General features: G+C 37.7%; 1 protein-coding gene and 1 pseudogene across 1 annotated transcript; both read right to left on the bottom strand.

Moving 5' to 3' along the window:
- Positions 1–5,828: 5,828 nt before the first annotated feature.
- LOC122751479 lies at positions 5,829–6,202 on the bottom strand (annotated as a pseudogene).
- A 32,621-nt stretch (positions 6,203–38,823) lies between these two features.
- Positions 38,824–141,076, bottom strand: CUL3 (cullin 3). Its single transcript, XM_043993344.1, is given in 20 exon segments — positions 38,824–39,794; positions 41,226–41,371; positions 42,032–42,218; positions 46,792–46,926; positions 48,925–49,021; positions 49,944–50,068; positions 55,756–55,863; positions 56,346–56,516; positions 59,618–59,794; positions 64,253–64,398; positions 67,179–67,191; positions 68,270–68,500; positions 69,237–69,351; positions 71,252–71,329; positions 71,331–71,360; positions 71,362–71,395; positions 71,398–71,407; positions 91,312–91,425; positions 109,578–109,775; positions 140,811–141,076. Coding segments are annotated over 20 exon segments (2,313 nt in total). The 5' UTR covers positions 140,877–141,076; the 3' UTR covers positions 38,824–39,662.
- Positions 141,077–144,179: the final 3,103 nt, after the last annotated feature.

Here is a 144,179-nt window from a genome sequence, read left to right as displayed (position 1 = left end):
TGAATATAGTCAGCATTTAATTAGCAAGCACATTTTCTCTCATAGTTAATAGAATTCCCTATATTCCACTCATACTTTACTAGGCAACCAAATAACGTAAGCAACTAATAGCATAAGTGGCAATCGTACACGTATAAGACATATACCCCACACAGGCAGTTTTGCTCTAGCACTTGTTTTCTAAATGTGAATTTGTTCCAATGCAATTGATATATTAAAGAACAATTTGAGCCTAATGAAAATTGTACATTTGCTTATGTAGTTTCATCCATGAGAAACACTAAATCAATGTAGAAAATTATACCCAAATGAACTGAGCTACATAGGAATAAACACAATGTACATGCCTACATCTTATACATCTTCCAGCTACCTGAGTTAATTGCACATATTATCCTGCAAGTTTGTTTTGCTATTTCTTTTTGTATTTGTGAACTTTACTATTAAAAAACCTCCCACTCGTTCAACATTCCAAACATATCTAAGTATCCTGCTTCAAAAATGTCAAGCAGTGTATGCAAAAGGAAAACAAAGAGCTGAGAAGCTTGAAATAATAAAGTTTTGAAAAAAACAAGCAAACATGTGATGTTTCTCAAGCAAGAGATATAAAGGAATCAACATTGTAGACCGTCAGAGACAATGTTGTAGAAATAAAAGAAGTGTTTATGGCTGGAATTGTGCCCCAACCCTATTTTCCCCATAAGCCTTGTGGTTTTTGTATGACTTTGTGCAGTGTAGTAATTTTTAGGTATGTATGTATTATGTTACAGCAGGACTGGAATTCCTAAAATTGAACATGTCAGTCAGTCAAAAGCTTTTATCAAGGAAGGGTTTATGATGTGTCAGGCATTTTGCTAAACACTGGGCAAAAACCCTTTCCCTGAACTCATGGAATTCACATTCTAATTAGGGGGGATGATGTACAAGCATGATGTACTTAGGATATATATGTGTGTGTATGCATATATGCATGTGCACACATATATACGCATACATGCATGCATGGGTATATATACATACACATTATCTAAATACATAGATAACATGTATATGTGGAGAGTGAGTGAGTGAGAGAGAGAGAGAGAGAGAGAGAGAGAGAGAGAGAGAGAGAGAGAGAGAGATGGAAGGTAAGAACTGGTATGGTGGGGATAGGGGAGGGAAACATACCTCCTGAAGAAGTTGGAATTTCAGCTGAGTCATAAAGGAAGCCAGAGAAGGCAAGAAACAGAAAGGGGATGGAGGAGGGCATTGCATTCATTTGGGATTGTCAATGCAATTTATATCCAATCAGAAGTTGGAGGGTTATGTGCGGCATGTAGACCAGTAAAGCTATATTATAGAATGTATGGAAGGGAGTAATATGTAAGAAGACTGCCAAGATAGCAAGGGACTAAAGAGCTCTAAACTCCAAGAAGAAAATTTCATATTGGATTCTTATTTTTTATTTTTGTTTTTTATTTTGTTGTTGTTGTTGTTGTTGTTGGGCAATGAGGGTTAAGTGACTTGCCGAAGGTCACACAGCTAGTAAGTGTCAAGTGTCTGAGGCCAGATTTGAACTCAGGTCCTCCTGAATCCAGGGCCAGTGCTCTATCCACTGCACCACCTAGCTGCCCCTCATATTGGATTCTTGAAGAAATTGGGAGCTACTGGAGTTAAATGATTGGAACTTGGGTGGGTGAGAAATAACAGTCAGACCTATGCTTTGGGAAAATCACTTTGGCCGATGAGTGGAGAAGGAATTGGAGAAAGTAATTAACAGTTGTCTCTGCCAGCCAAGAGACCAAGAAGTCTAATTAAATAACAACCTAATCTCTAATCCCTAACTGGCTCACTCCGCGGCCCCTCCCTCACCTGCCCCCAAGCTCTGGCAGAATAATACAATAGGATCCACAAGCTTGAGCCCTGAGATCCATTTTCTTGTTACTGCTGTAGTTTCTGATAGCACACCCTGCCCCTGCCTTCATGCTACCATTCTGTGACAACAAAGAACAGAACCCAATTCTGCCTACCCACTCAACCCCAACCCTGGCTAAGGAATAGTAAAGTGGAAGTGTGACTCTACTACTGTGGTGATTAACCAGAGAATTAAAGAAAAAAAAAGGGAACTGGGGCTGAACATCAGAGTTTGGGGAGAGGAATGCTGTCCAAAGCCTGAAGGAAGGGAGGAGGCCGAGACAGCTTTGTGATCCTAGCCTGGAGATTCACTGTAAAAAGGGGAAGGAGTTAGAATGTGAGCAAAAAAAGACAATTTACCAAATATCTCAGGAGGAAGAAAAACTCAATTAAAAATTTTGACTAAAAGCAGATAATCAACTTTGAAGATATCAATTACAGAAAGAAAAATGGCTTTCAAACCATCTAAAAGAATACAAACATTTCTGGAAAAAAAAAAAACATTGGAAGACAAAGGAAAATGAATTAACACTAGATGAAGCACTTGACCTCTATGGATTCTCAGGAGAACGACAACAAGATAGTCCCAAATGGTTCAAGAAAGAAATAAGAATCATGAAAGCAATAAATATGTAGCAGAATAGAAAATACAAATACACAGAAGTAAAGGACAATCTGGAAGAAGAGAAGCAAAAAGAAATTATATTAAAAGAACACATCTCTATACAAACAAAACATATTGATCTTGAGGAAAAGATACATAGAGACAACCGAAGGGTCATGGGTCATCCAGAAGAAGATGACAAATCAAAAAATTTGAACACCACAATGCAGGAAACAAGAAAGCTGCCCAGAATATCTGAACACAGAAGACAAAGTCTCCGGTGGGCTGTTGCCACATTCAGGCAAGGGATAGTGACTGTGTAAGTGAAGAGAAGAAAGGTGTTGTGAGGGTAGGAATGATAAGATATGACAAGAGAATAGATAAATAGGGTGAATATAATTGAGGAGTTAAGAGTAGCATGGGGGGGGGGCAGCTAGGTGCAGTAGATAAAGTGCTGACCCTGGATTCAGGAGTACCTGAGTTCAAATCAAGCCTCAGACACTTAACACTTACTAGCTGTGTGACCCTGGGCAAGTCACTTAACCCCCACTGCCCCGCAAAAAAAAAAAAAAAAAGAGTAGCATGGGGAAAAAATGCATCATGGGTTGTTCATGTTGCTTTCCACTGTCTAGAAAGCCTGACACCTATCCAAATCCTCTCCATCCTCCCAGGTACAAAGTGACTCTCACGTTCTTCAAAAACCCTCCCCTATTAATCTAGACTTCCCTGATCTCCCCCTTCTCTAAATTCCCAAAGCACTTTTGCCCTGAACCACATACTTTTGGCACTTTCATAGGATCCTAGAGTTTTATAACTGGGACTTTAGAGACTACTACAACCTCCTTTTATAGATGAGGAAATAGGCCCCTTGCTCAAGGGGTGCCTAGGTAGTGTTTGTTTCGTTTTGTTTTTGTTTTTTTCGGTGGGGCAATGAGGGTTAAGTGACTTGCCCAGGGTCACACAGCTAGGAAGTGTCAAGTGTCTGAGGCCAGATTTGAACTCAGGTCCTCCTGAATCCAGGGTCAGTGCTTTATCCACTGCGCCACCTAGCTGCCCCCGGTAGTAAGTGTTAAAGACAGGATTCAAATCCAGTCTTTAACTCCAAATCCAGCACCCTTTCCATGGTGCCATGCTAACTCTTGTTATTATATTGTCTTCCTCACTAATTATTCTATGTAGTTTTATCTTGGATCCTCAACTAGACCATGTATTCCCCAAGAACAAGGATAATAGCTTATGTTTCTTTTACATGAGAATTGGATATATGGTGGGCATACAGTAAGTCCTTGTTTATTTGACTGAACAGATTTTTGTTGTCATTTCATACAACTTCAGATGACTGAAGTGGGCTTAAGTGAGATATTTCAGTTTGGTTAATAAATCTTAAAGGCTCTGCGATGGATAACAGGGAAAGGAATCCTGACTGGAGAAAAATGTTCAGTGCTCTCTCCTCATTTCTGGCATCCTCCCCCCCCCCCCCCCCCTCTCTCTCTCTCTCTCTCTCTCTCTCTCTCTCTCTCGCTGTGTCTTTGCTAGTTTCCTGAAACTATCAAATGCCCAAAAGAACAATAATTTGTAAAGTATGTTAAAGAGCTTTGGCTCCTGATATAAACATAAATTTCCTGAAGGATAAGCTGAGCTAGGGTTTTTTGATTTATTTTAAATAACACTCAATCGGCATAACAAGAAGTTACAGGATCTGTCTGACTAAAAACCACAGGGTGAAAAGACAAGCTTGACATTTCAGAAGTAAGAAAAATGACTCACATTGAACATTTCCCCCCCTTCCCCCCTCTCTCCCCCCCTCCCTCCCTCCTTCTCTCTCTCTCTCTCTCTCTCTCTCCCCTCACATTTTGGATCACAGGATTTGGATCACAGATACAGAGTTGGAAGGGCTGTTGGAGATCACTTATCCAGGCCAATCCTCTCATTTTACAGGTAAGGAAGAAGTCAGTCCATGGCAGAACTAGGATTTGAAGGCAGATTCTCTGACTCCAAGATCCAATTGCTATTGGAGCTGGAAGGAAGCATATGAATGACTAACCATTTTATAGATGAGAACACCAGTCCAGAGAGACTAAGGTCACAGAACCAAGACAGAGCAGAGTCAGGATTGGAACCCAGGTTTTCTGATTCCCAAATGGATGCTTTCCTCTACTGTTCCTCATGTAACGCATTTTCATATTCAGGCCTTTTTGCTTTTGGTTGGCTGGTTTATGTTTGAATGAGCATGTATATTGTTTGTTTTGTTGTTATTCTGTCATATCCAAATCTTCATGACCCCATTTGGGGCTTTCGTGGCAAAGATACTGGAGTGGTTTGTGATTTTTTTTTTCTCCAGATTATTTTACAGATGAGGAAAATGAGGCAAACAGAGTTAAGTGACTTGCCCAGGATCACACAATTCTGAGGCCAGAATTGAACTCAGAAAGATGACTCTTCCTGACTACAGGCCTGGCACTCTATCCACTGTACCACCTAGCTGTCCTACATGTGTATTACTTAGGTGGAATCTATAAAATTATTTTGTTGCAGTAACAGAGAAACAATAAATTGAAGGAAAAATGTGGTGGGGGGGTTTTTTTGGGTTTTTTGGGTTTTTTTCTTTTGCCAAAATCAACTTAATGATTTAAACATTTACAAACATGTACACATATAGGTTGAATATCATTTTTTTGAGTTATGATCATAACCAAATGACTGATTTTTATACTTTTTCTTCACCTCAAAATCTTTAGCATTAAATGAAGGCTTTCAAGAATAAAATACAAATGCAACAAATTCAAGAACAGATTTGTTTTCTAAGGGTAGAAAATCCAGAGTAATAGTCACTTCATGTGTTCTAATTCTTTGATTAATCAGTCTGATAAGGCAGAGAAGATCACTCTCTGTCAATACTATCTAGGAACTGCTCTTAGATTCAAAGCTTTGCCCTTCCACACAACAGGTAGGATGAAAATAAGACATGCTCTAGATACACAGCATTCCATTACAACATTCCCCACACTTTGGATTGAGTACCCTTTTTAGATAGAGTATTTTGCCTCTGACGTAGCTTTTAGGACGGGATTATGTAATAGCCAAAGCTCTTTATAAAGAATTTTACAAATTCTTGTGTAGAATTTGCTCACCATGAGCTATGATTCAGTTAGCAAAAGATGGACTGGGTTGGGGGAAGAGGTGGGTAACACACACATATAGAGAGAACATACTCAACAGAGGGGAAAGAGCTTCTTGTTCTATATCACACAGAATTAGAACTGAAAGGGTGTGTGTGTGTGTACTTTTTTTTTTTATAACAATTTGTCTTTTTATTTAGCACTTCTACAAATTATGCCTTAACGGCAAATTTCCGAAGAGGGTACAAGCGTTCCTTCCTCTGCTGTTTTTTAGTCTTCAGGCTTTCCTCGTGCAGCGCATGGCACGGGTCTTCTTGGGCCGAAGGTCCAGGGGCTTGTATTTCTTGCCCTTATAGAATTTCCTGAGGTTCTCTTTCTGTGTCTGGTTGATGACAGTCAGGACTCGGGCAATAGATTTTCGGACAACTCAGATATGAGATAGCTTGGATGCAGCTCCTCCAGTGACCTTGGCCACTCTCAATTGGGAAAGTTCCACCTTTAAATCATCTAACTGTTTAAGTAGCTCCTCCTTCTTCTTCCCACGAAGATCCCTGGCCTTGATTTTTGCCATGATTGAAGATACGACAGCCCGCCACCAGATCCGAGGAGAAAGAGGAGTGTGTGTGTACTTTTAAACTGCTCTGAACATATGTTACAAAATCCATTCCAAAGCCCCTTTAAATATTAAGTTCCCTAAGTTTGCCTCTGGTCACTTGGACTTCCCTATGCTAAGTCATTAACTGGATTTTCTTCTTTATTGTCAATGTTAGTATTATAGCCTAGCCCCACATTATGTTTCCATACCCTTCTCCATAATAAGCCATCCATATCACATTGATACACCAAGTATGGTGGCACAAGCCAGTAATCTCTGCTATTGAGGAGGTCATTTGACTTTGGGAGTTGTGATAAGAGTAATAAGTACAGCAGCGGCTAAAATCAACTAGGTGACTATACCAAACTTGGAACCAACATGGAGAGTCCCCAGAAGCAAGGAACCACCAGGCTGCCTAAGGAGAGGTGAGCCAGGCCATGATTTCACATGCATAATTGACATTTTACTTAACCTTTTCAGGGGGTGGTGGAAAGGTGGGAGGGAGGGAGAGAATTTGGAACTCAATTAAAAAAGAAAAGAATGTTAAATAAATAATGACCTTAAAAACAGTCAAGCACTGGCAGGACAGGGGGGAAGAAGAACAGATGACATCCATAAGGCAACTTTTGTGGAGAGCAGAAAGAGCTCCAATTATAACATGTGTTTTGTAGGCATAGTTGTGTCAGCATATGTACATATGTTTATGTATATGTTATTTACCCTACAATGAGATTTATAAACTTGAATTTAAAAGTATATGTTACTTTAAAAAAACCAACTAGGAAAATACAGTATAAGATCTTCTATTCAAAAACTGCCAAATAAGTTATCTAGAAGTTAACCTACCAAGACATACACAAGATTTATATAATTATAGAATCAATGAGTGTAATTTAAACATGTACTGTGCACCAGCCACTGTGCTAAGCACTAGGGATAGAAAAAGACCCAAAAGACCTGTCCCTGCACTCAAGGAGCTTACAATCTAATGGGGGAGATAACAAACAAACAAAGAATGTATCAACAAGCTACAAGCAGGAGAAATAGGAAATGCTCAACAGAGGGAAGGCACCAGGATTAAGAGGGGTTGGGAAAGGCTTCTTGTGAAAGATGTCATTTTAGTCGGGACTTAAAGCAAGCCAGGGAAGCCAGGGGGCAGAGGTGAGGAGAGAACACTCCAGGGATGTGGGAAAGCCAGAAAAAATGCCTGAAGGCAAGAGATGAAGTATCTTGTTTATGGATCATCAAGGAGACCTGTATGCCTGATCAGAGTATGTAGTAGATAGTAAGATGTAAAAAACACTGGGGCAGCTAGATGGCGCAGTGAATAAAGCACGGGCCTTGAATTCAGGAGAACCTGAGTTCAAATCTAACCTCAGACACTTGACACTAGCTGTGTGACCCTGGGCAAGTCACTTAACCCTCATTGCCCCACCCCCCCCACATGTAAAAAACACTGAAGAAGTAGGAGGGGTCCTAAATAAAATCCCACCTTCTACAGGAAGCCTCTTAATTCGAGTGCCCTTTCTCTGTTAATTATTTCCTATTTATCCAGTTATATACCTTGTTTGTACATATTTATTTGCATGCTATCTCCCCTCAAGTGCAGAATCTGTCTTTTGCCTCTTTTTGTATCCACAGCACTTAGCATAGTGCCTTAGCATATAGTAGTAACCTAATACATATTAATTGATTTACTGATTATGAAGGACTTTGAATACCAAAACAGTAATTCCTAAAATAAAGGAGAGACAAATAATTAGAAAAATATTCACTGCTTAAGGTCAATCCATGCCAATATGATAAAAAATTATGATACTACTGTATATTGGTGTAGTGTGACAGATAAAGTATTGAATTTGGAGTCAGAAAAACAGAATTTGAATCTTTTCCTCAGACATTTTTTTTTTTGACAAAAGTTGGGACAAAATGTGAAAGGAATTTGGCAGAAATCAAGGTTACAACAACCTCTTATACTCCATACCACTGTAAACTCAAAGTTTATTAGTTGAACGCTGAATAATGGGAAAATCCACAAAAATACTACAAGACAGAGAGTAAATGAAACGTCCTTCATCATGATAGACAAACCAGGGACTACTAGGACAGAATATTGTATACATTATCAGATAGTATCTCTGATTTGGATTTTTTGCTTAATTGTTTTCTTTGGCATAAGGAAGGGTAAAATATGGAGTGGGATACAAATAAATGACTGGCTTAAAAACAAAAGATCAGGGGCAGCTAGGTGGTGCAGTGGATAGAGCACCGGTCCTGGATTCAGGAGGACCTGAGTTCAAATCCGGCCTCAGACACTTAATGCTTACTAGCTGTGTGACCCTAGGCAAGTCACTTAACCCCAATTGCCTCACCCCAAAAAAAAAAAAAGATCTCATGAAAGCACATTTTGCAAAGTAAGAAGTGGATCTCCTTTTTTAGAATCAAATTATTTTCCTACTGAATCAAGTTATCCCAGTGAACCTACTTCTGCAGCTAATGAACCCAATTCCTCTATTTATATATGAAAGTAAAAAAATTAATGGGAGGTGGAGCCAAGATGATGAAGAAAAGCCAGGAAGCTGCCCGAGCTCTCCCCAATTTCCCTTGGAAACAACATTAAATCAAGCCTCTAACCAGATTCTGGAGCAACAGAACCCACAAAAAGAGTGAAACAGTTTTCCAGCTTAAGATAATTTAGAAGGACTCCAGGAAAGGTTTGTTTTACTTGGTAAAAGGGAAGCACAGCCCAGTGCAGAAGGGATCTGGGCAAGTCAGAGGGAGGTTCTTAGCCTCAACACAGATGGCCAGCTGTGAGGACTCCAGATCCGGCACAGAAGGCAAACTGCAAGTCCTGAACCCCTGGCACAACAGGTGTGACCAGGCTGGGCCACCCCAGTGTAGTGGGCAAGCTGCCAGCACCTGAGGCCCTGAGCTAGTGCCCAGGCTGCTGGCCCCAGCACAAGAAACTTGGGACAGTGCCACCTGGACTCCAGAAGCAGAACTCAACTTTAAAAGTCATGAAATAGGCTAAAATTGAGCAAAAACCAAAGAAGAGCCCTGACTATAGAAAGCTACTCTGGTGACAGGGAGATTGAAATACAAACTCAGAAGAGAATAACGGTGTCAAAATGTGAAGCCTCAAAGGGAAGTATGAATTGGTCTCAAACCCAAAAAGGCTTCTTGGAAGGGCTTGAAGAGGATTTTAAAAATCAAATAAGAGGGGCAGCTAGGTGGTGCAGTAGATAATGCACTGGCCTTGGATTCAGGAGGACCTGAGTTCAAATCCACCCTCAGACACTTGACACTAGCTGTGTGACCCTAGGCAAGTCACTTATTGCCCAGCCCTTCCTGCCCCCCAAATCAAATAAGAAAGGTAGAAGAAAATTTGGTAAAGGAAATGAGAGTAAAAGAAAGTAAACAGCTTGAAAAAGGAAGGACAAAAACTGACTGAAGAAAACAATTTCTTAAAATCTCTACACAGGAAGATGATATTTGCAACTCTTGAGAACTGTCTCTATTAGGGCAGATAGAAGGAGTAAACATAGACAGATGGTATGGGTATGAGTTGACTTTGATGTGATAATATTAAAAAAAAGGGATAAAAAAAGATTAACAGAAGAGGAAATTAAATACTTAACCCTATTTTAGAAAAACAAATGAACAACTCATCAATGAACTCCCTAAGAAAAAATTCCCCAGGGTCAGATGGATTTATAAGTGGTTTCTACCAAACATTTAAAGAACAATTAAGTTCAATACCATGTAAATTATTTGGAAAAACAGGCCAAAAAGTGTCCTACCAAATTTCTTTTATGACACAAATATGGTGCTGATACCTAAACCAAGGAGATCCAAAACAAAGAAAATTATAGGGCAATTTCCCTAAAGAATATTGATGCAAAAATTTTAAGTAAAATATTGCAAAGAGATTATAGCAATTTATCATGAAGATAATACACTATTACCAGGTGGGATTTATACTATGAATGTAGGGCTGGATCAATATTAGGAAAACTATCAGCATAACTGACCAAATCAACAACAAAACTAACAGAAATCATATGATTTATCTCAATAGATGCAGAAAAAGTTTTTGACAAAATACAGCACCCATTCCTACTAAAAAACATTAGAGAGCATAGGAAGAAATAGAGTTTTCCTTAAAACCATCAGCAAGCATCATATGTAACGAAGTTAGAAGCATCCCCAGTAAATCAGGGGTGAAACAAAGATGTCCATTATCACCACCATTTAATATTGTACTGGAAATGTTAGCTTTAACAATAAGAGAAGAAAAAGATACTGAAGGAATTAGAATAGGCAATGAGGAAACAAAACGGTCCCTCTTTGCAGATGATATGATGGTATACTTAGAAAAACCTAGATAATCAACTAAAAAAACTACTTGAAATAATTAACAACTTTAGCAAAGTTGCGGGATATAAAATAGAGAACTGAATAAAATTTATAAGAATGGAAGTCATTCCTCAATTGAGAAAAGGTCAAAGGATATGAACAAGTTTTCAGATGAAGAAATTAAAGCTATTTTAGTCATATAAAATGCTCTAAATTACTATTAATTAGAGAAATGCAAATTAAAACAGCTCTGAAGTACTACCTCACACCTATCAGATTGGCTAACATGACGGAAAAAGAAAATGATAAATGTTGGAAAAGATGTGGGGAAATTATAACATTAATATGTTCATGGTGGAGTTGGGAACTGATCTAACCATTCTGGAGAGCAATTTGGAACTATGCCCAAAGGGCTACAAAACTGTGCATACCAAAGAGATCATACAAAAGGGAAAGGGACCCCCGTGTGCAAAAATATTTATAACAGCTCCTTTGTGGTGGCAAAGAACTGGAAATCGAGGGGATAACCATCAATTGGGGAATGGCTGAACAAGTTGTGGCATATGAATGTAATGGAATACTATTGTGATATAAGAAATGATAACCAGGAGGATTTCAGAAAAACCTGGAAAGGCTTACATGAACTGATGTTGAGCAAAGCGGGCAGAACCAGGATCACATTGTACACAGTAACAGCACCATTGTGTGATGATCAGCTATGACACTTAGCTCTTCTAAGCAGCACAATGATCCAAGGCAATTTCAAAAGACTCATGATGGAAAATGCTCCCCCCATGCAGAAAAAGAACTATGGAGTATGAATGCAGATTGAAGCGTTATTTTCACTTTTTTTGTTTTTCTTATTTTTTTCCTTTTGCTCCAATTCTTCTCTCACAACATGACTAATGTAGAAATATGTTTAACATGATTGTACATGTATAACCAAAAAAAATTAATGGGAAACTTTGTGAACAAAAAATCTCATTGCAAACATTGTACACAGTATCATCAACATTGAGTGTTGACCTACTGTGATGGACTATATTCTTCTCACCAATGCAATGGTACAGAAGAGTTCCAGGGAACGCATTATAGAAGAGGATCTCCAAATCCAAGAAAAAAAAAAAGAACTGTGGAGTATAGATGCTGATTGAACCATACTATTTCTTTTGTTTTGGGTGCTGTTGGTTTTTTTTTTTTCTATTTTGAGGTTTTGCATCACTGCTCTGATTTTTTCTCTTGTAACAGGATTAATGCAGAAATAGGATTAATGTTATTATGTGTATATATATATATGCGTGTGTATATATATATATATATGTCTATGTATATAGATATATAGATATAACCTATATCAGATTACCTGCTGTCTAGGGGAGGGGAGAGGGAGGGGAGAGAGGGAGAAAAATCTGAAATTGTAAAGCTTGTATAAACAAAAGTTGAGAACTATCTTTACATGTAACAGAAAAAATAAAATACCTTATATGTAAAAAAAAATCTCATTGCAAATGAATTGTTCACAAAAGCATGTCGACTGTCAAACATTTCTATTTACTAAAAAAATAATCACACAGAAGTTCACATCCTCTCTTGTCCAGTGCTTTCCTGTACGGAAGAGTTGTGTTTCACAGATGAGGAGGATCATTACTACAGTAATGACTTGTTTCCTCTCGCACAGTCAGATGAAATGGTAATAAAGTTCTCCATGATTACTGCAACAAGACACAGCTTTTATTCAATTGTTAGAAAATATTTTTTGCAGAGGGCAGCCAGATGGCAAAGTAGATAAAGCAGCCGCCCTGGATTCAGGAGGACCTGAGTTCAAAGCTGGCCTCAGACACTTGACACTTACTAGCTGTGTGACCCTGGGCAAGTCACTTAACTCTCATTGCCCTGCAAAAAAAAAAAGAAGAAGAAGAAGAAGAAAGAAAGAAAACATTTTTTTGTAAGACAGAGTCAAATCTCTAAGTAGAATTTTGAAAGGGATGCATACAGCCCATATTTATTCATAATTTATTTATTTTTTCTCAATTACATGTAAACAAAATTTTTAACATTTGTTTTAAAATTTTTAAAATTCCACATTATTTCCCTTTCTCCCCTTCCCCTCCTAGAGAAGGTAAATAATTTGATACATATACATATATATGTAGTCATGTGAAACATATTTCCATATTAGCTATGTTGCAAAAGAAAACAAAGAACAAAAAAACTCCAAGAATTATAAAAACAGTTTTTTTAAAAGTATGCTTCAATCATGAAGCCCATATATAACAGAAAGATGCCAATTACTCAAAATAAGCATATAGCAAAACAGCTTCTAGAACATGTATACACTTAGCTCAGCCTCCTACACAGACTTCAGTGATAGCTGTGGGACAGAACCACCATAATTGATGCTCAACATCATCACCCTGAGATCCTAACAGATCTGCCAGGGAGAATATTATTTAAAGCTCGAAGGGACCTTTGAGATCATCTAATCAAAGAATATCAGAATTGGAAGGGATATCATAGAACATCTAATTCAAACTCTATCTGAACGTCAATCCCCCTACAATGTATTTAACAAATGATCACCCAGCCTTTGCCTAAAGGCCTCCGGCAAGGTGGAATCCATTGCTTCCTGAAAGTAGCCCCTCTCAGCTTTTGGATAGCTCTAATTATTAAGAAGCTCTTCCTTACATCATGCCTAAATCAGCCTCTTTTCAACTTCTAACCATTTCCTCCATTTCCTCCCCCTTGAGCCAAGAATAAAAGTCTATTTCCTTTCCACATGATAGACTTCCAAATACTAGAAGCCAGCTAACAAGTTACTATGGAGCCACACCACCTTGAAGTTTTCTTCAGCCTAAACATCCTCCATTCTTTTGTTTGTTTGTTTGTTTTTGGTTTTTGGTTTTTGGTTGGGCAATGAGGGTTAAGTGACTTGCCCAAGGTCACACAGCTAGTAAGTGTTAAGTGTTGTTGGAAGGAAATGAGAGATTAAGTGATGTCACACAGTTCTGATTCTGCCTGTGATGCAAACTAGATGTTTGACATCACTTAATCTCTCATTTCCTTCCAACAACTCTTCCAAAACCTTAAATTGCAGAATAGTTGTCAATCTGACCACCAGTCCTCCTTTCAGCCCAGTACTCACAGCTAACTGCTGTGGGGGAGAAAGGGCCAGTTATCCCCACCAGCTGCCAACCAGATGCCACCCACCGTAAAGGGAAGCCAGCCTAGTTGAAGCAGCAAGACCACCACTTTGACCACCATCTTTCCTCAAACCTCACTGGAGGCAGGAAAACCAGTATCCCTCATCCCAGAAACTTTGGAATAGCAATGCTTCCCACTCAGTGTCCATAATTAGCATCCTGGGAAGCAACCCCTGTAGAGATGTAGTCTGGGGGCAGCTAGGTGGCGCAGTGGATACAGCACCGGCCCTGGAGTCAGGAGGACCTGAGTTCAAATCCAGCCTCAGACACTTGACACTTACTAGCTGTGTCACCCTGGGCAAGTCACTTAACCCCAATTGCCTCCAAACAAACAAACAAACAAACAAACAAAACCAATGAGATGTAGTCTGGCAACTGGTTCTGCAGGTATTACAGCCATATCTATTGAAAACCCCAAAAAGAAAACTCTTGGTTCCGAAATCCTTGGCATCATCAAATGGTTCAACATCAGAAACATATGCTTTTAGCCGTGGAAATGACATTAAGAAGAGACATTACCATCTGCTTTGCTGCAGCATCCTGAGTACCATGGGATACTCCATCTGCTTTGCAGATGAATCCTTCCCTATGTATTCTCTCTCCAATGAGAAAGTGAGCTCCTTGAGAGAAGGGCCTGTTGGACTGTTTTCTTTGGATCCCTAGTGGCTTTCACACTCAGATGCTTAATAAGTGCTTTATTCATTCATCCATTTGCACTGGTAGAGAGAATCTCCCTACTGAGAGCTCCCTTACCTGAAGCTCCTCACATCAATGGAATCATTGGTCTGGACCAAAATATCACATAGAAGGAGTACACTTGTTTGGCTCCAGAAGCCAGAAATAGTGACAAGAGGGGGAAGCTGAAAGGAGGTAAATTGAGTCACGACATAAGGAAGAGCTTCCTAACAATCTGAGCTACTCAAAAATACAATGGATTTCCAGTGACACACTTGGGAGATTCCTCCTAGAAGTATTTCAGGAGAGGCTGCGGGACCAGCTGCCATGATTTTTGTTCATATGTGGTTCCTTTTGACCCTGAAATTCTGTCATTTCAAGACCAGAACTTGGGGTTCTCTAACCATTCTGGTTAAATAAGGGTTTTTTTTTTGTTTGTTTGGTTTTTTTTTTTTAAAGTGAGGCAGTTGGGGTTAAGTGACTTGCCCAGGGTCACACAGCTAGTAAGTGTTAAGTGTCTGAGGCCAGATTTGAACTCAGGTACTCCTGACTTCAGGGCCCGTGCTCTATCCACTGTGCCATCTAGCTGTCCCTAAATAAGGTTTTAATAGTCTACATGTCATGTATAGATGACATAATCATTTCATAAACATGGTTTTATGAGAAAGTAAGAGTTCACCAACTGAGTCAAGGCTGAAAGGAGAAGTGATTTGAAACACATTGGAGAGAGATCAGGAGGGAAAACCAGGAGTAGTATAATATGTGGCTGTATTTTTTTTTTTTTTGGTGAGGCAATTTGGGTAAAGTGACTTGCCCAGGGTCACACAGCTGGTAAGCATCAAGTGTCTGAGGTCGAATTTGAATTCAGGTCCTCTATCCACTGCGCCACCTAGCTGTCGCATATGTGGCTGCATTTTATCAGATATAGGCAGACATATAAGTAAGCTTTCGAAAGAAAAGTATTCATTTAAACCTTCAATCTTTTTTTTAATCAGCTTTCTGCCTTGGGATGAGCTGAATTACTATACCAACTGGAAAATCCAGTGAACACAACATGTCAGTGCTTTGTCAGGGTTTCATAACCATCACAAGCTAATTATTTTTAAAAGCATAAGCATCATAACGACTATAGGATTATTGAAATACCCACAGCTCACATCAACACCATGAAATAGGATTTCCTAAAGTCCTTTACCTTTGAGGTTTTTTTTTTCTTAGCAATAATGAACAATATTCCAAGAAGAAAAATTACAAATGAAGTTGGCAAGTATGTCAATATGTTAGATGACAGAATTAGGATCCAAAAATTTCTTGGATAGAGCAGGATAATGAATCAAAACTAAGAAGAAGAAATTTTAGTGGTAAATGTAAAGTTCTTGCTTAGGTTTAAAAAATGAATGGCAAAAATAGAAGGTGGGGATAATTTACTTGGCTTAACGGGTTCACATGGAAAATATTTAAATTTTTAGTAGCTCGTTTCAATATGAGACATAGAATGGCTATTTATATCTATATTTAACTATCTATCTATCTATCTATCTATCTACTAAAACCTAGTTGCCAAAACAGAGGTAAATGTCATCTTAGGCTTCTTTAATAAAAGTGAAATGCAAAGATTAAACTGTACCACTATATTCCACACAGGACAGATCTTATTTGAAATATTATGCTCAATTCTGGGCCCTCCATTTTAAGATGGACCCTCATAACTGGGGCTTATCCAGGGAAGGCAAGCAGGTGTGTGGAAATCATGTCATATATGGAATGTCAAAAGGACCTGGGGGTATTTAGCTTGAGAAGAAAAGATTTACAAAGGAACACAAGCATTTTCAAATATCTGGAAGGCTATCGTGGGAAAAGACTTATTTTGTAGATTCCCAGAGGGCAGAAGGAGGATCAGGGAGAAAGGGGAGAAGTTTCAATCAAGGAAGCAGATTTTGTTTTAGTTAGTGCTGTTGTTGTTTCTAATTTTAAAGGAATGGGCTATCTTCAGAGGTAGTAAGCTTCTTTTCAATGAAAGTATTTGAACTAAGGCTGGCTCTAAACTCCCTCTCAATTCTATGATTCTATGACCTTAAGTCCTTCAAAATGCAGTATTCAGATTTCTGCTATGTGACCTTGAATTTAACCTTTTTACAATTTTTTGCTTAACTCCTTAATTCAGCAGCTAGCAATTTTCATTTCTCAGCACTATATCTACTCATGTTCCTTCAAAATGCAATATTCAGATTTCTACTATGTGACCTTGAATTTAAACTCTTAACAACTCAGAGGTTACTTAACTTCTCTACACCCCAGTTTCCTTATGTGTAAAAATGAGAAAGTTGGACTCGATGACTTCTAAGGTCCTTTGCAGTTCTAAATCTATGATCTTAAGTTCTTCCATCTCTTAGTTCTAGAATATTACTCATGCTGGGCACCTCATCTAGAACACTCATTTCTCTTCTCCCTTTCCCTTCCTTCCTTGGTCAAAACTCAGTTTGAGCCTCTCCTCCTGTAGTAAATCTTTCCAAATATATCCCACTTAGGTTAAGTCATACCACCACATTTCCCGCTGAACTTTACTATCAGGCACTTCTGTGTCTTACCCAAGATTCACTATAGCTGGTTCAGTTCCCTGTATGTTTTTACCAAAAGGAGTTTATACACTAGCATTCATTATAGCAGGACACACCCTGGAGGACTAGGTAAAAGTCAGACCAACAGTTTTAGTTACATCTGTGCTGAATAGACTCTTTTATAAAGTGGATTCAGTTAGAAAGTGATTCCACAGTGAAGAAAGACTGTAGTATTGTAGCAATCACTCTTGTACATGTACATATTTAGGTTTATGCCATTTCTCCATGGACTGAAAAGTCCTTGAAGATGGCAGCTATATCTTCCAGTAAATATTTCCTTTTCTACTGTGCCTCTAGTAATACAAAGTTCTGGACTCAGTAGTGGTTAATAAATGAATACCAAGGCAAAACCAGAAGCAAATAATGATGAAATGGACTTGGCAACAAGACAGCACAGTTAAGTGGAAAGGGTGGGAGTTACCATGTGTGAAGGCTTAGGTGCTTGATTTGAATCCTGACTCTGCTATTTCTAGCTATGTGACCTAAGGCAAATCATTTAACATCTGTAGTCTTCAGTTTCCAGGTCCACAGTCTGTGCTATGGCAGTAATGAGATTTGTGTCAAATGAATTTACAAAAGAGGAATGTATGTTCAGTCACAAGCGGGGATCTTGCTCAAGCCATATTTCCTATGATGTAAATGTTAAAAATCATAGACATTTTCACATTTGGCTAGTCTTTCAGCTGTTTTGCCACTTAAAGAGGCTTCCAAATTCTTCCACTGGCTCAATAATTGCCAAGATTACTTCCATGTTCTAGCTCTAATCTGCAATTTGAGATGTCTATCTTGGGGCCTCCACCTTGAAATAGAGGAGCTTTTCTTTGTATTTTCTTTAGAACTTGATCATGCTCCAACTGACATTTCCTTGCTACTAAATCTATTTACTCCAACTCTTATTAATTAGTTTTTCATTTTGTTTTTTGTAGGGCAGTGAAGGTTAAGTGACTTGCCCAGGGTCACACAGCTAGTGTCAAGTGTCTGAGGCTGGATTTGAACTCAGGTCCTCCTGAGTCCAAGGTCAGTGCTTTATGCACTGCGACACCTAGCTGCCCTCTCAACTCTTATTAATTAGTGCACAGATTCAGAATATCATACTTCTCTCCCTCTTCTACATTTTCACCTTTATCAAGGTTATACTATAGGGAATTCTTTTGAGTGTATATTTTTTTCTAGCCACTGCCCCATAAAAATTAATTTCCTAAAAAAACCTAAATAAGTATATTTTAAAAATCATTTCCCATGCATTTTCTTCAATATAATAATATAAAACATTAAAATAGGTTAAATATAACATTTACAGAAAAGCACGAAAATATAGCCTTTATTATTTTTTTTTTATTGAGGATTTGCTTTGGTTTTGGTTAAAACCATCGGCTTCTTAATATCCTTTACACTATGCTTTCTTAAAATTTCTCCCCTTTATGGTCTAGTCTTGGAACTTGCCAAATTGCTCAAGTACTATAAGGCTACCCTACTAACATTTTGGTCTTTTATTTTAAATAGTGCTCAGTTACACAAGCTCTCCCTTATCATAAATAAGAGCAGCCAAGCAAAATAAATCCATACATTGTCCATATCTAAATATGTATGGCATCATTTTGCATCTCCATCACCTTTCTGCCAAGAGGCAGGAGGCCCGTTTCTTATCACTCTTCTGAAGCCATGATGGGTCAGCTCATGAGTTCTGAAGTCTTTAGAATCTATTTTCATTTCTGTTACTCTTATAATTGGAAAGAATTATAGCCTTTAATTCTTTTTCTTTTGGGGAAGGAGTCATATACTTGGGCTCAAAATCAGGGACTGATAGCAGATAAAAGAACACAGGAAATGTCTTGGAAATTCAGTAGGAAGCAGAAACTTATGATTTCAAATTTTTTTTTTGTAAGTGAAAGAGCAAATTTCTTAAATACTCCGGAAATGGAGATGAATAAAAAATAAGGTTGTCAGTTCCCATAGTTACTTTGGTGCCATTATTTGAGTTGGTGATACAAACAAGATTCTGGTCTCTGTCCTGTAGAGACTAGATAAATCCACTATATAGCAGGAGGAAGCCGGGAACCATCAAATGTCCAATTACAAAAATTTTCTCAACAAGGTACCTGGGGGTGTGTTTAAAGGAATGAAGTCTCTACCGCTTATGCTAATACATCTTGAAGGTGTGCGTTTGCGGGGTAGACTTTTGGAAGAAAACATCGGTGCATTTAAAGAGAAAAAAGAGCCACAACCAAGAGGCACCGTGGGCAGTCTTGCCCGAGACTTTAGAGTCAGAGGCCCTGGGTTGGAATCCCCTGCTCAGCCGCTTGAGTGACCTGGGGCAAGTCTCCTCGACTCTGCGCGTCGGTTTGCTCATCCGTAAAGTGAGGGGTTAGAAGCAGATCCTTTGCAGACAAGAGTCTAATGAAAGTAGAAGCGCCCATTGAGAGAAAGACGGGAGGGAAGGTAAGAGAGGCAGGCAAAGGAGACAGATGTCCAGAGACAGCCCCCGCGAGCTAGAAGCCCACGCCCGTTTGGTAAGACAAGGCAAGGCGCCCTCCCTCGGCAGAGGCAAAGCCTCCCGATCTGCCGGCCAAACGCACCTCGAGCCCGCTGGGAAGCAGCTTCCGACACGCAGCATCTCTCCCGGCCGGAGTCGGTAGCGCGTTGGAAATCTTCGAAAGGTGCAACTTTCCAAGATAAAGCTGGGCCGGCTCAGAGCCAGGATCGGAGCCCGGACTCCTCTGCCGGTGATGACGCCACGGACCTGCTGCCAAGCAGTTATTCCTCGGGCTCAGCCTTGCGCATTCCGAAGGGACCCAGGCTTCGTAGACACCCGGACCTGGGGGCTTGCGGGGCTCAGGGAACCCAACTCTGGCTGCCTGGGGTCTGGAGAGCAAGCCCCCGCCCGTTGTCCTACTCACACTTACGCACGCACCTTACTGCCCAAAGGGCAGAAGAAAGGCCGAGCGCCAGGCGCGGAGCGGGGTACCGCTGACCACTCCGCCCTGCCCCGCAGCTCCCAGCCTGGCCCCAGGGGCTCTGCTAGGTTTCCACCCACTGAGCCTGAAGCTCCTCCCTCTACCCAACAGCGCCGCCCAGACCTCGGCCTTAGACTGGGCAGTGGCTCACTCAGCCTTCTGCAGGACGCACAGAGGTCCGGGGCAGCCTTCGGAGCGCAGATCCCTTCCTGGCCTCACCACGCGCCAAGCCTATTGGGGGGTCAAGGTCTCCTGGGGCTGTGCAACCCCTTTCTCTACTGCCCTAGACTGAGCTGGAGGCTGTCTTCTCAGGCACCTGAGCTGCCCACCATGCTCAACTGACCCTTACCTTGGAAACTTGGGTTGTGGTACGGAAAATTAGTAGGGGCTCATCCCTCGCACTGGTTACCGCGGCTCCCCACCAATTCAGAGATTTCGAAAGGAGGTAAAAACTGTGCTGGATAGTTTGCATAGTAGGGACTGCATAGTAATCCCGAGAGGTGGGTAGATCAAGTTTTACATTCGTTTTATAGATGTGTAAACAGAGGCTGAAAAGGCCAGGTTTTGAAGGAAGGCGTTGAGTTCAAATGTGACCGTTTCCCCAGGAAACTTTCTTCTTTCCTCTACACCAACTGTCTCCGTAGATGGGAAAAAGATGGAATTTAGCACTTTAGATGCTTTCTCCATTTCCCATGTTCTTTTCCTTTCTCTCTCTATAAAATAATCCCTATTATTTTCCCCATAGCCTTCATCCCTCTACCCAAATTGCGAAACCAACATGTTGTGCGAAGATTACTGAACTTTAAGTCAAAAGCTCTGAGAATTCAGGACTTTAAGGCTGTTCTCTCATCCAGAAAGGAAGGATTTCTTCCCTTACCTATCTCACAGGGTTGTTGTAGGAATTAAACAATAATCATGTGGGGGGGGGGCAGGAGGGGGAAGCTCTTTATAAACTATATAAAGCACTATAAAAATTATGGTGTTAACTTCCTTTAGTCACATCACTTACCTGGTAAATAATTCTTCACTGGCTTCCCACTGCCTACAGGATAAAGTTCAAATTTCTTGACCTGCAAATAAAAGCTAAAAAAAATTTATTTAATTTTCTAGCCTTGTCATAGTTCCTATACAGAATCCTCTAACCGGATGGGTAACCTTTCCCTGTTCCTGAGCATGCTTTTATTTGTATTTATCTCTACTTTTTATGGACTATTTGTGCGCAAATTGTAGTAGAGCATTTCTAGTTTGTCTGATCAGTCACAGTCTGACACACTGTACCTTGACTCCAACATAGTGATGTCATTTTGGTCCTATTCCAGAACCAACCGACTTAGCAATTTTGCACCTATCTCTACTTTTTAATTTTATTATCACTTTCTCTAATTATTACTCATTCATCCTTCAATGTACAGCTTACTGGAGGCCCACTCCTGACATAATATAATCTCTTCCCTCAATGGTTTCTTCTTCAGATAGCATTTTGCAATCGCTTCCACTCACTGTGGACACAACCATGCACTGTATTGTTAAGGGCTACAATTCTAGCTAAACTGTCTAAAATATCTAATGAGTGGTCGCCAATAAATTATAAGCTTTAGCAAGAGTTAGACTTTTAAGCATTTATTAAGGAGAATAAGAATTTGGTAAAGAGAGAGAAAGGCCTAGATTCCTATCTATTAAAGGGAGAGCACATTTCCAGCTCCCTTCTCCACCAGAGTCCAGAGGAAAGAGCCCCAGAGTCAGCGCCAGTCTCTTCCTTCCTCCTCCCACTAGTCCGCGTCACTTCCTCCCGCCAAAGAAAAGACTCCTGGTCTTGCCCTCAAAGACCTTCGCTTCACGGGCAGAACTCTTCTACAGTAAGTATCCAGCAGGTGGCGTCATTCCAATCGTTACAGTATGCAGCTTAGAATCAGGTTGTATTCCTTTTAGAATAACTTTCCAGGGCAGTTCAAGAAGTCTATGTGGCCAGTAATTAATAGCCTAAATTCTGGATTCACAAAGCAGGGGTGTCATGAAGAAGTGATCAAACTCGAAGGTCATGAAGGGTAGGAATCAGACAGTTCCAGTCGATCATCCTTGATTCCTCTCATGGCTCTCTTCTGACTTTCTGGACTTTGTCACAATGCCCCCCATATAAGTACTTTCTCTTTCCCCACCCACTCCCCATTTTTCAGCTTCCTTTTATGTGCTGTCTTCCCCTTAGAATGTAATCTCCTAGGACAGCTTGGTGGCACAGTGGATAAAGCACTAGCCCTGGATTCAGAAGGACCTGAGTTCAAATCCAGCCTCAGACATTTGACACTTCCTAGCTGTGTGACAATGGGCAAGTCACTTAACCCTCATTGCCCCAGCCTCCCCCCCCCCAAAAAAAAGAATGTAATCTCACTGAGGGTAGGAACTGTCATTCCTTTTGCTTGTGTGGTGAGGCTGTCCCCAACAAGTGGCATGGGAGTGTCATTTTGAGGTTCAAGGGAGGCAAGATAGACATCTCTAGATTCTTCTCTCCTTTTCCCCTCAAGGGAGGCTTTACTTCCTGCCAGGAGGGGAAACAGAAGGTTGGGACTACTCTGCTTTCCTGAGAGAAAGGGAGCACTGGACTAAAATTATGTTTATCTGCTCCCTTAGATATTATTTGTCTGAGGAATATGGTTTTCAGTATCAGGCTAAACTTTTAATCATTATTCATTAATGAGGGAAGCAGGACTCTAAGCTTTATATCCAAGGCTTGACATGAGGCAATGACAAAACAAAAGCTGAAGAACGTATACATAGGAGAATAGATACCAGAAAGTATGGAGTGAAGAAGCTCTCCCTTTGGAAGTGAGGTAACAGCCCAACCAAGAGAGAGTGAGTCCCAGATCTCAGCCAGGGAGAAATTCCCTGAAGTCTGTAGGATAGCAGCCCAGGGCTAGGAGACTGTTAACTTCTCTCACACTGGTTTCTTCCCAGAGCTGCTTCCCTCCAGCAATCTGAAGTGAGTTTGTCATCTTGTATCTTCTTTCTTGAAGCTGAGAGCCAGAACCTCCTCAAGTGACTGCAGACACTGAAGAGACTCAATGAGCCTGACGATCTTCTCTTCTGCTCTTGGCTGTTTTTTATTTTTATTTTTTTTAGTGAGGAAATTGGGGTTAAGTGACTTGCCCAGGGTCACACAGCTAGTAAGTGTCAAGTGTCTGAGGCCGGATTTGAACTCAGGTCCTCCTGACTCCAGGGCCAGTGCTCTACCCACTGCACCACCTAGCTGCCCCCCCTTTTTTTTCTTTGCTCTTGGCTGTTCTGCCCTGCCCTTCACATAGGTGCAGGGCATTGATCTCTACCAGTGAGGAGGGAGTCCCATATCAATGGGCTTTGGGACTTGAGTTACACTTATATTTGTCTCTCCAGTGATTAACACCAAGTGTTAAGTGTCTGGGCCAGTGCTCTATCCACTGCACCACCTAGCTGCCCCATGGCATGTGGTCTTAACAAATGCTTGTTGACTTCACTTGAGAGGTTGTTCCCTGAATCTAATATGTCATCTCCTGCCTCCAAGCATTTACCCAGGTCATACCTCAAGCGCACTACTACAGTCTCCTGTTACTCAGATTTGATAAGCAGAAATATATCTTCATTCTTAAGGTCACAATATGGTGTTTGCTGTAGAACTAAGTGTTATTTTACTCACTGCTCTACAATCAGTGTGGCTTCTTTTCATACAGAGAATTTGGAGCTGGAAGGAACTCTAGAAAATACTGAGACCAACCTCATTACTTACAGAGAAGTAAATGGAGGATCATGCTAATGAAGTGATAAGTATCCAAGATGACAAATAGGGTTATTGGCAGTTAAGATTTGAATCCAGGCCAGGCTGACTCCAATAGAGTTGTTTAGCAGCCTAAGAAGAACTAAGCTTAGTACCTTGGTGGCAAGAATAATGAATTGAAATAGAGAATGTTTGTAAGAAAGTAAAAAACTCGTCCCACCAATCTTTCCAGATTAGGTTTTTCTTCCCCTATTAGATGACCTTGGAGGTGAGACCTGCCCTTGGTCTATGCCCTGCTCTATTTTGTTATTCAGTCACTTCAGTCGTGTCCAACTCTTCCTGACCCCATTTAGGGTTTTCTTGGCAGAGGTACTGGAGTGGTTTGCTATTTCCCTCTCCAGCTCATTTTACAGATGAGGAAACTGAGGCAAACAGGGTTAGAGGACTTACCCAGGGTCACACAGCTAGTAAGTGTCTCCAGGCTGGTGTCTCAGGTCTTCTTGACTCCAGGGGCAGCTAGGTAGTGCCGTGGATAGAGCACTGGGCTTGGAGCTGGGAAGACTCATCTGAGTTCCTAGGACAAAGGAGAAAAAGCTTTCATCTAGATTAGTTCTACTTTTTGGAAGTTAACCAAAATGACTAATAATGAAAACCATAAAACTCTCACAATCAACTTGCCCCGAGCTAGTGATCCTTAGTCTTCTAAAGAATGGTCTAATTGTCTGATCTAATTTTGTTTTGTGTAAACCGTGCTAGTAATTCACATTTTCTATTATAGTCCCCCTTTGTACACAGTTAACATATAGAGATACATCACCAAGATGTATAGTTTTTATGTGAAACAAAAATATCAGAAAATATAAGTAGCTTAAAGAAAGAGGGGATAAGGGGCAGCTAGGTGGCGCAGTGGTTAAGCACCGGCCCTGGATTCAGGAGTACCTGAGTTCAAATCTGGCCTCAGACACTTGACACTTACTAGCTGTGTGACCCTGGGCAAGTCACTTTACCTCCGTTGCCTGCAAAAAAAAAAAAAAAAAAAAAAAGAAAGAGGGGATAAAATAATGCAAAGCATCTTCCAGCAATAAGTGGCACTGCGGACAGAGAGTTGGGATGAGGGAAATTTTGAGCAACGTTCCTCTTGTTCTCAAAGGGTCACATGTGCACCCCAAGCATTGGAAGGTGCCCCCCCAGCAGGACTGGTGGATGAGGACAATTTGTTCCAACGGCCATGAAGATGACTGAAGCAGGTGCTTGGTTAGACACAGAAGATGCCAAGGTCACCCGCTGCATCCCGGGCCACCATCAGTGATCTTGACTTTTGTGCTGTCACTGGACTTGGATGACTCAGGAAGAGAGAACGAGGCACACTTTGGCCTCACTTAAATCCAATTCACACTCAAGTCAAGTTCACCTGTGATGTCGCTGGTCCTCTTCAAACGTGCAGGACGAATGACAAAGGCTTACAACTAGAAATCTCATTCTATTTCAGTCACACTATCTATCATCCCCAAAGAGCTATTTCCTCAATTACTAGAATCAAACTTACAAGTAGAGTCTAGTGTCTCTCTCTCTTCTTGCTATGTTGTCACCCCTCCTGTCTGGTGCAGCTCAGCTCATTGAGGGCTGGGGAGAAGTGATAGAACTGCCAGCAAAGACTCTCCCAAGAGTGGAAGAAAACAACACAATCCTTCTTTTGTTCTTGGTACAAACTGCAGGAGTCTGACCTTACCTGGAGGTGTTCTCCTTAGCATACATCTGTGCTAGGTGGTATCCAGGGCTATTTCTCCATGGCAGAAATCGCTGCCCTCTGCTATCTGGGTTACCAAGCTTGCCTTAGGTCCCATCTCCTTTTATTCTTTTTTTTTTGGGGGGGGGGTGAGGCAATGAGGGTTAAGTGACTTGCCCAGGGTCACACAGCTAGTAAGTGTCAAGTGTCTGAGGCCGAATTTGAACTCGGGTCCTCCTGAATCCAGGGCTGGTGCTTTATCCACTTCGCCACCTAGCTGCCCCTCCTCTTATTCTAAAAGCCAACCTCCCTTAGATAGGTTTGAGAAAAGAGAAAATCTTATCCCTTGAAGGGAAAACCCAAATCTTACAAGGGATTTTTAGGACAACAAAGACCTGAAGATTTGCATGCAAAACAGTTGTCACAAAGAGGAGGTTAAAAGATGCTAGAAATTGCCTTATCTTGCTGACACAGTCTCCTTGACAGAGAGACATGGTTGCCAGAGAGACAGGTTTAGAATACAAGTTCACTTAAAAAAAAGTTAGAGAAAAGGGGAGACAAAATTATGAACAGCATCATCTACCAAAACAGCAAAAACCAGTTTAGGAGAAAAAGAGCCTCAAGGTGCTTGGTATGCTATCCATTTAAGCCAGATCTTCCTGAGAAAATCTGTTTATGAAACTAAAATAAAGTGCCTCTCATTTGACTGTTCCAGTTGCCTTCTAATTGGTCTCCCCTGCTTCAGGTCTCTACCATCCAATTTATGCTCCATTTAGTTGCCAAAATTATTTTCCTAAAGTGCAGGTCTGACCTACTCAAGTGGGAAATAAAAAGAGGTTGTGAGCTCTACTGTTGGAGGGACTAACCACATTGACAAAATCATTCATTCAGGTACATACATATTGACTAAATTTGCATTTTCTTTAAAGATGCCACTCAAAACAATATAAATATGTATTCATTGATAACAAAGGAGTGCTATTTATAAAACTCCCTTTGACAAATATATATTCATTGATAACATAGGAGTGCTATTCATAAAACTCCCTTTGACTCCCAGGTCATATGACTGTCAGGATTCTACCACCCTCTTTTTACTATTAGGAGACATCCTGTTTTCCAGAGCTAAGACCTAGCAAGCAAGGTATGCCCTGAGCTTGACATAACAACAATCCTTTGCGCTCACCCTCTGGATGAACTCGACCACAGCAAAATCCCAGAATTGTTTCACACTAGCACCAGGTGGTCTCTGACCTCAAACAAGCATTTACAATCCCCACATTCCAGTCATGAAGGCCTGCTATGAATCAAACTTGCCTCATTGTTGCTATTAGTCCTGGTTGTCAGGGTTACAGCTCACTGCTTAGCCCCTAGGATATGTGTTGAGATTTGCCCATACCAAGGTGGGTCTCCTCACTATCAGAGGAGGCCCCGGCAAATGTACCTAGTTTCCTTCCTCCAAAGGACTAAAGAAAGAAAGCATTTTGCTTATGACCACTGTTAGCTCTTAGGTTTGATTTGGTTTTTATTTTATTTTCTATTTTAGAACTAACTGTGGTCGTGATAACCTTTGTGAGCTTGTTGGTCATTCGGATTCCGAGTTGATAAGACCAGGACCTCTTCTCCAGTTCTCTGGAACTCTCAAAGCTTCCCAAGATAAGAATTATATTCAAGAGGTAAAGTGATTGTGGCCGAGTCCACAAGTGAAGACACTAAGAATCCTAGTGAGGTAACATCTTGCCCCATTAACAGCCGAGCTATCTGATCCCCAGGCCCCAAGGTGCTCACTCAGTACTCCCTCAGCCCCATTCTCTGGCAGGGCAGCCCAATGGGACTGACCCTCAGTCTTATGCTCTTAGCTCCACCCCTTGCTGCTGCTGCTGCTGCTGCTACCACAGTCTGTCAGCAAACCTTGTCCTTCCCTAACCACTCTGTGGAAACAAGCAGTAGGACTCAGCTTCCCACCCTGGCCGAGTGGAGGAGGTAAAGGTATAGGAAAGCACAAGCTTGCTACGTGAGATGTGGAAGTGTGGGGGAAGGTTCTAGAAGAAACCTTAGAGGGAATATTTGCCAACCCTTTCATTTTACACTGGAAGAAACTGAGGTCCAGTGAGAGAAAGTAACTTGCTGAAGTCTAACTGGTCAATTGCCGGCAAAGCCAGGACCAGAACCTGGAGTTCTCAAGGCTTCGGGTCCCACTGTATCTATTTCTCTCTCAATATATTTCACCCATCCTAACACCTCAGCTGCTGAAAGATGTCTCTAGGGTACATGAACAGGTCCAGTACTCTGGGCCTAGCACTAGAAAAGAGATAGCACAGTAAAAAGTTGGAGGCTAAAACTAGTGCTAAGAAATAAAAGTCTTGGGGGTAGCTAGGTGGCACAGTGGATAAAGCACCGGCCCTGGATTCAGGAGGACCTGAGTTGAAATTCAGCCTCAGACACAACACTTACTAGCCGTGTGACTCTGGGCAAGTCACTTAACCCCAATTACTTCACCAAAAAAAAAAAAAAGAAAGAAAGAAAGAAAGAAAAGTCTCATCAGCATCAATGTGTCATCTCCACCTTTCCCTGGTATTCATTCCTTCAAGCTGCTCCAGGGCTGGTAGGAAGCACTTCTTCAACATAACATCCCTCCCCACTGACTGTCATTACCTGCATTTGTATTCTAAATACCCCAGATCCAAGTGGCCCATGCTGATCATGATTCCACACACCTAAAAATCTCTAGGGGGGATGGGGCTTGTGTAGTGGGAGTTGCTCTAAGCCCTTTCTTCTCTAAATGACAACCTTTAAACCTTACATTTTCTTCTGTCTAAATGACTTTGGGAAATGGCCATCTCATGTTGGCCATACCCAATATCAAACTCATTTTTCTGCTAAAACATTCTTTTGGGATCCCTGCCTTTGCTGAGATAATGTCCTGAAAAAGCAAATCAGGGCAGGAGTGCCGAATGTGTATACCAATGTAGAGAAAGAAACTTGTCTAGAGTCTATAGACATAAATCTCAGCTAGTTTAAGGCACTAAGCCAGACTTAAAAGAGTCATTTCTAGTCATTCTAGAGATTGTGATAGCAAGATGAAATGGAATGGAAACAGGTCTCAGGGGAGACAAGGAAAGAAGTGCTGAGGAATTAAGCCAACAGGACACAATCGGCACAAAGGCATAATATGGTTGTAATAGGACTTCTACCTGAACATCTGTTGGACACTCACTGACAAAAGCAGAGTAGCCGAGACATTCTTAACAATGATTTAATTTTTCAAAAGGTAGACAAAGGACATAAAAAAAGGAGAGAAAATAAGTTTGATGAATCAGGATCCCAAAAGATCCTAACAGGTTAAATGATAGGTCTAATGAGACATTGGGAGATAGTTATAAACCTGTTTTCTATAAATTACTTTCAAAACTGTCCTACTTATCTGTTTCCTTCTGAATTTCCTTATGTTCTTTTCTGGGCATTAAAGAAGAAAAAGTTTTAATGGTCCTCTTTTTTTGGCATCACTATTGTTAATTCACTGTTTTCCCCAACATTTCCCCCCAATTAAAACACCAAAAGGGGGGGAAAACCAATTGTAATAAATACAATCAATCAAAACAATCCACTCAATGGTGATGATCAAAAACGGATGTGTCTCCAATCACTTCCCCATCAGGAGACAAGTCGCACGATTCAAGATAAATCCTCTGGAGACTTGGTTGGTCATCATGTTGACCAGAGTTCCTAAGTCTTTTATAAAGTTGTGTTTGTGTATTTATTTTTTTATTTTAGTGAGGCAATTGGGGCTAAGTGACTTGCCCAGGGTCACACAGCTAGTAAGTGTTAAGTGTCTGAGGCCAGATTTAAACTCAGGTACTCCTGACTCCAGGGCCAGTGCTCTATCCACTGCACCACCTAGCTGCCCCCGTGTTTGTGTATTTTTAATGATGCCCTTGTTCTCCAGATTTCCATTTCACCCTGCATCAGTTCATATGACTCAAGATTCTCTGAAGTTATCATAGGTAGGTGGACACAGTATACAGTATATAGGTGTGGGACCTGGTATTCAAGGAGACCTGATTTTAAATCCTGCCTCTTTCAAATCCAGACACTTATTGGCTGTGACACTGGGCAAGTCATTTAATCTTTTTTTTTTTTTTGGTGAGGCAATTGGGGTTAAGTGACTTGCCCAGGATCACACAGCTAGTAAGCGTCAAGCATCTGAGGCTGGATTTGAATTCAGGTACTCCTGATTCCAGGGCTGGTGCTCTATCCACTGTGCCACCTAGCTGCCCCCTCATGTTCTACTTCTAACAGAGGGATTTCCAGAAACACAGATATCTAAGATTTTTTTGTGTTTTCAAGGAGTCCAATGTTTCACAAATTATCTCTCCTTGACTTATTTCTCAAGTTGTTTTTGAGATCAGATCCTTTTTCCTCAAACTTTTGGTTTTATTCTGATATTTATTCTGATATCTGGCTGTCTAATGAAGTCACAGATTTCTCTTTGGTCTATTCTTGTCTTCAGGAAATCTGTTAAGTATGGTTTACTACTCGCTAAGCTGTTTATAATTCTTCCAATTCATTCCTGATTTTTCTTTTGCTTCATTTCTTCTAGGTATTCCTGTAGTTTGTGGAAAACCCATTTTTTTCCTTTCAGTCTCTCTGTGCTTACTGGCTGTTAGGGAGTCACTTTTCTATGTAATCTCTCTATAGTATACATATGTAAAATAATACATGTAGATATAAACCATTATTATTATACACATGTTCTAGTACAAGATCACTTGGGTTCTTCCACCAATCTTCAGTCTTAAATACTTCTTTCATGCATTTTGCGTTAGTTAAACCAGTTTCTTTCCATTGTTTGTTCTGTCCTCTTAGCTATCCCTAGTCTTTGAACGAATTCCATCTCATTTCATTTATATTCCTTTCTTCTTCAAACTTTTATTTGCCACCTTGTTGATAGAACCTTCCCTCTTTTACTGCCCCAGCTGAACATGATCTCTGTTCAAATAGCACACATTACTTTGCCAGCAACTTCCCCCTCTGCACTTACTTCACCTTCCCTTCTACCATTATCTTGTGTATTTGTCCTCATTCTCATGGGTGTGTAGGTCCCTTGACTGCAGGGCCTCTATTGTATCTCTATATTTACAGCGACTTGTGTGTGACAAGACCTTTGTATTATTATTATTATTTTTTTTTTGGCGGGCAATTGGGGTTAAGTGACTTACCCAGGGTCACACAGCTAGTAAGTGTCAAGTGTCTGAGGCCATATTTGAACTCAGGTCCTCCTGAATCCAGAGCTGGTGCTTTATCCACTGCACCACCTAGCTGCCCCTAAATCTTTATGTATTTATTTTGTGGGGCAATAAGGGTTAAGTGACTTGCCTGGGGACACACAGCTAATAAGTGTCTGAGGCTGAATTTGAAGGACCTTTGTATTATGAAAGTTGGGTTGTTGAATCTAAAACAAGTGTCATCAAAGAATTCTGGTTCTGGAGTCAGAGAAGACCTAGGCACAAATCCTGCGTCTGTCATTAAGAGTTAAAGTGTCTTTGGGTAAGTCAGTTAACTTCCCTACACTGGAGTTTACATATCTGTAAAATGAAAGGGTTGGAATAGTCTGAGGACCTGAAATCTGCAATTCTATGATCTTTTAAATAGATACTTGCAATTTTTTTCCAGCAGCAGTTTTAAAAAACTTTACCTGAGGCAAGATTAAACCAGCTAGTAAATTATAAGAGAGGATAAGAAGTTTAGTTTTTATAAGAGATCTTCTTCAAATTGATTGATAAGCTAATTCCTAAAGCCCTAGTTCTGAATACAAAGCAGTATTCTCTTTTCTAGGAAAAAAGCTTTGTTTATTAGTAGCAGTGATGGTTGAATATAACCTCTAATTAAACTGCAAGGCTAAAAGTGTTTTAAAAATATTTTATTTACATAAACCCCTGGAGAATTCAACCAGCATTTTATCCCCACATTTCAAATTCTTTTTTTGTAATCAAGAGACAAATGACAAATATACAAGCTGGTAGCCGAAATTTATTTACAAATAAACAAAACCTTCCATGGTATGTTTTTCAGATGGTAAAGGTTCATTCTAATCTCCTATACTTACAGTACTGTACCATGAGAAGTGATGCTTAATAATGAGTATAAAGCACAAGGTCCTGAAACGTCTTGTGAAGCAATGATGCATTAAATGATGCTCAGTACTGTTTGTGTGTTAAGTATATTTTTCTGCATTCTCCTGTTTTGAAATTTTGGTACTACTATCCATGCATGGGATATATGGTAACTTCGGTTAACAGAACATTCAATTAACCGGAACACCTCATTCGTCATTCATTCTGGCCAAATGGGTGTTTACTATATATGCCAACGTGGCACTTTGGTGGATGTGATTTTACTGGTGCAGTCATTCTAAACAATGTAAGATTTGCCCCCCCATATGTCTTTTTAAGTACATAGAAGATGTTATCTATGGGATGACTGGAGAAAAGATGGGAAGGACGTATTTTAAGGGGTAACAGCTGGACAATCTGAGTGCTGCACAAGTAGCCAAGGGATGTTAAAAGACTCTAGAGGAAGGCCTCTAGCATGTTGAACACATCCCAGTGGGAGATTTATGGGGACATGAGTTGTACAAGAAGTGCAGATGGATTATTCATTTTTACCACTGGAGATAGTATCCAGATAGATGAGATCAGTACTGGAGCAATGAAGAATATATACTTTCAACCAGTCCATATAAATGCTGAGAGAAAAGTCAAGGCCAAAGCTCGGGCTTCTCCCAACTGAACTTTTCCAGCAATCATCCTTCCTTTCAAAGGTTTCTTTCTGATAAACCTAGATTCCAAAGGGTTCTCTTTCAGGCTCGGAAGTGGAATGAATGAGATCATTTTGAATGATACAAACACATTTCAGTTATTGAGAGTCTGGCTACCCCAAACCATAGTCTAGAAGGAAGCAAAAAGTCTCCAAGAGCCTGAAAAAAAGTCACAAAGCCCCTGCACTAAAACCATGCACTTTACTCCTGATGCTCTTGTGCAAAGCCAGTAATAAGAGCTTGGGCCGCCTGGTTTGCCAGGCTATAGCAGAATGGAAGTGAGTATGTCAGAAGGGATAAGGAGCAGGAATCCAAAAGGGGTACACCCAAAGCAGAAGGGACTTAACAACTAAAAAATCCCCATCTGTATCATACACAGCATCACACTGCACGGTCACCGAGATCACACAATTAGAAGTGTGTAGTACCATCTGAGCAAGACTACAATCAAAAACCATTAAGTCTTTTTGTACTTGTAGATGGGACATAAACTTGAATTGTTTTATGTTAAATTGTATCAGTTAAATGGGGACAATAATAGCACCTACCTCACAAGGTTACTGTAAGGGTCAAAGGAGATAATGTATGTAAAGTGCTTTGCAAATTTTAAAGCGATATATAAATGGGAGGTATTATTATTATTATTATTATTATTCTGTGTATCAATCTACATGAAACTAGTGTTCTGGTTTCTGAAATAAAACACTACCACAGCAAAAATAGTTTTACAAATTGGAACTAATATAAATGGCTACATTAAGGTTGGAAATCATATTGGTAGATCTTTTCCCAGTCATTGTTAGAAGCAGTGTATTAAAACAAAACTGGGGACTGCAACTGTTTTTAGCACTACTTTGATACTCTACTCTTACTAAAGATGTAACCAGACATCATACTATCTTAATATTTAACTGAATTTTAAAATGACCTCCACAGATGGTTTTTAGTATGTTTTACATTGTTTCTTCAAATATGAAGAAAAATAAAGTACACTTAACTGAACAAATACAATAGGAGGGGGCCCAAAATAGATTGATATTTTACAAATTGGACACCTTTTAGGAAAAATATATTTACAATGGGACCTACTTCATTTAATCTACTAAATAAAATCTAATTTGGCTGTTTACTCAATGAGTAAAGCAGCATTTTAACACTTAGAACAGTAAACTGACTGGACACTCTGTGTGACATGGTGGAGCAGGGACTAAACCTCCAATCTTGATTTCAGACTACTTCTTGTTGGGCTGCACCTCAGTAATGGATGGCTGTAGCTATGCCTCACCTATCCTGGCTGTAAAGGGCCCAGGTCAGGGGCTCAGTTCAGTCAATCTCAGAAAAATAACTTCACTGGAGCATCCAGGAGACAGAGCTCTTTGGCGGCATGGACCAGCTCAGCGTCTACATCAGGCCTAGCCCAGTGCTATGCAGAGTATGCCCTTAAAATTTAAAGCTCAAGACCCGAAGAGCCTGAAAACCTGCAGCACTCTAGAACAAAGTTTCTTAAATTATGGGTTATGACCCCACATACAGTCATGTAACAATGTGGGGGCTGTAAACAATTTGGCAACAGTAAAAGGTTATGTATACCTATTTTATATATATCTACATGCCTGGGGTCGGTCGAGTAAAAATTTCTTGGGCAAAAACGGGTTCCTGGTTCCTCTAGGGTAGGACTTCTTAAGCTTTCCACTCGCAACATCCACCAGTGGTTCTTCTAGAAACAATGCCGATCTCCGTTGGTCAAGATGTGTTTGCTATCATTTCCTTATCCGTGAGAATCATTCTTTTGGTGCTGACATCCCTAATTTATACTGTCCAAAAAGGCATATGCTTCCTCATTTCTAAATTTTGTCTAGTTTCATTTTTCTGATCTTTCCATTGTTTACTACTGAGGTGCCTAATTAGAAAAGTGAGTAGACCCATCCTCACAGATAATGCCATCAACTCATCAACAGCTCATCTACTTGATGAATTCACATTTATCCATCCTCTTAACCTACCTGACCATAGCTGGAACTATTGTTGGCAAATCATGGACCAGAATAAAGCTAATTAACCCATTCAGAGACCAAAAATTAGCTTTGTCAGGGGACTTGATTCATCCTTGGAGAAAGGAGAGATCAGGGTTCAAATTTCACCTTGGACACTTCTTGTATAATGATGGACAGATGACTGAGCCTCTGAGTCTCAATCTACTATAAAATGAGGGTAACTGCACCTGTAAGATCAAAGAACTGTTTGTTGTGAAGTGAGGGCCAAATAAAGTAACTAATATAAGGAGTTAGAGAAATGTCAACTATTATAAACTATCAGACAGGTTGATGTACAGACTTGATTGCTTTGAAATAAACACAACTTACACATGCAAATTAGTTTTGGTACCTTTAAAAAGTTGTGAGCTTGAATTTTATTCTAATTCCAAAGATGCTGAAAACATTTTTGGAGCTCATTTTCAAAGTCATGGCCTCTTCTTTAATGGTGGAAATGGATTAATTCATTAAAAGTGGATTTGATATTAGGAAAAATCCAAAGTAACTTAAAAACAGACATGGGGAACAACATCTAAGTGATTATAACGTAAGTACTAACAATTTTTAAAAATTCCTTAAAAATAACATTTGGCTTACGAGACTAGTTTTCTCCTATACATCTAACTTGCATCTCAGAAAAACTAAACACTTTTAAACAGCAATATCATTGGAAGAAATGTTTTATCTTGTCAAAGGGCTAATTTTTGAAAGAAAATTCATATTTTTTTAAAGGATGGTATAAGAATTAATAAGATGCAGGAAACGATTCCTACCTTATTTGTGAGGTTTACACACTGAATTTTGATCAGTATAATTTGAACAAGAAAAGTCTGAATATAGTCCACATACTATACGTATACAGTGCACTTTCAAGAGTCATTAAATAGAAAGGACTTTCACTCACAAATTTTCCCGTTGAATTAGAATCAGTTTCATGTTCCTTATTCAAGTCATCAAGTTCATGATAGCAAATCAGTTCTAATGATAGCAAAAAACAATTCATATAAACTTTCACCAAAGTATCTGTAAAGGAAATTCCATGATATAAGTTAAATCATTACTAAAAAGCAGACCTTACCTTTACTTTCACAGCTCTGAAATCATAAAGTTGGATTCAAATAATACCAAAGCAATCAACTGAAATGTGTGTGGGGGGAATCAGAGTATTTAGAGTCAAGTAGGGATGAAAATTATTATCTGAATTTTTTACTTCATCCTTTTTAAACTTAACAGAAAACAAGAAAAAATCAATCTTAAAGGACTGTTTTAGTTTAAAAAACTCAGATCCAGGTGAATAGTAGAAAAGATTAAATTTGCTACACTGCAAATATTCTTGCATATGTTTAAATTTTGTTCCATACTCCTTAAATTCAAAGATTTGTAATTTCCCTCTTAGCTTACATTTTTCTATTTGGCATCAACTTAAATATTAAAAAAAAATAATAGTTCACAGATTTTCAGCAGTCAATATAGAAGAAAAAGAATGGCTCAGACCTATCAGCTGAGAACCTAGTCTAAAAGATATTATCTTGTGATAGCAGATTTACATGAACAAATGGTTTACTTCTAAAACATTCTTCAGCGTAACTTGTGTTATGTTTTATCAAGTGGAATCCCAGCCATATAATACAAGTATAATGAAAGTTGGCTTCAATATTTGTATCAATAGTTATGATGGGCATAAATGTATTAGGTCAGAAATATTTGTTGTAGTTAAAATATTTCTGACAGCACATTTTCAAATCCATCTGGAGAGGAGAAAAATGATGACAATTTTTAACATTTTGAATGCTAGGTTCTGCAGTTTAAAGTTCACACTACCTATTGAAATAAAGAATTGTGAACTCAGTTTTCTGTAAGTAAAACAAAGGAATTAAAATAATCTTTTTAAACAAGTGCACTCCAGGAAAAACAAAAAAGGCCTGTGCTATCATATCCAATTCAAAGAAAAATACTAAAAGTGCTAGACTGAGATCTGTATCTGTTTGCAAAGTAGTTTTATACTACGTAGCTTACTAGAACTTTTCTTCAGGGTAATAAGATAAAATGCTAAAATTATTCCTCAAAAACATAGTCAACATGCTATGTCAATATCACAGTTATATTCAAGATTATTTCTATGACGAGGACAGAAATAATTTTTGCTATCATTTGACTATCCTCAAAAGTTTTATAATTTATATTCATGTATTAATTTTAACAGGCAATAAATATGCATTGACTGATTAAAAAGAAAATCGGACTTCTGATTTGGAAAACATTTCTTGTATGATTGAGGAAACAGGAATCTTTTAAGACTTCTTCTGAAAATGTATAGTATCAATGCTACCTTTTAAATATAAGGTATTAGAAATTTATTGGGAAACCCAATACTTCTTACTCTTACTTAGGATATCTATTGTATGTAAGTACAGTTTTGAACTGTGGGGCAGTAAGTACATTTTATGGATAGATAACCCTTTCTCCGAGTTCTACATTTTACTCAATTTTAACTACATAAAATTTAGAATCTCTAATAATGTGATCACAATTTCCTGAGCTATAAAATGAGGTGGGAATTTGATTAGACAGTCCTAAGTGCCCCATCAGCTCTAAATCCTCTGATCCAAGATGTAATTCAAAAGATATGCAATGATATATATATACAATATGAGAGAAAACATGAGTAGTATGTAACTTTCTAGCTATTGTTAAAACACTCTTGATTCAATCCATTTGCATCCTTCATGTAAATAGTCATTTATCCAAATGAATGGCTTACAGGGAAGGACATATTTAATTTTTAAAGCCAGAACACTAAGAAAAAGCCAAAATGAATACAATCTATTAATCTGTGGGAAAAATAATATAAATTAAGATATAATTAGATAAATTTTACTTTGTCAAAGAGCTAAAACTCTTTACAGGCAACATTTTGGTATTTATAGACTATAGCTAATTTTTATGCAGCACCAAATAGCATCCACAAAACTAAGTCATTTTCTCTGACAATCTATATAAAAATGCTTCATTCGTTTGGTGTTCAGAAATGTGTTTCTGAAAAATGTTGACTAGAAGCATAAAAATTACATGGTAGAGAAGGAAACAATGACACTTTTCTTTTTCTTTCTACTTCAACAACAAAAATGAATGTAATTTTGATTTTACTCCATCTTCAACATTAACTGGCACTAATGTTTTTAAAGAAAAAAATTTGTAAGCACTTCATTAGTAGAATACTTTAGATACTTCTATTAAAAAGTATCATTTTCCCTTTCCCAATCCCAACTTTAAAAGAAACCTATTGTGCCTTATGAATAAAAGCACATACATCAAACAACATAACCTATATATGTATTACCTGAACTTAATTATAAAGAGATATTTAATTAGGCAGGGAAATTACAAAAACAAATCCCCCCCCCAAAAAAAAACCCCAACAAAAAATCCCCCAATAACTCTTAAGAAAGCTTAACAACCCTTAACTAAAAAAGTATAACTGGCCATGGAAAACTTCTGGCTTTCCATATTATAACCGACCGAATATCCACATTTCAAACCTTAAAGTGGATAAGAAAAGATAAACCTGAGAATGATGCTGATAACTTTTTTTTCATCTCTTGTATTTCAACATGAAAAAAGCAAAAACTTGTTGATCAGGTAATAATGTAAGATTCTGAATAAACTGAAAAAAACCAAAACCTAACTTAAGCACATTTGGCAATCTAGAAGGAAAAATTACTACCCGAGACGCATGGGAAAAAATATTTATGTGGAATTTTTAATCCAGATTAAAATTCAATTGCTTTAACTTGACCATAAAGTTGAACAAAAACCATCTTCCGAGACACACATTCTAATAAATGTATCAATAGTACTTATATTCAACCAAGTGTCAGTTATTCAATTCAAAATTGTTAGTAACAATTTTTCCACTCAACAGGCATCTATAGTGGTTTGTCCCAATTACATTTTTGAAACATGGCCTTAGGAGAACCAAACCAAACCAAACCAAACTTAAATAAAAACAAAGATAAAAATACTCTGATGTTAAAATAAAGAAAAATATAGTCCTTGGCAGATGTTAGGTCAAAAACATCTGTGAATGTCTGGAAGTACAGGAAAACTGAAGTACACCTTCAGCACAAAGCACATTTTTGAAAAAAGTAAAACTGATTCTGTGGGATATTTTGTCCACAAATTACCAGCTTTAAAAAAATATTGCTTTATCACACTCCAAAACATAAAATTTGGCTGTAAGAACTGAAGATTTCATTAAAAGATTAAAGTAACGATATTTATTGCATCTTTAGATTGTATTTTAAAACAGTAAATTAATAGTGCACAACAGGCTTCACTTTTTTCTCCCAAAGTATTTAAGGTGGAGGAACTTTATGGTTGCAAAAAAACCAAAGACATTATAACAAAGTGTAGACTGGTGTGCTTTTCAAAGGGGGCCGAAATAACCAACTGCCACCTTTGTGCTCTGACATATTTGAATTAGTGGGTATGTGAACACTAAATCCATTTATTTTGAATTTGTCTACAATAAATGAAATAAAAACACCGCCCTGTACAAATCACTCTCAGCAGTGAGTACAACAGCAAAAAAAAAATTATTATACAATTTATACATACTAAAATATTTTCCTTTTTTACCTCTAGAAATAATGCAGAACAGAACCTAATCAATATAAGGACTTAATCTGGAAGAATTCAAATTAAAACAGGAAAAAGCCAATTATGACAGAAACAAAGATTCATGGTTGTGAGGCTAGATTAGTAAGTGCGATCTGAGTAGTGAAACATGCTAAAATTGTATCCTTGGGTTTTTGACTATTGACCAAATCTTTAAATTAACATGACTCAAGAAATGTTGGAAGCAGAGCAAGATCATTGGGAATCCTGTCATTTCTTTTATCTTTCTGTTACCCAACTTATACAATGCGCAAAGTGCTAAGCAACACTACAAAAACACGTTTACATCAACACTGAAGACCTGGGGAAATGAAATTCCAACAATTTTATTTTTTAATGAGCTGTATTTTCTAAATTTTTGTTTTATTTTTTTTTCCTGTTTTCATACAGTATTGAAAACAAAACGCGGCACATTCACATTTTCCCGAGGAACTGTAAAGATGATCTCTACAGGGATAACGTTGAAAAGCCTGAAGCTCAATCAATTGATGTTGAAAACTCTCAAAGGGAGTAAAGGCTTGATCTGAATGGTCTAGAACACGTACTGCAATTTAATAGAAGAGATGGTCGTCTTAATATTTAATGATTTAAAAGAACTTCCCAGTTCATGCGAATTGTATAGTCCAAGAATAAATCAATTTTCTGAACGCATTTTATGCTACGTAAGTGTATACTTTGCGATCCTCAGGTGTTCGTGCCAAATATTCTCTCTCAATAAGTCCTTCAATACGTTTTTTAATAACAACTGGACTTGGTAAGAATCGGGCCTTCAGCTGTTGAGTTACCTAGAGGGAGAAAAAAATACCAATCCTTAATTTTATAACAGAAAATTCATCGCTGAAGAAGCTGTACTATAAATGTGAAAACCTTATTTGGTTTTAATAGGAAGTTTATAAAGTTTATATAGATTTTCATTTGAAAGTTGAAACTGTTAGTAAAACTTGATGATATCCTCATTCTAGAGCTCAGAGTTTTGTTGAAGTAGAAAACTGGAGATAATTAGAATGTCAAGATAATTTTAGACTATAATGTATTAGGTGAGTAATAAAGATGATCCTTGCTAGAGATACTTTTCTCCAAATAAGTCAAATCTACAATGCTCTGTGTTCTGTTCCTTTCCCAAGAGGAAGGCCAACAATCAAATATGAGAAGAAACAAAGGAAAAATAAGAAAAGGAAGAATTCAAAGTTTATTATGTATCAAAATTATGGCACTGGTCTTAAATATTACAATCATAATTCAAATTACATGACTGAATTACTATTTGACAAATGATAATAATTAATTGTGCTCTAGATAAAGAAAATTCAGAATCCTATCTGGGAGGCTCAAACGGTTTAATATATATAAAGTACTATATAAATGCTCAATATGACCATTTTTATTAGATGAATCAAAATGAATCTCAATATATATAATGATTCCAAGGTGATGTTTTAAGGTTTTGTTTTTGCTTTTCTTTGGTGAGGCAATTGGGGTTAAGTGACTTGCCCAAGGTCACACAGCTAGTAAGTGTTAAGTGTCTGAGGCTAAATTTGAACTCAGGTACTCCTGACTCCAGGGCCGGTGCTCAAGATGCTTTAAGTTTAAGTTTTGCTTTGTTTTGTTTTGTTTTTTAGTGAGGCAATTGGGGTTAAGTGACTTGCCCAGGGTCACACAGCTAGTAAGTGTTAAGTGTCTGAGGCTGGATTTGAACTCAGGTACTCCTGACTCCAGGGCCGCTGCTCTATCCACTGTGCCATCTAGCTGCCCCAAGATGCTTTAAGTTTTGAAGCAGATGACACGAGCTACTCTGAGAGACCCCAAACACTGCCATGAAAATGGCATTCTTTATTCCACAGTAGATTTTTCTTTATTAAATAGTTACTGAAACTTTTATTTCTGAAATAACTATAAAAAAATCTGTGTCCCAGAAAACCATTAACAATGGTAAGGCCATCATATCATATTACATTTCCTAGTGTAAATTTTAAGGTGCACCTCTAAAGCTTTCTTCAGCTCAATGTCATACTGGCTATTTTCATTACAAATAAATGTGAACTGCTATGGTTTATTCTTTGAAACACTGTACTTGCATCATGGCATAAACCCTATCTTTAAATTAGAAAAGATTTTGATATCTTGGCTATTTGTAGACAATTTATATTTCTAAATTTTATATAAAAATGTAGTTTTTTTTTTACTAGTTCTATTCATCTAGGTGGTTTTCATCTTACCTCTGCTACTAGCACATTGTGCTGCATCTTCTTTCTAGATTTCATTATCCGTACTATAGCAGCCTCTATCTCATGCTTTCTGTCATCGTCGACTTTCTGCCTTGTTTCTTTTCTTTCTGGGTCTGATTCCCCTTGTTTGGCAGCAACTATAAGAGCAATAAAACAAGTTATATGAAATAAAATAATCTGATTTATAAGACATACACACAATGCATATCTGGTTATGTTTACTAAGAATATCCACTCTATGAACAGACACAACGAAGTTAACTCAAGTGACATTCTTTTTTTTTTTTTTTTGGCCAGGCAATGAGGATTAAGTGACTTGCCCAGGATGACACAGCTAGTAAGTGTCTGAGGCCACATTTGAACTCAGGTCCTCCTGAATTCTGGGCTGGTGCTTTATCCACTGTGCCACCTAGCTGCCTCTCAACTTGAGACATTTAGAAGTTCTTATTGCTATTGCAATTTAAAAGTAACAGAATAATGAAATTTTTAAAGTTATGTTTATGCAAACAAAAAAAAATCTAAGCACCAAATTTCTTAACACGTTTGTGTATACACATGATGCACAATCCTGAAAAATGGAGATTTAACAATCTCTAAAAAAGGATTTTGATTGTGAAAATAATATTTTGTCACCCAACTGAATACTTTAAAATGCTTCCATTCTGAGCTTTTTAATGAGGATTATTTTTGTGAGCTCATTTTTCCTTAAGCTCAGGTGAGCAGTACTAAAAATACATTCTTAACATAAGATTTCAGCTCTACATGATGTTTTTAGGGAAAAACATAGTTCCAGATACCTGTTTGAATCTTGACTCTGTGCAGTTTGGATGTGAACTGATCATTAACCGTAAATATATGACCATTTTCTATTTCCTTTGATTTAGGTTCTTTTGTGAGAACCCGCTGTGTTGGTTTACCACATGCAAGGGACTGTAGGGCTCTAACAAGTTCTCTTTCAGGGATATCAGTCTCTTGTTGAATTTCCTGAAAATTCATTAGATTAATACAATTAGATTAAAAGAAAAAGATCTAAACAGGTTAGGTAAGTAGAAAACAGAATGACCAAGAAGTCAAGGAGAATCATATTAAATAAATAATTTATGAAAGTGTTGTCCCTATCATACTATAATAAAACTTTGGCAGTTTAGCAAACTGGGGAGAGAACTAATGTGAATCACAGAACATTTTAAAAACAAAATTTTAATATTAAAAAAAGGCAATTTCATTATTTTCAAGTGTCTTCAATAACTAGGTTAACACAGTATATGGAAGTAGGGGTCGCTCAGGAAGAGTGAATTTTGACTATCATCACTTATTCACAGATATTTCCAAAGCACTTAAACTAACAAAACTTCTGCAGGCAGATTAAAAATATTTCCCCTAGATGTGCTGATATTCATTTGCTCAGTAAATATTTATTCATTCATTCATTCATTTATTTATTTATTTTGGGCAGGGCAATGAAGGTTAAGTGACTTGCCCAGGGTCACACAGCTAGTAAGTGTCAAGTGTCTAAGGCCACATTTGAACCCAGATACTCCTGAATCCAGGGCCAGCGCTTTACCACAGTAAATACTTTTTAAAAAATCAAAAGTGGTATAGCCGTTGCCTAGCTAAATCATCACAAATTTTAAATTAGTAAGTCCAAATGAATATAATTTATAGTATATATTTAAAATATGAAAATTTTTAAACATGGTTGGTAATTGACACTAAGCAAAAGAGTCAAAGTCACAGAAAAAACTGCATAAGCTGCATAATGCTAAAAAATGTTACTAGGATAAATGTAGCATTGATCTTTCACCCCACACATTCTAATTAGTCTAACTTCACTCTACAGAAGCAATGGGAAAGGGAGAAGATCTTTTTACTCTTTTACTTCATACTCTAGTATGCTTTTCAGCACCTAAATACTACTTGTTAGTGGTCACTGTGGTCTGGAGCAAACGTCTAACAAAATGAGGTTGTACCTTTGGTCGTGTTTCACTGTATAAGGAAGCCTGTTCTTTTCTCAAGGGTCCAGTTTATCATTATCAGACACAAACCATTCCTAAAGAAAAGGCAAGGGAGCAGCTCAGAAGAGTGGGCTAAACTCCTGCCGTCATCTCAGCAGCACTGCACAAAGTGGACACATAAACAGGACTTACTGTTTATGTGACTGATCAGCTGAGTCACTTTCTGAAGGCCAAGAATACTTTTAATATAAACTCGTGGGTTCTCTTTTAATTGGGAAGTGACGATTCTAAATGTGGACATCAATGACTTGATGAATTTTTCTTCTTAGCAATCAGTTTTATTTCTTCATTTACATTGCTGAAGCTTATACATTTTTGGCAATTGAAAAAGAAATGTTGGGAAATGGTAGATTTTGTTCCACTTCAGGAGATGGTAGACATAAATTTACTGTCACTTAGTGTAGAGGAGGTAATCACTGAAGCCCTTCATTTTTTAGAAGTTATCGTCTTAATCAAATGAAAACAACTGAAAATTTCAATTACATTTAGGCATAATATCTTTTAACTTGTCCTTGGAATGCAGACATTTTATGTAATGTGGCAAAATTTTAATGTAAGATTATGGTATTGACCTTATCACAATTAACTTGTTCTATCAAAGTTCTGTACCCAATTAATAAATCCTGCATAATTAAAGAACACTCTGCAAATACATTTAAGTAAGTTAGTGACGATTAAAGGGATCCCTTATGCACATGAGTTGCTCCACCTCACTATAAACATAAGGCAATATGACTGAGTATAGAGAGACTTGGAAAATCAGTATGGCACAGAGTGCTAGACAGGAATCCAAAATCTGGGCTCTACTTTCTGCCTCTGCCACTTACTCACGGGTGGTGTGGCAGGCAAGTCCGGGCTCTCCTCTAATTAGGTCTGTGCTTCCTTAATGTATCAAAACGAACCGGGTGGAGTCGATTCTGCTCCAGGTGCCTCAGGCTTTGAGACCCTGTGATTGCTGTGAGTGGGCTCCACTACGATTATAGATCACTTCACTGTGGGCATCTCCAAAGGGAGAGTATGGGCTGAGATCTAAAACTCTTTTGTGGCCTTTTCTAGCTCAGAAAACGTATGCATCTTTTGGTGGACATAAAACTGCCTTACAGACAAAACAATATAGTAATTTGTGACAAAAGAATAACTAAAAAAACAAAACAAAAAGAGTGTCATTATTTATAAATTACCTAACTATCAATGTTCACATGCCTTCCCCATAAAACTGTTCTTCAGAAGTAAAAGAATGTATTCCTTGATATAAGACTTTTATGTACACATGGTTCTTTACAGAACTGCTGGCCATTTCCTCCATATTAAGTATGTTACTACTAACAATCACATTTCTATAGTGCTTTCAGGTTGACGAGGTGCCTTTTCCTTCACCCCTACAAGGTAGCGAAGCCTTAGTGGCTCACTTTTTATTTATACAAATCCCAAACATCCCAAACAGGTTGTGTTCACAACCTGAAATATCAAATGCCTCTAATAGTAATAATGAAAAGGAGATGTTTAAATGCAAGGTGCTCTGCAGGACTGCCATGTCTACTTTGAGGACTCAATCTTACTCTGTAGCCAACATACTCCTTGTCAAAAAGATTTCCTGGACGCAAGAGGCCACGAAAAGAAGAGTGATCAGAACAAGTAAAAAGGAGTGACATGAGGGCTCTGCCCTACTTTTCTTTAGAACAGAGGAATAATGCTGCTGCCCTTCAGCTCTACCTCCAGGTTTGTTTTTATTTTTTGTTTCTTGGTCCAGACTTGTAATTTCATTGGTGTAGGCAAATGATGGTTTTAATGTTTTGTATTTGTATTCCCAGTACCTAGTAAAATCCTTGGAACACAGCAGGCACTTACCAAATGCTCCAAGAAGGTAATTCCTTCTACCATTCCAGAATGGCAACTTACAGAGTCTTACAGAGTTGCCTGGGGCCCTGAAAGACTCAATAAGTGACTCAGCCAGAGTCACACAGACAGTCTGTGAGAAAGGCAATACTTGAACTCTACTCTTTCCATGAGGCAATGCCTGCCACCTCTCAAACTTCAACTGCTTATCACAGAATTTGTGTCAACAGAGAAACATCATCCCCGTGACCTATGGCAGGTTTCAGACACACCTATGACAGCAAGCGTTAAGGATCTTCAATTTCATCTTTGGGGAACCTTGGAATGACTAGACACTAAGGAGTGCTCATAATTTGCTGAGTCAATTAATGCCCTAAATTTGCTGTGTCAATTAAAGTATGTTCTGAAGGAAAGAACTGTTTGGATAAAATATGCTTCTTCCCCTAATTTGTAGCTTTATTCTTTACTACTCTCGCGCTTCAAGACAAAAATCAAATGGCTGTGTTTTTTTTTTTAAATGGTTCCTCAAAGTTAAGATTTTTACAAGAAAAATGTCAATTCAGAATTGCATCTACTATCTTTAAGGGGAAAAATATTTGAATTCCATAGCTAACATTGAATTTCTTCCTCAAGAAAACTACCAAAAAAAGAAAAGGAAAAAAAGAAAGCTACCTTAACTCAAAAGTAAATTGTTTTCTCTTTATGCTTACATCAAGATCAGAAAGTAGTCTTTTACTAAGGTCCCAATGACTTCAGCAAACATTCAAATGGAAAACCTGAACTACCCAGCAATAGATAATAGTTAAGTGGATCTATGGGAAACAAAACAAAACAAAAAACAACCTGAACTCCTAAAAAGTGATGCTTTACCTACCAAATGCCCATGATATACAATATGTATACTACACTTTTGCCCTTCATAAAGTTCCGAAGAATTAGATGTCTGACAGGCTTTCGAAATTATACATGCTATATGAAGACTCTTACTAGTGATATTTTTTCAAAAGGAATAAAACAATTTAAAATCACCTTGTTAAGAAGTAACAAATCTAAACTACTTAGATACTGTTTAGGAAAGAAAATATTTCCTCAAAGATATTCTTAAAGAATTATACAAAATATAACATCAGATCAACAGGAAATAGGTAGTATGTAGAACTCTGTATGTGTGTGTATTTTCCAGGAGAGAAAATAAGAGAAAGATAAGGAAACTGACAGGTTACTTACTGGCAAAGAAAGTATAATGGACAAGATAAGTTAGCAACTTTCCCCTGTACTACACCCGTTTCCAATTCTAAGGAATTAATGCTGATTTGAAAAGAAATCGAATTGAAACAAGAGGATGCATTTTAAAAGTCCAAGGATTCCTACTAAGTAGCTAAAGCGTTTTGGCAAGGTAGGAAGGCAGTATGGGATATGATATCTCTAATTACAAGAATGGGGTGAGTTGTTTTAGCACCATTAAAGACATATCTCACTGAGTCTTCATTCTCATAGGGTGCTTTGCGTAGGAACTTTGAGTTGGAAAAAAGAATTGTAACAGAAGCCAACTCCATAAATAAACATTACTTGGATAATGTTTAAAACACTCTCAAGTAAAGTTTTACGCAAATCTCCACAAAACTGGAATGAGATAGGCAGCATTACACATAAGACCCAGAAATTATCATCCAACAAGTTAAAATTGACATAATTGTAAATCATACCTCAAAAGTGTATTTTTCTCTATTATTAAAGAGCATTAATATTGTCATCTGGAAAGTAGAGACTTGCAATATGTGCTTCCGTGTATTAGAGCCAGTTACTTGGGCACCTCCAACACCAACTTCTGATCCATCTTCCTATTTTTTAAAATAAAAATAAAATTAATTTAAAAATTATTGTTTTCTGTTTTAAACTATTACTTCTGTTGTATAAGATCTTTTATTTTCATAAGAGCCAACAATTTCATAGCAACTGTTACTTTACCTGAGATATAATACAGATGATCAAAACTTAGAAATGGGAAGTTTTATTCTTAAGAAATAACATAGTGAGTATATACACATAAATTACTTTAAAACAGTGAAATGAAAAAAAGTCTTACATAATGGAAAAGGTCTCTGTAAAAAGCAGTTCAAGTTACTTTAGGTAAATTTTTTTCTATCTTGATAGCTTTTTCAATTACTCTAATATAAGAGAAGCATTGTGGTGTAATGAGCCATTTTCAGAGCCAGGAAGACTAGTGTTGAAATCCTACTTCTGACATACACTGAATTAGTAACCCTGAGCAAATCACTTAGCCTCAGCACCCAAGGCATCTCTAAAATGATAAAGGAAAGTACCAACTTACATGGGAGAGTTTCTTAACCCAAGAGTTCCCTATGCCAGTGATATTGTCCCTATCCCTGGTAAAGCAAATTTAGAATTAGCAAAATAGTGTGTATCTTAGAATAAAACTACATTAAATATCCTTCAATTACATGAATTTTGAAGATTTGTTGAAATAAGTATACTCCCTAAGATAAACTGAAGCATGCCTACCATTCAGGGGTAAAGTAACCAGGGATTACATAGACTCTCTAGATAAGTTGTCCCCTTTCAGTGTTTGGAAGATGGAATTAAGTTACTAATAGACTTTAAAAGAAGACTTTATTATTTAATAACCAAAAATAAGCCAAGTAAACATACAAAATAAAGAATAAAAACCTTACATAAACCCTTAGGCATTTAATAAATGTTTAACAATATCAATGTTCTTCCTTTCTTGTTTTTAATATGCATGTAGTTCTGGTTGTGCTGAGTTTTCACTCTGGAACACCTCACATAAGTCTTTCCATATTTCACAGTGTTCTTCCTATATATCGTTGTTACAGAACCATAATATTCCCTCACATAGTAACTATAACATATTCAGCCAGTTTCTAGGTTTGGGACATGCAGATCATTACCAATTTTTGCCTTCACAAATGGAGTGTCTACCAACATATTGGCACAGATAGGTGTTTTCTCCTTATAATTTTTTGTGAGGTTTGAATCTTTGCAATATAATCTCTTTGGTGAAAGGTATGGTAGTTTTGAGACTTAGTACATATTGCTACATCACTGTCCAAAGTTTTAAAATCAGTCTTCATTTCTGCTAACAGTAAATTCCTGTTCCGTCAGCCACCTATTATTTATATAATTATTTTTGCTGTGTTTGCACAAATAGCTATAACATTGTCACTTAGTTGTCTTGATTTGTATTTCTGAATAGATTTTTAAGCTTTTACTTTTGAACCATAAATTTCTTGCTACCAAAAGTTGTTGATTAATATTCAAGTTATAATGTTCATAGCTTTTCTTAAAATGTTTATTATATTTTTATTGACTTTTTCCCCATATAAGAGAAGAATAACTTTATTGGTCTTTGCTAAAATTGCTTAGAATGATTAAAAAAAAAAAGAGTACATTTCTTAAACATGTATAGAAATCTTTAAGTCTTATACTGTTAATCCTTAGTTTTAAATTGACTGTGAATAAAGCACCGGCCCTGGATTCAGGAGAACCTGAATTCAAATACGGTTTCAGACACATGACACTAACTAGCTGTGTGACCCTGGGGCAAGTCACTTAACCCTCATTGCCCTGAAAAATAAATAAATAAATGACAATTAAAAAAAAGAAGAAGAAAATGTTAATTGAAGGAAGAGAACAATCAAAATACAGGTTCCACTTACCAACCCCCTTAAGAATTTGCATGATTTACATCGGCTGTTTGAATACCCAAATGAAAGCTAACTATATAATTTACCTCAAAGACTGTAGCTTTAAATTTTGGATTACTTGATAGAGGTAAATATAAATGCTCCAACATTTACCTTTTTAACTGGTCCATAAAAGGTGGCATTGAGATCCGCAGAACCCATATGGTGCTGGAGTGTTAGTTGCCGACCGCTGTGTTTGGCTAAATAAAACCTAGAGAACAACAAAAAAGTCACTTATCAATTTATGTAATTTATATATTTTAAAACATAGACAGGATACCAGGCAAGTACATTCAGCCAAGGATAGAAAGAAAGGAAGGGACATAAAAGAGAAGGTCAATAGGAGAATTCTTCAGAGCTGGGCAGAACCATGGAGTTCATTCAATATAATTCCTTTATTATTATTATTTTTTATTTTAGTGAGGCAATTGGGGTTAAGTGACTTGCCCAGGGTCACACAGCTAGTAAGTGTTAAGTGTCTGAGGCTGGATTTGAATGCAGGTCCTTCTGACTCCAGGGCCGGTGCTCTACCCACTGCACCAGCTAGCTGCCCCAATCCCTTTATTTTTTAGCTGAGGAAAGCAATGGCTAAACAGTTTACTTGTCTTGCTCCAAGTTCACACTAGTGCATATTGAAGACTGGAATGTTAGGCCATCTCTACTTAGGCACTACTCCCTGCTCTGTTGTTTATGTCACATTCCATCAGAGCAATTGAAAACTCTCCTAAAATAGCTGTTGTTATAATTTAGTAGATAAAATACTATTGAGTTCTCTCCCTCCATGTATTTCTGCAGAAGACTTTAAAAACCAGCATAAAATTAATGTGAAGGCTTTCTGAACACCATTGTTTTAAGTGCCATCAAGGACTTTGGAGTTGGTGAACTCTTCAAGATTTCAACTTAAAAAAGACCCCTCTCTACTGCTGATATGCTACTCTAAACAAATTCATATTACTACTGGTCCCCCAATCTTACTCACTGAATTCTGCCACTTTGGATAAACTTAATTATCTTTACTACACATTCAAAGGAAAAAAAAGTGCATTAAATCTATATTCTTTCCTAAGTCTTAAACTTATTTCAATACAAAGAAGCACTGGTATTGGAAATACAAAGTCTAGTTTAGTATTTACCTTCTAAATATTTCAAAAGCATGTCTTGGTGCTGGCGGGATGTTGCACTTTGGTGTGGCTGACTGAGTGGGCCAGTATCCTGTTGTGAGGACTCGAACTGTGAGGTCAACACCACCTAATGATACCTATGCAGAATGGGGGAAAACATACCTCAAATTTAAATTAGAATTAAGTATATCTTCCAACTGAATACAGTGAGTTACTGATTTGTGACACTAGGCTTAAGTTGGTAACAAGTACATGTCAAAGTAGGATTCTAACCTCTAAGATTACCTATTTCACATCCAATTTTCCTATACTAATACAATTTTCCTCTGCCTAGAACAGAGCACATAGCAGCTGAATTCTGTGATCTTTCCCATCTCTGTCTACTAGTCTTGACCAATTCAAAAATCTCTCAGTATTTACTATATCAAGAGATAATGTTGGTAAGAGCAGAAGCAGAATCTAATAGAAAAATACTCAACAGTCAAGGGATCCTATAAAAGGCACTATAGAGAACTAAGTTTTATTTTGATACTGAGGGTCAATGGTGGGAAGGTAAAAGTAAAACAAGTAGTCTGTTGTGGTATTGCAAACAAAACAATTCTATTGTAAGGCCATGAAGCTTTATTTTAGATTTAAAACATCTTTAAAGATGATTCTAGTGATATCTCTCCTTTGTTGAAGTTTTAAAAACATCATGACCCCTCACCCACACTCCAACCATGAACCACCAATATAGAAATGGGACAAAAATCTTTTTAAGCCAATTTGACATTTCAACTCACTTAGGCAAATTTTCCATTTCTTCATACCTTGTACAAACCTCATTAAGAAAAGTATTTTTAGGGGGCGGCTAGGTGGCGAAGTGGATAAAGCACTGGCCCTGGATTCAGGAGGACCTGAGTTCAAATCCGGCCTCAGACACTTGACACTTACTAGCTGTGTGACCCTGGGCAAGTCACTTAACCCCCATTGCCCCGGAAAAAAAAAATATATATATATATAGCTACATTACCCAAAGCTTATTGAAGGGTCATGATCTGACTATTCAAATACCTATTTTCACATCTTGTATTGAGGATACAATGACAAAAAAAGGACAATTCCTCAGCTCAAAAGACTTTGCATTCTTCTGGAAGAATACAATATAGAAGTAGATCTCTTACAAGAATAAGTCAGGATGAACAAGCAGGATGTTTCATGGAGGAGGTGGTAACTCCACTGAGACTTGGAGGAACACAAGGATTTCGGGAGATGGAGACGAGCAAAGAGCATATTCTAGGCCTGGAGGAATGCGTTATACTTATTCCCAGGTGAGGGATGGGAGGGTCAAGTTTGGTTAGAACAAAGTTCAAGAACGGGAATATTATGTAATAAGACTGCAAAGGTGAAAACCAGATTATACAGGAGCTAAGATGCCAAGCTACTGGGAAGCTAGGGAAGGTTTGATGAAGACAGTGATATGGTCAGACTTTTATGTAGGAATATTATTTTAACAACTGTGTGGAGGATGGTTTAGAGATGGGAGAGCCTCTAGGCTCTAAGCAGGGAGATGAGTTAGGAGGCTAATGTAGCAGTCAGCAGGAGACTGTATGAATAGAGAAAAATAGATTTATGAGACATTGTGGAGGTTTTGATTGACAAGTCTTTGTAGCTTATTGGATGTATGAGATGTGGGACAGCAAGTAATTAATAATTTCTGGGTTATCAGCCTGGATTACTAGGAGGATTGTAGTGCCCTGAAAGGAACATAAGTATGGAAGAACAGGTGGAAAATAGTAAGTTCTGTTGTGGAATCAATGAGTTTGAGATGTCTATTAGACTAAGATGAAACATCTAGTAGTAACTGATAATGTTAGACTTGAGTTTAGGAAAGAGAGGGATGGAGAAAATGTTGGAAGTTTAAGAATTTCAGAGTTTCACAGATGGAAGGGATTCCAACTCACAAACAATAAGAACTATCCTATAACTGTAGTAAAACTAGATGACAACTGTGGCTGAAAGACTTTCTTTTTAAAAAATTTCTTATTTTTAATTTATGGAATAAAGCATTTCCATAGCATAAAAAATGACTGCACAAGAAACTGCGAATCTGTTATGTACAACTTGCTATTCCTTTTAAATATATAATAAAGTTATCAGTAAACCCTCCCCCCATTCTTGGCTACCATTAGACACAAATTATTTATAATAGTTGTTAGGGCCAAAATTTGATATACGGAGCGTTATTTGGGACCAGTTCCTGTAGATCAATAAGCCGGTCTCTGAAGGACAAGTCTGAGTTGATTTCCCATATTCTCTTGGAATATGTTCCTTGATCTTGGGGGAGACTCCACCCAACAAGGAGACCTTATTTCTGTTTAGAGTTTAAACAGTATCTAATCTAGGTGAATTTCTTCCCCAAAGCAATGAACTCATACCCTTGTACCCCCCAATCTCCCACTAGAGTTTAGGATGACCCAGCTCATGAAAAAAGAAAACCAACAATCAATGAATAGATATATATTCCTTTGTCAAGACTTCTGGAGGTGGCAGAGACTCAAAATGAAGCCACATTCTCAGCAGGAGGAGCTAAAGACTTTTTTTGGAGGGTGAGGCAATTGGGGTTAAGTGACTTGCCCAGGGTCACACAGCTAGTAAGTGTTAAGTGTCTGAGGCCGGATTTAAAATCAGGTCCTCCTGACTCCAGGGCTGGTGCTCTATCCACTGCGCCACCTAGATGCCCTGGAACCGAAGACTTTTAACTCACCTCCTCCTTTAAATGTTAATCAATCAGGATTGATTTCTCCTGTCAGGGGTATTCCCTTTGAAAAAAATATTTAAGGCATTCAGTGTCTCCATTAGGTGTCTTTGTTACTGTGGGAAACCACAGACCACTTATTTATTGATTAGCTAGCTTAATTAATAAACTGATAAGTAATTACCCAGAAACTCTGTTTCCTGGGTTTTTCACTCATCTCCACATGAAGTGAGCAGGAGTACAGCAAATTGTAATGTTGATCAACACTGAATGACTTAGCTATTCTAATCAGTACAATGATCAAAGGCAATTCTGAAGGACTTATGATAAAAATGTTATCCACCTGCAGAAAGAGAAAACTGATGGGAGTCCAAATACAGATTGAAGCATATATTTTTTTTAAGTGAGGCAACTGGGGTTAAGTGACTTGCCCAGGGTCACACAGCTAGTAAAGTGCTAAGTGTCTGAGGTCGGATTTGAACTCAAGTACTCCTGACTCCAGGGCCGGTGCTCTATCCACTGTGCCACCTAGCTGCCCCGGAAACATATTTTTTTAAACTTTTAAAATTTTTCTTGCCCTTTTTTGCAGTATGCCTAATATGGAAATCTGTTTTGCAGGATTTCACATATGAAATTGACATCACATGTCTTCCTTTCTCAATGGGTGGAAGAGGAGCAGAGGATGGGATAAAATTCTGAATTCAAAATGTTAAAAAAAAATGCCAAAAATAATAAATAGGAGGAAAGATAGGTGGCACACAGAAAATTGGTATGCCTGAAAATACATATTAAGTACATTAATAGAAATTCAAAAAATAGAGAAAGACAAAGTGTTTACAGTATAGCCACATTGTCTAATCTTATTTATCTTGACCCCAAATCTCTTTTGTTCCTTATGTCCCCTCTCTTACCACAAATACTATTACTATACTAATAATAGAAAAAGAGTAAGAGAAGTTGCACTATCGGCTTAAACATCAAGATATTGCAACATATTAAAATATTTCATATTCGGTGAGTAACCCCTGAACAAATCCATGAATGAAGATATGAAACACACACACACACACACACACACACACACACACACACACACACACACACCCTAGTATCTGAGAATGCCTATAATTTGATAGTGAATCGATAATGTGAAACACCCTGGTCTGATTAGACCCCCTTCACCAAAGTGGCAGTTGGGGAGACATACTAATTCAATCTCTTGTGTTTACTTATGATTGGTATCATCAAATACTACCCCAAGGTACTACCTCAGACTGGTTCCTTTGAAAAAAAAAAATTTTGTGTGTACTTTCTTTTGGAGGGTGGGTGGGCATGGAATGTGGCTTGGTCCAATATATGGTATGGGTCTCAAAGCTAAAAATGCAATTCCCGCAGAGCTGATGAGTTCTGATATAGACCTTGAATGAAGGGAAATAGGATGCTTATGTCACATTTCGACATAGACTTATCATGGTTTCCTTTGTTTATGGTATGATCTTTTATATTCAGGTAACAGAATCATTTTGACTTTACTATGGAATAAAGCTATATGAGGGTGGTACACATCTAATTGCCACGAGACTGCTTTTCAGTTTCCCTAATACTTTTTATTAAAGAGGCAATTCTTTCCCAAGTCTGTCAAAGCCTGGATTCTGTTTTTTTTGATATTTCATTGCCAACTCTTGCCCACTGGTTTATTTTTCTATTTTTTTACGAGTAACAAAATGCTTTCATGATTATAGAATTGTCACAAAATTTGAAGTCTCAAAGTACTACTCCCTCCTTCATTCCTACTTTTCTACCTTTCTTTTGAAAGTCTATAGATTCTTTGGTTCATCCAAATGAAATATGTTATTAATATCCTTTGTATCCTTAGGATCCTTTAGCAACAAAAAATATTAGTAATTAATTTGTAGTTCTTGGAGCTGTTGTTCTGCCTTAAATCGAAATAGACTTTAATGTACCATATTTATAAACACCAAAGAATGTGAAGTTAAGCTGAATGTTGGCTATGATGTGACAAAGAGATAAGCATACTACTATTTTTCACCCTTATCATTACTCAGCAGTACTAGGCAATCTGATAAAAAAGGATCACCTTTTATCAATAACCTTAAAATTTTTTGCAGAATATTATAGATGAGAATTAAAAGAGCTGCATGATTTTTCAAAATTTTAGCCGTAAACTTGAAAGATTTTATATTTACAGTGCTTGGCACACAGTAAGTACTTAAGTGGTTTTCCATTCCATAAACAATTATTGTACTAATATGATTTCTATGTGGAATTTATACCATAGTCTAGATTCCCTTGGATGATGTTCAACACTATACAGTGCTTTATTTTTTTCAAACCAATTAAAAGCAGTGTGATCTGTCTAATCTATCTATCTTTTTTGCAGGGCAATGAGGGTTAAGTAACTTGCCTAGGGTAACACAGCTAATGTGTCAAGTGTCTGAGGCCAGACCTGAACTCAGGTCCTCCTGAATCCAGGGCCAGTGCTTTATCCACTGCGCCACCTAGCTGTCCCATTCTTGATTTTGAACATCCCCATTTAAGTATAAATAAATTAGTTTTGTCTTACAAACAGAACTGAGTGACAAAAAGTGATTTGCGTGAGATGATACAGTTTAGACGGATGATGCTTAAGAGTAAATGACAAAAAGCTAGGTCCCATTCTTTTTTTCTAGTAATATTTTTGCTATAATATATCTGTTTTTGTTTAGCAACAATTTTATACTATTTTGATCAGAATAATATTTTTAAATGTCAAGCTGAGCTATAAAAAAAGCTTTTTTATTTCAAAGGAATAATCAAAGGTTTTGAAAAGTTTTGTGAGCTACGAAAGATAGTTCTTGAAAAAAGATTCAACATTTAATGCTCAATACACTGGAAGCAAACAAATATTTACAGTGCTTAATGAAACAGAATAAAGTTAATTCACTTTCAAAGGGGAAGGCTTTGGTCATGTCACTTACCAAGCAAAATGTTTACCATGAAAAAGTTTTGTTAAAACAGACAGATAGATAAGACAGAAAGACAAACATATAGATACATATACAAGGGAAAATAAAAGTAGAATCTTACCCCCGTAGCCTGAAGATGCTGCCTGAATTCATCCATAGTTGTATTTGAGATGCTCATATCCCTGAACATTCCTTCCAGTTTTGATGTGAACTGACATCCACATTCAGTCTTTGGAAATAAAGGACACATATACAAAAACTGAATCTTTATTCATTAAAGCAACTCAATCTTTTGATAGAAAAATCATGCCTTTCAAGAGCAAGGCTAATCTCTTAATTTACTTTAAGGAAAACACAGACAAGAGCAAAATAAAGCTTTTCAAATGTGAATTACATCTATGAAATTCAGTTAATTGTGGGGAATAGAAAGTGGACTGAAGAGTATTAAAGTAGCACCAAATGAATTATAAAAGACATTGGGAATCTTAGGATTTTATTAATTCTAGAGAAGAGCATCTTAAGAACAATCCACATTAACTACAAGGAAAAAAAATAAGTCTACGAATTAAAAGCTCACTGAAACAAAATGTTTTTTTTCTCTCTCTCTCACACACACACACACTCTCTCTCTCTCTCCCCCCCCCCATGTGCACAGTCACAAGTTACCTGTATAAAATATTTGTATCAAATGTGAGTGGTAGTCTAGCTTACCTTTAATTTAGATATCATATTTTTTTCTGAGTCATCAGAAACACTTTTATTTGTAAGAAGTCTTCGGGCCAAATGTTGTTTATAATAACGTTCAAATACATCTTTCTCTTGCATAAACCTAAATAGGACCATTGCCTTATCCAATATTGTTTCTACTTCTTGTTCTGTAAGCTGTAAAATTAATGGAAAGAATTCAGAAATTTGATTTCTATGAAAAGAACAAAACTACCATATACACTTTAGTGTACAACAAACACATAGGGATTCCAATGCTCAGAAGGGAGCCTCTTGCTCCATGTATGTGAGGCAGCTATACTTGCACTTGGCATGTTTCCTTCTTTGCATTTCATATGTACTTTACCATCACCTGATGCTCATTCGTTTCCTTCCTCCCCAATGGGTTCATTTACAGTCTAACCTAGAATCACAGAATACTTTTTTCTAAATGCTACTGAAGATGTCTCTCCAGGAGTTTTTTCTTCAGATTTTATCTATTTCCACAGAATATGGGAAAACTAAAATGAGTTAGCGTTATGTTTTGAAAACCTGTAGACAGAAATCTCTCATTCATCATGATAAAAAGAGGTACACATATAAAAAGTCAAACTATTCTCTTGACAAATCTCAACTAAGCCAGACCTAACGCTCAAATAGTAGATTTGTATTCTGATAAATATTCCTATTCTTCTTTTAGCCAACAATAGTTGGGGGTGGGGGTCCTAAAAGGATCCAACAACACAACAGCACTTTAGAGGAGTGGACAGAGGGCTGGCCCCGTTACCAAGAAAACTTAGGTTTCATGCCCACCTCTGGATTATACTGGCAATGGTCAACCTGAACACACTGTTTAATCTCTCAGTGCTCTTGGCAATCCTCTAAGATGGTGTTGCAGACAAAGTGCCGATCAATGTTGGTTTCTTCACCTGGGAGTTTCTGCTAACACTGAAAGGTCTAATTCCTATCAAAAACTTCATCCTTCCTCAAACTTCCCTAGGCTCCTTTTTCTTCCCCTCTCAGCTGAGAACCTGGCCTCGTATTTCACAGAAAAAAGGGAGCATTTACTAAAAAGCTCTGTATCCTCTCCTGTCATATCACTCAGCTTTCTTAAGCTACTATCTCCTCCTTCACATGTTTCACATGAAGAGTGAGCCCCTTTTCCACTCCAAGGTGAGGTTCTCTACATATAAAAGAGATTCCTTTCCATCCCATCTTCTCCAGCAGATTTCCCTCTCTATCACTTATCTTTAATCATCTCCTGTCTCTTGGCTGCTTCCCTACTGCCTACAAACATGCCCATGTCTCCCCTATCCTTAAAAAACTCATACCTGAGCCATCTCAATTCTACTAGCTATTGTCCTACAGCTCTTCTCCCTTTTATGGGTAAACTCCTTGAAGGGGTATACAGTCGATGCCCTCACTTATTTCCCTCTTACTTTCTTCTTAAGTCTCTCTGTTCTGGCTTCCAACCTCATCACTTAACTGAAATTGCTCTCTCCAAAGTTACCAATCTAATGGTCTTTTTTCAGTCCCCATGCTTCTTGACTTCTGCAGCTTAGGACACTGTGGATCACTCTTTCCTCCTTGAAACCCTCTTTTCCTCTAGCTTCTCATGACACTGATCTCTCCTGCTTCTTCTCTTGCCCATCACTTCTTTTTCTCCTGTGATGGACTTTCATCCACATCATGCCTGCTAAGAGTGGACCTCCTCCAATGCTGTTTTGGGCCCTCTTCTCTCCTCCCTCTATACTAATTTACTTGGTGATCCCATCAATTCCCATGGATTCAACTATCACCTCTATGGAAATGACTCATCTATTTGTCCATCCCCAAACTCTCTCCCGGCCTCCAGTTTTGCATCTTCAATTGCCATTCAAACTCCTTAAACTGGCTGTTCCATATGCATCTTAAACTCAAAACATCCCAAACTGAACTGACAATTTTCTTTCCAACCCCTCCCCTCTAACTAACTATCCTCCCAGTGACCAGCCTCAGTTGGTGGGCCTGATAGCAGGCTCAAAACATAGATGCCATCCTCAGCTCTGCACTTCACAGCCCCCACCCCTCCAACCAATCAATGGCTAAGTTCTGTCACTTCTGCCTTTGGAACACCTCTAGTATATGCCTGCTTCTCTCTGATACTGCTACCACCCTACTGTGGGCTCTCATCATCTCACCCCTGGATTATTGCCTGCTGATCTGTCTTCCTGCCTCTAACTTTTGTTCACTTTCTAATCAGCTATCAAATTATATCCAAAAATGCTGACTGTCATCCTCATAGTCAATAAACCCCAGTAGCTCCCCATTCCCTCCAGATCAAATAGAAAATCCTGTCCCTTTCCAATCTTCCTCTAACTTACTCCTACCTACCCTATGACCCAGTGATACTGACCTCCTTTGTTGTTTCTAGCACAAGGCACTCTGGGCATTTTCAAAGGCTAAACACTCTCCCTCTCTGCTTCCTAGCTCCTTTTAAGTCTCAGTTAAAGGGCTTCTGCAAGAAGTCTTTGCCAGGGGGCAGCTAGGTGGCACAGTGGATAAAGCACTGGCTGTGGATTCAGGAGGACCTGAGTTCAAATCTGGCCTCAGACACTTGACACTCACTGGCTGTGTAACCCTGGGCAAGTCACTTAACCCTCATCGCCCCACTCAAAACTAACAAAGTCTTTGCCAGTCCTCCTTAATGTTAGTGCCTTCCCTCTGAGATTACACCCAATTTAACCTGTATCTATCCTATTTGTACAAATGCTGTCTCCCCCATCGGGCTGTGAGCTCCTTGAGAAAAGAAACTTAAAAAAAAAATAAAAACCTTTCTCTGTATATACCTAGAGTGTACCACAGTGCTGGCACATTGTAGATGCTTCATAAATGCTAGATGATGATCTCTTATCTCAACACATGATGCAGATACACAATATATAACTTTATCAACCATGTGTCTAGTTATCATCTATGCAGCAAAACTCACAATACATAACTTCTATCGCACTGACATTAATAAATATGATCCCCCCCAAAAAAAGAAGATATGAAAGTTGTAGTTGCAGTCTTATTCACTAAGAAAAATGTACCATAGTTTGGTCTGGATACCTATTATGTGAATTAAAATATAAAAAAGCATTTATGTTTCACAGTATATAAATACCACACTAATCAATAAAAGATTTCATAGATTGCCCTTATGTACAAATCATAAAAATTAATTGTTTTTTTCACTATTTTAATTTATTGCTCTATTTTTACTTTCATATAGCCTCAAATATATTTGTACTTACTCCTTTGACTCCCTTTTTAAGCTTATCATCAATAAATAACGAGAGGTATTCTGGGGATCTGGAGTTGAGGTTGAGAAAATACTCAAAGTCACCCGCAATTGTCTGTTTAAAGAGCCGGTCATTATTGAATGATTCTTGGAGAAAGCGATCAAACCTACTCTTCAAATCCAGTAAACCCTTACAAGGAAAAAAAAAAAGACATTTTTAATAAATTCTATTTTTGCCAATATAAAGATTGGTATTGTGCAGGATGTTTTAATTTAGGGAGAAATTATGTGAATATACTAATAATGATAAATTAGAAATGTCAAAGATCATGGAAGTTAGTGAAACCCAAAACCAGGAAAAAGGCAAATGTTTTCCAAAGTTAATAATAGGAAGCAGAGCTGTTAAAATTCTACAATTGTTTATTAAAAATATGGCCAGTTAACATCTGAAAAGTGAAGTGGTGTTTCCAAAAAGCTAGGCTGCCTGCATTAGAAACAAATCATATCTACTACTTATTAGGGAAAGAGAAATTAAAAGAACTCTTGAGATACCTGCTCACATGCATCTGACTGCCTAATATAACAGAAAATCTGACAAATGCTGGAAGGGATGGGGGGAAACTAATGCACTTGTGGTGAAGTTGTGAACTGATATAACCATTCTGTTTTACACTTTGGAACTATGCCCAAAGGATGATAAAACTCTGCATGTCCTCGGGGCAAACAATGTAACTACTAGATCTGTATCCCAAAGAGATCAAAAGAAAGAGAAAAAAAGACCCATGGAGGGGGGCGGGGGCGGGCAGCTAGGTGGTGCAATGGATAGAGCACCGGCCCTGGATTCAGGAGGACCTGAGTTCAAATCCGGCCTCAGACATTTGACACTTACTAGCTGTGTGACCCTGGGCGAGTCACTTAACCCCCATTGCCCCACAAAAAAACAAAACAAAAACAAAAAGACCCATAAGTAAATATATATATATATATATATATATATATATATATTTGTAGCAGCTTTTATTGTGGTGGCAAAGCACTGGAAATTGAAGGGATGCCCACTGTTTGTAGAATGGCTGAATAAATTGTGGTATGTGATTGTGATGGAATGCTATTGTTCTGTAAGAAATGATGAGTAGGATTCTCTCAGAAAAACCTGTAGAGACTTATATGAACTCATGTAAGTAAAGTGAGAAGAACTAGAAGAACACTGTACATACTAACAGCAATATTGTACAATGATAATGTTCAGCAATATAAAGATGGCAAAGGATTTTAGACTCACAATGAAAAATGCTATCTCCACCTCCAGAGAAAGAACTTATGGAGTCTAAATGCATACTGAATCATATATTTTTTACTTCCTTTTTTGTTCTTGATTTTTTGATCTACATTTTCTTCTACCACATGGCTAATACAGAAATGCTTTACATGACTGCACATGTCATAGCAAACTGCTTAACTTCTCAAATGGGGGGGGGCAGAAGAAAAGGAGGGAGAGAACTTGGAACTCAAAACTTAAAAAGCAAATTTTTTGCTTTTTAAAAAATTTTTTGTTTACATGGAACTGAGAAAAAATTGAATGGAAAAATGTTATATCAAACTAACTGCATTTTCCTTATTGACAAGATTATTAATTAATACCTAGTTTTTAGCAAAGTGTCTAGAAAGTATGTTGCACTACTACTGGGGAGAACATCTAAAGCTGCTGGCTAAGCGGAAGAACAATTTGATGGATTCACAACTGGTTAGATGGATGGGTTAAGAGTAGCTGTTAATGGCTCAAAGTCAGTGGATCAAGAGATCTCCAGTGGAGGGGTAGAAAGATGTGTGGTTAAACAGTGTCATGATGTTTAATATTTCTGTCAATTATTTAAATAAAGGGATAGGTAGAATGTTCATTTAATTTGAAAATAACAGAAATCTGAAGTGGATACCTAACACAGTGAACAACAAGTTCCAAAAAAGACCTTTGACAGGCCTCTCAGGCTGAATCTAAAAGAACTGAATTCAGCAGGTATAAATATGTCACTAAAAAAACCCAATTTCACAAATATAAGATAGAGTAGAATGGGTAGAGAGCAGTTACTCTGAAAAAGATCTAGGGGTTTAAGTGGACTGCCAGCTCAACATGAGTCAGCACTTTGAAGCAGCAGCCAAAAAACAACTCCTGTGATCTCAGACTATGTTGAGAGGACAGGTGGGAAGTAACAGCCTCACTGTGCTCTCGCCTCTTCAGACCTCATCTGGACTATTGTACTCAGCTCCAGTGACCACAGTCCAAGAAGGGATGTCATGGGAAAGGAGGAATAGACTTGTTTTCCTTGGTCCCAAAGGGAAGAACCAGGAGCAATGGGTAAAAATTACAAAGAGACACGATGCCTATACAACCTAGGTAGCAGCCATTCAGTAAAAGATTATAGTAAAAGCTAAAGCTACTAAAATTCCAGGGTGGGGACCTTGGAAGGACAAGGCAATGGCACTCACACCATGACAGTTAGGAAAGACCACAAAATGCCCTTAGGACAGGATAGACAACTAACTGTGCTTCTCAGGTGCCACAGAGACCTAACAACCCCTAATGGCAGAGGTTTAGCATAGGAACCTGAGCAAAGTGAGTCCAGAGGGCAAAAGACCCTACACCAAAAAAGCATAGGAGAAGCCAGAACCTAGTCCTGGCAAAATTTTGCTTCAAAAACTAAAGTTGAACAGATGAGAAAAGCAGATGACACTGAGGACACAAAATAGTTGTAGATCTAAAAATTCCCCCAAATTTAAGGAAGAATAACTTTATTTTGTTGTTGTTGTTTTTTAGTGAGGCAATTGGGGTTAAGTGACTTGCCCAGGGTCACACAGCTAGTAAGTGTTAAGTGTCTGAGGCCAGATTTGAACCCAGATACTCCCGACTCCAGGGCCGGTGCTCTATCCACTGCGCCACCTAGCTGCCCTGAAGAATAACTTTATAACAAGCAATCAAAGCTTCAATGAAAAAGTAGATTTTCCACAAGAAGTGCATGGAAACATAGAAGAAATAAAGGGATTAAAAAAAAAATAAGGAATCTGGGGAGAAGAGACAGAATAAATAGCTTATCAAAGAAGATGGTAAGCTTTTACTAAGGAAGTGACTCCCTAAAAACTAGAATACATCAAAGAGAAATCAACAAATCTGAGACTGCTAGAACAAAAACTATTAGAACAAAATCAAGAATGAAATGGGGGGGGGAGGGAACGACCCAAGACCATAAAATATAGGATATCAAATACAAGTAAGTGACCTGGAAAAACAGACAAAAAGAAATGGCTTAGGAAACACTAGACTGCTGAAAATCATCATTAAAAAAGTCTCTGTCTTTCAAGAAATCAAAAATGAAACTTGTAGATGGAAGATAGAAAAATCTTCCTGACAGAGGTAGACTCAACATGCTGAAAGAAAAATGTCCACTGTGTGGATTCATTTTGTTTCACTATCTTTATTTTTACAAACTTAATTTTAAGGGGTGTGAGTGACGTTGGGATTAATTTTAAGTAAGAAGAAAAAAATGGTTGAGGGCTGAGGATCACAATCTTGTTGCCAAAAAAAACTAATGAAATATATTTTTTAATATGCATAAAGAAAACAGAAGGGAGCAGAATCAGAAATGTTTTGAAAGTAACATGTAAGATTTATTATATACTGAATTTTTAAATCACAGAGACAAATTTAATCTTATTTTCAGGAAAAACTTATCAGCTAAAGCAGTCTAGAGCTACTAGAATATGATGATGGTCCCAGAGGAATTTGGTTCTCCTTAATTGGTAGTCTTCAAACAGTTGGATTATTATTTCTAAGATATGTTATAACGGAATCTTTTCATGTATGTGATAAACTGGATGGCCTAGCTAAGGTCCCCTTAATCAACTATCAAATCCTATGACTATGATTCTAAAGGGTTGGACACCTAAAATCCACATATAATTATTTAAATATTGGGAAAGCAGGGGCAGCTAGATGGCGCAGTGGATAGAGCACCGGCTCTGGAGTCAGGAGTACCTGAGTTCAAATCTGGCCTCAGATACTTAACACTTACTAGCTGTGTGACCCTGGGCAAGTCATTTAACCCCAATTGCCCCGCAAAAAACCAAAACAAAACAAACAAAAAATAAATATTGGGAAAGCACTTCATTGTAGATTTGTACACAACTACACGCAGAGGGGAAATGATAAAGAGATTCATCTTAATGGTTGGACAATAAAGCAAGATAAAAAAATAGTATTTATGATAGTTTATAATGTTGATGGTTTGGGTTAGAAGTTAAAAAGATACTAAAAACATAATGATGTAACACTAATGCCTCAAACTTATGAACTATGTAATATACTTCCATTCTTTGGGATACTTATTTCAGTAAGCAGGTTCAGCTAAAACTTATTAGCAAATTAAAGTGAACAGCTATGTCTAGGTCCCCTACAGAAAATGCAAGACTCACAAATTTGGTACTTTTCTCCAAATACTTAAGATATTCCAGGAGTCTTCTGTTTGTTTATAGTACAGTCAAGCCCAAAGCTGTTTATGGCAAGGTATAAATGAGGGCATTTGAAATAAAAACTCATCTCATAAAATCTCATAAAAAGCTAACTGAAATACTCAAATAAAGATGCACAAATACTTACCTGAATATAATCAACTGGATTCTTTCCTTCCCCTTCTTCAGAAACAAGGGCTTTACCCTGCTCCCTTAGATATGAGCTCATACACTCACACATTGTTTTCAAACCGTTTGGCACACGGCTAAATAACTTGTACATGCAGGCAAGGTCTAGAATAAAAAGAAAAAAAAAACGCTTACAGAAAATTTAAAATAACATGATTTTTTATGTTTAGTTATAAACATAAAGTTTATCAAGACTATTGATTAATGCTGCAGTTAGTGGTCCCCATTATGATGTTTAATTATGCAATTTAAAAAATCCAACTAGAATTAGATGCCAAATAAATAAGTCCGAATCAAACTAATTTTCCTTAAGAGGAAATTGTAAAATGTATTAAAACGTCAAATTATGAGGTGGAGACCTCCAAATAAGAACACACGTTAGAGCAAAACTGTATTTCAAAATGACACCATCAATATTTTAGAGAAGCTCTAATTTATCCACTATAATTCTAGTTTGGATATATGGTTGCTGTAAATATCTTATAAAAATGAAACTTATTTATGGTGGCAATGTTTATGATAATAATTAGGGAGGAAATCAAAATGACCTCAAGCTCAATAGGTATTGAAATTATTTTTTGGCTTCTGTTTATCTTTTGAAAGTGAAGTAATAACCATGACTAATCATTTCAACTAAAGAATGTAAGAATCATACAGAAAAAGATAGTAAAAAATTGCTTAAGACAAACACCATCTGATCTGTTTTCTTCATTCTTGCAAATCTTGTTTGAAACTCAAAGGGAAAGAAAAGTCTGCTTTTCAATATACCTTCTCAGAGTAACTCTACAGACTCCTCTAGTGGGAACCAGTCAATATTTTATCACAATACCTGTATTAAAATAAGATTTTGTTATATTTTCAATTTAGAATCTTTCATTTAGGATATAAAATCTTCCCTCAGGAGCAGCTAGGTGGTGCAGTGGATAGAGCACCGGCCCTGGAGTCAGGAGGACCCGAGTTCAAATCTGGCCTCAGACACTTAATATTTACTAGCTGTGTGACCCTGGGCAAGTCACTTAACCCCAATTGCCTCACTTAAAAAAAAATCTCCCCTTTCCCATTTTATGGCTATATCAGATAAAAATGTAAGAAACTTGAAATTATTATAATAAAACACTACTCATCTCATTGTGGCTTAGAAGTGATCCTGTGTTCTTGAAGGCTATGACAGTAGGAATAGCTTGAACAGCTTTTTACACAAGCCCAATGATAGACATCACCTCAGTCAACCAAGGATGAACCTATCTAAATTCAGAGAGCTTTTTCACTAATTGGCTAGGAATCTCAATAAGATTTGACTACTTAGAAGGGGGGGGGGGGGGAGAGAAGAACCTTTCTCCAAAATCTTCAGATTCCTATACCAAATAATATTTTTGATGGGCATCTTTTTCTTCCTTAAAATGAAAATAGTCTGGAAATGGTTTTATTACTTGAATTATCACTTCATTACAAAATATATTCAAAGTATTATTAACAAAGAGAAAAATTTTAAATGTATTAATACTAAGAGAATGCTCATCACTTGGTTACTTCAGAGAAAATTGTTAAGAAAATAATTTCACATATTTTAAACTTGACAATTACTATCGAATTTCTCAAGTCTAAAATCTAGGTATTTTGAGTCTGACTTGTATACATCCATACTAAGAAACAAAAGGCCTCTGGGACAATTGGTATCCAACTATCACACTGTTAAATATGAACTTATGTAATTAAAAGCTTTCCTTGAGGGGCAGCTAGGTGGCCCAGTGGATAGAACACCGGCCCTGGAGTCAGGAGGACCTGAGTTCAAATCCGGCCTCAGACACTTGACACGTACAAGCTGTGTGACCCTGGGCAAGTCACTTAACCCCAATTGCCTCACCAAAACCAAACCAAAACAAAACAAAAAAACAAAAAAAAAAGCTTTCCTTGGTTTGTGTATATCTTGTATGTGGTTCTTTTATTTTGTGTGTAAAAGGAAAAGGCTGGTCATCAATGATGCAAGAAAAGGAAAAATTACTTGACAACAGCAGTAAAAATCACATTCCAGCACTATTTCACATACCCAAACCCTTTCTTTAATACGGGGGAAGTACAATGTTAATCAAATCCTGGTTTTCTACTGAGTAATAACCATAACCATAATAGCACTAACAATGCACATCGGCAGGGGGCCTCCTGGGTACCATGCTCTGCACTAGGCACTTCCCAAATCCCATCTCACCTGACCCTCACTACAAGCCTGGGAAGTAGGTGCTCTTATTATTTCCATTTTACAACTGAGGAAGCTGAGGAAACAAGAGGTGAAGTGACTTGCCCTAGACCACGCATCTAAGTGTCTGAGGATGGATTTGAATTCAAGTCTTCTTCACTACAGATTTCACCATCCTATCATCCACTGCTCTTGCAGAAAGCAAGAATTCTAAGACGCAAGAGGTAGGAAGGAGAGCATGAGAGTAAGCAAGGGCAAAGACACAGGGAAAGGATCCTAAATCTAGAGCTGAAAGGGGTCTTCGATGTCACGGAGTCCTACAGATGAGGAAACTGAGGCTCAGTGATGGGGAGTGATGTGCCCGGAACAAACAAGAGGCATAAGGATTTGAACTCAGTTATTTGGAATTACAAGTTCAGCACTCTATCAAGTATGCAGGACTGACTGCCTCTCAGGCACAGTATTTGGTACCTGACTGGCTACCAGTTGCCAAATCTTATTACTTCTCTCCCCCCAAAATGTCGTGTATACATTTTCCTTTACTCTACTCACATAGTTACCACCCTGGTTCAAGCCTTCATCTCCCCTCACCTGGACTGCTTGAACAGCTTTGCACCTCAGGCAATTACTACTATGAATCAGATAGGACTTTTCCCACGGACCCTTTAAGTGTTTCAGATACAACTCCAACCTGTCCCTAACTCCTTTAGTAAAATAGGGTGCACAGAAAACGGTTATTAACAATTTTAACAGGGAACACAAAATATCAGATTGTTGCGTTTGTGTGTATATTTTTATTATTACGTATCAATTTAAAAACAAATTTGATGACAGCGCAGATATGAAAGTAATTGCTTCCTATAGTTTCTCTCCATTAAGTTTTAACTGTCTCTGTAGCCTCTGTCTTTTCTAAAGTCACTCTTCTAGGAAAATAAGGACAAAAGGAGGTAGTATGATGTTGTGGTAGGAGCCTGAGAAGTGTCTTACACTTCTAAAATCCTGTAATTTAAACATGAACTTCAATAATACAGTTAACCTCAAAAAAGTGGAGCATTTAACTTTTCTCTCAAGTCTTAGAAAGTAAGAGTTTCTGATTGTTCTCTTACCTTTCAAAGGTCTTCAATATATATTTAAAATTCTAATAATTTTAACTACAACCTTACTGAAACAGCATTAAACTTCCCTCCAGAAAAAAAATTATTCATACTTTTAAAAAAATTAATGCCTTAATTACAAAAAAAAATCACAAAACAGGAGCTCAGGAAATTGGGAAAAGATCAATGTCTACAACTGTTTTAATATTTTTAGGAAAAGCATCCTGGAGCTCACCTTTTTTTTTTTCCTGTCAAGGGGAAACTCAAGTGAAGGAAAGAAAACAGAGAGGAAAAGGGAGGCAGGAGATAATAAAGTTCTTCTAAGACACAGATCTAAGATTCTTAGTAGGCAGCCACCCCAAAAGCACAGAAGCTCAAGTACTTAAGATCAATAGGAGAGAAATCCCAGAATGGTGCTCTATTATTAACCCTGAAGAAACTACATTAATATTTGAAAAACCACAATTAATTTTTTTTGTTGGGTGAGGCAATTGGGGTTAAATGACTTGCCCAGGGTCACACAGCTAGTAAGTGTCAAGTGTCTGAGGCCGGATTTGAACTCAGGTCCTCCTGACTCCAGGGCTGGTGCTCTATCCACTGCACCACCTAGCTGCCCCAACCACAATTAATTTAAAAGACTCATAAAACTTAACGAACCTGGTAACACCTCAATACTTTAAAAACATACCTTCTGTCCTTTCCATTTTTTCAACATATGCACAAGGCCAGAATTCTCCATTTCTACTATGGTCTTCATATGTTTAGAAATTAGTTCTCTTTCAACCACCTTCACTATCGGCTCCTCAGTCGATTTGTCCAGGCAGTGCATCACTCGTTCTATTTCTTCATTAATTCTTGCTTCTACTTTCTTTATATAAACTGAAGCACTGTTTTCAGCTAAAAATTTCTGACTTTCCATCTGTTTCAAAAAACCCATGGTTAACTTTATTACATATAGAAGACCTTCTGAAATGCAAAACAAATGTCTGTTTTTATTTTGGCTTCTCTACTATTGATCACAACCCAATCTCTTAAAAATGTGTCCTAAAAATTTTATGCAGGTTGTTGAAGAAACCTAATTATGATTGTTCTTAAAAACAAAAACAAAAACAAATCCATTCTGTAGGTTAAATGAATTAGTCTAGAGACCTAAAACCAGCCCTGTAAAGAGTTCTGTATGTGGCTTAATTCTTTCTAATTTTAATGTGGTCAACATCAACCTGGGTATGAACAACACATGACAGATGAGAAGGTATCTTTATACAAATTTACAGAAAAATATCTCCCCAATGTACCTTGTTAAAAAGCCCAAGGACTTCAGACATTTCTAAAGAAAAACTGAATTCCTCAAGTTGCCATTAAACACCTCCTGTAAAATGTTCACCAGTGACCAGTATAGAAACTTTCATTAGAAAGTAACTACAGTAATAGCTATGTACCTTATTTTGGAATAATGTTTTAACAACATGAACATTTCAATAAAATGAAACTAAATTAAATAATCATTAAAATGCTTTGTGCTACTTGCCACATTGTTAAAGCAATGTTGTTTCTCAAATATTTTATTTACAAGGAAAACTTTACTCCTAACTGTATTAAGCTGTTTGCATATGAACACATTCTAAGAGCATTCATTTGCATCTATATTTATTTACCTGGAAGAATTCTGCAGACATCTCCAAAAATGGAGCTTCAAAATCTTCTTCATAAACTGATCTTCCTTCAAGACCTAGAATCATTAACATCTGGCAAGCATTTCTTATTGCACCTCTGTGAAAAGAAATTTAACAATTTAGACAACAGATAGCAATAGATATTTTAAAGGGATTAAAATAGTGAAAACTATTATATTCATGAAACTTTCAATCTAATTAGTCTCCCAGAAGTATCTTATTTTTATTGAAAAAGGAATAGCAGTTTTGTTACAACATGAATTCTTAATCAATCAGCAAATGCTTATTAAATAATTGGTGTCTGGTAGGTGGTGGTGATACAAAGACAAAAAAAGAAAAAAGAAAGAAAGAAAATTGTGTTTGGGGCAGCTAGGTGGCACAGTGGATAGAACACCGGCCCTGGATTCAGGAGGACCCAAGTTCAAATCCGACCTCAGACACTTGATACTTACTAGCTGTGTGACCCTGGGCAAGTCACTTAACCCCAACTGCCTCATCAAAAACATAAAATAAAAATTTTTAAAAATTGTGTTTGTCCTAAAGGAGCCTCTATGAAAAGAAACCCCCTATACATATGAATATATAACAGTTCTAAATGTTGGGGGTGATTCTTATTCTAGGCATTGTGGATTAAGATACTGTACGTATCTTGGAGAACCTGATATCTGAATAAAACTATGGATTAAAAATAAAACAGAAACAGCTATATAAAGGGGAACTATTTGCTAGACTAAAAACCAGAAAATTCTATTACTGCCTCTCAGATTGCTTCAGGCCAATCTGATCACAGCAGCTATGCATAAGAATCATGTACTTTACAAGTTTGCACTGAAAAGCTACTGAACATTCAAAGAACCATCTTGCAAGGTTCACTTGAGCCACTTGAGCCACAGTACAAGTACAATAATAAAATCTAGAGGCTGCTAGAGGGCACAATCTTGCGTAGAGTACCTGGCCTGGAATCGGGACAACTAGGAACTGAAATCTGCCTCTTGACACTGACTGTAGGACCCTGAACAAGTCACTTTATCTCTATTTGCCCATTTCCTCAATGTGAAATGTGGATAATTATAGCACATAGCTCGTAAGGTTGTTATGAGGACAAAAATGAAATAATATTTTTCAAGTGTTTTGCAAACCTTAAAGATCTACAGTGGCCATTATTATTGCAGAAATAAAAGAAAAACTTGACAGAAAATGTAAACTAAAAATGATATAAGCTGATATAATAACTTTAATGACCCTCAATTTTTTAAAGTCTGGAAAAAAAAGATAGAAATAATAAAAACAAGGGGGTGTAGCTAGGTGGCACAGTGGATAAAGCACTGACCCTGATTCCTGGATGACCTGAGTTCAAATCACGCCTCAGACACCTTGATACTTACTAGCTGTGTGACCCTGGGTGAGCCACTTAACCCCCCATTGCCCTGCAAAATTAAATTAATTAATTAATTAAATAACTTAAAAACAGAATACAGACTTCCTCATGAAAAATGCTAAGAGAACAAACTACTAAATAGGTCTTGAGAGAGGTATGCAGAATGAAAACAGTATGAAAAGTCAATATGCAGAGCAACTAACTCCAGGAGTCTTTCTAATAAATTTATTTTCTTAAAAATATTCATGATGTCTAAAGTTAAAAGAAAATATCTTTTTACTTCATTCTTTTTGGGGGGAGGGGGGCGTGGCAGGGAATAAGGGTTAAGCAACTCTGCCCAGGGTCACACAATAATAAGTATCAAGTGTCTCGAGGCGGATTTGAACTCAGGTCCTCCTGAATCCAGGGCCGGTGCTCTATTCCACTGCGCCACCTAGCTGCCCCAACTTTCTTATTCTCTTTAAGAAAAGTATAAGAGACAAGAAACTTAATCCATTTGATTTTTGAAAATTGTAACTTCACTTGATTAACAAAGAATATTTATTCAAGATGATCTCATAATTTAGCAATCCTGATATTATCCATTAAAAAACTGCAGCAATAAAAGAAATCATCATACCTGTCCACAACTTCTCCTTTTCTCTCTCTTGCAATCATGTCCAACAGAGTTTGCCTGAGGTGATCTCTAATACACCCTATGTACAACTTGATCTCGAAAAATAATAATCCAAATTGTAGACATTCTCCACATTATTTTGCTGACATAGACACGGTCCTGCAATTTAAAACCAAAATAAACAAACATCAATGTAATTGTTTAATTTTCCCAAACCAGTAAAAATAAGCAAAATTCCTTTCAATGCATTATTTTTAGGTAAAAAGTCATACTCAAAATTATACAAAATTGCTTTAATTAACTCAGTCACACACAAAAGTCATCTTGGCCATAAAAGGCAGCCTGGCCAATTCTACTGTTAACAAAAATCAGAGAATCTGAGAGTTGGAAGGGACTCTAGAAGCGATCTGATTCACCTCATCTAACCTTTGCTTTAAAACCATTTGTGAAGAGGAACAAGACCTGATCCTGACATAGCCCTTTCCACTTTCCACACTCTCTAAGTGCATCAACTTTTCCTTATGTCAATTTGCAGCTTCTACCCTCTGCTCTTAAATCCTGCCCTCCAAGGACAAGGGAACCAAGCCTGACCCCTCTTCCAAGTTACAGTCTTTGAGATACTTGGAAGCAGTTAGGCCCACATACCCCAGCCCGGGCTAAGTCTTCAGCTGAGCCTTAGCTGGCACCATCTCTAAAGGAATTTTCTCATGATATTTGTTTTGTAAATGCTTATTTCTGTACATGTTTTCTCCACTACAGACCGTATGGTGTAACCGTCAGCCTAGCACAGTGTCGTCACTCAGGAGACATATAGTAAATGTTTGTCGATTGATGATGTCAAAGCTTTTGTACATCTTAGTTGTCCTCTGGACCGTCTCTAACTAAGCAAACCCTATCCTAAAACATGACACTCAGTATTGAACACAGTTGTACATATAAGTTCTGACCAGGGTGGTAGGTCTGTCACTTTCCTAGTCCTACTTACTATAAATCTCTTAAAGTGGACAATTTTAAAAAATGAGACTACCGTACAATGTCTCATGAGCTTGCATTGTACCTAAACCCTCAGGTCTTTTTCACTGGGAAAACTGCTATCAGATGTGAACTCCCATATCACGCATTTATGAAAGTAGTCTTTGGAACTCCCTAAAATTATTACTGTGAAACTTTTTTCATTAGATTGCCTCGTAAGATCTGTTTATATCACCTGATATGTATGCCATCCCTGTTAGCTTTGTATTTTTTGCAAATCTGATAAGCAAGTCAGCAATGTCTTTATCTAAGTCACTGATAAAAATTTTGGCACAGACCTGTGAGACACACCAACTCCTTCTGAGTTGACCTCAAAACTTTAGTGACTTTGGGTTCAATCAGTCAACTAGTTCCAATATTCAAGTCCTTTGTAACCAGTAAATATCACGACTGGCTTAATGTCCAAAGGAAGATAATCATTGAAAGGACCCAGATTTTAAGAAATATTGATAGCGCTATCTTTATTAAAAAGCAGGAAACAAACTGTGCCCCCAAACTGGGGTATGGATAACTGTACAATGTGTATATGATGAAATAATCTCACAGCCTGAAGAAACAAATGAAGATTTGAGATGTGTAATTGTTTTCAAAGTGATACTAAAGAAAATTGAACCAAACAATGACTATAAGGATTCAAATGAAGACATCACTAAAAGAAAACAGAATTCAAGTAAGATTCAGTGGACACTTAATACTAAATTGTTCAAGTTAAAGCACAAGTCCTTCCCTTCTGCTAGAAATGGTAACTACAAAAGTGCAAAGCGGCATGTACTATCCGGTACAATCATTATAAGGAGGTTTTACTTAACTTTGGGAGGAATTCTCTTTGTGATTCAGGTTTGGGTGATTCTTGGAATAAGTTTGTGGTACCAAGACAAACTATGTCAAATGTTTTAAAAATAAAATCTAGATAAATAATGTTTTCCATTTTCCTTAACTTTAGGTCTGATAACCCTGTCACCAAGTAACTGGCATCAGACTGGCATTATCTGTTCCTGATGAATCCGTGTTCACTCTCTAATCATGGTTTTATTTTCTAAATGACCACTAAGCCATCCCTTTAAAATATACTCTAGAAATATGCTAGGAAAGGAAATCCAGCTCACTGGCCTACAATCTGCAGACTCCTTTCTCTTAAAAATAAGACGGGTTGTGGGATAGGTTAAGTCATGAGAGTTCCAGGTCTTTGTTGTCCTTTCTTTTCCTTGGCAGTTTCAATTCATTCTGAGCATTAGGCACTCCCTGAATCTTCTTACTTAAAGGACCATGTCATTCCTTTGTACTGATCTTCTATAACCTGTCTTTTGCTTCCATCATCTATACAAAACTTTAAAAATCACGTTAGTTGATTAGTTCACCATGTATCCATACCTGTACCTTAGAGAAATTCCATTTTTCTTCCACATCAGAAATGTTTATCTTTGTGTCTTCACCATTTCATTCCTGAGTTCTCTATCCCTCCTGGATCAACTTTCTCCCTACAATTTAAAGCCACAGGAGCCTACACAGCCTGAGAGCAAGCTCCCCTGAGCACAGAAGTTCATATGTTTCCTCTGTCCCCACCAGTTTAAGAAACAGGGAGAAAATAAATGATTCTCAAGGCCCATAGGGCTTCCTTCCACCATGATTAAGTCAGAGAAGTGGAAAGGGTGACTTTACAATATCTATCATATTCATTTAACTGTTAGTACTTTAACTGTGGGCCTATAATCCAACAACTAAGGAATCAAAACACTAAAGGAGCTGAACCCTATCAATATTGACCTCCTGATTATAAACAGTGCTAGAAAACAGAAATCACAGTCAGATCAAAGGGTATCTCACAGCTTCTCTTGGAGGGGCAAGAAAAGAAGCTGGAAAGGTGGGTTTCATAATGTACTCAAAGCCAGTAACACTTCATGGGCTCCTTGGTCACCTTCCCTCCTAGGACTTCTGGCAGGCCCAGGACTGCAGCCCAGGCCCTCTGAATCCAAATCCAGCATTCTGAAGTTCATTTACAAATGTCTGACACTGAGTGAGATGACAGGAAAAGTACATTAAGAACTACAAGGTCAGCGTAGACGATAAATGGGATCTGAACCCAGGTCCTCTGGTGCCAGAAGCAGTGCTGGTTCCACGGTACCCTACTGCATCCTACATCATATAGTTTTGATTTAGGAAGATTTTGATAGCCTAGAACATTGAGTAGAATCTAGTTAGGCTTAATACTGATAGAAAACATGAAGTGTGGTTTAAATAAATAGGTTCCATGTATACAAACGAGGCAAGGCATGATAAGTCATCTAGAAAAGATGGGGAGAGGGGGAGTGTTAGTAGACTGAAAGCTCATTGAGTCAACAGTGTGCAACTATAATCAAAAAGAAGTTAATGTAATCTTAGGTTGTACTAAGAGAAGCACAAGAGCTTCCCAGGAAGAGAAGATGATCATAGGTCCTGTATTTTGTGCTCTCAGGTGAAACCAAACTGAGGAACTGTGTTCAGTTTGGCACAACACATTTTAAGGACACTGATAAGCTGAATAATATTCACAAGGGCACCCAGGATGGTAAAAAGTACTAATTTCATTCCATATGAAGACTGGTGGAAGGAACTAGGGATTTTTAATCTGGAAAAGACAAAATTTACAGCTATTAAGTGGAAAGAGAAAAGGAATAGGTTTGTTCTGTTTGTATTTTTGTTGTATCCTTTGTTTGTGAGGCCATTGGGTAAGTGACTTGCCCAGGATCCACACAGCTAGTAAGTGTCAAGTGTCTGAGGCCAGATTTGAACTCAGGTCCGTCCTGAATCCAGGGCCAGTGCTTTATCCACTGTGCCCACCTAGCTGCCCCTACCAATGGCTATATTAGGAGTAATAGGTGGTTCTTTTAATTTTTTATAGCTGTCTTTCTTTGGCCATTACATTATTATATCATAATTTACTCAGTCATTCCCCAAGTAATAGATACCTACTTTGATTCCAAGTGTTTGCTACCACCCCCCAAAGTGTTATTATTAATATTTTTGGGCATATACAGGACTTTTCTTTCTATCTTTGCTCCCCCGCCCCCACCCTGGTATATATGCCTTTAGGGAATAATTTCTGGGTCAAAATATATGAATATTTTAGCCACTTTTTAAAGTAAAATTCCAAACTGCTTTCTAGAAACAACTAGATCACTTCATAGTTCCATTGACGACATATTAGTTTGCCTTATTTTTCCCATTTTCTACAACTAATTTATTCCCATATTTTGCCATCTTTGTCAATTTTCTTGGTATGAGGTAAGACCTGAAAGGTGCTTTGATTTGTATTTCCTTATTAGCAGCGATTGGAAGAAATCTTTCATCATACTGGAAATGAGAACTGTGATTTATTATGTCAATACTAAGATATTGATTTACCTTATGTAATTAAGATATTAGTATATTTTATAAAATTTGTTATCTCAGTACATACTTGGCTAGACCCTTATTAGAGGTAAGGCAAAGACTTTCCCCTTAACTGATGCATTCCTTTTCTAGTTGCATTGATCTTGTTTGTAAAAAAGTTTTTTTCAATTTCGTGTTCTAATAATTACCTATTTGATTCTTTATTATCTTCTCTATCTCTAGATTAGATAAAAATTTTCTACCAAACCATATTTGAATATGCCTTATCTGGTTCTCTTCTTTTTTATTTTTTAAATTAATGATGTGACCTCAAATACTCAAGTCACACCTCCCATTTTTAGTTTATTATGGTTTATGGTATAAAATGTTGATGTAAAAATAATTTCTTATTTCATGTTTTCAAACAATGAATTGTTGAATTAAGATTGCTTCTAACTTTTCTGTAGTCTTTTACATGCATTCATTTTTCCAATATAAAATTAGTAACAGTTTTGATGACAATTGCTTTATAATGTAAAATGAAGTCAGGAAGTGGTACTCTTCATTCCTATTTTTTTCCTTGAATATTTCCTTTGCATTCCTGAAAATGAGTTATACTATTTTGTCTAGTTCTATAAAACACACATTAGTTGTTTGATCAGAATAGCATAAATGTATAAATTAATTTAGCTCTATCAGTTTCTTACATCGGTATAACCCAACCATAGACAATGACAGCCTCTTCAAATGTTTAGTCACAGTGAGTAACTTATTGGCCACGTTAAGTTCTGCTGTAAGGTTTTTATTTAAAAGTTCAATATCAATATTAACCAGTGATTTGGTCGATAGCTTTGTTTTATCCCTTCCTGGTTTGATGTCTGAAGAGTTTTAAACCCAGATCTTCTACGTCCATCACTATTTACTACTCCATCCTGAATCTTAATTAACTTCATTCTAACTGTTTAGTTATTTTTATTTAAAAGTTCAATATCAATATTAACCAGTGATTTGGTCCATAGCTTTGTTTTATCCCTTCCTGGTTTGTGGTTTTAGGACCAGAGTTTGTCCAGGTTTTCCTAATTGTTGAAAATTTATATAGCATTTGTATTATTATAGGATCAGAGTTGGAGTGGATGAGATCTTAGAGGATATGTCCAATCCTTCAATTAATAGATTTCTTCATCTTTATCACTTCCTGGTTTTAAACCCAGATCTTCTAGGTCCATCACTATTTACTACTCCATCCTGAATCTTAATTAACTTCATTTTAACTGTTAGAAAAAGTTAGAAAGGGAAGATGCCCCCCTGTTGCTTTCAGGGGGACCTTTTGGGGAAACAGAAAAAACAAAATGATGATAACCTGTAATCCATCATCACCCACATTGTTTTTAACTTCAGTTTTAACTGTGGGGAAGAATGTAATGTGTGTGGAATAAATAGGCATTGTAACCTTTTTAATTGTCCCCCCCAAAAAAGTTTCACAGTATTAATCTGTAAATCTATTTCCTTCAACAGCTTTTTAATGATCTGTTAAATTTTATTTCCTAACACTGGGATAAGAGCTCTAATAGTCTAACATTCTTTTAAATTCTTGGTTTTGCTATAATTCTTTGCTTTTGTATGTAATAGATTCCAACTTTTTTTAGACACTTGATTTCCCTTTTTCTTTTAAATGATAGCTGGTGTTTTATCAATTTTGTTATTCTCTTCAAAGATCCAACTTTTGGTTTCGTTTCTAATTTCTACAGACTTACTTTATATCTTATCTATTTTTTTATTTTCAAAATTTTCACTTACGCTCATTTATTATTTGGGAAGTCATTAATATCTCTCATTTAAGTTTCTATTTCTTGCTTATGTTAACTTTGTTAATTATTTATTTTACTGTGTTATAGGGTATAAATAATGTTTTATTATTCTGTTCTTTAACACTTATTTAAATTTATTTGAATAAATTATTTAATTTTGTAAAAGACTTATTTGGTACTGAAATAAATGTAAATTCTTTAATTTTTCTCATTTAGAATTTACTCAAAGGCCTTTTCAGTTTTGTATTCCCCTTTTCAAGCATCTTTAAAAATTAGATTTGTCCTACTCTGAGATTAGATTAAGGTCTCCTACAATTACTGTGTTAAATACGTATTTTGTTTTTCAATTCAGATGACTTTTCCTTTGCTTCATTTGTCTACTATTGATATTGCTTCGTCTATAGTAACTTTAAGAACTAGATGATGAATGATTTCTTTGTCCAATAGCATTGCTTGAAACTCCTGATTTCTGAACTGCTTGGTGTATCATAAATTTTATTCCAGCCTTTAAATTTTTTATTTTGTATATACCTTTATTTTCTATATATTTTTGCATGCACCCAATAGTTGAGTTTTGTTGTTTCACCCATTCTGTTACTCTCTTATTTTACTGGATTGTTTAACCCATTCATACTCAAAATTTAAATATAATTCTTTGGTTTGTGTTTTCTTCCATTCATTCCTTTTGTACTGATTTTACCTCTTACCTTTTAAAACCAGTACTTTGTCTTTTCAATTAATTTTGCTTACAACTGAAGCTAATATATTCTGACAAGAATACTGCTGCTCCATTGAGATGCCACATCTTAACTCTACCTTCTTTTACCTCCTTTCTCTTGCCATTCATATATATTCTGACTTTTCCTTGCCACAGAAGATATAGATTTACTTATAAGGGATCAAAGAATTTAATTCAAAGAGTTTAATTCAGTTCTTTCCTTCTTTTGATTCCTCAATTTGTCCTTATCCTTAAGCCCTTTAGGTCCTTGAGCTTTCTTTGTTTTGTCTTGTTTTTAAACCTCTCAATCCAATAAAAAAAAAAAGAAAGCCGATAAGCGAGAACAGACATCTTTTGTTGATAATTATGCTTACATACCTGTCATTTGTTTCTACTGTTTAAGGTGCTAACATGTCAAATATTGTGGCTCACCTGTACAGGTTTTTTGTGTTTTGGCAGGAATGCTTCAAGTTCTTCTCTTTTGCTGAAAGTTCATCTTTCTTCATTAATGACTTGACTCAGCAGTGAAGGACATGTGATGTTTGATTGCAGTTTGAGCTCCTTGACTTTTGGGAGAATATATTTTTCCAATTTTCAATGATTTCTTATTACAGCAGAATGCCTTTCAGTTCAGTAAATGGGCACTGTTTAAGTGCTCTCTGTTCTTAGGCACCATTTTGTCTTGGCTTTTTGCAAAATTTATTATTTGTTCTTGAAATTCTAATCTCAAGTGTAGAGATTTTCTTTGGTGGTACCGTATGGATTCAAACTGATCAGTGCTTTACTGTCTGTTCAAAGGTTCTCAGCAGTGCTGCAGTATGGTATTCATGGTTGGATAAAATCAGCATCTCACTCTTGGAGTGCAAAGGAGGATTGTAAGCCAAGTCAAATGTCATAGGGGAACCAATAAGGAATACCATGACCAAATCCTGAAGCCCAAGCCCAATAGCTCATGTTCACAAAGCTTAGCACATGGAGGAAATAGGGAGAATGGAATAGAATAAGGATTTATTACAGTGCCCAGTGCCTAGTACTGTATGGTGGGAACTAGAACTGAGGTGCTGTGGTGGAAACACTGAATGGAACCTCCAAATGTTTATGGTCTTTGATATTTCATGGATTGTTTTAAAATTCTGTGCAGTGTTCCTTTGGCTTTTGTGATTCTGTATCTGGTACAAAACTTCTTTTTCTGAAATTTTGGTATGGGGGAGGTTTCAGGGAAACAACTACTCCAGTATCTAATTTTTTTTCTCAAGAAATCTGAAAGGCATTAAGACATGGAAAGCTACTAAACTGTAGAACAAAAACAAAGCTAAATGTCTTGACAGAAAATGAATGGTTATCAAAGTGGGAGTCATTTCATAATCACCTCTGTGGGCAAAGAAGATTCTTGTAAAGAGTCAAAATCCAAGTCAGCAAATTAGAAGGACCGAGATAAGATGAAGATATAGTACAAAATTACAACAGTTCCAACCTGAACCAGTTAAGCAGGTTACTGATGCTCAAAAAATGGGAAATGGAACATTAAAAAGATACTGACACCAAATATCACCATTTCTCACAGAAGTTTAATTAATGTTAGGTATTAGTAATCATGAGGAGCCCAAATGAGTCCAGAAACTGCCTTAGCTAGACAATACATTTACTTAGTACTCAAACCAAAATATAAGGCCACTAATGGATATAGTGTTTTAGAATTTGGTCAGGAGGGACAAATCTGGCAGTTTAGAATAGTTTTTACATTTTAGAACATAAAACTTTACTTTAAAATAAACAAAAACATTCTTAGCTTAGGCCTGCCCTGGGCCAGTAGTTTGTCATACCCTGGTATAGAATATAATTTCAAATGAATAATCCCACAGGGGAAGGACAGTGGAATGTTTATGAACATTACAGTCTCACAGAATATCAACAACCACTGAAGGGAAATTTCTTTGTAGAAATCTTGGTATAGAATTCAATTAAACCATATCATTTTAAAAGCATTTAGAAAGTGAATTTATAAAAAGTACAACCAGAAAAACAAAATGAAAGAAAAAAATGAAACCATAGAAGAAAATATTTTATCTATAAGTGACAATGTAGTCACTATATTTTAATAGTTCAATTTCTGCTGTGCTAGATGAGGATGTAGGAATGGTGCTAATGAAGATAAAAGACAAGAGCAAATAGACCAGACCAGGCACATAGAAGGCTATCTTTACAGGAGGTGACAATTTAGAGTACTGGAAAACTGATTCTTAAGATATAGGAAAGAAATGGCAACAAAGTGGGGGTGGGGGGGGTGGTGTGTGAAGATAGTATTTTTATCCAAAACTACAACTGCGAAGTCATCAATAACTGCCAAACCTTCTTCCGTTTTCCCATCTTTATAAGAATGATTTACACATTTGTTGATAACAACAACCTTGATGAAAACATGAGAAGGGAAAAGACAAGCTTTCAAACAATTTTCTAAGGAGCTGGGTGGCATAGTTGATAGCATGCTGGAATTAGGAGTCAGGAAGACTTGAGTTCAAATCCTACCTCAGACACTTACCAGCTGTGTGACTCTGGGCAAGTCACTTAACCTCTCTCAGCCTCAGTTTCCTCATCTGTAAAATGAGGATAATAATAACACTTACCTCACAGGGTTGTTGTGAGGATCACATGAGATAACGTATGTAAAGTGCTTTGCAAACCGTAAGGCACTACATAAAAGTTACCTATTATTACTACAGTAGATTACATTTTTATGATTATATAAAATACATGGAATCTAAGATCCTTCTGAGCATTCTTACACATCTTAGAAGATAAAAATATAGTCTTTTAAGTTTTTCCTTCAGCAAGGTATGTCCCATGAATGTTAAAATCATACAAAATTCCTTGATAGACAAAAGCAGTGACAACTGTCTCATAATCAACTTGTTGTTTAACAACAATTGAAGTATGGAAGCCTACACAATGTTATTTGTCATTATCATAAAGAATGTACACTGCAGGATCCAAGAAAGAGGGGATTGATTAGGGTTCCTAACCTCAATTTCAGAGCGTTCATGAACTTAGAGCAAAAACAAAGAAACGAAAAAAGTCTTCGTTCTCATTTTCCTTGGCAATCATGTATATTTTATGGATTTAGGAAAACTGTATTGAGAAGTGGCCAAGAGGATTCACCACTAGATGGCCAAAGAAAGGGTTGAGAACAAAAAAGGGCTAAGAATTCATGCCACAGATGTTGAGGTCCTTCAGATTCCAATTACAGATGACACTGCACAGAATACTGAAGAGCCTCCTAAATAAATTCATAGTTGTCTAAAAGTCCATCGTAACAACTCACACAACAAAAACCAAGTGGATGAAAAATGTCTACTGCTCAGAATGTAACATTCAGTAGGATGGATAGTTTAATGAACCAGTCCATCAATACATGTATCTTGGACAGACACAACAGATGGATAATGAGCTAATCCCAGAAATAAACGCAAGGGAAGAAGTGGCTGGATTGCTTCAGAAAAACTATACAACACTTTTAACGACCTCAAGCTGCTTCCAGCACACGTGTGCACACACACACTCACTCACATACACACTCACTTTGCCAGTGACTCTATGCATCTGGAATTCATTTGACATCAAAACTACTGAAGAATGGCAATTAAGGATACACACAGGACAATGGTGAGGGCAAGGAGGCCACAGTATTCTGCTAATAACCGAACGTACATAAGAAGTGACATGTAAAACATACCTTTTGGAAGATTATTATTATTGGAAAAGGGAAGTGGGCTGGTCATGTAGCAAGAACAAGGAGTAATAAACAGATGGACAGCCTGAGTACTGAGTAATACTGAGGTCATATTAAAGGGCTAAAAGAAGGCTCCTAGAATCCTAGGAGGACCTTAATATGATAATTTATTTATTGGACAACTATGACAAGAGTTGTGCAGAACAAGAAGTTATGGACTAAGGTAGTACCCATAATAAATGGAATCAAAGATTCACTGAAGTAACTAAGTTCTCTAACAATTATAGGAGGTAGTCTTTAAAAATTAAAATAAATACGATGTCCAAAAAGATAAGAAAAGAAAGGAAAAGAAAAAGAAGACTCACACATGAGACATGAAAATTATCATCATGCACTTCAATGCATCACACATGGCAAAAAGGAATTCCTGCTCTCAGATGTAACAACCGAAGGGAAATGTGGCCCCATAGAGGTTTTTTTTTTCTTTTTTTTCCCCCCATAGAGTTTTAATGAAAATCATTAAACAGCTGATCTCTTAACAGTAAACAGACAAAGATTATAATACCCTAACTGCTACATAATTTGAACATATACACAGGATTCTTGCTGAGATGATTATAGGTCTCTGTCATTCCAGAGAATAAAGCTGTCCTTGAAATATTGGGTTTGAAAAGCACAATCTAAAAATCTGAACATAAATGTATGAAATTCCACATTTACCCCAAATACAAAAGCCTACCGTGAGGCACAGACAGATGAAGCATTTGTAGATGCTCACTTTGTGCCAAGCACTGCTCCCAGTGCTGGGGAGAGAAAGACAAATGAGCCTGCCATTATGGAACTTGCATTAAAATGGCATAAAGGAGATCTGTGAAGGATGGAGGAAGCCAAAATATCACTGACCTGGAGCAGAGAGAGCAGGGCCTCAGGGGGCAGAAGTCTCCCCAGGCTGGCAATAAAGCAGATGAGGGGAGGGAAGAGTCCAAGCATGAATGATTACCAAAAGACTCACTATGGGTTTTCTTTAAATAGTAGATTGTCCAAGTTTAAAAATTCTGTGGAGTTTACTGAAAACTTGGATGGATGGGTGTCAAGTGGGCTGAGTCACTACCAGCTCCCTCTAAGACTTTTACAAGTTACTTCTCTAGGTCTCAGTCAGCTGATCTCAAACATGAAGGTGTTAAACAAAACCAGTTCTAAAAATTGTCTAAGTCTATGCCCTCTGTAACTTTGGACAAGCAATTCTTAAGCAGAACTATGCACACGTTTACCTCACTAAACAGGCAATAATGCCTGCTAGACATGAACTTGTTTGAAAAGTATATGTTAATTAAACTTGTCAATAGATAGATTACTGTACCTAGTCAATCTTTCCTTTCTCAAATTCAAATAAGCTTTCATGGCAATTTCCAGATGATTCCTAGTTTTATTAAAGATGAGTACCATCAGATTTGTAACTGAGCAAACACACATTTCTGGAGCCCTTAGGTTAAGGATCTTTTGTATTTTCTTTTATTCTGTCTCATTTCCTTGAAATACTTCCAATTACAGGTAGACTCAATCTAGAAAAGGTGTTACACATAACATTTCACAACAGTTTTTCTAAATATCCCTCAAACTTCCCGAGGGTCCCACTCTCTTAGCTGAAAACTTTGCCTTTTGTGCCACTTAAACCACTATCTCCTTCATGTCTGTTTTACATGAGGAGATAGTTCATCTACATGGCAAGGTGAGGTCCTCTAAATATACAAATTCATTCATTTTATCTTGTCTTCTCCACAGATCTTTTCCTCTATCATTCTCACTCTATCACTTCTTTTCAATCTCTACTGGCTGCTTCCCTACTGCCTCCAAACATGCCCATAACTTCCCAAGCACTCCCTGCCCCCCTTAAAAAACATCATTTGATCCATTCATGCTTGCTAGTTACCCCTTTTGGGACTATATTCCACAAAAAGATCTGTAATCAGTGCCTCCAACCTCCTTTCCTAAACCCTTTGCAGTATGGCTTCCAAACTTATCATTCAACTTAAACTTATCTATTAACTAGTGCCTAATTGCGCAATCTAATGACCTTTTCTTTCTTTTTTTTTTTTTTGCAGGGCAATGAGGGTTAAATGACTTGCCCAGGGTCACACAGCTACTAAGTGTCAAGTGTCTGAAGCCAAATTTCAACTCAGATACTCCTGAATCTAGGGCCAGTACTTTATTCACTGTACCACCAAGCTGTCCCCCAAATGACCTTTTCTCAATCCTCACTCTCGTTCCTGAAGCCTATGACACTGTTGATCAACCTCTTCTTTTTTAGACCTGTATCTTGTTAGGTTTTTGTGACAATGTTCTCCTCCTATCTGCCTTGTCCTTCCCAGTCCCCTTCATTTAAACCACACTGACTTCATGTCCCCCAAAGTTAGGTCCTGGGCCTTATTCTCTTCCCTTCCTCTATACTATTTCATTGAACTCACTAGTTTCCATGAATTCACTATCTCTAAGCAGATGATTCTCAGATCTATTTATCCAGCCCTTACCTCTCTCTCTCAACCTCTAGTCTAGCAACCATGCCTATTAGACATTTTGAATTTGATTATCTTGTAGACATCTTAAAAACAAAATGTCCAAAATTGAATTTATTACCTTTCCCTGCCAAACCCTGCCCATCCTACCTTCAGGTACAATTCTAAATCATTCTGGTTTGAAACGTAGATTTCATCCTTGAATTCTCAGCTTTTCTCCCTGTCTCCTCCTCCATGTACAAGAGACACCATTCTCTCTTTTGACACTGCTACCACCTGGTACAGGCCCTCATCACTTCACACATGGACTACTGCAACCACCTCTCGCTTGGTCTTCTCCCCCCCACTGCAGTCTGTCCTCCACTCAGCTGTCAAACTGACCTATTCAATATGTTCATGTGGCTCTCTAAACCTCCAGGATCCAATATAAAATCAGTCTGACTTCTCGCCTCTTGAGTATTTTTCTGGCAGTCCCTCAAGCATGGAATTTTTCCCATTTCAAGTGCCCTTTCAGGCTTCTTTCAGGTCTCAGCTAAAGGCCCCTCTTCTACCAGAAGCCCTTCTCAGTCTCCACTAAGCTAATGTCTCCCTTCTGTTCTCTCCCACATATCCTGCACATGTTTCGTTTGAGCAGTGTGCACATTCTCTCCCCTATCAGGCAGTGAGCTCTCTGAGAGCAGGGACCATCTTTTCCCTTTCTGTGTCCTCAGTGCCCAGAGCACATAGCAGGCACTTAAATGCTTGCTAAACACTATGGATTCAAAAAGAGAAAAAAAGACAGTCCCCATCAGTAAAGGAGCATGTAATCTAAGGGGGGAAACAACATGCAAACAAATATATACAAAGCAAGCTATGTATAGAACAAACAGGAAATAATTCTAAGAAAGTAAGCACTGAAATAAAGAGGGGTTGGGGAAGGCCTCCAAGGTGAGAATTTATTTGGGGCCTCAATGAAGCCAGGGAGGTCACTAGTCACAGCAGAGAGGGGAGGAACAATGTTCTAGGTGGGGAGTACAGTTAAGAGAAAATGCCCAGAGTTGAGAAATGGAGGGTCTTGTTTGTGGAACAGCCAGGAGGCCTGTAGCACTGGATCGAAGAATACGTGTTAGAAGTAAGCTGTGAAAGTAGGAGGTTATGAAGGGCTCTGAATGCCAAATAGAGCATTTCATATTAGCTCTTGGAGGCAATAGGAAACCACCAAGTAGGGGAGGTGAAGAGGTAAAATGACCAGACCTGAGTTTTAGGAAAATCACATTAGTGGCTAAATGGAAGATGGACTGGACTAGGGTGAGATCAGTGCCAGCAGCATGCTACTAAGAAAGAGGACACATACCAAGGCATCATTGCTTCCAAAGTAGAGAAATTGAGATAGATGCAACTTAACTATTAAGTAATTAAATGCTTTCCCCCATTAAATTATTCAATTCAATAGTGTATTAAGTGACTAATAAAAGCATTATGCTTGGGACATAGATGATGAATAATAAAACATTCGCTCCCTTTCCCCATTAGATTGTGAGCTTCTTACAGGCAGAGTGTCTTCTGCATCTTTTCTGTACCTGGAGTCAGGAAGAGTCATCTTTCCAAGTTCAAACCTGGCCTCAGACACTTACTAGCTGTGTTATGTGACTCTGTTTGCCTCAGTTTCCTCATCTGTAAAATGAACTAGAGAAGGAAATAGCAAACCATTCTAGTATCTCTGCTAAGAAAATCTCAAACGGTATCATGAAGAGTCAGGCGGGATTGAAAGGACTGAACAACAAGAAGAATGGTGTCTAAATGGGAATAGCATGAAATGTCAATAGGTGGAATAGTCTACAGCAAGTCTTTAGGGAAAATTTCTCTCTCTAAACACTTTTATCAACAAAAGAAAGAATAGATAAATAAAGTGGCCACGACATTTTAAAAAAACAGAAATCCAACAAATGTTACAATCTGCAAATAGAAATTCTAAAAACCAAAAAGAGGCCAACAAACCATGGAGTTATTGTTCTTAAAGAAAGAAGTATCATGAAGAGACTGTGCATGTAGGAAGATTGTTTTGGCATCTAAATTAAGAATCGATTAGTGAATCTAATTTTGGCATCTAGATCAAGACCAAAAAAGAGAAGCTGAGGCAAAATAAAGCAATTATATTAGTGAAGCCTCAACTATGGGTATGAATGGAAAAAAGGTGGATACAAATAGTATTTGAGAGGCAGATCTGATGTAAGGGAGTAAGAGTCAAAGATGACACAGATTTTGATTCTGTGTGAAACAGTTGATGGTGGTACCATCAAAAGAAACAGCAAAGTTGGTAAAGGGTCACGTTTTGGAGAGAAAAACAATGAGTTCAATTTTGGAAATACTGAATATAAGAAACTAGCTGATCATGCAGATGAAAATATTTAGAACAGGTGGTTAGAAATGGTAGCGAAAGGGGCAGCTAGGTGGCACAGTGGATAAAGCACCGGCCCTGGATTCAGGAGTACCCGAGTTCAAATCTGGCCTCAGACACTTACTAGCTGTGTGACCCTGGGCAAGTCGCTTAACCCCCATTGAAAAAAAAAAAAAAGAAATGGTAGCGAAAACCTCCAAGAGAGAGTGGGATTATATACATCTGGAGATTATCTGCACATAAAATAATGGAAGCCATGGAAGTAGGTAGAATCGCAAAGGGGAGAGTATAGTGATAGAACTTTGGATAGAATGAGGATAGAACTTCGTTGGTATATCCACTAACTCTAACAAGAATTGTACTAAGCACTTATCTGAAAACTAAAGAAGAGACAATTAAAAAAATAACAAAAAAATTGAACTGACCTGTATATGTCATATTTATTCATTTCATTCATGCTGTATATATTTTATATATACATCTCCCTCATTAGAATGTAAGCTCATTGGGGCAGCTAGGTGGTGCAGTAGATAGAGTACCAGTCCTGGAGTCAGGAGGACCTGAGTTCAAATCCGGCCTCAGACACTTGACACTTACTAGCTGTGTGAGCCTGGGCAAGTCACTTAACCCCAATTGCCTCACCAAAAAAAACCCACAAACCCCAAAGTAAATGATATAATCTCTCTTGATTAAAAAGAGAGGAAAACCAAATTACCAAAATAAAAAATGAAAAAGAATCCACAACAAATGAAGAGGAAATAAAAGGAAATGACTAGAAACTATTCTGCCTGGAATATATATATATATATGGAGAGAGAGAGAGAGAGAGAGAGAGAGAGAGAGAGAGAGAGAGAGAGCGCGCAAGCACTACCAAGAGCTATGCTAGGGATTTGGGATACAAGGACAATGACGAAAAAGTCCACAGTGTAAAGAAACTGATATTCTATTTGGAGAAACAAAAGGTAATAGAAATTTAAATACAAAAGGTATGCAAAGCAAGCTTTGGTGGAAGGACACTGGCACTTGGAGGGGATCAGGTTAGAAGTCCTTTAGAAGGGGGCAGTTGAATTGAGTCTGAAGACAGTCATAGAAAGGTAAGGGAGGGTGTGCATTCCAGGTGAACCACTTGTGCAGAAAGGCATGGAGATGGAAAACATCTATATGCTCAGAGATGTTCAATAGGCAGCTGGTGATACAGGATTAGAGTTCAGGAGAGAGACTGGAGATAGAGAAATCATAGTTCAATCCATGGGAGCTCATGGAATTGCAAGAAAATCAAGGTCAAAAAACAGAAAGAAAGAGCCAAGTTAAGACCCAGGATAGAATTCTGGTGTACAGCCAGCATATGGAGTAGGATGGTTGGATGGATCCAACAGAGGAGACTGAAAAGGTGTGGCCAAACATGCTGTTTGTCTTGTTTTCAAAGAGGGCCAATGACATCATGGGATGATGTCTTCACTTCTGTCTGAATTGGATTTAAGGAAGGCAGAGTTGCATAAAGACATCAGTCTCACTCTCTCTTCCTGAGTCACTGAAGGCTGGTGGCAAGACAAAAGTCAGGACAAATAGTGAAGGCCCAGGATGTGGTGGATGACTAAGCTCTAAGCATTCTACGACGCCTGCCGGCTTCAGCTACCTTCGTGGCCACTGGAACAAGTTGTTCTCATCCACCCCTTCTCAGGAAAAAGTCTTCACATGCCAGGGGTAGACGTCCCCCTAACTCACCAACAGGTTTGAGATCAGCTGACCCTCAACCTGGTTTAGCCTGTCTGCTGAGATGGTTTATCCGGCTGTGGCTGCTGAGCATGCTACAGCTTCTTAGAGCCACAGGTGAGAGTTGAGTGAATCAGTTGGATACCAAAGGTAGATGAGCAGCCCTGAAAAGGGCTCAGCAAGTCTTCACACCAGAGGTGCTGGTCCTTCTGAACACTCACACATCCCTGGCCAGACATGTAGGAGAACCAGGAGAGAAGAATATCACAAAAACTCAGAGAATAGAGGGTGTGCAGAAGCAGAGGAAGGGGGTGATCAATTATGTCAAATGCTGCATAGGTCAAGAAGGATAGGACTAAGAAAGGGTCACAACATTTGGCAATTCCTGGAGAGAGAAGGTTCAATTAAGTCAAGAGGTCAGAAGTTAGATTGCAAGAGGTTGAAAAGTGAATGGAAGTTCAAAAAATGGAGATAATAAGCATGTTTTTTCCTCCCCTGGGAGTTTGGTTGTGAAAGAGAGAAGAGATATAGGATAATAACTTGAAGGGAAGGTGGGATGAAGGGGTGGCTTTTAAAGAATGATGGCGATCTTGGCTTCTTCTAAGCAATGGGAAGTAGACTTGGGAGAATGATCCAAGTGACAATACTGATGGAGGAAACAGGAAGGGACAGAAACAAGATGGAACAAGACTCTTCCTCCAGGAGGAAGCAGGGAAGGAGATGTGAAGTGTACAGTTGGAGAGAAGGAAATATTACAGGATGCCAGCAAAATCATACAATCACACAAACTGATGTTATAAAATCTCAAGTGGGCCCTCACTGCTGCACACACATCCTTTTTACTCTTCCTTGATCAGTTATTTATTCCACTATCCTCAGCACCTAGTCCAATTCAAAGCTTCTTACACTTGGGCTGGCAACAACAAAAGGTTATGTATACTTATTTTATATACCTATATACCTGAGATCATGTAAAAATTTCGTGGGTGAAAAGGGGTTGAAAGTGTTAAAAGTTTAGGAAGCCCTGTTCTAAACCTTTTCTTCTCTCCTTAAGCCACCTATGTTACCATCCCATTTCCCTTTAGTAGAGGACGTTCCATCAACTTTTTCAGTGAAATATTTAAGTTCTTTTGCTGAAAGCAAGGCTGGGGGAAAGAACTGTGTTGCTTATTGCCTGAAGAGAGAAAAGAAGTTTTGAAAGAGGCACTAAGGGGAGTGAGACAGAGAATCAACAGGGCCAAAGATAGTTATTTCTCTGATATTGGCTATACTGTATTCCTACAATTTCATCAAAGTAATGTAGCTTTTTTTTTTTTTAAATAATCACATCCTTACTACCACCAATAAGATCAGATTCATGCTCTTCATATGTTTTCCCCTGTCAGAGCAAGGACTGCTGGCAGGTAGAGAAGGATAAAGAAAGAAAAACTTAAGAGTAATAAATGGTAATTATATCACTTTTTTTCTGTTGTATTTTAATAGCTGGGGTCAATATGGCTAAAAGTACAAAGTCCCAAAAGAAAGCTAGTATTCCTGATCCTAAAGCATAGACACAAAAACGTTAAGGTTGTTATTTGAGCAGATCAGTCTGTATTTACATTTAATAAAAGTCTATTAATTTCTGTCTCTCTAAATTATAATGAATTCATTTTCTATTACATGATAGACCTATAATTTTTCAGTTTGAGGACTTCATAATAGATTTCCCAAAACAAGTCTATGACAGGAATAAATCCTAAAGAGTTGTCCAAGTCACAGAGAAGTTGTAGTATACCACACAGCTACTAAGTTTCAAAGGCAACAAGGTGTGGTGAGTGCTGGTTTTGGAATCAGAAAGACGGGTTCAAATCCTACATGACCAGTGGTAAGGAATTTAACCTTTGGAAACTTACATTTCATCCATGAAACAGAGGTAATATTATCTTGTAGTATGTATCTCACAAGGTTTTTGTTAGGCTCAATGAAAGTCTTTGTAGAATCTTTTGAAAACTTTAAAGCACTATATAATTATCAGTTATTTTAAAATTATGTACCCAGGTGGGTAAGTAAAGGGGTCTGATAACCAAGTTTTCCTTTTATTACAATAGAGCCTCTAGCTCTAACCTAACTGAATATTATGGCATAGAGATAAAGAGTTATCACATCCAGGCTTGAGATAATTCATCATAGAGAAAATTTGTGTGTGTATAATCACCATGAGACCATTCTGTAATCCAAAAGAAAATTGCTTACTCTGGATAGTTCAACTCCCTTATATTAATCAGGTATCCTATTCCACACATAACATTTTCCAAAGATTTTACCTTACTGAGCATGTGAAAAGCATTTTTTCAGGAGTGGATTTTTACTGTGGGAAAAAGATGAGAATGCAAGTACACCTTCAAAATGCTATTAACTTTCACCAGCTTCTTTCTATGAACATGGAAAGTACTCACTAAAGGAGTAAACTATGCTGAGTATGTAATTTTTCAAATCCAGTCATCTATATTAAAAATAATAACCTACATAAATGACAGGAAAATGAAAATTTCCTTCAGTTAAAGAACTGAGAACTAAATATTCATTAAAAAAAAATTGTGAGAGTCAATGTACTAGCCATGACTATTTGGGGGCAATATTTTCTAAGAATTTTACATTCTGAATCACAAATGACAGAAAGAACCAAAAACATGATCGCTTCCACTATGATTATTAAGGAAATATGCAATTTACCATTTTCTTGCTTCTGTGAACTTTACAGAGCATAACACTTAGAAATATAACTTTAAAAAAAAAAATGAATCCCTTTTTCACATATATCATCCCTCTTGAAGGAATTGCCACCTACCATATACATTAGAATGTCTCTAATCATCACCATAGCTGTCTGGTGATCATTCCAAGCTTGATTTAGTGTTTGAAGAAAGTTGTTATTCAATGAATTTAGTACATCTTCTCGAACCTGCAACAGAAGAGATTGATTTTAGTCTGTATGGTTTGTCAAAGAAAGAGAAAAAATATTCATTTTTTAGTTAAGAAAACAATCTATAGAAAGCTCAATTTTGATAAATTTACCCAGGTCAGAAATATTACAGGCCTGAGATTTTAAGTGCTATATTGTCTTTTGTGTTTCACTGTGTTCCTGTTTGTTCTCTTTTTAATGTAACACTTTCAGGGTAAGATGGGGGAGAAGTCTGACCCATCATCTTTTTCTTTTTCTTTTTTTTGAATGGGCAATGAGAGTTAAGTGACTTGCCCAGGGTCACAAAGATAGTAAGTGTCAAGTGTCTGAGGCTAGATTTGAACTCAGGTCCTCCTGAATCCAGGGCGGGTGCTTTATCCACTGTGCCACCTAGCTTCCCCCTCCCCCATCATCTTTTATTTGTTTTTTTGGGGGGGTTTTGCAGGCAATGGGGGTTAAGTGACTTGCCCAGGGTCACACAGCTAGTAAGTGTCAAGTGTCTGAGGCCGGATTTGAACTCAGGTACTCCTGAATCCAGGGCCGGTGCTTTAACCACTGCGCCATCTAGCTGCCCCCCCCCATCATCTTTTAAAGAAATAGGTTAGATATAATTTTACTTTAAGAGAGAAAAACAACACAATAGCAATCTGCTTCTATACAACAATATGAAAGGATTAAGATTTAACAAATAACTTTATAATATGCCACACATATACATATTAAAAAACAGTTATATATGGAATAAAGTTATGATAAATCATAAAATGTTACAAGTTAGAACAGATACAAGTAGGGTATTTTTAAAGGACAAAATATTTTTATTATAAAGTCTAATGAGCATGATAAAATTTGAGCTGCATTTTAAAAAAATGAAAATTCTGAAAAATGTTTAAAGATGAAGGAATAAAGGAATAATATAGGAATAATTAATATAATAGAAAGTAATAGAAGACTGTCATTAAAAAAATCAAGGGACAATTTAGGGAAGTCCTGGAGAATATAAGGGGTCCTAATACATGAAACAATTCTTTGAAAGAGGCAGTGGGATAAGAATGATAAGGCACTGAACTTGGCATTAGGCGAGTTCAAATTCCACCTCGGATACTTACTAGCTGTGTGGCCCTGGGCAAATCACTTAACCTCTTTGTGCCTCAGTTTCCTTATCTGTTACATAAGGGGGTTGGAATCAATGGCTTTTAAAGTCCCTGATTCCATCCAGCTCTAAATCTATGATCCTATGAAAGGTACAAGAGCATCACTCAGAATGATTACAAAGTTGTATCATCAGATTCCAAGAACAAGACTTCTTAGCTGACAAGTAAAACAGAACAAATGCAAAGGGAGGGGAAAAAGGGAACAGTACACTGCTATATTTTTGCTATTACTGAAAAAGTCTGCCTTGCTCTAAGAAGTACAAACAGCCAAATAGTTATTAATATAATCCAACATTACACATAATCAACCTTTGTTACCAGAGGTCAAAATAACACCTGTGGTTTAAGAACGATTCCTAAGTAAAGGGGTACTATGGATCTGCCATTTTTTTCTGGGTTTTGTAAAACACTGCATATCATGTCAGCTACATTTACACACATATGCACATACAAACATGTTCAACAAATGCTGACTGTTTAGGGGCCAGATTTAATATGGGGAGAGTTAATTGGGTGGCTTGCTGTAATATTGGGGTTCAGAAAATAATAAGGAACCTCTAGGTCCAAAGGTCCCTCCCCTCTGGACTGCCTTTTTAGTCATTTCTCCCAGGCCAATAAGAAAGGAGCTTAACAGCCTCTTTTCCACAAACAAATCAGGTTTTATTTAATGGGAATAAAATACACAGCAAAGGTGAAATTAATAAAGTCAAGGACAAGGGAATAGGCAAAGAGGAAAATGGAGAATCTCCCTGGCTCTAGCGAGGGCGGTCTCAAACCTGACCTTGCTTCCAGCTCAGCGAATCCAAAGGGCTGGATGTAACTCACCCCCAGGGAGTCAGCGGTCAGTCTCTAGTCCGCTCCGAAGGCTCCTCCAAGGCCAGAGAGAGACCAAGAGAGGGGGCTACTTCCTGTTGGGGTCCCCTTTTCTACCTTTTCTCCCTCCCCCAAAGGGGAGGTCCTTCAAGGGGTGTGGCTGACACTGGTTCCCTGTTGATGACGCAGTCCATAGCCTGAGGACACTCCTTCTCAGGGTTGGCCAAGTCAGAGTAGGTCTGACAGGGTGGGCCAGGTGTGGCTCAACTCTGATCATCTTTAAGTGGGTACTTAGTAGTTCCTCATTCACACCCAATTCAAACACTACTAAGTCAATCAGTCAGACCCCAGTGCCTGCCAAATTCCATTATTTTACCACAACTGAATGATGCTGATCAATCAACATTAAGTCAATATTAGAAGGCAGGAGGAAAATTAGCTGTCGTATGCTACCTCAGGTAGCATTAAAAATGACCCATGTTTAACAAATCTTTAGCCACTCAGCAGAACTGGGCTGTCTCTGAAAAAAAGTTTGTTTTTTTAAATATGCAACAGATATGAAATTGTATATTGAAAGAGCAAATAATGCTTCTAAGCAAAAATCATAAAGTTAGACATTTTTCAAAGATCAAAATCCTTCCCACCCTAAACCAGCTCCTTCTTCTAGCATCCCCATTGTGATTACTATTAGCTATATATAACCTTTCAGTGACCCAGGCAATTCCCCATGACTAAATTCCCAAGCAGGTACTGATTTCCAATGGTAGGAGTTTACTTTTGGGGAATTACCTATATCAACAAGATTACAGATCCAGTCCAAACAAAACTGTAAAAGCAAAAGCCACTTGTAAGAAAATGACTCTTTTCACAAACTACCCAGCTCCCCAAATTAAAAAAAGATGATGAGTAACTAAGATAGAAAAAAATAGTATAAATTGTCCATAATGTGGATATTCCAAAAAGCAAAATGGAATACTTTTATTTTTCAACTGTCAAGGATCATCCATTCAAAAACTCTTTGCAAGGTTTCAAATCACAACCTGCTGCTGAACTTGCTGTTAAAATGCCATCAATTTTCTTTTTCTGTGGTATTTGATGCTAGCTTTGTCCGGTGTTTAAATGATTTTTTTATTAGTGCTTATGATGTGATAGCATGAGGCTTCTGTACAGTTCCTTCCCTTTAACCATCTTCTTTCCAAATTTTTCACCTCATCCACAGTTATTCTTCTTCAATGTAGTAGTAAAAACCTCGAAGTGCTTCTAAAAAGGATAAGAGCTAATAATTCTAAGCTGGTTAAGGCACCTCAATTAAAAATCATTGAAAATGGTACTAGTTCTCTCTGTCTCTGTCTCACTGAATCACAGAATTAGAGTTAGAAGAGATTTCTGTGGATATCTAGTCTAGCTCATTTCTGCACAGAATATCATCTACATATCTGAAAAATAACCATATAGCCTTTGCTTGAAGATCTACGATGAGAGGAGACATAATACAGCTAAAGAGGTAGTACATTCCACTTCTGCATAGTTCTATCAGAAAAATTGTTCTTGATGATAAGCCTTCATTTTCCTCTATAACTTCCCTCTACTCCTGCTACAGCTGCTATCCAGAACCAAACAGAAAAAAAAGTTTAATCTGAAAGCCCTATAAAGTCTTTTCTTTTTCAGGATAAATATTACTTTTTTCACTTAATCTTCATATTGAACAACATAGAGGCCTTTCATCAGCCTGGTTGAGAAAAAGGTAGAGATTCAATGAAATGATGGTTCCTCTTGAACAGAAGCCCCCAAATCTACAATAACTACATATCTAACCAAAGTAAAGACATCACAAAATAACTGGCACAGTCAAATATGGAGCAGCACACACTGATAAAATTAGGTAGCAAAACAGTTGCAATCTAGCCATTCATGCTTTAATTCTCTTAAGCATAGAAAAAGTAAAAGTGACACATAGTTGCATAATCCATGCCCTTCCCCATAAAACTAAAGAGAAAGTTTCAAAAACTACAGGTGATCTCCTGAAATACAAGAATTCTCTTTTAAAAGGATGCTGAATAGTTGTTCATTGTGAAATAGAATGATAATTCCCCTTAATGACAAAGATAAATGATTATATAGGGTTTTGTTATTGTTTTCTAGAGTAATGATAAGGGTGACATTTCTACTCTGGACTAAAAGAGGCCTAATTTCAGAGTACAAGTGAGGTACACACACCCAGTTATATATCAGTCAAAGCAAGAATATTACAGAATGCTTCAGTGGCCACCTAGACCAAACTATATCTAAAAATGAATCCTCTCTAAAATATACCCAACAAGTATCCAGCTCTTATTTTAAGATTTCAATGAAGGGAAACTCTGTCTCCCAAAGCAACCCATTCCATTTCTGGACAGCAAATTATTTTGAAAAATTTTCCTGATTTCAAGCCTGAATGTGCTGCTTGGACACTTCTATCTATCATTCCTAATTCCAGGATCAAGTTAGGGTCCTTTGAATCTTGCCATCCAGTTTTTTATCTAACCAATAGAGTTTGGTGTTATCAGAAAATTAGACACATGGCATCCAGATGTCTAGTACACTCCACTGGGAGAACACTTTCAAAGTAGAAAGCAAAATACTGATGACTACTCTCACCATTCATACAGTTCCAAATCCCGTCATCCTAAATCAAAGGAGAAAACAATCTGATCTACAGATAAGGGAATCATGACTGAACAACAGTTACAAGAGGTTCACAGAAGGCAAAATAGACAGTTTTGATTGCATAAAATAAAAAGGATCTTGCACAAATAAAACTCATGCAGCTAAAATTAAAAGAGAAACAGGTAAATGGGGGAAAACATTTGTAGCAAGTTTTCCCAATAAAGGTCTCATTTCTAAGATATGTAGGGAATTCAAATTTACAAATAATAAGGGCCATTTCCCAATAAATAAGTGATCAAAGGATATGAGTAAGTAGTTTTCAGAGCAAGAAATCCAAGCTTCCTACAGTTAGAAGAAAAACCACTCCAAATCACTAATAACTAGAGAAATACAAAGTAAGACAAGTATGAGATTCCATTCCCACCCATCAAATTGGAAAAGCTGAATAAAAAAATTACAAATGTTGGAGGAGCTGTGGGAAAATATTTACATTACAACACTGTTAGTAAAGCTATGAAATGTTCTGGTCATTCTGGAAAGTAATTTGGAACTATGCTCAAAATTCTATTAATCTGTGCATACCCTATGATTCAGTGATAGCAGTATTCAATTTATACCATTAAAGAGACCAAAGAAAGAGGAAAAGGACAAGGACCCATAGGCATAAAAAAGTATTTAAAGCAACCTGTTTTATGGTAGCTAAGAATTGTAAAGCGATGGGGTGCTCATCATTAGAGAACAGTTAAACAAGTTACATGTATGTGATGGAATACCATTGTGCTGTAAAAAACAATGAAAAGAGGACAGCTAGGTGGTGCAGTGGATAGAGCACCGGCCCTGGAGTCAGGAGTACCTGAGTTCAAATCCGACCTCAGATACTTAACACTTACTAGCTGTGTGACCCTGGGTAAGTCACTTAACCCCAACTGACTCACTAAAAAAAAAAATAAAAGGATGGTTTTAGGGAAGACTTATATGAACTGAAGCAATGTGAAGTGAGCAGATTCGGGAGATTAATTTATGCAATAGCTGTACTATAAAAAACAATACTATAAAGACCACAACTTCGAAAGACTTAGGAACACAACACAATAACTAAAACATGCTACATCATCCACCTTTCCAATTAGAGAAGTCATGGACTCAGAGACAAACTGAGACATACACGCATTTGCAGCATGTGTGTATGTATGTGTGTGTGTGTGCACACACACACCATAATGGGGTTTTTTTGTTTGTTTTGTTTTTAATTTTTTGATTGGGGGTGGGGGCATAAGAAGGAGAGAATGCAGAACTGAAAATAAAATAAAAATTTTAAAACAACAACATCTAGTTCCACATCCCACCCTATAATGTCAGGAGGTAGGGACCAGGATCTAGGGGATTCACTGGCAGGATCAAGCCCACCCCTCCACCCCCAACCCGGTCCTTGGTCTTGTTCAGACAAGACCAACAGTAGCCTGCTGCTCTGCTGAGGTGATACATGGAAGTGAGGCCCTGGCCCTTACCCCTATTAAGTTCCTTCCATTCTATGCCATGGTATGCTTTCTGGGGGTTATAGGGGAGGGGAATGGGAGGTTAGGCACTATAATCTAGTCAACATCATTCTTTCTTTTCCATGTTATAGCCTGAAAGACTTTACCAAACATTTTTGCTAAAATCAGGGTGAGCTGCATTTACCAATTTTGTAATAGTAACCCTATCAAAAAAGCAAATTAAGTTGCCTAACAAGATCCATTTTTAATGAAATCCTGTTGGTGTGCTAACTGCTTTCTTTTCTGGAAGCTGACTAACTATCTATGGAACAGGAACATAGGTTAAAACTGGTAACTGACAATACTTCCAAAAAACTCTTTAAAAAAAGTTTTTAATGATATTTTGGGTTTCTTCCATTGTCATATTTATCCCAACTATACCCCTCCCCCAAAAGTCATCTCAAATGACAAATAGTACTTTTTTTTCTTTAGAGAAGGATGAAATAGTGGGTACCACTGACTGATATACTGAAAAAGTCCAAAAATATGTGCAACACCACTGGACTTCCCACCTCCAAGAAGGGGGGGAGAGGGGGGAGTTGGGTTGGGGATGTCTTCTCATTTCTTTCCATTTGAGTCCTGCTTGATCTTTTTTGTTTTTGGGTGTGTATATATACTTTCCATTTACATTGTCACAATCACTGTGCATACTTTTTTCTTGGCTTTGTTTACTTTACTCTGCCTCAGTTCATATATACCTTTCCCATGCTTTTCTGTATTCATCATCTACATAATACATCCAAGTACCACAATTTGTTTAGTCATTCTTTAATTGATAGCTATCTGCCTACTCTGCTTCCAACTCCTACCTATTAAAAAATGTGTTGCCATAAATATTCTGTAATATATGAGGATAACACATCTTTTCTTAAGAAAATTTACAAGTACTCCATCCAAGTGCTTTTAGAGAACATTATTTGTAGTGGGTACCACCCTCTCCCTTCCTTTAAAGGCGGTGAGGAAGGTGGAATGTTCTATCGCAGACAAACTGACTTATTTTGCTGTACTGCTTTCTTCTACTTTATTTTTTTGATCTTTGATACAAGGGAATGGCTGACTTGGTGGGGATAACTTAGAAATTAAGGTGGCATATAAACAAAAGCAATAAAAAATAAGAAATATTCTTTATACAAGTATATTCTTATAAGAATACTCTTTGTAATTAATTGAAATGGCAGAACCTTCAACAGCGATGTATTTTTATCCAATAATTGGCAGATTTCATATGCTCAATTCATATTTGTCCAATGAGCATAACAACACAATTGATATGTCATTAATTTAGGTTTGTTCAAGTTAGTCCACTGCTAGTCCCAGATTAATGGTGTAGTCATTTATCTCCTTTATATATGCACTAAGATCCTTAAGAACAGGGACTGCATCTTATTTCACTGTATATTCCTTACCTGGAAAATGAGAAGTTGGATTCCACGGCTTTTAAGAGTGCACTGCATGTAGTAGGCAATTTAAATATTTTTAAAATATTTAAAAAATTAAACCTGAATTTAAATCACAAATTCAATTCCATAGAATAAATGGAATTTTGTAATTAAGGTTTAAAATTATTTGTCTCCTATAATTTACCTACACATCCATTAAAAGCACCTATCTAGAGATATATGAATAGTTTTACTGCCTATAAATCCATAACAAAAGCATAAACTATAAATCTTTCTAATATAATTGTTGAGCCACCATAATACTGAACTACACAAAGCACTCACAATTAGACATTTTAAGCAAACATAAACCTGAAAATTAACTTCTAAAAATAAATAAATAAAAGCTAAATTAAGTCATTTGCTTTAGAAAATGATTCTAGATGTAACTTTTGATATAAAGAATAGTATTATGAATCTGTGGTTTCAAAAGATAATTATATTTAAACATCAAGTAAATGGCTTCTATTTTATCCAGTTGCTAGCAATTATTACAAGTATGAAAACAAATTCAGAAGTATATAAATTAGCTTATGAAAAAACATCATCTAAGAATAAAATTAAGCTATACGATTTAGGAGAACAATTTGGTATAGTTGGAGGCTAATGCACTAACTGCACTAATGCAGTTTTAAGCTTCAGTAGATTAAAACTGCACAAAGGCTTTTGGGACACACTGTATATTAAGATAAAGTAAGTGCGTGAACTTTAAAAAGATAACTAAAACACTCAAACATTCTGAACAAAACTTATATTACTAGTAGGAGGACAGAGTGCAGAGGCCTTAGGAAAAGTGATCTTAAAGAGAAATAGACACTTGCAAAGAGACAGCTAGCAAGAAAGAAAATGTATTGTTCTTTATGGTTGTTAGGCTTTTAAAAAAATGTGCCTGCTTCCTAATGTTTTTCTATTCTTTTAGCTATTCCCCACAGCAAAATAAAAAGTTTGAATATAGGCATTCGATAATCATTGCCACTTAAGACTCAAGGATTTATGTACTAAGATTTCTTTCTTCCAAAGATCTCCTAGGAACTCTGACATGTTCTTGATTTAGAATTCCCCCAATTAGACTGTGAGCTCTTTGAGAACAAGGACTATCTTTCTGCCTGGCACATAGTCAAAACTTAATAAATGCTGCTGAATGGCTGATGTGTTTACACAGAATCCTGACTAAAGATTATATTCAGTCATTCAAATAAAATCAAGAGTTCTGATAAAGTAAAAAAATAATAATTTGGGAGATGAGCCCAGAATCAAATTCCCATTAGTGATTTTTCTATTTATTCCAAGCATCATTCCAATCCAAGTTTGTATATCTGCATGCATATGTTTGGGCAGCTAGGAGGAGCAGTGGATAGAGTACCAAGGCTGGAATCAGGAAGACTCCTCTTCTTAAGTTCAAGTCTGGCCTCAGAAACTTACTAGCTATGTGACCCTGGGCAAGTCACTTAACTCCTTTTGTCTATTTTTCTCATCTGTAAAATGAGCTGGAGACGGCAATGGCAAACTACTTCAGTATCTTTGTCAAGAAAATCCCAAATGGGGTCATGAAGAATCAGACATGACCAAAACAACTCAACAACAAGCATCTATTTATATATGTATATTTTTATTGTTCACAATTAAAAAAAATATAACATCTTTAGTACAGTAGTAAAATTTAAAATAAACTTTTTAAAAAGTATATTTAAGTGTTCCATAGATGATGCTTTTTTTCTTCGTTTGTTGATGTCAAATTTATAAGAAAAAAAATTAATTTAAAAGTAAACTTATTTGTCATGGACTCAAAAGCAGCTTGGTTATTTTACCTTTCCAAGAGATCTGAAAAATCAATTTACAGCAGAACTTGATGGTTTTCTTTTTCAGGATGGTCAATGACTTTTCAATTTTTGAATGCTAAATACTGCATCAGGAAAGAAGTTCCAGAATAAAATCTTCTTAATTTTCAGGATGCTTTAAGAAATGCAGAAATATTTTCTATATTTAACCAAAACAAGAGGCAACCTTTCTTTTCTAAGGCCCAAATAGATTACCATGGCTACTCACTTGCTTTAGGATTCAGGATAACTCATTGGCTCTAAACAGGTGTTGGAATCATTTAAAAAAAAAAAAAAAGGATACTATATTGGAGATATCTTTAAAAGATTTAGATGGTGCCAGGTAAACATGAAACTTAGAATTTTGGAGAAATTAGCTTTGATTATTCTATTCCCAAACCTCCAATTACTTACTTAACAGTTTCATTTGAATATTCCACCACCATATAAAACACAATGATTTCTTCAGTAGGAGGTGGGGGAAAGGATTTTGTACTAGATGATTATCTCTAAGACCCCTCAGCTTTAAAAAAACAACCCCTTTAAGTATCAAAATAAACGATTTTAAGAATTCCATATCCAGTCTCTCAACCTTCAATCTCTATCCAATTCAGACTCATGGTATACTAAACTAACAGTAGTATATTTCTAAAATACAATTTTTTTGCCATCTCTATCTTTTGGGTTTGTTTGGTGGGCAATGAGGGTTAAGTGACTTGCCCAGGGGCCAGATTTGAACTCAGGTCCTCCTGAATCCAGGGCCAGTGCTTTATCCACTGCACCACCTAGCTGCCCCAATATCTCTTGTCAAAGAAAAAAAATAAACCTCCAGTGGTCTACAACTGCCCCCTTAAAAAAAAATTCTGACCTTCAACATCAAATAAGAGGGAGACATTTCCACATCCATAGTACAACAGAAAGAAGATTATACAAGAAATTGGGAATTTTAATTATGTGTAGCTTACTTTTTATTATTAAATATATAAAATTCAACACGTAGCCTTCAAAGCTGCTCTGCTTATCTCTGATTCTTTCTGGACTTCAGTTCTTTTCTATCCTTTTAAAAACAAATGCCTCAATGACTTTCTTTTCTTTACAATCTGTCTGTTTTGGGGAGGAATGTGCTACCTATCCCTGGCCTTCCTACTCTCTCTCACTGGCCTCCATTTAAAAAAAAAAAAAGAAAAACTGTTTAACAAATATGTATTGTCTTCTTGGGGGGGGGGAGGAGAGGAGAAGTTGGAACACAAAGTTTTAAAAAATTGATGCAAAAATTTTTTTTATATGTAATTTGGAAAATAAAATTCCAAACAAAAAAAAATGAATTGTCAAACAAAACAAATTTTCACATTGGATGTGTCTGTTAGTGTTTGTTTTATTCTTGGGTTATGGGATTATGCTGTCAGGATGTGGATAGCTTGTTTCATCAACAGTCATCTAAATGATCAGAGTTCATAATCTTTCCAAGTTATTGGTACGTCTATAACCGATGTCAAATTGCTTTACTGTCTAGAGGTGGGAGTGCGGGTGGGGGTGATGAAGGAGGGAGTAATTTTGGAACTCAAAATTTAGAAAAACAAATATTTAAAATGGTTTTTACATGTAACTGGGGAAAAATATTCAAAACCAAGTACATAAATGAAATGTTGTTAGTGTACAAACTGTTTGGGTTCTGTTCATTTCATTCTGTTCAAATAAGTCTTCCCAGGTTACTCCAAAACCATCCCTTTCATCATTTCTTATGGCACAGTAATATTCCAATAAATTCATATACCATCATTTGTTTAGCCATTCCCTAATTGACAGGCATCTCCTTTGTTTCCAGTTCTTTGCTACAACAAAAATATGTACTATAAATTATTGTCTCAATGGACCCTTTTCTCTCCTTTGATCTCTATGCGATATAAGTAGTAAGTAAGTAGAACCGGTGAGTCAAAAGGCATGTGCAGTTTACTGTCATTTTGAGCATAATTCAAAATGCTTTCTAACTTGTTATATTTAGTGTAATTGTTTTCCTGTAGTCCTCTGTCTTAACATAAATGCCAATTTGAACATATGAATTAGTACCTCATGCTTTAATTATTAATGATTTTTTCATATACTCAATGACAGCCTGGCTTCTTCCCTGACAATTGCCTGACCATATCATTTGACAACTTATTAGAAAATGTTTCTGTTATTCTTATAAATTTAAGTAAGTTCCTCACATATTTTTTAGATATAAGAATTTTATCCCCAAAACTTGCTGAACAGACTGTTTCCCCAATTACCCATTTCCCTTCTAATTTTAGCTGCATTGGTTTCTCTTGTGCAAAAAATTATTATTTTTTAATTTTATGTAATCAAAACTATCTGTTTCCTCTTCTGTGATTCTCTCTATCCTTTGTTTAGTCATGAATTCTTCCCCCATCCAGTTCTGAAAGGTCTTTTCTTCTTTGATAACTTTTTTTTAAGCATACAGCATAAGATGTTGGTTTATATCTAATTTCTGCCAGACTGCTTTCTAGTGTTCCTAACAGTTTCTAATTGCGAGTCTTAATACTAGTAATGTGGGTCTTTGAACTCCTAATACCAGTATTTACTATCTTCCACAACCTAACCCCAATCTCTGAAATCTATCTCCCATTATCCCCAACGTAACAGCAGTGAACAGAAATGACAAAGACTCCACAACACATCACTGCAGTCTATAACAATATATAATATAGACAGGAACTAAAGCTATGATTTCATTGATTATAAGGGAACCCAAAAGTGAATAAATTACTACTACCAATATATTTTGGCCATTTCTCTGCAACTTACAGCCTCACAGGATTGCTAAAGTACTGAGAGGTTACAGTTAAGTGACCTGCCCAGGATAACACAGCTAGCATGTTTCAGAGGGGTAAACTTAAACCATAGTGTTCTTGGCTTCAAGAGTTTCACTCATGAAAATTTGCCACGTGCTAAGTATCTAGCAGAATATGATGAGGTTACTAGAATTATGTATCAGAAATTAATTATCTTTCAATGAGTAACACAAAACAAATTTCATATCTATCTATCTCAAAATAACCCAGCAAACTTAACCACTAAACCATAGTGAAACCAGACCATCAAAGACCAAATGAACTGCTATTCACAATCATAGGAACATAACATTCATCCACAAATGTTTTAATAACTATTAAAATAGACGTTGCTATAACATTCTATTTTTCACACTATAGGGAACAAAAAGCTTTCAAAATATAGACCCAGTAAAAGGATCACAAGGGAACAGGATATGGTGAATATCATCCCTGTTGTCTTATTTGCTGCTGAAGTTATGCCAAGGATGCTTTCAGTAAGCACAGAGAATAAGCTTACATTCTAATGCTTTTATGCAACTACAAAAGCAGTTATTATATTCACCTGTTCAATAATTATTAATATCTATTAAAGCCTAGGGGCAGCTAGGTGATATGTGGGTAGAATGCTGGGCCTGGAGTCGGGAAGATTCTTCTTACTGGGTTCAAATCTGGCCTCAGACACTTACCAGCTGTGTGACCCATGGCAAGTCACTTAACCCTGTCTGCCTCAGGGAAATGAAATGAAAAACCCCTTCAGACATGGTATACATCCTGTAAATTTCTCTCCTTCTATGGATTTACTACAGCAATGATCATTTGTGCTGTCCATTTAGTACCTAAGCTGCTTGGAGTTATTACTTAACTTTGAAATGTGCTTAGGTGGCAATGTGGATAGAAGGCTAGACTTGAAATCAAAAGACCAGAATTCAAATCTGACATTATGTAAGCCTAATCAAGTCACTTAACGTCTCAGCCTCAGTTTTCTCATCTGCAAAATGGAAATTATAATAGCACCTGCTTCACAGGGCAGCAGGCTATAAATGCTAGTTTTTATTACTATTCTTATTTCAGTATGCTCTAGAAGCAGGGATATCCTCTGCATCCCTGACAATGCTGTACACCTTGTAGCTGAATAAATGAATTGAGGGCTACTGACCAGAGGCTACTGACCTCTTCCTGAAATCCAATTACAGGAAAATAACTAGAGACATTAGCCCAACTCTCTCTCTTGTGCTGAGGCCCCCAAAATAAAAAACAGCAAATTCTCTAGCAGGTACTAATCAGGGAAGCAACCTTGGTTTCTGTCCTCGAAGGAGGTCCACAAAGGATGCTCTCCTCCATGCTCCCCAAGTCCTACAAATCCTATCTGTGTCTAGAGCCTTTACATTCCAGAGGACTGAGTCCTTTTTGTAAAACAATAGAGACTGCACTGCAACATCTTCATGTAACCTGGAATGCCTGACATTCTATTTCCAAGGAAAGGTTAGAATTCCATGTGGCCTCCTCTTCTGAATTTGGGTTCAGAGATCATGTTGCTTTAGCCCCCCAAATCAAATAAAGATAAGCCACTTATCCTAATGATAATAAATATACATAGAACCTGTTAGAGTTTATTTTTTTTTTAATTTTTATTTTTTAGTGAGGCAATTGGGGTTAAGTGACTTGCCCAGGGTCACATAGCTAGTAAGTGTTAAGTGTCTGAGGCCGGATTTGAACCCAGGTACTCCCGACTCCAGGGCCGGTGCTCTATCCACTGCTCCACCTAGCTGCCCCACCTGTTAGAGTTTATAAGGCACCTTCATCACAATGATTCCTATGAGGCTGGCAATAAAAATGAGACCCATTTTATAAATGAAGACCCTAAGACACAAAGAGGCTAAATAAATGCTGGATGCAAAAGTTAAGCCAGAGTCTACTGCCCTTCTCTGCGGCATATTACCTTTATTTCTTGGTGACTTCTACATCACATCTACTGTGCAGAATAGGGTCTCTTATACTAGAAGATACCATGTCGTCAGAAGCTGTCCAAACAATCAATAACCTTACAGTTTAGGGATATGCTTTTTTTTTAAAAGACCCTGATGTTTTCTACTTTATCTACTGATGTCCCTTTCTTTGTGTGCCAAGTATAAATCCTTCTCTCCTTTTAAAGACTCAGTTTGAATGTCATAAAGCTTCTCTTGGAAGACCTCCCTAAAGGCATTTAGCCAGTTAGCTACTATTGCTCTCTTTTTTCTTCAAACTACTCCACACTTGTTTACTGAAGCATATATCATGGCCCTCAATTATAACATAAACTCATTCTCATTCATTCTCTTTATCTCTCACATTTTGTTTTGTTAATCCAACAGCATAGCTTTTATTTATTATGTGTCTGTGCATGTATGTATATATATGTATGTACAATCACATTAAATATATTTCTGTATAAGTCATGGTATGAAAGAAGAATCAGAGCAAAAAGTAAAACTTCAAATAAGAAAAACAACAACAAAAAAAATAGAAATAGTATGGTTCAATCTGCATCTAGATTCCATAATTCTTTTTTTTTCTGGATTTGGAGGGCATTTTCCATCATGAATCCTTTGGAACTATCTTGGACCACTGCACTGCTGAGAAGAGTCAAGTCTATCACAGTTGATCAACACACAATGTTGTTGATACTGTGTACAATGTTCTCCTGGTTCTGCTCATCTTAGTCAGCATCACCTCATGTAAGTCCTTGCAGGTTTCTCAGCAATCTGCCTTCTCATTATTTCTTACAGCACAATAGTATTCCATTACATTCATATACCACAACTTGTTCAGCCATTCCCCAATTGATGGGCATCTTCTCAATTTCCAATTCCTTGCCACCACAAAAAGAGCAGCTATAAATATTTTTGTACATGTGGGTCCTTTTCCCTTTTTTATGATCTCTTTGGGAAAAAGACCTAATAGTAGTATTGCTGGGTCAAAGGGTATGCCCAGCTTTATACCCCTTTGGGCATAGTTCCAAATTGCTCTCCAGAATGGTTGGATCAGTTCACAGCTCCACCAACAATGCATTAGTGTTCCAATTTTCCCACAGCTCCTCCAACATTTATTATTTTCCTTTTTTGTCATATTAGTCAATCTGATAGGTGTCAGGTGGTACCTCAGAGTTGTTTTAATTTGTATTTCTCTAATCAGTAGTGATTTAGAGCATTTTTTCATATGGCAATAGATAGCTTTGATTTCTTCATCAGAAAACAGCCTGTTCACATCCTTTGACCATTTCTCAATTGAGGAATGACTTGGATTCTTATAAATTTGATTTAGTTCCCAACATATTTTAGAAATGAGGCCTTTATCAGAAATACTGGCTATACAAATTATTCCCCAGCTTTCTGTCTCCCTTCTAATTTTGGATGCATTGCTTCTGTTTGTACAAAATCTTTTTAATTTAATGTAATCAAAATCATCCATTTTGCATTTCATAATATTCTCTTATCTCTAGTTTAGTCATAAACCGTTCTCCTTTTGGTAAGTCTGAGAGGTAAACCATTCCTTCCTCTCCTAATTTACCTAGGGTATCACCTTTTATGTCTAAATCATGTACCCATTTTGACCTTATTTTATATAAAGTGTAAGATGTTAGTCTATGCCTAATTTGTGCCATACTATCTTTCAGTTTTCCCAGTAGTTTTTGTCAAATACTGAGTTCCTATCCTAGAAGCTGGAGTCTTTGGATTTATCGAACAGTATATTACTAAAGTAATTTACTACTGTGTCTCCTGTGCCTAGCCTATTTCATTGATCCTCCACTCTATTTCTTAGCCAGTACCAAATAGTTTTGATGACTGCCGCTTTATAGTAAAGCTTCAGATTTGGTACAGCTAGCCAACCTTCCTGTGCATTTTTTTTTTCATTAGTTCCCTTGATATTCTTGACTTTTTGTTTTTCCAGATGAATTTTGTTATTACTTTTTCCTAGCTCTATAAAATAATTTTTAGGTAGTCTGATTGGTGTGGCACTGAATAAGTAAATTAATTTAGGTAGAATTGTCATTTTTATATTAGCTCGGCCTATCCATGAGCAACTGACATTTTTCCAATTATTTAGATCTGATTTGTTTTATGTGAAAAGTGTTTTGTAACTATGTTCATAGAGTTCCTAGGTTTGTCTTGGCAAGTAGACTCCCAAGTATATTATATTGTCTACCATTACTTTAAATGGAATTTCTCTTTCTATCTCCTGCTGGATTTTGTTGGTCATGTATAGAAATGCTGATGATTTATGTGGATTTATTTTATATCCTGCAGCTTTGCTAAAGTTGTTAATTGTTTCAAGTAATTTTTTAGTTGATTGTCTAGGATTCTCTAAGTATACCATCATATCTGCAAAGAGAGATAGTTTTGTTTCCTCCTTGCCTATTCTAATTCCTTTAATTCCTTTTTTTTCTCTTATTGCTAAACCTAACATTTCTAGTACAATAATAATAGAGGTGATAATAGACATCCCTGTTTCACCTCTGATCTTACTGGGAAGGCCTCTAACTTATCTCAATTACATATTTGCTGATGGTTTTAGGTGGATACTGCTTACTATTTTAAGGAAAGCTCCACCTATTCCTATGCTCTCTGGTGTTTTTATTAGGAATGGGTGCTGTATTTTGTCAAAAGCTTTCTCTGCATCTATTGAGTTAATCATATGATTTTGGTTAGTTTTCTTATTGATGTGGTTGATTATGTTGACAGTTTTCCTAATGTTGCACCAGCCCTGCATTCCTGGTATAAATCACACCTAGTCATAGTGTATTACCCTGATGATCACTTGATGTAATCTCCTTGCTAATATCTTATTTAAGATATTTGCATCGATATTCATTAGGGAAATTGGTCTATAATTTTTTTTCTCTGTCTTGGCTCTGCCTGGTTTAGGTATCAACACCATATTTATATCATAAAAGGAATCTGGTAGAACTCCTTCTTCACCTATTTTCCCAAATAATTTGTATAATATTGGGATTAATTTTTATTTAAATGTTTGGTAGAATTCACTTGTAAACCCACCTGGCCCTGGAGATTTTTTCTTAGGGAGTTCATTAATGGCTTGTTCAATTTCTTCTAATATGGGCTTATTTAAGGATTTTATTTCCTCTTCAGTTAACCTGGGCAATTTGTATTTTTGTAAATATTTATCCGTTTCATTTAGATTGTCAAATTTATTGGCATACAGTTGGGCAAAATAGTTCCTAATTATTATTTTAATTTCTACTTCATTGGTGGTAAAATCACCCCTTTCATTTTTGATACTGGTAATTTGGTTTTCTTTTTTCTTTTTTTAAATCAAATTAACCAAACCACAGCATAGCTTTTTTTTTTTTTTTTGATGAGGCAATGAGGGTTAAGTGACTTGCCTAGGGTCACACAGCTAGTAAGTGTCAAGTGTTTGAGGTCACATTTGAACTCAGGTCCTCCTGAATCCAGGGCAGGTACTTTATCCACTGTGCCATACAGCATAGCTTTTAAAGAACTAGCCTCAAAACCAGGAAGCCCTTGGGCAAGGCAAGCCATTTAACCTCTTAGTGCCCTAAGATAAAGGTGCCAGCCAAAAGGGGCTGCCTTTGTTTGTTTAGTAAATAATCACTTTTAAGGTACTTGAAAACTTTATTCTCTAAGAGGCATAATCCCCTTTCAGTCCTATCTACACTATTAAATTGCCTAGCAAACCCCTTCTTCACAGCTAATGATAATAGCAGTCATAACTCCCATCAAAAAGATTGCTAATTCCAAATAAATAAGTACTGAATTAATGAGGTTTTACAATAAAGAAAAACTTTCCATAGAATGTCAGTATACTTTGAAAACATCTTCCTAAAGGGGGGAAACACAGGATTATAAACGTCTCTTAAGCAGTACTAAAATCAAGTCTTTAAAAAAGTTATAGATACCTTATTTATGAGGTGTTCAGTAACAACTTCCCTTAGTCCAGTGTAGAGCTTTTCTCCATGTTTATGCAAAACCATAGTATATGCATTTCTATACAGCTCCTCAAAACTAAGACCACTGTTATTCTTACGCTGGATCTCTTGGATTGCATTTTTCAGAAGATCCCAAATGCTGTTTACATATTTCTCATCCATGGTCATCTGTAATATTCAAAAGAGAAAAGAAAGAGAAAAGGAATTAGCTTCATCTGAACTGTAGTCACAGTATTGTGAAATAATTTCTTATAGAAGTAGATAAAAAATGACTAGTTAAGAATCAACCAATAAACACTTATTAAGCACCTAGTATGTGCCAGGGGGTGATAGGGTCTTCAGGGAGTATTAGCACCTCTGGTGTGTGGCTTGATGAGCACTTTTCAGGTTTGCTCACCCACCTCTGATAGCCATCTAATTTACCCACTGTCACCTGTGGCTCCAAGCAGCTTTAGCATGCTGGCCACACCCACATAAACTGTCAATTGATGGGCTTCAAACCTGCCCTCAAGGAGCTTACAACCTAACTGGGGGGTAGAAGGAAATGAGACAAGGACATCAGGCAGACCACACACACACACACACACACACACACACACCCCTATACAGGGTAAATATGAAATAACAGAGGGAAGGCACTGGAATTCAGAAGAGCTGGAGGATTCACATAGAAGGTGGGATTTTATCTGGGACTTAAAGGAAGCCAGGGAAATCAGTAGTAGGAATGGAGGAAGGAAAATGTTCTAGGTAAGGGAGATAGCCAGAGACAATGCCTGGAGCCAGTAGATGGAGTATCTGGTTTGTGGAACAGTTAAGAAGCCAGAGTTGGAGGAGTGAAGTCTGTGGCTGGGAGTAAGATGTAAAGAAGACTGGAAAATAGGAGGAAGCTAGTTTATGGCAGCTAGGTGGCCTAGTGGGTAGAGAACCTGGTCTGAATTCAGGAAGAACTGAGTTCATATCTTGCCTCTGATACTAGCTGTGTGACCTTGGATAAGGCACTTAATCCCTGTTTAGCTCAGTTTCCTCATCTGTAAAGAGGAGATAATAATTGCATATATCTCCCACAGGTGGTGTAAGGATCAAATAATTGTAAAGCACTTAGCACAGTGCTTGGCACTATAAATGATTAGCTAATATTATTATTATTATTATTATTTTTTGCAGGACAATAAGGGTTAAGTGACTTGCCCAGGATCACACAGCTAGTAAGTGTCATGTGTCTGAGGCCGGATTTGAACTCAGGTCCTCCTGAATCCAGGGCTGGTTCTCTATCCACTGCACCACCTAGCTGCCCCTAATGATTAGCTATTATTAAGTTATAAAAGGCTGTGAATGTCAATTTATCAATCAATAATCATTTATTTATTAAGTGCTTTCTAAAATAACATTCTGTATTTGATCTGAAGGCAAGAAGGAGCTACTGGTTTATTGGGGAGGGGTGGGGGAAAGTGTAATCAGATGTGCACTTTAGTGGATGAATGGAGGATGGATTGGAGTAGGGGAGGCTTGAGGCAGAAAGACTGCCCCCCACCCAGGCTTTTGCAATAATTAGGGTGTGAGGTGATGAGGGCCTGCACTAGAGGGATGGCAGTGTCAGAAGGAGAGAGAGAAAGGGGCTTATTTGAGAGATGTTGCAAAAGTGAAACCAACAGGCATGGGTAATGTAACTATTTCAAATTCTGATTCTCAATTTAAATGAATTATGAAATTTTATAAAGTTTTCCTTTTCCTTTTGCATTTTTAGAGAATTAAATTTAAATAAACTTGCTAGAGGTATTATAAAAGTGTCTGTTCTTTATTCTTTGGGTTTTTGTTGTTGTTTTTTAGTGAGGCAATTGGGGTTAAGTGACTTGCCCAGGGTCACACAGCTAGTGTTAAGTGTCTGAGGCCGGATTGAACTCAGGTACTCCTGACTCCAGGGCCAGTGCTTTATCCACTGTACCATCTAGCTGCCCCTATTCCTTGGTTCTTAATCTTCTCTTACCTAGATAACATGCCTTTCCTTCTTAATTTTAAAGAAATCGAAGTCTAATACTGCAAACGACAATAGAATATCATCTGGTCAAATCATTTTAGTATGGCCAATATAGACTTAGTAATCTTTCATAGCGTCCTGAGTGCTATTCAAGAAGGTACTTTAGCAAAAGAACTTTATATCTATAACAAATCTAATATTATTTGGGGGAGGAGGGGAGGCAATAGGGGTTAAGTAACTTGCCAAAGGTCATACAGCTAGTGTCTGAGGCTGAATTTGAACTCAGGTCCTTCTGACTTCAGAGCCAGTGCTCTATCCACTGCACTACCTAATTGCTCCCACAAATCTAAATTTAAACCTTATCTCAACCATAAATATTGTAATCAAGTGAATCTGAAAAGAACTCACACAAAGAAGCATCTACAAGGTCTAAGAGACATCCTTTGCTGATACTTCATCTTCCTTAATCATGGGGTGTCTCCCAAAGGCAGTTCTTGGCTCTCTCTCTACAGTGATATCACCTACTCACATGGTTTCAATTATCACCTCTGGAGATGATTCTCAAATATTACACATATATGTATGTAGACACAAACACACACACACTCACACACTTTATCTTTTCTGAGATACAGCTCTGAAGAACATCACTTGCTCTCAAGGACTTATCTCTAGGATTTCAAACTACTAATTCCTGAATATCACTATGTCTGACCCTCAAAAAAAAAAAAAAAGCCCTCCAAGGATAGTTTAGCTGTTCTGTAAAGAAGTCTCAACAAATTTATCCTTATATTATTATTTATTTATTTATTTTTGTTTTGTTTTGTTTTGTAGGTCAATGAGGGTTGTGACTTGGCCAGGGTCACACAGCTAGTGTCAAGTGTCTGAGATCGAATTTGAACTCAGGTCCTCCTGAATCCAGGGCTAGCACTTTATCCACTGCGCCACCTAGCTGCCTCCCTTATATTATTATGAATTCTGCTTTCAGCCAGGTGGCGCAGTGGATAAAGCATTGGCCCTGGATTCAGGAGGACCCTAGTTCAAATCCAGCCTCAGACACTTGACACTAGCTTTGTGAGCCTGGGCAAGTCACTTAACCCCCATTGTCCTGCCCCCCCCAAAAAAGTTTTATTGATGCCTTGTACTTTTTACATTACAGTTATTTTCTGATAGCAACTCTCCCTTCAACAGTACTCTCTCTTGGCTCAAAGAAAAAAGATGAGCAAAACCAACTTATACACTCACCACATTTGACAGAACTTCAATTTCTAATCTCTGGAACCAATAGTTGTCAATTGCCTTTAATCTGAGATCAGCTGCCTTTTAATATTTTCATAGTCATTATATATACTATGGCAAGTCAAAACTTGTCTCTTCAATTTTTATGTATCACAAATTCTTTTAATCATATCCCAATAGATGGACATTTATTTATCTATTGCTTTCCAATAGTTATCGCCCAAAATGTAATTTTTACTATCTAAAAACACCTCAAATATCAGTATTATTCAGAAAATCAGTTAGAATTTTAACTGAGCCTTTACACATATTGCTTGCTCTTTTATAACCTCAATATATAGGCACTACACCTTATGATTTACAATGTAAGTAACTAGCAATATAGAATTATGCAAATAAAGTGATTGAAAAGGCCACAACCTCTGAACACTACCAGGAATAAGGAGGTAACTGGCAATCCTTCCCCCTAAAAGTCCACATAGCCAAAATATTTATAGTGGTATTTTTTTGGTGGGTAACTATGAATTGCAAATAAAGTAGAAGTCCATCCATTAGGGGCTGGCTAGAGAAATTATAGTACATGAATGCAATGAATATTACTGAGCTATAAGAAACAATGAGCATGATGAATACAAATAACTGTGGAAAGCCTTGAATGAAAGGGAGCAAAGGAAGGAAGCAGACAAAGCCTGGAAAGTGATATGTACACAAAGTAAATGAAAAGAACCACCACAAAATAAAATAAAACTAAAATGTAGCAAAACTACAAATGATAACCTTTGTCCCACAAAAGGGGAATGATAAGATACTTCCCCTACTTCTTTCTGGGAGTAAGGGTCCCACAGCTGTAGGACACTACAAAAGGTTGAGAAACAAGGAAATCTTTGGGGATCTTTGCAATCTGGATTCTAAACCCAATCAGTCAACTGAAACTGCTCTCTTCAAAGTTAGCAATGCTCTCTTCATTACCAGATCTGATAGCCTTCTCTCAGTTCTCATCCTAACTGACTTTCCATTCATTTAACAACATCAACAAACTTGATTTTCTCTCCTTTCTGCTTTTCTGACACTAGTCTCTCCGGGTTCTCCTCCTTCCTGACCATCTGACAACTCCTAAATCTCCTTTGCTGGTTAATCATCCAAATTATACCACCTACCTAGAGATGCTTCCTATGACTCTGCCTTTGGTCCTCTTCTCTCTATATACTCTCTGGGACCTCAGAAGTTCCGATGGATTTAATTATCACATATTTGAAGGTGGCTCAAATACTTATCTGTCACCTTCAGAAATAACTGCCTCTTAGAAATTCAAAATGTCTAATACAGAAATCTTTTCTGCCAAACACATCCCTCACTATTCCAAACTTCCTTATTTTGGTGAAAGGCACCATTCTTTCAGTCTCCTAGGTTTGTGACTTCAGCATCTTTTTCCTCATTTCTTCAAACGGCATATACAGTCAGATCCTGTCTTGCCATTTTTACCTGCATAACATTCATAACATTTCTTTCTTTCTTTCTTTTTTTGGCGGGGCAATGGGGGTTAAGTGACTTGCCCAGGGTCACACAGCTAGTAAGTGTCAAGTGTCTGAGGCCGGATTTGAACTCAGGCACTCCTGAATCCAGGGCCGGTGCTTTATCCATTGTGCTATCTAGCCGCCCCCTACCTGGATAACATTTCTTTCATCAAACCCTCTCTCATACTTTTCATGCTTTCTTATCTAAATTAATGCAAAAGCCTATTAATTGGTATGCCTGACTAAAGTCTCTTCTATCTCCAGTTTCTACCTCTGTCTCCAGTTCCAGTTCATATATGCTACCTGTGTAATTTTCCTTAAATGCAAAAATAATTGTTACTTTCTTAACTCAATTAATGCAGTGGTTTCTATTGTCTATAGGACCTAGTCAGTCAACACACATTTTATTAAGACCTACTATGTGACAGACAATGTGCTAAGCACCAGGGACACTAATTAAGGCAACAGTTAGTACTTGCTCTCAAGGAGCTTAGTCTAATGGGGGAGACAACATTACATACAAACAGGTCATATACAGAGAAAACTTGGAGATAATCAACAGAGAGAAGGCACTAGAATTAAGAGTGTGAGATTCAAAAAAGAGCAATCAGGAAAGGCTTCTTGTAGCTGGGATCTGAAGAAATCCAGGAGGTGGAAATGAGAAGGGGGCAGTGTTAGAAGACAAGAAAAGGGGTGGGGGTGGGGTGGGGGGGAGAAGAGAAACAAGTTGTGAGAGGCTTTGAAAACCAAACAGGATTTTGATCCTGGAGGTGACAAGGAACCACTGGAGTCTATTGAGGGGGAGGAGGGAAGAAGAGTGGCATGGCCATACCTTTACTTTAGGAAGATAATTTTGACAGCTGGATGCAGGACAGACAGGAATCAGGAGAAACCTATGTTGGTAAGACTCTGGTTGCTGGGAAATGACACACCAACTTTGAGAGAAGTGATTCTTCAGTCTTCAAAATAAGTTTAAAGAGAAAAAGCAGGAAAAAAATTGGGACACATTCTAGATCCAAGAACAACAGGTTTCACAGAGTTCAGAAGATTAGACTATATTTCTACGGTTAAGTTAAATTAAACCCAAGAAGAAAAGGAAGCTCAAGAAAATTCTAAGGAAACAAAGGGAAAAAATTCTGATTGAGATAAAGGAGAAATTGTCTAAAGAGACCAATGTAGATGCATAGAGAACTTGTCAATGAACTTAGATCTTAAAAAGATATTACAGGCAGCTAGGTGGCACAGTGGATAAAGCACCGGCCATGGATTCAGGAGGACCTGAGTTCAAATCCAACCTCAGACACATGACACTTACTAGCTGTGTGACCCTGGGCAAGTCACTTAACCCTCATTGCCCACCCACCCCCAAAAAAGATATTACAAAATAAATAAGCAGGTACAGGTAATCAATTAAAAATATGGCAGGGTATAATGAGAATAGAATAAGAAGTGCTAAGTTAATCAAGAAGCATTTTAAGTATCTACTACTCTATATCAGGAACTATACTAGAGTGTTGAGGAAAAAAAATAAAATAAAAAGTCCCTGACTTCAAGCAGCTTATTGGAATATCATAATGAGCTGAGGCTGGTAAGAAAAGCAATGGGCAACAGAAGGGGGGGGGGATATTAAGTAGCTATATTATAGGGAAAAAAGACGGCTTGGACTGTTCTCTGACAACAGAGAGAAGGCAGTCTTGCTCAATTCCTATTTTGTTTCTGTTTTCTCTGCCATGTTTGGGTTGGTAAAAACAGAAAAAAAATACAGCAAACAGAGAATCGATATATAATTAATGAGATGGTTAGACCACCTATATACCTTTAAGTTCAAGTTCCCTAGCCCAGATGAACTATATCTCTGGTATTAGAAGAACTGGTCATGCATCTAATTGCTGAGCAAAAAGTAAGTGATCTGCAAAAGATGACAGAACCAAAATACTTGTGGCAGCATTTTTTATTGTAGCAATGAATGAACAAATAATAGCATATTTGATAAATGTTTGAAATATTATTGTATTATAAGCAAAGACAGATGAGGAATTCAGAGAATTATGAGAAGACATAGAAAATACTATCAGCAAGATTAGGAGAACCAAGAGAACACTGGTGATTAGGTTAATGTAATTAAAAACAACCCCCAGAAGTAATCTAATTCCAGTTAATTATTCTGACCAATCTAGGTCCCAGGAAACATCTTCCTTTTGTCAAGATGGAAGATTCATTTACATTTTTTCATAGAATTTCCAGACTGGTATATCAGAGGAACGATACTGATATTGTTCACCTAGATTATAGAAAGGCTTCTGAAAGTTTCTCAAGATATTCTAGTTGAAAAGGTAGAATGATGTAAGCAAGAAAGTTATAAGGGAGATTCAGAACTGGTAGAATGGCAAAACCCAAAGAGTAAAATGATTCACTGCTAGAATGAAGAGGTGAAATGTCACAAGGACTGATGCTTGGCCCTATGCTGTTTAACCTTATCAATGACTCTGAAAGAGGTATAGATGACATGCTTTTCTGAATGGTACAGCAGGGATATCTAACATACCAGATGATAGGATTCAAAAAGTAAAACTATGTCTCCACAGGTAAAGAACATACAGAGAAGAGCTGAATAGGACAAAAATTGATAGAGAAAAATTTAATAAGTGCCATATTTAGTCTCAAAAAAAACCTACTTCACATGTAGACAATGAGAGGCATGATTAGATAATAGTCCATCCAAAAACCAAACCAAAACAAAAAAACAAAAACCACCTAGCCTGGGAGTTCTAGTGAAATGCAAGCTCAATATAAGTAAAAGATGTGAAATGGTAACCAAGAGAGCTAATTAATGCAATTCTTAGGTTTCATTAAAGGGTATGATGTCCAAACTTAGAGAGTTAGAGTTCTGCTGTAATCTTCCCTGGTCAGGCCGCAGCTCCAGTACTGTATTCTACTGTTGTTGTTGTTTTACTTTAAGCTAGAGAGGGGATTCAGTAGAGCAAATAGAAAGGTGAATGATTCTTACTTTATGCCATATGAAGATCAGTTAAAGGATGTTTGAAAAAAAAGACTTGAAAGAATATGGTACTTATCTTCAAATATTTGAAGGGCTATAAATTGAAAGGCAAATTAAACTTTTTAGAGGAGCCACAGAAGGTAGAATAAGGAGGGAGAGGTAGACAGAAGTTTCAAAGGGTCAAATTTAGACTTGATTTAAGGAAAATATTGTTAAGGGCTAAAATTCTAGCTAAACTGTCTAAAATATCTAATGAGTGGTCGCCAATAAATTATAAGCTTTAGCAAGAGTTAGACTTTTAAGCATTTATTAAGGAGAATAAGAATTTGGTAAAGAGAGAGAAAGGCCTAGATTCCTATCTATTAAAGGGAGAGCACATTTCTAGCTCCACTCTCCACCAGAGTCCAAAGGAAAGAGAACGACACTGAGCACCAGTGTCTTCCTTCCTCCTTCCACTAGCCCGCGTCAGTGACGCCAAAGAAAAGACTCCTGGTCTTGCCCTCAAAGACCTTTGCTTCATGGGTGGAACTCTTCTACACTAAGTCTCCAGCACGTGGCGTCATTCCAATCGTTACAATCTTAAGAAATTAGAGCTATCTAAATTGGGATGCCTGCTTTAGAAAAATAGTAAGTTCCCCGAATGGGAAGTTGTCGAGCAAAGGCTGGATAATAAAACTGTTGGTTATGGTATAAAGGGTATCTTTGTTCAAGTATGAGTTTCAGTTAGATGTCTTTTCAGTTTCCTTTCAGCAGATAATTCTTTTTTGGGGGGGGAGGGGTGGTGGAAATCCAATTTTGGAAAATTATAATGACTTTTGAAATTAGACAATTTTATGGTCAAAAAATTAAAATATACCTATTTTTACTGTTCAAAAATCTAATAACAAATGAATGACAAGTGATAACATTTGCATATGACTCAATCATTAGATGTTTTACAGTTGTCTTATTTTAGTGGTTACTTTATCAGAATTTCAAAGGACATCAGAGGTTAAGACCATGCATTGACTGAACTCTGAAAAACCAGCATTCCACATTCTATTTAGAATTTCAGAGCCAGTCAATTTTATAAGTTTCTAATAACAATAAAGATTTACATTTATATAGTGTTTCAAGTTTTACAAAATACTTCCCATAAAACAATCATATGAAATATGTAGAACAATTCTGGAGATTAAAATTGAGACTAAGAAATTAAGTAACACACCCAAGATCACAAAGCTATTCTGTATCAAAGATGAGATTCAATTCCAGCTTTTCCTCAAAGGCCACTGCTTCTTCCACTGACCCAGGCTTCTTATTCTCTTCCTCTCTTCCTACTGTCAATATGTTATATTACTTTATCTCCCATAAATTTGGCTTCCCAATTCCCTGTTTCTTTGCCTTAGATGCAAGATGCATGCCCTATCTTAAAAAAAAAAAAAGTTTCAATGATGCTGAAAGGGTTTTGGGGGTTTTTTTTTGGTGAGGCAATTGGGGGTTAAGTGACTTGCCCAGGGTCACACAGCTAGTGTCAAGTGTCTGAGGCTGGATTTGAACTCAGGTCCTCCTGAATCCAGGGCCAGTTCTCTATCCACTGTGCCACCTAGCTGCCCCCAGTTTTTTATTAAAAAACAAAACAAAACCACACACCTCAATGATCCATAGGAACTCTAACCATATCCTTCTTGGAGACAAGGTAATACAGTTAAGGAACAAAACAAAATAAAAACAAACACATAAGCACTATCGGCCAATGTATGCCTCATTTCCTGCTTGCAGTGTGCCACCTATAAAAAGAAAAAAGGGGGCTTTGCTTCACCCTCTGAAGACTAGTCATTGAATTAAAAAGAACTGTATTTTAAAGTTCTTTACATTACTATGGACATCATGTAAAATGCTGTTTCTGCATACTTCATTCTTCAAGCAGTTCACATAAGTCTCAAATTTCTTTGTAATTCTTCACTTCCACCATTTTCAATCTTGCCATAATATTCCCTTATATTCACAATGTATTCAAGTCCTTTCTCCAAACAAGGGTATTCATTTTACTTCTAGTTTTACTACTATAAAATGTGTTGTTATAAATGTTGTATATTTCAAACTCTTCCCCTGTCTATGATGTCCTTGGGGTATATGCCTTGTAGTGATAATGATGGGTAAAAGAGTATGCAGTTTAGTTACTAGTCTAACATAACTCCAAACTGTCTTCCAGAATATCTGGACCAAGACCAATAATGTATTATTGTAGCTGTCCTAAGCCCCCTAACATTTATCATTTTTGTCACTTCTGCCAATCTGGTAACCAGGAGATTAAATTTCAGAGCTTTAATTTGCATGTCTGTTATGAATGATTTAGAACATCTCACTAAATGAGTGATTTAGAATAGCTTGTATTTCTTCTTTTGAATACTGCTTGTTAAAATTCTTTAACTACTTTATCTTTTGGGGAATGGCCTCTAACTCTTCCAGAACTCTAATTCCATTAATTCTATTCTCCAAACCCATTTCAATTTATTTTGTCTTTATTCTAAGTCTAGTTTTCCCCTGGGAAAACCACATTGCTCACAAACCACTGGAGGTCACTCTGTCTACTGCCCTATAGTCACAGGTAACAATAATTCTTATTCCGAATTTCAGCTTCCAGACGCTTTTTGCACCCCCATACTTCAGTAATCTTTTTTCTTTAGTCCATATATATTACCTAGTCACAATCGTCTACAGATCTCCAAGTTACACCCCTAGTTTCCTTAATAACTATTATCTATATTTCATCCTTTTCCTCTTGAATCCATCCTTTGTCATCATTCTCAGGGACTTCAATCTTCACTGGTATCCCTTCTACCAATATGAGCACCCATTACTCAACTGCAGCAATCTTCATTTCTATACCTTATTTCAACAACACCTGCTAAGTGACCCCTTATACTTATCTCATGGAACTACATATGCCGGTTCTAAGATCTTGAACTTAGAAATTCTATTTTCAAATCACCCAGTTGCAGTTCCTCACAATTATCTGTTGCTGTACTTCATTTGGGCTGTTTTCCCCAAGGTACATTTATGGTCTGTATATCCTCAGCTTTTATTCTCAGCATTATTCTAATGGAACTGCTTTCTCAAAGTTTACCCTATTAACTCTAGGATCAAATATAAACATCTTTGTTTCTCATTAAAGCCCTTCATAGCTTAGGTTTCAACCCACCTTTCTAGAACTGTTCTGTGTTACCCATCTAGCCCTTTTTGCCTTCCTCACACACAAGTAATCTATCTCCATACTTTGGCCAAGCATGCCAGAAGTCAGGAATTCACCCCCTCCACCCTCTACCCCACTGAACCCCTAGTTTCCTGCAAAGCTTAGCAAAAATAGCATCTCATGGTGGGGCTTCTCCTGATCCAGCTGATAGCACCAATACCCCCCCAAATTACCTTGAATTGATTTTGTATACATTTATTGTGTACATACTTTTATGTGTACACATAAGCTGTTTGAGTCAGGGACTGATACTTCACTCATTCTCACCATGCCCCTGGCCCCCACCCCTCCAATATTCCATCATTTGCTGAGTCCTGTTGAGTCTACTTTTGTAGCACCTTTCCTATATGCCCCTTCTCTCCTCTGATACTGTCACTGCTGTGGTACAAGACTCATCATCCCATGCCTGCACTCTTCTAAAGCCTGATCTCAAATCTCTTCCCCCTCCAGATGAGGTCTGAAGAGCGGAGAGGACAGTGAGGCTATCACTTCCCAATTCCTGTCACCTGTGTACCTGTACTCTCAACATGGCCCAAGATCACATAAAGTTGCTTTGGGCTGCCACATCCAAGTCTTGATTCATGCTGAGCTGGTGGTCCACTTAAACCCCTAGATCTTTTTCAGAATAACTGCTGTCTACCCATTTCACTTCACTCTTATTTTTGTGAAATTGAATTTTTTTGTAACTACTGAGTTTAGTCATATTAGATTCAGCCCAATCCTCCTCCGGCCTGTCAAAGATCCTTTCAGAATATGTTGCTCACTGCATTAGCTATCCATTTTTGTTATTTTCAAATTGAATGAAGATGATGTCTATCCTTTTATCTAGATAACTGATAAAAATATTAAATACCATTTGAGACTGTTTAACCACAGATCCTTCTGTCCCATCCAATGGAGATCACTGAACTATTCACAACTACTCTAAGCCTAGCTATGCAAGGTCACCAAACTCTCTCTTCTCCAGAGCCATCTGGGCCCAATGGGAAGATATATATTAGGACGACTGGAGATGGACTAGGATGTTTAAAGCAACTCGGGTTAAGTGACTTGCACAGGGTCATAGCTAGGAAGTGTCAGAGTTGAGATTTGAATTCAAGTCCTCCTGACTCCAGGGCCAGCGCTTTATCCACTGCGCCACCTAGCTGCCCCTAATGTAATATAATGGAGGAAACAAGAAATATCCTACAGATATAACAATACAGAAAGACTCCGGTGCTTTTTTCAATTAAAAAAAAAAGTCTGGGCCAGTCTTATAGAGCTGAGGAAGGCAGAGTACCTGCCACTTAGTAAGTAATTAATAAATCTTGTTTACTTCATGTATCTTTGAATCCCAAGTGCCTAGAATAGTGTCTGGCACATAACAGACAAGTAATAAATCTTGTTAATTGACTAAACATCCTAATTGCTGAATCCTATGAATTTTTAAACATTCTCATCCTCCTTGTTCTCTGCTGACCACTGTTATTTGAATACTTTTAACTTGAGAGACAACACTCCCTACCTTTCTAACCATTCCCTCTCCATCTCCCTTTCTTCATTTGTTGGGTTTCTGTCTACCAGTGCTTTAAAGTTCAGATACTAATTCTTCTGAGATACTTTCAGAGATCCTACCCAATTGAATCTCTCCCATCCCTCAGACCTTACTTTGCTTACACTTTTATGAACCTGTGTACTGAGGAACTAGTCTTATTCTTTTTGTTTGTTTGTTTTGTTTATGCAGGGCAATGAGGGTTAAGTGATTTACCCAAGGTCACACAGCTATAAGTGTCAAGTGTCTGAGGCCGGATTTGAACTCAGGTCCTCCTGAATTCAGGGCTGTTGCTTTATCCACCGTGCCACCTAGCTGCCCCACTAGTCTTATTCTTAATTTTTTCTTGCACAGTAGGTATTTTAAGGAAGTGAAGAACTGAACTGAATTGCTATGGCATAAAGCAAACAAAGTTTCACAAATATAATTTCAGACTAATTTACACAATTGCACATGTATGACCTATATCTGACTGCTTACCCTCAGTGAGGTTGTAAGAAAGGGAGGCAGGGACATAATTTGGAACTCAAAACCTTAAATAAAAATGTTTATTAAAAATATAATTTCAGGGCGGCTAGGTGGCGCAGTGGATAGAGCACCGGCCCTGGAGTCAGGAGTACCTGAGTTCAAATCCGGTCTCAGACACTTAACACTTACTAGCTGTGTGACCCTGGGCAAGTCACTTAACCCCAATTGCCTCACTTAAAAAAAAATATATATATATATATATAATTTCAAATAACATTTTGAATATTGCATATAATTTTGTAAGCCAATGCAATCAGTTGTAAAGAATATAGATTCTTTCCTAGAATCAGTATGCCAACATAGTACTAGAAATCAAGTTTAACTTTTCATCAAAGCTTCTAAATGCCACATACTGAGCCACAGCAACAAATCTAAAAAATATAATTACTTATACCAGTGAACTTCTCAACTCACTGCTTGTTACTGATGACTCCAACCTTGAAATCTCTGGCCCTTAGCATACTTATGTGTCCTTGTAGGGCCTTTCCTCAAGCCTTCTCTATGACTGGAAAGTTCTCCCCTTTCTTTACCAGCTGAATTCCCATCCATTTTTCTGAGTCTCTCTCCAATGCCATTTATTCAAGGAAGTAAGTCTTCATTAATCTTCCTAAGACCAGGCATTTATTGTTTTCTAATTTTCTAATACACTTATAGTAAATATTGTGTATTTCAATTGTGCTTCCTCCCTCTACTGTACCCTAAAGACTCCTTGAGGGTAGAGCTGTCTCTTATTTAAATTTGGTTCTTATAAAAAATTACTTCCCAGAACTCTTCATACAGGGGCTCAGTAAACATAACATAACATAACATAGGAAAAAAACAAAATATTGTACAGCTATAGCAATACAGAAAGACAACAGGCTGTTTTCACTACAAAAAAAACCAGTCTGGGCCAGATTCTTACAGAGTTTAAAAAGACAAAGATAAGAAGTAACTAATAGGAAAAGGCTCATAATTTACCAGTATCCATGTGAATAAACTAGGAGGCAAAAGTTACCAGTGTTATGATTTTTCATCTGGAAAAAGGTATATTCAAAGAGTTGCCACATTTTGTGCCACATAAGACTCCATGCCAACGCTTTCTTGTGCATTAAATAGGTGTACTTCACTTTGCATAACATAAACTTGAAAAGTGTTTGGTTTATTTTTTTTAAACATTTGAAACATTTAAAATTCATTAGGGAAGATATTTAAAGGAACTACTATATGGTCGAACAACAAAGCTTTTTACAGTAATTTCCTAACTTTCTGTTGTGCAAATTCATATTTGTATGTAACGGAGTTCGTGAAAGTGGGATGCAGCTATTAAAAACAAAGGCAGACATAGGGGCAGCTAGGTGGCGCAGTGGATAGAGCACTGGCCCTGGAGTCAGGAGTACCTACCTGAGTTCGGATCCGGACTCAGACACTTAACACTTACTAGCTGTGTAACCCTGGGCAAGTCACTTAACCCCAATTGCCTCACACACACAAAAAAAGGCAGACAAAATGAGAAATCCCTGGCTTGCTTAACTTACTGGACTTATGAACATTCTCAGCATTCTAACAATACAAAAATAAAAACCACTGTTAAATAAATAGGTAATATCTCACATAAATTTCCAAATTTAAGAAATCACATTATGTCACAGACCAGTGGTGTCAAAATCAAATAGAAAAAAAGGGCCACTAAGCCATACATAAAGCATCTCTGTCCTTGCATACTGACTTAGTTTTCAAATATACTGTTAACTTTTTTTTCTTTTGTTAAATATTTCCCAAGTACATCTTAATCTGGTTCAGGCTGCACTGGGGTGTATTGCTGAATGTGCTGGCTGTGTTTGACACTTCTCACTTAAAACTACTCTAATAACCCAGTAACAATGCAGTTTTCTAAAATATTAATTACATTCTTATTATTTGTGGTGATCAGCACCACATTTCTTCTTTCCTCCCCAATGGTTAAGAAATTTACAAAATCAATTGCATGGCAAGCACTATTTTTAGGGATTCTTCTTCCTGACTAGATCAAGTGTTTCTATGAAATAAAATTTGAACCTACAGTGAAATGAAGCCTCAAGTTCAAATTCTTTTAGATAGCTACTTTTGCCAGGTTAACTCATAACTGGTATCAAATGGAACACTCCAGCATTGCTGGCCAGCATTGTTGGCAGAATAATCAATATGTTTTATAATAGCCTCACTCAATCACCTACTTTCAGAACACAATAATGAAACGCTGATGAAAGTTAAGGGATTAAACGAAATCATTCAACTCCTAGTCTCATCAACTACAGACATGCTTATAAATATTTAACTCAGAAAAACCTCACAGAATTGATGGTGCCTAAACCTAAATAATCTCAAACACTGAGAGCTATTATTAGATTGCATTAGAATAATTTTGCACAAGAGATTGAGTGTTCTGATTGTGATGTAATTTGAACAAAAATTATTATTAATAGTTCACTTTACATAGTTCTTTAGTTTGTAGTCTGCTTTCCTCAAAGCAACTTTAAGACCAGTATTTCCAGTCCCCCTTTTTAAAAAATGAGGGAAAAGAAATGTTAAATGGTCAGCCAATGCTCCCATAAGCTAGTAATATTTGTAAAGTGCTTAGCACGATGTAGTAGGTGCTTAATAAATGACTGCTCCCTCCCAGCCTAGTAAATGGCAGAACTAAGACACAAACCCAGACCTATTAAGTCCTGCATTTCTTTCTAATATACTATGCTGCCACATGGAACTGAGTCCCAGCATTCGGGCAGACAGCTATAAATGAGATTCATGTATCTTTAATCAAAAAGTCAAAGAAAAAATTAAAGTAAATCCACTGTGCAAGAACAAACTATAGTAGTCGCTAATTACTAGAAATGCATGTCGTTAAATTCACTAAGAATACTCTTTGAATCTAAGACAAGCCCCTCATTTTGATCTCCACAAAGTACACACCTTCTCAAGTGCCCATATTTTGTACCCCAAAGTCAAAATCAATTATGAAAAACTGCTCACACAATCTTTAGGAACCTCTGATTTTTCTTCTTTTTAATATTATTTGAACTACTCACAAAATGCACAACCAAAACAGATAAAAATCTGATTTTGCATACTATAAATGTACAGTACTTACACATTCTGATGATACTGCTCAAAGACTGAGTGAACTACACTGAAATGTAAATGAAAAGAATTTTATTCTTCATATCCACAGCATACAAAGGACAAGAAAGAAGTCTTTAGTCCCTTGTGAATAATTTGCTACAAGAAGAAATTTAGAAGGTGGTGGGTGGGGGAAAAGGGTGAGAATTTGAGATTCCAAGCAATTCAAAATGACAAAATCAGAAAAAAGCTACAGCAAATTAAAAAAGAAAAGTGACTGATGCTTAAATCCAAGTCCTAAACCTCAAATAAGTTGCTTTGGTAAAGAAGTCCAAAGAATGACAATATTTTGATTAGTGACAAAATTACAAATAACTTCCCTGGACAATCTTCTAAGTTTCTCACTAGACAATAAGTTCCTTAAAAGTAGGGGGTATCACACATACACGTAGTAGGCAGTCAAATATTTGTTAAAAAGAATGAAATGCAGTGTTGTAGAGACTTCTGGGACAAGTCTAATTAACATACCACTAAATCTTCACCCCTTTCCCCCTTTTAATCCAGCAAATATAGTCATATCCATCTAAAACATTGCTACATACCTTAAAAGGTTTCATAGAGAATGTATTTCACTCCGAAGGACAGATAAAAACCTTACCCAAGCCTATTTATTGGCTTATAACTCTATGTAGAGCTAAATCTGTGGCTTTACCAATTCTTGTTATCTCATTTCCCCTGGCAACTTTCCACTTATGTTGAAATGCAGGTGGAAGGGTAAAAGGAGAAGAGAAGAAAGGGAGTTTGCCACTAAAAGTGAAATCTAATATATACAGAGTAAAATATATAATAAAGAAACAGGGAATTCAGTGGAAGGCTAAGTTAAGCCGAACAAGTCAATAGTTCCTGAGGATATCAAAGAACAACAAAACTGATGTTCATGATGATCTATCTTAATCATCTATAAAATGTTAAATTGCTTGCCATATAGGGGGCGGCTAGGTGGCACAGTGGATAAAGCACTGGCCTTGGATTCAGGAGGACCTGAGTTCAAATCCAGCCTCAGGCAGTTGACACTAGCTGTGTGACCTTGGGCAAGTCACTTAACCCTCATTGCCCTACAAAACAAAACAAAACAAAGCAAATTGTTTGCCATATAGAAGTCCCACATTTATGAGTAGATTGAATTTCTAAGTATTAAGATTGTTTGCCAATTTGAAACATTTTCCCATAGAAACAAGGCTATAAATTCTCCTATATCAGTTCAATATGAAGTAGAATTAAAGTGCTAAAAAAACCATGGGACATAATTTGAGCTGAAACTCTGGATACAAGAATACATCCCAAACCCCTAGAAACACACACACTCTAGCTCTAAGAATAGTGCCTGGCATTTAACCTCTCACCAAGAACAAGATGGCAAGGATTGGAGGGGATGGTCCTCTATGGGAGGTGAAGGTGGGTAAAGAGTATGGGTTTAGGACCCCACTCTTGTCCATTAAGGAGGCTTTGCTTGTATCCCAGAAACTGCCTATATTGTTTGTCAGGGCAATACGTAAGCCTCAGAAAATATGCCTTGGATAAGACTTCCATCAAAAAAAAAAAGTTTAAGTTAAAAACAAAACAAAGCAAAGGCACTTAACAGTTTCCTTACTTGGAAAACTGACTGGTAAGTAAATCTATTAGATCAACATTGTAGCTAGAGTCTGTCATTTGTATGCATGCAACTGGAGATCTGTTTAGATTTTCTCAAGATGCTATTCCCTAAACACTAGTGAAGAAGCATTTTTTTTTTCCAACACCCACCTGGACTTTAGGGTGGGAAGACAAAACAGGAAAGTTACATTCAAATAGTTCAGAAAGTTCTGAAAGTGATAGAGAAAAATTTACTTTATGATCAATTGCAATAATCAAATATAAATGTGAAAGTAGAACTAAAGTTAGCCAAAGTGTAATTTACACTTTTTTCTTTCTGTGAAGCTTTGTTTCTGATATTAAAAGGTCTTTTAACAACAGATGAAACTGGACTCCCTTAAATTATAGTGAAAAATCTAACATGAAAAATAAACTCCCAAATGAGATGATTAAGAGATGATTAGCAAATTAAAACCCCACTACTTTGTTCACAAACTCATGGGAGAGGGGACATGAGCTTGTGTGAAATACTATAAATTTTAAAATATTTAGTTCTCTCTCTTGAAAGGATCTTTTTTCAGGAGGCAGGGAGTTGGTAGGGTGGAACTGGGATAGAGAATAACACAAAGCACTATCAGATCAGATCGTTTAAGTCCCTCAAATTATGATATAATGGTTACAAATTTTATGTAAGTTGACATTTTTACTTTATAGAGTATAAAAAGAGAGGTTAGGTTACAATTAGACAATCTAGCTACACTAGAATTCATAAGCTTTCATTTATTAGTAACTTGCATACAATGTTTAAGGAAGAAGAGATTTTTTTTTTCAATCTTCTCATGGGAAAATGAGACCCAAGGACGTTGTGATCAGCCCAAATTCATACAGCTACTTGGTGAAGAATTCAATTAGAAAGAACCCAGCTTTCCAAATCAAGTGTTTTTTCTACTATATTCATACTATCAAAAAAAGCTGTGATTATTATGATTATTACTTAGATATCTTTTTAAAAAATAAATGTGCTCGTATATTATGAACAATGAATGGCTCTGTCTTCTATTTAAATTTGGTGGCATGGATTAAGAGTCAGTTGAGGGGGGGCTGCTAGGTGGTGCAGTGGATAAAACACCGGCCCTGGATTCAGGAGGACCGGAGTTCAAATCCAGCCTCTGACATCTGACACTAGCTGTGTGACCTTGGGCAAGTCACTTAACCCTCAGTGCCCTGCCCCCCCCCAAAAGGAAGGAAAAAAAAAAAAAAAAGAATCTGTTAAGAGACCTGAATTTCAATCCCAACTGTGTGAAGGCAAACGACTTCTCTGCCCCCCCCCCCGCCCCGTTTCCTCATCCTTAAAACGAGGAGATTGAACTAAATAGCTAAAGTCTCTCTTGCCCCTTTAAAATTCTCTGATCAAAAAATGTGTTTTAAAAGTACCTTAGAAAAAAGTATGAGTCAATATGGCCACAAATAACGTTCATTAAATACTTAACTTTTCTTTCATGATCCATATTTTACCTGTATATTCTTGGAAAAAAAACAAATTGCACCATATTACCAAAGATAAAATAAAATTTTAACCTACAGGGTATGATTTTTAGGGAAAGTCAAGCACATTAGTTCAGGCCTTCATCACCTCTCTCCAAGATTGCAAAGGCATCCCATTCTTCCTGCCTCAAGTCTCTCCTTACTCTATTTCATTTCCCACACTTCAGTCAAAATTATTTTCATTTAGTGTAGATCTGACTGTACAACTCCCCTACTCAATAAACTACAGGAGCTTCTTATTGCCTCTAGGATAGAACAGAATCTCCTCTTTAGCTTTTAGAGTTCTTTACAACCTGGCACCAACACATCTTTTTTCAGGTGCATTATACATTCCTTCTTTACTCTTACTCTACAATCCTGCCAAATTGGCCTTCTCTCTTGTTCCTCACATGCAACACTCCTGTCTCTATACCTTTGTAACCGTCCTCCTCACCTCGGCACGGAATGTACTATCTCAGGTCCACTTTATAAAGTTCCTTTCCTCCTTAAAAAGCAGTTCAACAATCTGTGGTATACGATTGTGACAGAATATTACTGTGCTATCACAAATGCTAAGCAGGATGATTTCAGAAAGGCCTGAAAAGACTTATATGAACTGATGTATTAGTGAAATGAGCAGAAACAGGAGAATGTTGTGCATAGTGACAGCAATACTGTTCAAGAACTGTGAGTGATTTAGCTATTCTCAGAAATACATGGATCCAAGACAATCCCAAAGGACTAATGATGAAGCATGCTATCCACCTCCAAAGAAAGAACTGATGTTGATTGAACACAGGCTGAAGCATGCTATTTTTCATTTTCTTTCATCTTTCTCTTTTATTTGGGTAGTCTTATACAAAATTACTAATATGGCAATGTTTTCCATAATTGCACACGTATAAGCTATAATCTGATTGCTTACCATGGGGGGGGGGAGGGAGGGATAGAATTTGGAACTCTAAACTTTAAATAAAAATGTTTATTATCCGAAAAAGAAAAAAAAGTCCATTCAAGTACTACTATGTTTGACATAAAGCATTTCTTGATTTTACTCAAACCTGCAACTGTTGGTTTCTTCTCCCTCTACTATACTGTATTTATTTCTTTTGTATTTATTCTCTATATATATTTTTGTCTTTCCCTCCTCAGAATGCAAGCTTCTTGCAATTAAGGATTGTTTTACTCTGTAATTCTATTTCCAGTGGCCTGCACAGTTCTTAGGACACTGTAAGCACTTGATAAATGCTTACTGGATGTCTTCAATAATTATTCATTATGTAGAATATTTATTTTCTCCTTACAATAAAAAACACATCCCTTAATTATCTCTAGAACAGGCAACAGGGCATAATGGAGAAACTGGTCTTAGAGGAAACTTGGGTTCAAATCACACTTCAGATACATAGTGGTTGTCTGACTCTAGACAAGTCATCCATCCTCTCAAAATTTCCACAGAAAACTTTCTAAACTGCAAATCTGCATGGTTTAAGAAGTTTTCGAGAGAGTTCCTGTACCAATGAAATCGTGATCTAGTCTTTAAAAACAAAATCTCTAAAATTAGACTTTCAGAACTTATCAATATTGGGCTTAGAAACAGATTTAAAGTAAAATATCAGTTACAATTAATGGACAAGTCAATATTAATTATGTTATTTTTTTTTAATGCAATTTTATGCTTTCGAAAACCACAGTAGCTAGAAATTGGCAGTGTGGCTTTGCCTGTCTAGAATCTACCAGGCTATAATTAGTACATTGAAACATCATTCTAAACATTGTGCTCAAGCAATTTATTTTCTTAAGTAGATTTCTTGAAATCTTTCCTTTTTCAAAGGTGCAAGAGGAAACTTTGACAAGTTACAAGATTTCTATAAAGTGGAAAGAGCCCTATACTGGAAGACATTAGGGTTAGGGTTAGAAACGTGGCTCTGACACAAGCTGTGGGACTATCCACAACTCTTATCATATTTGCTAAGTCTTAGTTTTTTCATATGATAAAAAGAAGATAATTAAAAAATGCACCACTGGGTTGCTGGGAGATTTTATAAACCTTAAAACCTTATTTAGGAAAAAAATTGTAGTTAAATGGTTTTGGTTAGAAGGGAAAATAGTTTATTAGGGGGAAAAAATCTTTGCAGGAAGTTTTTCTGTTAACAGTTCTTATTTCCAAGTTAGATCAGGAGTTAATTCAAATTTATAAGAATAAGATGCAATCTCCAATCAATAAATGGTCAAAGATCACAAATTTGAAATTCTCAGGGGAAGAAATCCAAGCCCTCCAACACCAAATTAAAAAATACTTCAATTCAGTAATAATTTTTAAAAAGTAAAATTAAAGTAACTCTGAGGTTCTACCTTACATACGGCAGATTAAGAAAAGCTGAAAAAAAGGGAAAATAACAAATTTTTGGAGTGGCTGTGGAAAACAGGCGCATCAATAATGCACTGTTGGTAGAGGTGTGAATTAGCATAGCAATTCTCCGAAGTAACTTGGAGCTGTGTCCAAAAAGTTACCAGACTGTCCATACACACCTGGCCATCAGCAGGCCCCCACCGTCAGGAATCAACGAGGAAAAGCGCTCACACATACAAAAGTAATTCGGGCAGCTCTTCTTATGGTGGCAAAGAACTAGGAACGAGTGAGGTGAAGGACAGGCACATTAAGACGCTGCTGATGAACTCTGAAACAGCACATTCATTTTGGAAAGCAGTTTGGAAACAAGCAAAATAAAGTGACTAAAATGTCTATGCCTTTGAACCATATTCTACATTACTGGCCTTATGCCCCAAGAAAGCCACTGATTAGTCTCCATATATACCAAAATAGCTGCAGAAAGAAAAAAAGGTGTTCATTAATTGGGGAATGGCTAAACAAATTTTGGTAAATTAATGTAATGGGGGGCAGCTAGGTGGCACAGTGGATAGAGCACTGGCCCTGGATTCAGGAGAACCTGAGTTCAAATCCAGCCTCAGACATTTGAGGTTACTAGCTGTGTGACTCTAAGGAAATCACTTAACCCTCATTGCCCCGAAGGAAAAAAAATAATGTAGTGCAATACCATAGTGCTTTACAAATTAATGAAAAGGGAGTTTCAGAGAAATCTGAGAAGACATATGAATTGAAGCAGAGTTAAGTGAGCATAACCAGATAAATCATTTATACAACAGAACTGGGGATAGGGGAGGGAAGAACTCTGAAAAACTTAAGAACTCTGGGGCAGTTAGGTGGCGTAGTGGATAGAGCACCCGCCCTGGATTCAGGAGTACCTGAGTTCAAATCCAGCCTCAGACACTTAACACTTACTAGCTGTGTGACCCTGGGCAAGTCACTTAACCCCAATTGCCTCACACACACACAAAAAACAAAACAAACAAAAAAACACCTTAAGAACTCCGATCAACAAAATGAAAAAAATCATGATTCCAGAAGACAGATGTTAGAGAAGCTACCCTCTTCTGACAGAGGTGACTGACTAAATATATAGAATGTGACATTTTTAGACATGGCCAATTTGGGGAATTTGATTTACTTGACTATATGTATTTGTAACAAAGGTTTTCTTTTTCTTTTGGGAGTGGGAAAAAAAGAAAGAAATGCTTATTAGTTGGGAAAAATTAAATAAAGAACCTTAAAGGGCTATATGTTTATCTTGTAAAATAACAAGTACGTTTCACCACAATACCTAAGGGAAGAATTTTTAACTCAATAAGGAAAAGAGCCGGTCATAGAATACAAGGGACAATTTTGATTACATAAAATTGAAAAGCTTTTGCACAAAACCATATAGTTAGAATCAGGAAGAAAACAGTTAACAGAAGGGAAAAAAATCTTTGTAGCTTATTTTTCTGAGAAGTCTGATATTAAAGATATGTAATATAGAAAACTGATATGAATACCTAAGAATAAGAGCAATTTCCCAAAACTTAAGTGGTCCAAACATATGAAGACAATTCTCAAAAGAAACAGAAGCTACCAACAACTTTCTGGGGGAAAAAATGGTCCAAATAAGAAAAGTGCAAAATAAGAATAATTCTGAAGTTCTATCTCACACTCATTAGATTGACAAAGATGACAAGCCATGAAAAAGGCAACTGTTGTAGCAAGATTGGTACATTAATGCATTGTTGATGTAGCTATGTATTATGAAAACATTTGGTGTAAACCCAAGAATCCACTAAGCTAAGTTTACCTTCCACCTTTGATCCAGCAACATCACTTGATCAACATATACCTCCCAAAGTTCAAAGCCAAAGGGATGATCCATATACACAAAAATATTTCTAATAGCACTTTTTGTTGTTGTAGCAAATATTTAGAAATAAAGTAGCTACCTATCAACTGGGGGATAGCTGACCAAATTGTGGCATCTGAATGTAATGGAATATTATACTACATCATATGAAATGATAAATGTGAGTTCATAGAAATCTGGGAAGACACATGAACAGGAAAATGAAAATAATGAATAAAACAGTCAAAAATAATGTAAAGAGGGGCGGCCAGGTGGCGCAGTGGATAAAGCACTGGCCCTGGATTCAGGAGTTCCTGAGTTCAAATCCGGCCTCAGACACTTGACACTTACTAGCTGTGTGACCTTGGGCAAGTCACTTAACCCCCACTGCCCCGAAAAACAAACAAAATAATGTAAAGAAAAACAACTCAGAAAGACTACAGATATGACTTTAGAAGTCTGACAGTAAAACATGCCATGCACTTTCTTGGCAGAAAGTTGATGGACTAGAGGTGCAGAGTAATCTACAAATTTTTTGACAAGCTCAATGTGTTGATATGTTTTGAATTATATTGCAGGGGGATAGGAGATGGGGGTAAAAGTATGCAAAAGTAAAAAAGGCTCAGAAGAGGGCACAAACAGCAATTCTGTTATTAATATTCTGTGCACGCATACACACACACACACACAAACGTGTTAAAAAAAGCAAACTGCACTTAAGTGAAGTTCAAGTCTTTACCTTTTTTTTTTTTTGGTCTTCTTTGTATACAAAAAGATCCATGTTTGTTCATCTTAAGTTTGTAATTTTTTTTTTCAAATAATGGGATGGGGTATACCTTCTTTTTTTATTTTTTAGTGAGGCAATTGGGTTTAAGTGACTTGCCCAGAGTCACACAGCTAAGTGTTAAGTATCTGAGGCTGGATTTGAACTCAGGTACTCCTGAATCCAGGGCCGGTGTTCTATCCACTGCGCCACCTAGCTGCCCCAGGGTATACCTTCTTAATGTTCCCTTCTTGCTCTAGCAAACTTCTCAGGTAGCAAGTTAAATTTCTTTTCCACAAGTCCAGGTTAACTATCCCTTTATGACAACTGGCTTTGGATCTTTATGGATCACAAAAAACAAATTTATTTTATTTTACATGGAAGTTCACATAATTATTAATTCAAATGTTTCCTAACATTCACTGGTACACTACCTCTCCACTATTTACCTATGTAATCAGAATCATTATAGTTTTAAAGAGACTGAGGGACCAATTACTTTGGGTGACAATATTAGATGACATCTTAATCCTTTATCTCCTGCCTCCTAATAGGTTCTAGAGTTTTAAAAAGATGGGGGGGGGGAGGGGATTGAGAGAATGGTCCCCATCCAAAAAGTAGTTATAACCTAGAAAAGCACATTAAACAATCAATTAGTAAACGAAACAGTATCATATATAAAATGTGTGGAAATTAGAATGACTGATTTTAAAAAATATTGTTGAATTTTTAGATCCCAATAAGCACTATTTCCAAAGTAGTCTATACACAATATTATATACTTATTCAAACAATGGCTGCAAGAACACTTTTGGTACTTCTTTTTGAAAAGTTTTCAATACCTAAAGCATTCTTTTAAATATGCTAAAAGATGCCAAATCTTTCATTGAGGCTGATTTCTTAATGTGGCTTTTATAAACTTACACTGAAAGCAGTCCCCCCCCCCCTTTTTTTTTTGCTGAGGCAATTGGGGTTAAGTGACTTGCCCAGGGTCACACAGCTAGTAAGTGTTAAGTGTCTGAGGTCGAATTTGAACTCAGGTACTCCTGAATCCAGGGCTGGTGCTCTATCCACTGCGCCATCTAGCTGCCCCTGAAAGCATTTTCAAAAAAGTTTTAAAATGTTTTAGGAAATGACAGCATTATGTGTAAATAAATACCCCAAGTTTTCATTAGGTGATATTTTTATTTGTTTTCTTGTACAATAAATGTATCTTATTTAACAACACTGACAATGTGGTATAGTAGAAAGAGAATTGAATTTGGGAGGGAGCCGACCTAGGAGCTCATCTTTGAAACTGGCCATGTGACGACTGTAGGTAAGTTACAGAAATTTCTTCACCTGTAAAATGTGAATAACACACTGCCTTCACCTCATGAAGTTGTTATGAATAAAGTCTTTGAAAATGTTAAAGTTGTGTAAATGTGAATTATGACTATTTGTTCTTTCACACCCACATTTTATCCAACTTATTACTGGAACTTTATACCATTTAAAAATTGTATTTAGAGGTCTTAAAAAATTAAAAAGGTAGATGGCCATAACTCATATATTTTGTAGCAAGAATTTGTGGTCAGTTACAGGTTGTACTAGATGGACTCGCAGGCCTCTTCCAGCCCCCAGATTCTATAATTTATGGGATTTAGGTGTGAAAAAATTCAGCAAAATTTTACTATTTTAAAATTTATGGCCTTGACTGTTATCTTAGCAAAAAGCTCAAATGGCAGATTTTTTTTTTTGAAAAAAAAATTACTTTCAATTATTTTAATGTAGGAAAAGTTGTGGGTTCCAGACTAATGAAGGTTTTATGTATTTTATTTCAGAGCACGTTATTTTTAAAGCAAATCTATGTCACCTTTCTTTCTCAACAATTAAAGCCAGACTAGTACTAATAATACAGATATCTAGATATCAAAAGATATCTAGGGTAAGACAGTCTAAGTAAAATTCCAAAGTTTAAAATTTAGAATTGATTGAAAAATTTTATTTTCATACCAACTGGATTTGACAAAGTATGCTCCATATTTTTTAAAAAAGCTATGTAGCTATTATCTAGTCAATTTCCATTTATAAACATTATATATCATTGACTATAGGAGTTTCTTCTCTTTCCATGTAGCTATTGCTACAGTTGTTACTTTATTGTTTGTTTTCAGGGCAATGAAGGTTAAGTGATTTGCTGAGGGTCACACAGCTAGTATGTGTCAAGGGTCTGAGGTGGAATTTGAACTCAGGTCCTCCTGAATCCAGGGCTGGTGCTTTATCCACTGCGCCACCTAGCTGCCCTTACAGTTGTTACTTTAAAGAAGAAATTTTGCCCTTAGGGATAGGAAAACTGTCTCTCTGAGGGGAGACAGACACAAGTTGAAAAGTCAGGTGTGAAACCTGAACCCCACCAATCACTCTTGAAGCTTATTCCTTTTACTGTCTCTAGGACTTTTGGAGCTTTAGCTGAGTTAAGTACTTCCCTCATACCCAGAGCTGTTGGTACTACATTGCCTCATTAAGTCTAAAGAAATGAACTCAAATCAAAGACACAAGAATCAAAGAAGTTTCTCTATTTGGACTTTGCATAGTCTTGGAAATGACTAACAACTAATACGATATGTGGGCCCCTAGCATATATAATTGTTGTCTTTATAAAAAAACTAAAGAAGACCCTAAAAATACCATCACCCTCTTTGCTGACCTCCTGGAACAAAACCCAGACAAGACAACTTGAAGACAAGAAAATACTCTTCCATCTGCCCTCCAATGTTACACCTGTTAATCAAGCATCATGTAAACAGCCCAGGAGGTAGCATCATCCCAGTGATTTATCCCCTGAGGAAAGGTTGGTAGACACTAAACAATGAATAGTTCCCCAGACAAACTGTCTAAAGGACAGACCCTACATATGGGAAAAGCTTAACAAGGGTCTCTAAAGGATTCACTAGAGAGGGAAACATCAATTTGAAAAGGAAGTGCTATAAACACTTTTAGTAGTGTTCCGGTTCCCTAAACTTCTATAGTTACAAAGCCTATACATAGCAGCTATCTACATAAGCTTTCCTGGCATTTACTGTAAGTACAAAAAGAAAAATAGTTTACAAAACAAGATGTGAAGAAATACCTTATTCAAATCAGAGTTCACAAAGTAGAATTTCCAAAACCCTTAATTTCTGTAAATAATCCACAGACACCGAAACATCCTTATTAGTTTTTCATCTTAGGGAAATGTAGTTTTTGGCAATCTAATAACTTAAAACCTCAAGTATCAAATTCAGGCAACAGTAATTTTTGGATTCATGTTCTGAATGCTGAAAAAAATCCTATTTATAATTCTTTAATACGTCAAGGACCTGTAATTTCATCCGTGTAGGTATTCCCTCCACCAACACAGATCACCACTCATCTGTAATTTTGTAGAGCCTACAAGAGCTACCATACCCCAAATTAATCATCCTGAACCCAACCTGGAGATGAGCCTCTCTGAACTTAGGGCAATCCTCAGAAAAGAGACACGCCAGTCTCTAGGATCAATTGAAAGCCTTTCTGGCTTGACAGGATATGCCATAGTTTGTGCTCTGATGGCACAACCTTCAAAAACTCTAGGTCACCACCATGACAATAAACCATCAGGAGGACTTGGTGTAGAGCACATTTATATATGCTCAAAAATAGAAAAGAGCCTCCTTTTACTGATGGTACTAAAAAAATTATGTTCAAAGTAGTTTTGAAAATTTTGGCATAAATCAGCCTTTGAGCTGGAAATTAAGTAGCTAGCAGACATGCCATAAAGAAAAAAAATTAAAACTGGAAAAAAAGTTTTCTAATTAATCTTTCTACATCTGAATTCTCTTGGGAAGTTAATAATTTGAAGTAAAATTCTGAGACATTAAAGCCCCAATTTCTATTAATTTAGAATGACTACAGTCAAAGTTAAGGTGACCATACACATTTTCTCTTTAGGAAATTCTATTCGTTTACTGCTTCTGACTAGGGACTACAACTTTAGCTGTTCAAGTAGTAAAAGCTGTTAACCAGGAAGAAAAGAAAAACAAGGTCTGTCGAATTTTTTATACCAGAAGATGAGTAAGCCATCAGTGAAATACATTATAATAGAGGTACTTATCTGTAATTAATGTGTTGCCACAGGTGCCACACTAACAAGGAACTTAAGAACTAGATATTGATAAAGAAAAAAAGGTATTTTAATATTCTTTTAAATTACGAGTAATTGTGTATAAGAATTGAATATTCATGAAGCACAATTGTGATATATTTGAATAAACTCCAATGGCTGCCTGTTACCTGAAGGACAAAATATAAAATCCTCTTTAAAGTCCTTTGCAACCTAGCCCCATCTAACCTTGTACAGCCTTACTTCATATCACTCTCCTTAAGGTAGACTACAGTCCAGCCAATCTAACTTTCCTGCCGTTGTGCCATATCCCATCTCTTGTGCCAACCCCATATCCCATCTCTTGCACTGGCTTGTACATATCCACGGCTGGAGCATCTCTCACTCTCAGAATCTCTAGCTTCTTTCAAGGTTCAGCTTAAGTGCCAACTTCTACAGTGAAGCTTTTCCAGATCCCCAAGTTACATTTAATGCCTTCCCCCAAAGAATAGTCTTTTTAAAAAATCGCATTTGCATATGCTTATAATGTAAATGTTGTTTCCCAGCTAGATGGTAAGCTCCTGGAGGGAAGGGATTTGTTTCATTTTTGTCTTTGTATCCTGAGGATCCAGCAAATAGCAGACACTGAACAGGAGAATATTTTTACTAGCATGAGACCAAGATGCTGCTATAACTTGTTTCAAGCAACAAGGCAGAAATCTTGCTAATGGCCAAACTTCATACTCTTCAGCTAATGCAAGAGCTGTAATTTGCGGGGAGTGGTAAAGTAAAACCAACAAGTAGGTTTAAGATTTGAACACTGTCAAAGGCACACAGGCAAAAGGGAAGTCGTAAGATCAACCCAAGTTTTACCCTAATATAGAAGGACTGTTATCAATATGAATGTTGCTGTATTTTAATAATATATCTGAATCCAAGTTGGTATCCAAAAGGTTGAATATGAAACCAATCATTGTGACAGGGTAAGTACTGGGAAACTGCACTATATCCTACAAAATCTGACATTTTGTAATAACTTTTAATATTAAAATTGAAAAGCAACTGATTTCCTAAGAATCAATCCTGAGGACTTATTTTAAAAGAAAGATTGACAAAAATATTCACATGCATTTAAATGCAGTACATTACTGAACTTCAGATCTCATCAATGTAAATATTAGTATAGCACCATTTCCTCCGCCAAGGAAAAGGTACTAATGAATTTCATCAAAGACTGTTAAGTGAAGTAGAAAGGAGAGACGATGTTTATTGTCAGAAGATCTGGGTTCAAATCCTGCTTTGCCACTTGGGACCTGTGTGAACTTGGGCAAATAACTTCCCCTCTCTGGGCCTTGGTTTCCTCATCTGTAATAGAAAGTTAGACTAAAAGTTCTCTAACCTCCCTTTACATCTGTACAATCTACCCACATAACCATGATCTTATTCCACACTCTAACGAAGGCTCTCATACTAACTTAATGAACTGTCTGTCAGCAAAACTCCCTTTATCCACAATGAAATAGCTCTCCTTCATTGGGAAAGTCATAATCTCTGTGAACCTCAGTTTTCTCATCTGTAAAACGGGGATAATACTTGCCCCACCTACCTCACAACAGAAAGTCCTACAAATGCAAACTAACTAATCCTCTAAACTTCGAATACAGTCATCTCTCCCCTCTCCCCCATTTCTCAACTACCTATATCGCATTTTAAAAGTTAAGGATCAAAGGTTCACAAGTTCTCCTGCACTTCACCCAAAAAAACCAAACCATTAGCTTTGTCTACGAAAATCCTGGGAAAGGTGTTAAAGTCCTGTAAGCCTTTTTCTCCGGGGAGCTTCTCTTCCTTTCCTGCAGTTACTCTGCATATGTGCAGACACCTTTTAAAGGCAGCATCCCGAACTTCCCACTCGGCTGGAGTTTTGTTTATAATTAGTTTCATTACTGTAGTTTTCGTGTTCAGAGAAACGTCTGCCTGGCTGGATGCCTGTTAAGCAAGCATGTGCAGCCTGTCATCCCAGCTCAGTCTAACGTGGCCTCAAAGGGGTCCTCCGGAAAACCCACAAACCCAGGGACCTTCCTCCCTGGCCCCCACGAGTGTCGGCCGCTGATGGGGGCCGCTCGGGCCGAGCTGGCGGGCCGGCCCGGGCACTGGACAGGGACGGCCTTCCTCTCCCAGCCTGCTCCCCAAATGGGGCGGCCGGCGAGGCCCGGGCGAAGCCGGCGCAGGCCCGAGTCCGCGGAGCGCTCTGGGCGGAGATGCTGCTGTCGGGGGCACCTGTCACGGCGCCCGGGCCGCCGGCGGGCCCCCAGACTCGTCCCCGGGGACGCCGGCCGCCCTTCGCGGACTTTTCTCCGGGAACAGAGCGATCCCCCTTTCGAAGTTCACCCTCACACACGCACGCACGCACACACACACACACACACACGCACACGCGCGCCGAGGCTTACAATGAAGCACCGCCGGGAGCCCCCGGGAGAGGGGGCAGGGGACGGCGGGGGCCCGACCCCCCGGGCCTGCGGGCGCGCAGGCACACGAGCGCCGGCCGGGCCGCTGCCGTCCGGCCCTGCCCGGGCCCTGCGGAAGGGGCTGTTGTGGAGAGGGGGGCCGAAGCTGCGGGACCGCCCGGGGGGCGCCCCCTCCTCGCTGCCCGCCCCCGCGGGGCGCCCCCACCCCCCGAGCTTCCCCCGTTGCCGGGAAGGTTCCAGCCCCGCGGGCCGAGAGGCGGCGGTGGGGGGAGGGGGGAGCGGCCGGCCCTGCGGCCTGTTGGGGGGAGTTCAGCCCGGGGCCTCGAGTGCTTCTCTTGGCCGGGCCCCCGGCCCCTCGGCCCCGGGCGCGGAGGAGAGACTCACCGGAAAGGCCCGGATCCGCATCTTGGTGTCCTTCCGGCTGCCTGTCCCTTTGCTCAGGTTCGACATGGCTCTCCTCCTCCTCCCCTGCTCCTCCTCCTCCTCCTCCTGCTGCTGCTCCGGCGGTGGCGGCTTCAGGTCGCGCTCCGGGGCGCCCGTGTCACATCGAAGGCGGGCGGGCTGGAGAGGCCGGCGGCTCCCGGGATGGGGCGGCGAACCCCGCGGGGCTGGAAAAGGGGGAGGGGGACGACGGGGGTGGGGGAGGCGGCCGGACCCCCGCGGCCCCGGCCCCGGCCCCGGCTCCGGCTCCGGCCCCGGCCCCGGCTCAGGCGGCTCTGGCTCCGGCCCCGGCCCCGGCCCGGCCCCGGAGGCTGCGGCTGCGGCTGCGGCTGCGGCTCGGCCTTCCCTCGGGGGCTGCGCTGGCGCGGCGGCTCCGCGGGGCTCCCCCTCCCCCCGGGCCCGTCACTCGCGGCTGGGCTCCCTCTATCGCGCTCCTCCGCGATGGCGGCGGCGGCGGCGACGGACAAACATCTCACTGCGCAGGCCGAACCTCCGCCTCCTCCTCCTTCTCCTCCTCCGCCTCAGCGAGACGAGATCCGGCCCAGAGGGTGGAGGGGGGAGGGAGGGAGGGAGGAGAGCCAGAGAGTAAGAGAGATTGGGGGAAGGGGGGTAGGGGGTGGGACGGGAGGGGGAGGCGGCCGCAGCGTGGGGGGAGGGGGGATAGGGTGCTCTGGTCTCGCGAGAGCGGCCCGAGGCCGGAGCGGGGCCGCCGAAGCGGGCGGAGCGGGTGGGGATGAGCCAAGGGAGGAGGAGGGAAGGGGGGGCGGGGGGAGTTGGGGGGAAGTGGGAGGAGCCGACGGGGCGGGGCGGGAAAGGGGAGGGGTTGAGGGCGGGGAGCGGAAAGCTACGTCCTCGAAACCGGAGAGTACGAGACCAGGTTCGGGGCGGCGGTGTCTTCTGATTGGTGGAGGGCGGAACGAGGTCCTGGTCACGTGGCAGTGGGAGTAGTGGCCCTGGTTGTGGTGAGGCGTGAGATCCTCGCTGTGGTCTCTGTTGGAGAGGCCGTATCCCTGGGCAGGGAGGGAGCATCCCTGCATCGAAGGCTGTTTTTCTAGGGCATAATGGAACAGGAAGGACCAGTGGGTGGGAGACAGGAAGAAGAAGGAGTTTGGGTGGGAGGAGGTACCTGCCCTGCTGTCAGCTTGGATGGGGGGTTGGGGGGTGGACGAGGGCGGGGAGGGGGGCAGGCTTTCCAGGATGAGATGGGAAGGCGAACCTCCCTGTGGGCTGCCCTAGCCACAGAGCAGCCGCAGGGCCACAGTGCAGGGAAGGGGGCTTGGGGCCCAACGTTATTTGCTGGACCCATGACCAAAAAAAAAAAATTATTTTTTCAGTTGCTACGGCAATTAAGTCATGTCAGTTCCCTAAATTAAGTGTAGTCAGACGGATGTGATCAAGTTGTAGACGTGTGATGGAACCTACAGGTTAAACAAATCAGATTCTGTTCACAATGACTGATAATTTTAAAAGTTAAAATTGCTAAATCATTTATCTTTAATTAGATCTTTAAGTTTGGGGCTTTTGTGTTGTTGGGTTTTTTTTGGGGGGGGGGCTGGCATCTCAGACTCATTAGTTTTACTTTCCAATTTTAATCCATTTTACTTCCTGGTTTTGCTTACTTGCCTAACTGCTCTTATATTTGCTACAAGCCTTACAAGGGGAGTATTTAAGGCCCCTCCGAAATTCAAATTTGCAAACAGAAAACCTACCAATATGTTCGGGGGCATATTATCAACTAGAGAACATTGTCTTTAGTTCCTTTTTAGATCAGACCTATTTAGTGAGCTCAGATATTTTTTAAGAGTTACCTCGAGTTAATTAATTCATTGAGTAACTAAACTATTGGGTGTTGTGCTTTCAACCATTTGTTGACTAGTCTATGGTCACGTTGCAGAAATTTTGTTCTTTTCTTATTATTGTTTTTGTTGTTGTTCATTGCTAATCAAAACAAAGACTTGAGAAATGAGGATGTTGCTTGAAGCAAGACCTGTGTGTAACTAGTGAGTCTAAATATAGGTCAACCGAAAACTGGAACAATGAGGTATGATTGGGAGGGGTGCCACGTAAATATCATGTAGTCTCATATGGTATGGATCCGAGGAAGGAGCTACTGATCATTCTTGTGCTAATTAAATCTATCCTTATATACTTATTAAATTATAGCAGCAATCGATTTTGCTATTGACTTTACTGTATAACTTAAAGAGCACACTCCTTATTTCTTCGTGATGACTTTAGATCATTAGCATCAAAGTCAAAGCTGCTCTCCCAGCTACTGGTTTGCCTTGCATTGTGCAATAAGACTGTTTCTAAAAATTTGCATTGAAATCCAAATTTTGAAAATTGAACCCTGCTTTAAATGTATTAGGGGATCTCACTATCTAAAGGAAGTATAAAAGAATCCTTTTGTAAAATGAAGTCACCTTCTAGTTTATTTGTTTTGTAAATCCAGATTTTCATATTTTCTTTCTGCTTAAACCGGGACTATTATATTTCAAAAGCCCTTCTGTCGTTTGAGTCTACATATGTATTTTTAGATCTAGAATAACTAAAATAGCTTGTCATAATGGGCTAGCTTGTCCTTTCTTTCATGGGGAAATCCATCACCTTTTCTACATCTAGGTTTTTGACTTTTGGGTGATAGGACCTACTCTTCAGTACAATTTACATAAGAAGTCTAAGAGGATAATGAATTTGAAGACTTTTTCTTCTATAGAAAAGTACCATGTCATCTTTAAGTTATATGGAAAATGCCTTTTAGCCTTAGTACTTCCTCTTACTCAACCCAACTGTTCCTTCCCTGACCTCTATAGCAAAAGCTTGTGGGTACTGCCTCCTAACCTAGCAGAGAAAGAAGAGCAAGAAGAGTAGCTGCCAAAATTTCACATGCATGCCAAGCCTGTATTCTTGCTCATTCTGAAAATGTACTAACCCAAGGAAAATGACAGCCCCATTTGCCAGCATGTCTGTGTAGGGGACACATGCAAAATGTGCTAAGTTCCCTGGCTACTTCATCTTCAACCTTTAAATGTACAATCTAGAATTGGAAAAAAAAAAGCCAGTAAAAGGAAAAGATCTTTGTGCAGACATGTCTATTAAATGACAGAGAGAGGAATCTACTTATGTTAAAGATAGTCAGTGTTTTAAGCTAACTACTTGACCAATGGCTTGTCTGATTTGATGGAAGAAATCCTGGTCTATGTAAGATAACAGAAAATCTTACAATTTCACTATGATGAGTTGACCTGTAGAGCTCAGAGGGATCAGGTATATTAGCTAGCCCCAACACTTCAACTCTTACAACCTTCGTTT

This window comes from Dromiciops gliroides, chromosome 3, assembly GCF_019393635.1.
Source record: "Dromiciops gliroides isolate mDroGli1 chromosome 3, mDroGli1.pri, whole genome shotgun sequence".
Classification (NCBI taxonomy): domain Eukaryota; kingdom Metazoa; phylum Chordata; class Mammalia; order Microbiotheria; family Microbiotheriidae; genus Dromiciops; species Dromiciops gliroides.
The sequence above is the reverse complement of the archived record's forward strand: the minus strand, read 5'-3'. Positions and strand labels throughout refer to the sequence as shown.